Source organism: Vitis riparia, chromosome 18 (genome assembly GCF_004353265.1).
Source record: "Vitis riparia cultivar Riparia Gloire de Montpellier isolate 1030 chromosome 18, EGFV_Vit.rip_1.0, whole genome shotgun sequence".
In the NCBI taxonomy this organism is placed as follows: domain Eukaryota; kingdom Viridiplantae; phylum Streptophyta; class Magnoliopsida; order Vitales; family Vitaceae; genus Vitis; species Vitis riparia.
The window spans coordinates 10,857,707-10,989,965 of NC_048448.1; the positions used below are offsets into that span (position 1 = coordinate 10,857,707).

The 132,259-nt window shown below is 36.0% G+C and overlaps 14 protein-coding genes across 23 annotated transcripts; 7 read left to right on the forward strand and 7 right to left on the reverse strand.

Moving 5' to 3' along the window:
• Positions 1–7,470: 7,470 nt before the first annotated feature.
• Positions 7,471–14,439, forward strand: LOC117906182 (phosphatidylinositol transfer protein 3). 3 transcript variants are annotated; one of them, XM_034819146.1, is made up of 6 exons: positions 7,471–7,555; positions 10,766–10,866; positions 11,161–11,337; positions 12,594–12,692; positions 12,769–13,014; positions 13,830–14,439. In XM_034819146.1, exons 2-6 carry the CDS (start codon positions 10,801–10,803, stop codon positions 14,124–14,126), a joined length of 885 nt encoding a protein of 294 aa, XP_034675037.1. In that variant the 5' UTR covers positions 7,471–7,555; positions 10,766–10,800; the 3' UTR covers positions 14,127–14,439. The 3 variants fall into 3 exon arrangements, with proteins under 3 accessions (XP_034675037.1, XP_034675035.1, XP_034675036.1); XM_034819144.1 differs by lacking the exon at positions 7,471–7,555 and adding an exon at positions 8,212–8,496; XM_034819145.1 differs by lacking the exon at positions 7,471–7,555 and adding an exon at positions 8,549–8,683.
• A 189-nt stretch (positions 14,440–14,628) lies between these two features.
• LOC117906181 (uncharacterized protein At1g01500) lies at positions 14,629–19,234 on the reverse strand. 2 transcript variants are annotated; one of them, XM_034819142.1, is made up of 3 exons: positions 19,184–19,234; positions 17,789–18,598; positions 14,629–15,230 (listed from the first exon to the last, which is right to left on the reverse strand). In XM_034819142.1, the coding sequence occupies exons 2-3, from the start codon at positions 18,485–18,487 to the stop codon at positions 15,003–15,005; spliced, it is 927 nt and encodes a 308-aa protein (XP_034675033.1). In that variant the 5' UTR covers positions 18,488–18,598; positions 19,184–19,234; the 3' UTR covers positions 14,629–15,002. The 2 variants fall into 2 exon arrangements, with proteins under 2 accessions (XP_034675033.1, XP_034675034.1); XM_034819143.1 differs by lacking the exon at positions 19,184–19,234 and adding an exon at positions 18,782–19,152.
• A 3,144-nt stretch (positions 19,235–22,378) lies between these two features.
• Positions 22,379–23,542, forward strand: LOC117906111 (putative uncharacterized protein DDB_G0272516). Its single transcript, XM_034819061.1, has one exon. It carries the CDS (start codon positions 22,717–22,719, stop codon positions 23,104–23,106), a length of 390 nt encoding a protein of 129 aa, XP_034674952.1. The 5' UTR covers positions 22,379–22,716; the 3' UTR covers positions 23,107–23,542.
• Positions 23,543–24,892: 1,350 nt separating this feature from the next.
• Positions 24,893–30,112, reverse strand: LOC117906421 (S-adenosyl-L-methionine-dependent tRNA 4-demethylwyosine synthase). Its single transcript, XM_034819437.1, has 8 exons — positions 28,977–30,112; positions 28,342–28,457; positions 27,946–28,121; positions 26,525–26,715; positions 26,340–26,426; positions 25,657–25,814; positions 25,371–25,581; positions 24,893–25,281 (listed from the first exon to the last, which is right to left on the reverse strand). Exons 1-8 carry the CDS (start codon positions 29,853–29,855, stop codon positions 25,135–25,137), a joined length of 1,965 nt encoding a protein of 654 aa, XP_034675328.1. The 5' UTR covers positions 29,856–30,112; the 3' UTR covers positions 24,893–25,134.
• Positions 30,113–30,212: 100 nt separating this feature from the next.
• LOC117906420 (probable methyltransferase PMT28) lies at positions 30,213–36,106 on the reverse strand. Its single transcript, XM_034819436.1, has 8 exons — positions 34,461–36,106; positions 34,230–34,379; positions 33,496–33,766; positions 33,265–33,357; positions 32,451–32,625; positions 31,787–32,029; positions 31,438–31,632; positions 30,213–30,712 (listed from the first exon to the last, which is right to left on the reverse strand). Exons 1-8 carry the CDS (start codon positions 35,307–35,309, stop codon positions 30,514–30,516), a joined length of 2,175 nt encoding a protein of 724 aa, XP_034675327.1. The 5' UTR covers positions 35,310–36,106; the 3' UTR covers positions 30,213–30,513.
• Positions 36,107–36,723: 617 nt separating this feature from the next.
• On the reverse strand, positions 36,724–42,653 carry LOC117907092 (DUF21 domain-containing protein At1g47330). The gene is made up of 12 exons (XM_034820460.1): positions 42,253–42,653; positions 41,886–41,962; positions 41,683–41,766; positions 41,461–41,574; positions 41,216–41,302; positions 40,861–41,000; positions 40,689–40,776; positions 39,653–39,726; positions 39,377–39,525; positions 38,633–38,895; positions 37,643–37,689; positions 36,724–37,305 (listed from the first exon to the last, which is right to left on the reverse strand). Exons 1-12 carry the CDS (start codon positions 42,428–42,430, stop codon positions 37,032–37,034), a joined length of 1,575 nt encoding a protein of 524 aa, XP_034676351.1. The 5' UTR covers positions 42,431–42,653; the 3' UTR covers positions 36,724–37,031.
• A 1,712-nt stretch (positions 42,654–44,365) lies between these two features.
• LOC117906929 (putative S-adenosyl-L-methionine-dependent methyltransferase BCG_0781c) lies at positions 44,366–46,716 on the forward strand. The gene is made up of 2 exons (XM_034820211.1): positions 44,366–44,939; positions 45,771–46,716. The coding sequence occupies exons 1-2, from the start codon at positions 44,498–44,500 to the stop codon at positions 46,385–46,387; spliced, it is 1,059 nt and encodes a 352-aa protein (XP_034676102.1). The 5' UTR covers positions 44,366–44,497; the 3' UTR covers positions 46,388–46,716.
• Positions 46,717–47,098: 382 nt separating this feature from the next.
• Positions 47,099–50,975, reverse strand: LOC117906931. 2 transcript variants are annotated; one of them, XR_004649929.1, is made up of 7 exons: positions 50,632–50,975; positions 50,440–50,547; positions 50,222–50,352; positions 49,751–49,851; positions 49,488–49,547; positions 48,558–48,745; positions 47,099–47,637 (listed from the first exon to the last, which is right to left on the reverse strand). XR_004649929.1 is itself a non-coding variant. In XM_034820212.1 (6 exons), the coding sequence occupies exons 1-6, from the start codon at positions 50,885–50,887 to the stop codon at positions 48,661–48,663; spliced, it is 741 nt and encodes a 246-aa protein (XP_034676103.1). In that variant the 5' UTR covers positions 50,888–50,975; the 3' UTR covers positions 48,485–48,660. The 2 variants fall into 2 exon arrangements, 1 of the variants encoding a protein (XP_034676103.1); XM_034820212.1 differs by lacking the exon at positions 47,099–47,637 and having other exon boundaries at positions 48,485–48,745.
• Positions 50,976–53,449: 2,474 nt separating this feature from the next.
• LOC117906867 (5'-nucleotidase domain-containing protein 4) lies at positions 53,450–64,211 on the forward strand. 5 transcript variants are annotated; one of them, XM_034820123.1, is made up of 18 exons: positions 53,949–54,039; positions 54,338–54,409; positions 54,956–55,275; positions 55,456–55,533; positions 55,615–55,835; positions 55,963–56,055; positions 57,760–57,843; positions 57,976–58,092; positions 58,893–58,998; positions 59,094–59,156; positions 59,298–59,351; positions 59,474–59,531; positions 59,994–60,070; positions 60,502–60,572; positions 61,412–61,472; positions 62,131–62,190; positions 62,733–62,795; positions 63,563–64,211. In XM_034820123.1, the coding sequence occupies exons 3-18, from the start codon at positions 54,988–54,990 to the stop codon at positions 63,683–63,685; spliced, it is 1,617 nt and encodes a 538-aa protein (XP_034676014.1). In that variant the 5' UTR covers positions 53,949–54,039; positions 54,338–54,409; positions 54,956–54,987; the 3' UTR covers positions 63,686–64,211. The 5 variants fall into 5 exon arrangements, with proteins under 5 accessions (XP_034676012.1, XP_034676010.1, XP_034676011.1 ...); XM_034820122.1 differs by having other exon boundaries at positions 54,959–55,275; XM_034820121.1 differs by lacking the exon at positions 54,338–54,409 and having other exon boundaries at positions 53,450–54,039; positions 62,137–62,190.
• Positions 64,212–68,772: 4,561 nt separating this feature from the next.
• LOC117906593 (probable LRR receptor-like serine/threonine-protein kinase At2g16250) lies at positions 68,773–76,917 on the reverse strand. The gene is made up of 4 exons (XM_034819690.1): positions 74,192–76,917; positions 72,243–72,371; positions 70,199–70,221; positions 68,773–69,819 (listed from the first exon to the last, which is right to left on the reverse strand). The coding sequence occupies exons 1-4, from the start codon at positions 76,147–76,149 to the stop codon at positions 69,218–69,220; spliced, it is 2,712 nt and encodes a 903-aa protein (XP_034675581.1). The 5' UTR covers positions 76,150–76,917; the 3' UTR covers positions 68,773–69,217.
• A 12,360-nt stretch (positions 76,918–89,277) lies between these two features.
• On the forward strand, positions 89,278–90,165 carry LOC117906615 (protein RADIALIS-like 3). Its single transcript, XM_034819717.1, has 2 exons — positions 89,278–89,590; positions 89,789–90,165. Exons 1-2 carry the CDS (start codon positions 89,328–89,330, stop codon positions 89,808–89,810), a joined length of 285 nt encoding a protein of 94 aa, XP_034675608.1. The 5' UTR covers positions 89,278–89,327; the 3' UTR covers positions 89,811–90,165.
• A 945-nt stretch (positions 90,166–91,110) lies between these two features.
• On the forward strand, positions 91,111–113,144 carry LOC117906614 (7-methyl-GTP pyrophosphatase). 2 transcript variants are annotated; one of them, XM_034819715.1, is made up of 10 exons: positions 91,111–91,239; positions 94,369–94,440; positions 94,522–94,596; positions 101,732–101,815; positions 103,224–103,304; positions 105,348–105,417; positions 105,533–105,624; positions 112,371–112,412; positions 112,521–112,601; positions 112,859–113,144. In XM_034819715.1, exons 1-10 carry the CDS (start codon positions 91,213–91,215, stop codon positions 112,928–112,930), a joined length of 696 nt encoding a protein of 231 aa, XP_034675606.1. In that variant the 5' UTR covers positions 91,111–91,212; the 3' UTR covers positions 112,931–113,144. The 2 variants fall into 2 exon arrangements, with proteins under 2 accessions (XP_034675606.1, XP_034675607.1); XM_034819716.1 differs by lacking the exon at positions 103,224–103,304.
• A 3,840-nt stretch (positions 113,145–116,984) lies between these two features.
• On the forward strand, positions 116,985–118,671 carry LOC117907791 (3-ketoacyl-CoA synthase 4). Its single transcript, XM_034821447.1, has 2 exons — positions 116,985–117,104; positions 117,190–118,671. The coding sequence occupies exon 2, from the start codon at positions 117,388–117,390 to the stop codon at positions 118,537–118,539; it is 1,152 nt and encodes a 383-aa protein (XP_034677338.1). The 5' UTR covers positions 116,985–117,104; positions 117,190–117,387; the 3' UTR covers positions 118,540–118,671.
• A 5,378-nt stretch (positions 118,672–124,049) lies between these two features.
• Positions 124,050–129,663, reverse strand: LOC117907449 (sugar transporter ERD6-like 6). The gene is made up of 19 exons (XM_034820993.1): positions 129,563–129,663; positions 129,240–129,438; positions 128,992–129,054; positions 128,829–128,918; positions 128,669–128,728; positions 128,501–128,566; positions 128,338–128,403; positions 128,147–128,222; positions 127,136–127,200; positions 126,961–127,053; positions 126,713–126,793; positions 126,471–126,555; positions 125,882–125,928; positions 125,712–125,774; positions 125,561–125,620; positions 125,365–125,430; positions 125,211–125,270; positions 124,635–124,749; positions 124,050–124,459 (listed from the first exon to the last, which is right to left on the reverse strand). The coding sequence occupies exons 2-19, from the start codon at positions 129,429–129,431 to the stop codon at positions 124,347–124,349; spliced, it is 1,461 nt and encodes a 486-aa protein (XP_034676884.1). The 5' UTR covers positions 129,432–129,438; positions 129,563–129,663; the 3' UTR covers positions 124,050–124,346.
• Positions 129,664–132,259: the final 2,596 nt, after the last annotated feature.

Here is a 132,259-nt window from a genome sequence, read left to right on the forward strand (position 1 = left end):
CGCTCTTCATAGAAACCATACTTGGGATCTTGTTGAACAACCACCCAATGTCAATGTGATTGGCTGTAAGTGGGTGTATAAACTAAAACATAAGCCAGATGGGAGTATAGAGAGGTATAAAGCTAGGCTTGTGGCAAAAGGATATAATCAGACTCATGGTCTGGACTATTTTGAGACTTTTAGTCCAGTAGTTAAGGCTGCCACTATTCGCATCATACTTACTGTTGCTCTCAGTTTTAAGTGGGAAATTCGACAGCTTGATGTTCATAATGCCTTCCTCAATGGTGAGCTAGAAGAACAAGTCTATATGTCTCAACCTCCTGGATACTTTGACACTCAATTCCCGAATAGAGTGTGTAGATTGAAGAAGGCTTTATATGGCTTAAAACAAGCCCCACGAGCTTGGTTTCAAAGACTCAGCTCAGCTCTTCTTCAGTGGGGATTCAGCATGTCTCGGACTGATAGTTCTATGTTTCTGCACTTTGGAAAGGCCACTACCTTGATAGTTCTTGTCTATGTTGATGATATACTCGTAACGGGCAGCTCCTCCACACAGATTTCGTCTCTCATAGCTAAACTTGATTCAGTTTTTGCCTTACGAGATTTGGGTCAACTCTCATTCTTTCTCGGTATAGAGGTTTCTTACAATGAAGGCTCTATGACTTTGAGCCAAACCAAATACATTTCAGATCTGCTTCATAGAACTGAAATGTTTGATACCAAACCGGCAAACACACCTGGTGCTGTTGGGAAGAACTTGTCTAAATTTGATGGAGATCCTTTGGCAGATGTTACTCATTATCGAAGTGTAGTAGGGGCACTTCAGTATGTTACCTTGACAAGACCTGATATAGCCTTTGCTGTCAATAAGGCATGCCAATTTATGCAACAACCAACCACAGCTCATTGGCTCTCAGTCAAACGAATACTTCGGTATTTGAGAGGAACAATGCAAGATGGGCTCCTGTTAAGTCCTTCAAGTAACTTGACAATAGAGGGATTCACAGATGCAGATTGGGGTGCTCACCTTGATGATAGGCGCAACTCAAGTTGATATCTAGTTTATCTAGGAGGTAACTTGGTCTCTTGGTCCTCTACTAAACAAAAAGTAGTGTCTCGCAGTAGTGCAGAGTCTGAATATCGTGGTCTTGTTTTCGCTACTGCTGAGATTGTTTGGATGCAAGCCTTACTGCAAGAGCTATGTGTGCCACCCCTGCCATACCTCTCCTTTGGTATGATAATATCAGTGCTTACCATATGACAAAGAACCCTGTTTTTCATGCTAGAACTAAACACATAGAAATAGACCTTCATTTTATACGAGATCAAGTCATGAGAGGAAAGATCCAGCTGCACTTTGTTCCCACTGAAGAGCAGCCCGCAGATTTATTGACAAAGCATCTCACAAGTTCAAGGTTCTTGTCCCTCAAATCTCAGCTTTGTATAGCTCCAAGACCCTTTCACTTGAGGGGGGATGATAAGCCAAGAACAGAGGCAAAGGAGAACAGAGGAGTTGGTTACTAGTTGGTTACTGATGTCACGAGATGAAGCCCAGCCCACTTGTTGTATAGCTTTATTGTTATTGAGTTGTTATTTTTACCAGCTGTTATTTACAGCCTGTCTCCATGTACTTTGAACACTATATATATATTAAATCTCTCTCTTTTGTCTCTTTAACAAAGAGAGCAGAGTCTTCAGCTTCAGTTTTTCTATCTCATGCCATAATCAATAACCTAAAAAAATAGAAAAAATAAGAACAAAAGCAGAAGAACAACTCATATATACATAGATATATAGTCAACCTATTCACCTGGACGTCTCTATTCGAATCATCCAATGGCATTTCCTAGGCTCCAGAATAAGCACATTGCTCCTTGCCTATCCTTTACCAAAATTCGAAAGGTTTGTCACAAATTGAAATTCGAGACATTGAGTCGAGAACGTGAACCTCTTGATTAACCCATTGCTCGATATACATAAATAAAACTTTAAGCATTATAAGCTCCAATGCATACAACTTATTCAATACGACACATCTCATGATACATGTGTGTTGGATGCATGCTCGTATAGTGTCTCACCATAAAGGAAAACAACAATCGAAGCCCTGTCTCGAACTATTCCTAGGTGAGATAAATTTCACATTTAACAAATTTGCGATGGACCTCATGTTATTTGGGTTGTTTGAGAAGCTTAGACAAACCATCTTCAGTTTGGAATACTGGCTACGAAATTCGATCATCAAGGAGTCCACCTAATTAGCAGAAAACTAGGTACCCATTGATGCATCAACTTGCTCATGGGCAACATTGTATAGAGAGAAGTGTTTTCTCGCTTCGTGCTTTTCGATTCCAATGACTTTGATGGCAACTTTGGATCTACCTATCATGAGACACCATATCATAAGCTAATATCTAAAAAACACTAACCTAACTAGAGCTAGGGGAAATGGGGTGCCACCCACTGCCTGTGCTATGTGCTTAAGGCCAAAAACATTTATCTAATGACAACTTATATCCTAAACTCTAAATCCTATACAACAATAAGAGTTGTGTGAGAAAAACAACTCAACTAAACAAATAAAAAATAAAAAATAATGTTTACCATATAACTTTGACGATGGAACCTTAGATAAATATGTTGAAAATCCAAACCTCGTGGATAACACTCACAAGCCACAGAAGATCTCTCCCTCATAAAAAAAAAGTCTAGAAAACGATAGCAAACCTTATTTAATGCAACATAGCAAACCAAGTCAAGAGCGAATCATTGCACCAATTGGTGCACTTCCCCAAGCAATGCGAAACTCCACCGTAACGTGCATGATCTTTACTTTCTTAGCACAATTTTTCCCAATTAATCGTCACAAGCTACGCATTTATTCTGCATCACTGAAGAAGGCATTGAAGGAACTAAGTACCAAAATGGACACATCCAAGACATTGGTACCGGGAAGCTAAGTGAACCACCCAGGTTTGTTGACTCAATTGACTCATAGGACTAGCACCACATGTTCGACTCAATACCCTTGATTAGGGTATTAAACTTGTTGGCACGATTGACTCTTAAGAAGCATCTGGTCCCTGGGGTTCTTCATATATGAGGAACAAATCCTCAAATGAATCTCATCTTATCTCATCAACAGGAGGTGTTTCCCTACAGGTTAGCCATTCGCCGCTTAACACATATTTGGCCAGCCAATAGCAAACTCAACGGGTTCCCCAATGCTTGACTTCTTAACGTACCACTTTCCAAGAAAAAGGTTGGTTGATCAATCAAAATCCAGTAAATGCAACCTATAAAATAGGGATTAAAGAACAACAAAATGGACAAACTTTCTCCTTCCACAATCAACAAAACCTTCAAAAAAAGTCATTGGTTGACAAGATACCTGACAATCTCCTGTAAAAAAAAGAGTTGTGCGACAATAGTCTCCTTGATAGTGATTTTATTTTATACTTTTTAGTTTAAAATGTGTTTTTAAAAAGAAAACAAATAGGTAGTGACAAAATTTAAAAAACACTTTAAAAAATTTTAAAAATCACTTTAAATATTAAAAAATCACTTACAATTTTTTGAAACAACTACTTAATAGACTGTTTTCATAAAAGTACTTTTTTAAAAAAAAAATATTTTCACTAAAAATATTTCTTCCTTAAAACACACTCTAAATATTCTTTGTTGTTGTTATTTTAATATTAATTAAGATTTTGTTCCATTTTACAGATATGCTGGCGTATTTTTTGTCTTTTTCATAAAAAATTATCATTGATTCTTGCTCCTCATGATTTGTTATTTTCTGTAGGTATTGCCATTAACTCATAATAGGGATTTAAAAGTAGGGTGCCATGTCCTGACCCATAACCTCATACCGACAGTCTTCAAACTTTTTAATGTACGTACATTATATTATATCCCAACCAGTATTTTGTCTTAGCTACAATGGCAAGTGAAACCTTTGGTTGACTTTACTTGGATGGAGCAAATATCAAAATTAGAACTATCATAACATTTTTAATTCATATTTAAAAATTAGTTAATCCCCTTCTCATTATCATTCAACAAAATAAACAATTCTAGATATATAACATATCAAATTAAACAAAAATAATATATATATATAAATTAACCTTTATTTAATTAAATCTAAGAGTATTTTAAGTATCTCAAAATCAAGCACTACAAAACTCACCACTAAAAAAATATGTAATAAAATTTCAACAAAAAAATTACCCACAAAAATTAGTTTATTTAATTTTATGATATATATTAAGATTTTTTTTTATAAAAAAAACAATGACCTAAAATTTACATGAAATAAAAATTAAAAACAAAATAAATATTTTATAAAATCTATTCAAAATTTATATGCGTTTGTTTGTTTGTTTTTCTCATTTTTATTTCATATAAAGGTTTTTTTGGGAAAATTTCCATTTTTCCTTTTCAAAAAATTTATAATCAATTCTAGATATTATTATTATTATTATTTATTATTGAAATTTGAGGTTGGGAATGTGACCTCTTTGGGCCTTTAATGGCTACACATCTGTCTAGGTCTCATCTATTTTTCCCTAGATTTTTTTCTTTTTTATTAATAATCTAAATTTAACCATAGATTTAAGGTGTGTAATTTTGAAGATATATTAGCTATTTGTTGCATTATATTTTTATCGAGGATTAGGTGTTCACTTATATTATTAAAAAATCATTTATAATGTTTTCCAAAAAAAAAAACAAAAAACAAAATATGATATGTGATTCTCTTACAAACATTTTTAGAGAAAATACTTTCATTAAAAATACTTCAAGCAAAAATAGTACCAAACACATTTTAAGAGTATGTTTGGTAATAATTTTAAGAAGTAATTATAGTATTTGTAATATTTGAAAGATACAAAATTTTAAGTGTCGAAAATGTTATAAACAGATTCTAAAATCATTATCAAATATACTTTAAGAATGTGTTTGGTAGTAATTTTGAGAAGTGTTTTTTATATTTTTAATGCTTAAAAAATAAATATTTTGAAGTGTGAGAAAAGTTAAAAAAATTCTCAAAATCACGGCTAAACACACTTTTAGAACCTATTTGATAATGATTTTAGAAAAAAAATTTAATATTTAAAATTTTTTTATCATTTAAATATTATAAATATTATAAATGTTTTTTAAAATCATTTTCAATGCACTCCGAATCTACTTATGTAAGTCTGAAAGGAAGAATGATTTAAGAAAATGGGAGGGGATTGAAGTGTGAGGGGAGTAGATAAATAAATTTTTTCTTCAAAAAACTAAAACTCCATACATAAATTATTCTAGGGGGTTGCTATTCGCAACATCCCTTTTGCTAAACGTAACACTTTTTTGTCATATTTTTTTTTCCACATATACCATTTTAATAAAGAACTTTCTCTAACCTCCTCTCAACATATTGAACTTAAATTCTAGTTGATTAAGGCTGCGAATCACATACGAAATACAATGAATGACGAAATTCAATCATTCGATGACAATTTTTAGGTAAGATTTATAACTTTCATTTTTTTATAAAGAAATATCTATATTTATAAAAAATAAAAAATAAAATCGGCGACCTAGGTGGGGCTCCGACGTCCTGGGAAGCGGTGGTCGTGATTAGGGTTTGGGGCAGGGATGGAAGTTGACAACCACCGACGACAGTGGTTGGGCTAAACTTTTTGCTTATGATAATTATAAAAATCAAATTTATTTATTGTTTATAATAGTTACTAAATTACTTTTTATTTATAATAGTTAGAAAATTCTTCATGACATAAATTTTTGCTTATAATAATTATAAAATTCTAATTATTTTATTTGTTTATAATATTTACTAAATTACTAATTTTTTTGCAAGAAAACATTATAGTAGCCACATAAATTATTAATTTAAACAAGATTTGTTTTGGCTAATAGTTTATTTTAAAATTTTAATAATAATTTTTATTTTAAAAATTTGAGCTATGAATTTCACATTAAAACATTTTACATAATATATTTTTGGTGAAAAATCATTTTATAATTTATTATTTAAAGAAATTATTTTGTTTTAAAATATAAGAAGAATATGAAAAACAATTTAGTGTGAAAAAAATAAAAGAAAAAAAAAGAAAAATAAAAACAAAGTTTATGTGGGGTGGGGGGTTGGGTGGGTAAAGATGAAAAGGAAGATAAAAATAAAAGAAAAGGAATGTTAAAATGTGGGGTAAAGGTTGAAAAATAAAAAGTGGTGCAGTTGGGATGTGAGGTTGGGAAGGAGAGAGAGGGGAAAGGAATAAGGCAGAATAATTTAGAAATATAAAATATTGTATTAGTAAAAATGGTGTTCCTAATAGTAATTGAGTTATTTTATTGGGTACTTATATTTATTATACATATGTTATACTTAGCGTTCCTTTCCAAATTTTTTGTCTTTTTTAAAATAATAATAATAATTTTTATATGAAATATAGTAATTCTTTTATATAAAAAAATAGATTTATTATATCTTAAAAAAATTATTTTTAATTTAAAAAAAATTAAAACCTATACCTGAAATTTTATTATATATCTTTTTTTTTTTTGAATGAGAAATGAAGTGAATGAAAATGATTTTGGATGAAATTTCAAAATTTTAAACTTATCAAATTAGAGGCATTTAGTGAAAACTTGAAGGAAATTGATCCGTAAACAAAAATAAAAATAATATATATATATATATCAAACCCCACGTTTTCTATCGATATTTCCCAGAATTTAAGGTTAGCATTTCTTTGATGAAAGAAAAGACGGAATCATATGACTGACGTGGATGAAACTCATGTGACTAGGATTGATGTATAACACGTCAGTTGATTTGATTTGAACGCAATTACTTTCAGATGGGCAATACCTATAACTTAATTGCCGTTTCACATGTTTGTTACACTGTTGGGAAATTGGAATCTCATTTCTGTATTCTATTAACTTTGCTTTAAAAAGGACACTTTGTTACGGCTTTATATGAATATTTTAAAATGCCGTCAAATGAATAGTACGAAGGAAAAATCGTATGGAATCCCTTTGAAAAGAAGAAGAAAGGCCTGCGGAATTTACACGTTAGAAAGTGAAGGAAAATCTGTGGCGATTCACACTTTGACATCTTCCTACCTCCTTTGTTTTTCACATGGGATCCGATGCCCGGAACGGATACGAATTAAAAAGAAAAAAAAAAGAAAAAAAAATCCTGAAAATTAGGGAAACTTCTACTTGCTTTTGCTGGATTTTCTGCTTGTGGGAGGAGTTTCTGTCATTTTCTATCTTCTCAAGCTGTACATGGCAGCACTCTGTTGCAATGGTAGGCGGGCCCCTCACGCCACTACCAGCCACTGTCATCTTTCCCTTCATCCACCATCCCTTCCCTCTTCGTCTCTCTTTCCTGCCCTCTTTTTCTTTTTCTTAATTGTTGTTTCCACTCAATAAAGTCTCGACTTCGCTCTCACCAATCACCATCGCCTCGTTGTAGGCTTTGGGCTTTCATTTGGAAGAGGGAGAATAGCGATCGATCACCGACGCCCGACAGGTAATCTTGTCCATCACATCTTCCTACTACCCACCAATTATGGTGCGATTTTTTCATTTGGAACTGGGAAGTTCCTTTTGTGCTTCAGCCTTGATTGATTTGGACTATTTCTTCACTATTTAATCTTGACATGACTTTGTTTTCATTCTTATATTTACAAAAAATTAAAAATAAAATAGGAAGTTTCAAACGCCACTACCCTACATGAACATGAACACCAATTTATGGCATACCCAAAACATCCCGAGAGATCCCCCCACTTAGAAAACCTTGGTGCCAATGGCCTATTCTTAATTCTTCTTGTTTTATCCATAGAATTCAACCAGGGGCCCTGTCAAAAGGGGCCATGGGCGGTAGATTCTGATAATTACAAAGCCCAAAGTGGGGGTCTATTGATTGGACTGGTCTTGGTGTCAACTTTTCTAGAAGGGCAGAAGATAGTAGCATGATAATAGTAAAATAACTATTATTTTCTGGTTTTTACACGGGTGTGTGTGGTGATCCGGTGACCGACTCCCTTGACTTTGAAAAGACAGAGCAGTCTAAAAATTGCTTCCAATCGGAGAGCGCCACGTAAAATGACAACCTGATTCTGGACTTATATGCGTCACGGAGTGTTCCTGTGGTGACATTCTACTGTAACAGCTCCCTGCGTTTCTGTCACGGTATAATTGGTTTTTGGGTACACCCGCAATAGAGTAAGCAATTAGAAAAAAATTAGGGTGTGATCGGGTTGAAAGAAAATGAGATGGAGGCAAGAAGGAGGAATCTTACCAGTGGAGGAGTGTTGCTGCTTCTTCCGCACACATTAACATTTTGATTAGATGGTTCTGCTTATCAGTTATCACAATCTCTAGATATTAGACATATCTAGAAGAGGAGAGAGAGAAGGGGAGGGGAATAGGTGGTTGTGTTTCACTTTCCTTATAACGCTTGTCTAGGTATGGGAACCTCATCAAACCTCTTTCTTTCTATTCTTTTATTTTCCTTAAAATTTCAATTACATGATTTCTGAAGGTTTTGTTGATTGTGTATATGTATATGTAATCATTTTTTTCTCTCATCATATGATTTCTGAGGAGGTTTCAGTCTTCCTGGACGCCCATCCCTCCCAACGGAAATACCCAAGTCTGGCTTTTTTCCTTCTTAATGCCCATTGCTTTGTTTGTTCTTCAAAATTAATTTTATTTAGATTGACGGGTGTTTTCCACCCCCCCTTTTTTTTTGTAATTTTAAAATTTTATTTTTAAATGTTTGTATGCGAATTCCATGTAGAAATCGTATGAATTCGGGTGTTAATCTTCCTGTGAGTGCAGTTCTGGTTTTGGCTTTGATTGGGTTTTGATGGCGGAGCTGGTGTGAGATCTTTTGACTTTTGTCAGATGTTAACTTTACTACTAACTTGGAAATGCAGAACCTCCTCTGGATTTTGATCAGGCTCATTCTGGATCATGTTGTTGTATGAAAATTTTCTGCAATTTTTTTGGTCCTCGTTATTCTCTCTTCGGTTTCTGGTGAAACTGAGGAAAATAAAAAGAGAATAATTTCGTTGGTCTTACGTTAGTATAGAAGCAAAATGGTGGAATTATTTCATCCTGGCAATTGTGGAAACCCTAATTGTGTTGTGTTTCTTTTCTCTTTCCTCTCTCTCTCTCTTTCTTCCCCTGAAATTGGAAAAACCAATTTCTTCTCCATTGTTCTGCTTTCTTATCAATCAAACAGAGGAAATACAAGAATGGATCTTGTGTTTATTCTTTCTTATTAAAGTCATAGCTGGAGGGTCAGAGATGAAGTGTCCGTGTAATGGCAGTAGCTTCATCTCATGGTCTACGGCATACGATTTCAGTGGATCCCTTTTTACTAGTGATGATTTTGGGGGTTCCACTCAATGACAGAAACTTTAGATGCTAGGTATCTCTCAAAACCAAAAGTTTGATTAGGATTTGGCCCTACATAGTCTACCCTGGGTGGATTTGTGATACTAGATTGATGATGAGACTCATATTTACCATGGGCTTGCAAATTTCAAGGAGGTTTAAGGTCTTAATTTGAAGATCTAGTATACATGTGTCCTGTTTTGAGTTTTTATTTTGTTTTTTTACATTTGTTTCTGGAGTGAAATTATTGAAGCTGTGGTTGACTTGGTAACTCGTGGTTTTTTCGGCAATGTGAATTACTGAATTTAAATGTAACTCTTGGTTGTGAAGTGTTGCAGTAATAGTTCAACTGACAATTTTTTGAGCAGCAGCATTTTTTTTTTAAAGTTGTGGTTTTGCCTTTTGCAGTCCTTTGCATTTCTAGGTTGTGAGACCAAGAAACATGGCACCCCTGAACTGGTGTTTGTTTCTTCCAGTACTTACTCTTTTGGACTAGGATTAGCTCCTTACCACCATTTGTTTATATGGTAGTGTGTTCTATAACAAGGTAATGCTATTGTGGGGATCTGCAATGCAATTATTGGGGGCAACCAAACTAGGTTCTGGGTAGTTAACATGAGATCCCCAACAGAGGCCGCTTGGGTTTGCACTAATGGATTGCACTTTGCAGTTAGGGTTTGGGGCAACCATGAGTCCAAGTAAATGTTCTGAGCCCTGGCCTCCACTTTGAGCTCGTTTGGGTGAAGCCAAATCAAGCCCAATCCATGCTAACTCTGTTTGATCTCAATTGGGCACAATTAATTGTCATGATGCAGTGTTAATCAATTTAGGGTTGGTTGAATTAGAAAAAAAGTAGAAATGACCTATGCTTATGGTGTGTAAAAAATAAAGGGAAGAAAAACATGAATTACTTAGTAGTCTACTATGAATGGACAATTAGCTTTTGAGACTGGTATACAGCTTATAGCACACCCCAGGCCCCTGCTGTGGTTCTAATGACTTGTCTACACACAATCCTTGAAAGTGGGCCAACTTTTCTAAACCATGAAATCTGCTTTCTGACAAGATATATGGTGATCTTTGCATGTCACTTTGTTTTATGACTTGCTCTACAGACATAACTAGATGGAATGAAATGACGTGTACATGTTGCTAATTATCTGGTTGTTCCATGCTTCTTCACTTTCTCCTTTTTAACATTTCTCGGTATACAAGTTTGTCTCATCGTTTGTTTGCTGCATTCACATGAAAGATCAAATTACTGCTTCCTTGAGCTGTCAGTGAGTTCAAAACAAATTATTTATGTGTTCTTGTATTGTGCTTACTGTTATAGGTTGATCAAGTTTCCAAATTGTGATTCCAATAGCCATGCTTCGCCTTTGGGGTAAATCTCATCATGATCAAGAGAAGGATTTGCAGAAGTCTGATTCCAAGGTAATTTAAATGGAAAATATAAGAAAATATAGGCACATTTTGAGTCAATTTAGCTGACTGTATGTGCCTTATGTTTCTAATGATATTTCAGCATTCATTTCCATCTACAGTTATTTGTTCTTTTCAGTTTTAAGTTCATAATTATGAAAATTGTGTTTACTCTCACATAAGCGTTCTACATAAGATGAGCCAAACTTTTCATACTTATACTTTATTCTCTTCAGTTCCAAGCAAAGAAGATCCCCCCTAAGATAACTTTATGAAAAACACTGCATCCTCTTATACTATGTGCAGGTTCATGAGCTTAAGGCTGCACTTGGACCACTATCTGGACGTAGTTTACAGTATTGCAATGATGCATGCTTGAAGAGATATTTGGAAGCTCGGAACTGGAATGTAGACAAGTCAAAGAAAATGCTGGAAGAAACACTGACGTGGAGATCAACCTATAAGCCTGAGGAAATCCGCTGGGTAAGTTGATAAATTTTCCTTATGTTGAAGCCACCCCCAGCCGATCTGGCTTGATTGCCAAACTTCCTATAAGCAATTTCTCCTAGAATGCCATCAAGATGTCAACTGAGTTACAACCTGTCGTAATTAGTAGATATGTTGATTTAGATTTACGAGTAGTGAAATTTGCAGACTGGTAAATCTAGATGTTCAGAAAGGAAGGTCCTGATACTAAACAGAGAAGTGAAGCCAGAATTCAAGAATTGTGTGAATGGCTCATGAAGAAAAAAAATTCTGAGGGACCAAACTTTATTTTTTTGTATCTTCACAAAGATTAACAACTAGCTACACCAAGATCAGTAGGCAGAAACTAGCAGTCCCATGAGAAAAAAATAAGTGAACACCCTCTGATTCAAATGAAATTAAATTTAGTAGCCAATGTATTAGAGTGGTCAGGGATGTAATTCAGACAATGGGATATGAGAACAACTGTAACTGGTCACCAAGCCTGCCCAAGTTGATATAAATATAAATTATATAATACAATCATTTCATCCATGTCAGGTTTCATGTACTATTCTCCCTCTATCTCTGATCTTTTTTTTTTTGACAACTATTAGATACCCACTCTGTATAGGGTTGTCTGTATTTTCTTGTGGTGTCCATCTCTTCCCCGGTGTTACACTTTAGGTTTTGCTTGTTTAAGAAAAGAAGCTAGGAAAAAACTTTAGAAAATTTGTATTATGTTATGTTCACAGGAAAGCAAATATTTGTTTTTGTTGACTGCAATTTTCCAAAACTAAGGAGAACAACCCTTTTATAATTTTTGGAAGGCTGCTTTCTGCAATACTGTGTCTGTGTCTCTTTCATATCATATGATGAAAATATTTGAATAAAATAGTGCACACAAATCACAATTGTAATGATATGAACGTTGTTATGGAGCCCTCCTTTTCTAGAACCCTTTTGGTGGATCCAGTTTTCCCTAAATTAATCAAAATAATGTTACAGATTTAAAAATAATAATAATAAAAAGCAAACAAACAAACAGATTTTCAAAGCTAAGCTTTTTATTCACAGCAGTGTACCATGCATCTGGTATTGTTCTAACCAGAACTTCTTGTACCAAACACTGCCCTTCACTTCTCAAACCACCACCACATAGTTCTATTTCAATCCCATCTGTTCTTAATTCATTTATTCATGTGAAACACTTGCATCTCTGTGGTTGGTCCTGTAAAATTTGCACTTAACATATAGCCTTATTTCATCACCAGAGTGATGTTGCGACTGAAGGTGAAACTGGAAAAGTATTCAGAGCAAATTTTCATGACCGGCATGGGAGAACTGTTCTCATACTGAGACCAGGAAAGCAGGTATAGTATTTAGTTTTTTTTTTTTAACTTTGGACTCTGAACTTTGGTGCAATTAACACCTCTACGATTGTTACAGAATACAACAGCACTAGACAATCAGGTCCGTCACTTAGTATATCTCTTGGAGAACGCTATCCTTAATCTTCCAGAAGATCAAGAACAAATGGTATGGTTGATAGACTTCACTGGAATGACATTCAGCAACAGTGTGCCCATCAAAAGTGCTCGAGACACAATAAATATTTTACAGAACCATTACCCTGAGAGGCTATTCTTAGCATTTCTTTACAGCCCTCCACGGATTTTTGAAGCTTTCTGGAAGGTTTGAATTCTCTCCCTGACATAACTGGTTCTGAACACTGCAAAAATCACCACCATGTGAAATTACTAGAATGCTCACTGTTTACTAAACAATGTGATGCCAATGTTTTGTCCTAACTCCAAGTGTGTATATGGATATTTTCAAGGCCGGCATGCATAGTGTCTCCAACTGTTACAGATTTTAGATTGTGTGATAAAGGACTGGGAAGGATTACCCGTCTTTGGTGGAAAGCAATTTAAGTGAAGGATCCTTTCTTGAGAAAGGATAATAGCAAAAATAGTCTGACCTACTCCCAGAACTAAGGTTATAGCTTCCCTTAACACTGTCATGGCTCAACGCTACCACCCACCTACTTTAGGACAAAGCTGTTACAAAAACAAAGGTTCTTGAGTATAGATTGCTACCAATGGTTATTTGAGCCCAAATATTTTGTTGAACAGCTAATATTGTGCTAAGTGATTATTCCAGATTTTTGGAGTGATTTCGAGGGACCTTCGGGGGAGAGTTTTTAGATAAAGGTTTTTTTTAGAACTTGAATGTTCTCATTTTGTTTTCAATGTCTTTTGAAGAGCCATGGCCTTTAGTGCTGGGAATGGCTCTTTCCTTCAAAGTGTGTTCTGGAATTGGGAACCACTATGATTTTGGAGCTTTTATTAAAAAAAAAAAAAATTCAAAAATGCTTTCTGTTTTATTTAAAGCGAACGCCTCTTCTTTTTCTTTTTAATTAGCTATGGTTTAGACTACATTTTTTTTTTTCTTATTGAATGTATTTCCCTTTCAATTTTTTCGTGACAAACTACATATGTAAATTGCAGGCTGTCAAATATTTATTGGATGCCAAAACATTCCAGAAGGTGAAATTTGTGTACCCAAAGGATAAAAATAGCGTTGAGTTGATGAGTTCATATTTTGATGTGGAAAATCTTCCAACCGACTTTGGAGGAAAGGCCACGATGAATTATGATCATGAGGAATTCTCAAGGCTAATGACCCAAGACGATGTTAAATCTGCCAATTTATGGGGATTCGGCGACAAGCTGCAGCATGTTAGTAATGGACATTCTGTAGCAGAGGTGTCTCCAGAGCCTGCACGCCTAGCACCAGCAAGCTGAGTCACCCTCTTCTTAACTCGGCTGTATTTTTGTCACAGGCTGAGGAAGAATCAGCAAGATATCGGCTATGGCTGGAACTAGGATGGCCTGAGTAAATGATGACGATAATCATGGGTTTACTAACAGCAGATATCTTAGCCATGTTCTGGACAATATAAACATTTTTACTCTTATCCCTTTTATATTTTACTAGTTAAAAGGGGAACAGTATCTAGTATCTAGTATCTAGTATATCTTTCTTTACTCTGCCCTGGATGCCTAGTTTCTTTGAAATAAACAGAGCAATTAGCATGATATTATCTCGTTTTTCTCTCATTCTGTCATAACTAATGATCCAAAAGATGGTTTAGCAAATGAACATCCAAAAGCAGATGATTACTGCCTTTTCTAACATCAGCAAATGAAGATCCAGCAGTGGACAATGGTGGATTTTCACTCCCGAAGTGACATCTTATCAAAGGGTTGAAGCCACTGAGACAACCATTCAAACTATTCAAAGGAGGAAGGTGAAAAACATGGATATATTTATCCAAATTATATATTGATACAACAGTTCCAGGAACAACATTTATTTACATTGCAATGCAAGTGATACAAGCTTAAACATATATATATCATCTCGACGATTCAGGGATTTGTAAGCCCTTTCCACTTCTACCAGCTTCACAATTATCATGCCCTTCTAAACAAACAAACACCACAATAGCAATGAAACTTAAAAATCAAACAAAAAGCTTACTGAACAGCAATGTCTGTGTTAGCTACACGAAGGTGACTTCAAAGCCCGTAAAAATTTGTCAAAGATGCAATCTCAAAAACAAGTCAGTCAGCTGCCTTTGGATTTGAGGGAGAAAGTTGTTGTGCAGACAATGGGAATTACATGAGCCCCCTTTTGAAGTTTCGGGTGGTTGCTTGATAAGTACGGACCAGCAACCCAACTCCTATTCCGATTCCCAGACAAATGCCAAGGCCAATCCCAACACCAACCCTCACACCAGCATTGAACCAGGAGAGTTCACCATCTTCACCTTCCATAAATTCTGTTCTCCTCCAGTACATGTAGTCTTCTTCACTTTCAGGTTTGTAGTTTGTGTATTCAGACATCTGCAAAGCAAAATACGGAAATCATGAAAATTGGGATATGCAAAATGGCATGGCTAGTGTTTAGTGATGAATAAAAAAGAGCGTGAAATAACAGAATGTTTACGCTTTCAATGATTTCCCAATAATTGCAGCAGGTTTTGATCATACTGACTATTGATGCCACCCTTATTTACTATTTATTTATGTTGAAGAATTTAAAAAAATAATCCTGAATCTAGACATAATTGTTTGTATTAAAGAGTGATTTAATGCCATGATTTAGGGAATTTTCTTCATTGGTTTAATCTCAGGCAGACAAAGCCAATTAGAAGAGGAACAGAGGGTAAAAGCCGCTAAGGGAGACATTCTAATCCAATGGCAAATGATGACCAATCATGATACTTTTGTGCTGTTGGACATGAAAAAAGTATGCCAAAAGGAAGGTCCTAATGAATGTAACCAAAACATACACTATGTTATACACAACATGTGAGTCACGTGCAGGCTCATCCATTCTGAAATTTAAGGACCCAAGACATGGTTGAATTGTTGAAGCTCCAACACCTCTTGTTCATTATCTTTGACTAAAATGAGTATACATGTGATAAATCACGTCCATGTCTAACACTGATGCACTCACTGATTTTGAAATATCCATTAAACATTCAACACACTACTTGTCCTAGTTTAATTCCTAGGAAGCTATGAATCTGTTCCCTGCTGACTTGCTCACTGGTTAGGTGTTTAACATGACAGCAGAAATATCAGACACAAATTTCATACCCATATTCATGCTTCTTGGACATGGCACAGGTCACCAAAGCACTTCTAAGTGTTCATATATGGTCTATATGTCATCAGGTCAATGAGAGCATACAAAGCATAACTCGTAACAAAAGAGTATACAAATAGTCGTTTATCTAACTATTTCTTCCAATAACTTCATAACAAAAAAAAAAAAGAAAAAAGAAAAAAAAAAGTTTCATCAATCATCACAAATAATAAGTGAGAGAAAATCAGACTTATGAAATGTAGTTACCCATTAAATGCACACAATTACCACATCCAGGAAAATAGTTTACCATGCCATCTAGGGATCTAAGATGCTCGTGAAGTAAAGGTATGCAGAAAGGAGCGCTAAACTAAAATCAAACAATATGTAGGGAAAGAGATATAGAGATAGGAGGAAAGAAAGCACAATAGCTAAAAGGATTGTAAGAGATTTATAGTTCTACGCTTAGGGGGAAAGAAATCATAATAGCTAAAAGGATTGCAAGAGATTTAGAGTTCTACATATTGATTGGTTTAATATACTTCACTTGATTTAGGCATGTGCTATAATCACCTGAATCGCAAGGAAAGAGAATTCTAATATTATTAAACCAACCGATGTGTAGAATTAGACGTATGAATTAGACAGGCAAACAAATTTCAACCTGTACATAGATCTAAAACAATCAAGTTAAGATTCCAATTAAAATGAAAACATCATCACTTTCTTTATCCAGTCCCAAAAGGTTTAAGAACAAAAAAGCAACTCCTACAAACTTCTTGAAAAATAAATGAGTTTATCAACTTTTACACCAAGTTTGTTCTTTCATGCCTAAATCAAGCAAAGTTGCTTCTATAGGTATGTCAAACCCATAAAAGTCCTGTTCTGACAAATAATAAGGTTCCCAGGAAGGAAAATCCACTTAAGCATAATATCACATGCATGAGGTTGGCAACCTCACTTTATATTTTAGCATATGTCTTTATGCATTTAAAAATTTTGGTGGAAGTGCTAAAGAACGATGACATATTGGACGGTTGAAACTTTTCCCTCAGCCAATTTCTATTCCAGACAAATATAGTTCAATATGTAAACAATATAAAAATATTTTACAAGCAGGGTAAGATAAGCAGACCCTCACAAGATGGTAATAAACTCAAAATATAGATAAATTTATAAGGTAACCTGCTTATGTTATAGATTATAACAGGCAAATATAGCCCTCAGAAAATAGTCCTGAAAGGCCCCTAGAGGGTGGGCCCCACATATGCAGGCAAGCCACCATATGGCTCTGAGTTGAGGCCTAGTGTCATATTCTGGCAGAACATGGATAATGAAAATAGTGAAACAGAAAACAAAAAGCGCAAATCGAGTATTACCACCATCACTTTGTGCCCTGCCCATACCCCCATGACACAGTGAGGATAAGATTCGGTTTGCCTATCCAAGCATCCATCATTAAAAAGAAATGGGCCTTTTTGTAACAAGAAACATGTTTCAGGAGAGGAAGCATATGGGCTGCCATAACGAAAGAGGAATTAAACATGGAATTTGCTACATCACCATAGCCTCAAAGTACAGCCCACAGCATCACAATATGGAGGGACTGTTTCGCCATCCCAGCCTATTGGCAATTGCAAAAGGTCTCTAAGAGAACCAACTGCATGGGATATGCCCTTATAATGGAATTATCGGTGCAGCACTAATGCTTAGGTAAACTAATGGTGATAAACATTTCATCCTGAACTCAGGCATCAATCAGAATGTGACATAATTTTGAATTCAAAACTTAAACCTAGTAGGTTACCTGCAAATCATGCGATGATGGAACATTTTTCTGGCATTCAGTCGTTTCATACTCAGGAATAGAATCCAATGCACCCTTCCTATTATGCTTCTTCCGAAAACTAAGCTGCAAAGTCTTGGTTAAGATGATTGGAGTTCCTGAGAAACAGCCTGCAACATAGACCTCAATGGTTGGAGGTGGTAACTCAGAACCAACAATTTGTTTACCCTTCAAGAAGGCAGTTCCTGCAGTGATTTCGGATTCACAATTCATGCTCCATTGCTTGGCATTGGTCTTCGACTCCCCAATAAAACCATTACTATTGGACATCTCCAAAGCACCTGAAAGAATGAGATCCTCTTTATCGAAAACCTCAAATTTGACACTCCCAGTCAACCTTATACTGTCTGTGCTCACAAATGTGGCTTCTTCAGACTTCTTATCCACTCGATCTCTTCTCAAAAGGGAGGAGACTCCATCAGAGAAAATACTACTTCTGGTGCCATTCACTTCAAGGAGGGTGTCAGGGCTTAGGGGGATGTGATTGAGAGTGAGGTATTCAGGGGTTGAATCATCAACCTCAAAATTGCTGATTCTCACATAAAAAACTCTCAAATCAAACCAAGGTGATGACCAGGATTGGTAAGGGGTGTACCTAATAATCTGAAGGCCAGGATTGGCTGGTTCATCATTTCTTACTGCCTCATAAGAAGATTCCATGATTCAGGAGCTTTACCAATACTCACTGAAACCCTTCAACAACATTGATTGAGGGGATGGAAATGGAATTGGAAGTACCATCCAACCAATAATCATGACTGAAGAAGAAACCTGTTTCGAAATCATCAAAATATCTACAATTAGAAAATCATAACACTAGATTATATAAACGAATAAAAAACAAAACATTTTTATGGTCAGAGAAATGGAAAATTATAAAGGCAAAAAAGGAAGAAACCCATAAAACCTTCTTACGGACAGACCCATCTTTTATATCAATAGGACAGTGCAAACCTGAAAGAGCTGCCATGTAAAGGGTCTCAAAAAAATATCCAAAGTTGTAGGAACAGAAACCCTTGGAATAAGGAAAAGAGAAGACAACCATAACCGAAAGGAGATGAAAGAAATCTAACAAAAGTGACTCATCTAACCAACTGGGATAAAAGGAAAACTAGCACCACTAAAAAAAAAAACCTTCAGAGAACTATAACCCTGGAAAAAGAGTCACAGAGGAGACTAGAGAAGATTGAAGCCAGGTAGGAGTTACAATAGATAAAAGATGAAAGCTCAACCCCATGTAGAAATCCAAAACAATTTGAATATGAAACTGGTTTAGAAAAAACTAAGTGAAAGGAGGAAAAGAAGAGAGAAAGTCGAAAAATGAAACTGTTAGAATCAGGGATTAGAGACACCCACCAGGAGTCGCCGGAATCAAAAGCCGAGCAGAGATGAAGTCGGCCTTTTGTCCTTTAATTTATTGAATTATATGGTTTTGAATAAAGGAAATATCAGTATTAAATAAATCAAAATATTAAAATAAAAAAATAAAACAAGGAGTAAACAGTTGGTCACTGTGACTTCTCCAGGTCCACGTGGAAACTACAAAACAAAAACGAAGACGAAATACCCTACCGCATCTAACAATGATAACAAAACTGCCGGCAATTACCATATAATACACACGTCACGCAAGAAGCCAAAAACCCTCTCTCTCTCTCTCCCTGGAAAATTGATCGTAGGGAAGGGAAGTGAGAGCCACACAAAAACTTAAGACAATTTTTAAAAAAATGAGAAACTTACTGAGAAAATCTTCCATCCACGGCATGCGGATAATCAAATCCTATTTGCAAATGGTTTCTGGAATCGCTTTCAAATTCGAAGGTCAAAGGTCTTTATCCCAACCCAAAAGTTGTGGTTCAGAAACACGAAGCAAGGGGGACGACCCAAGTCACCAAATGTCACGTTTATACAAAATATAAAATGGAAATTTGTTGCTTAGAATAGAACGATTAGAGAGGAAATGTGAATGAAAATGAAGACATATTAGAAATGGGTGGTGGAGGGGAGTTTGAGGAATAAATAGAGAAAATGATGTTTGGGGAAATGGGGGAGAGTGGGCGTGGGTCTGGACTCTGGAGCCTGGATGAATATTATGATCTTATCCAAACACACCATCAATCATCAACCATCCAAATTCACATTCACGAGGTCGATGTCTTGTCCTTGAAAGGGATGTACATGCTTTCTTACGCTTAACGTGGACTTATGGGCTCATGGGCTTCTTGCCTTCTTCTTTAAGCCCATTTACGATCCGCCCCACTGTAACGCCTTTCTCTTTTCTCGATTCTGGGCCCATATGGACAAATTTGGAGGACAGATCTCGCTCAACTCATCCTTTATCATCGGACATATGGTCGTAGGCCTGGACAATCCCCACCAGGCCCCAATCCCTCAAACGGGAGCGGGTATACGTGTCCGTGTCCGTGTCCATGTAAATATGCGCAAAGACATTATGAATGATTTCGTGGGCCTTCGGGATGACTAGAAGATTTGTCATTGTAATATTTAACGTATGCCACAAGCATAATAGTTCTTATCCCTATAAAATTATTTTCCTAAAATAAAAATAAGTCAATAAATTAGATGCATATTTGACTAATCCAATTTAAGAAGAAAAATGAGACCCACATGTGTAGGAAATTAACATGAAATTTGGAGAAATTTAGTAGCGTGTAATGGTGGAAGCATATCTTATCTAATATATATTTTTTACTTTACCATCCAAACATTGAAGTATGGATTTGCTTCCCTGATGAAAAGAAACAAAGGGGTGGGTAAGAATATTTCTTTCAATATCGCAATTAGGCAAGTAACTAATCCTACTCTTTTCAACGTATATTAAAACAAAGGACACAGGAATCAGGGTGGGACCGGGACTTCAGCTACAGGGTTAAAAGAAGATTTCCTGGGATTTATACTGAATAGTCAAACATGAATTGGCCCCCACGAAGACATCGACCACACATTAATATTGCGGCCCATCGGGCCCATCAAGATATTAAAAAGTCCCCGGCGGCTATAGACTGGATTTTCCGCGAATTTCTTATGTTTCACACTTCTCCCCTTCTTTTTCTTTTCCTTCGTTATGGTTTTCTATTTGTAATCAAGTAAAATCAACCAGCAATGATGGAAAAATGTTGATTGGATGGTTCTTGGATTGCGGTAAGTTGACTTGGAAGGGGGGTGGTGGCGGGGGCGTGCGCTTCTCTCCATGGAAAATCCTTTGTCTTTCCAGCCCCCTTTCTTGAAACTTCCCGTCAGAGGGGTGGCTGCAGGCCCAAATAAGCGTGTAACCATTAATCAAGCTCTTCCATTCATGAATCAGAATTTAAGAGGTGTTACTGATCATGCTCATTGATATTGAATTCATAATTATGAATGGAAACTAAAAAAAGGTGGTTAGGGCACTGGGCCCTGGGGCACGCCTAGACACCCCATGTGAATTAGATGTCAGGCTTCACAACTCTAAAAACTAAAGTAATAAAAAAAATAAAAATAAAAGGGGATAAATTTTACAAGTGCATGTGGATGTCAACATAAATTTCTCTTCAATAAAAATGTTTCATGAGCAAATTGAAATTTTGAAAAGGTTGATATTGGTTTAGCTTAGGTCTTAACATGAGTTGGGCCTTAAATTGAGCCTTCGGTTGTTTGGACTCGAGGCGTACCCATTTTTTAAAAATATTTAATTACTTTTAAGGTTGAATAATATGTGATTTGAGTTTTGGAATAAATTTGTCGGACTTTAGTTTTAACTTGATTTCCCCCATGGGCCGACTTAAACCTTGATAATCTTGGGCCTTAACTCGATTTAAACTTGGAGAGTTCTCTTTGCTCAACTTGTAATTGGGAATGTGAAGGCATAATCCTAGATTCGACGAATAGGATCTCGATTTGGGCGTTAGGCTTCAACTTGGAAAACATTGACCAAGGAGCTTAGAGCTTGATTTCAATTTGAATAATTGATGAAAGCGTGAATGCAACTTTTGGTCAACTTGACAACTTGAATGCATAGATGAAAGGGCCTCAAAACTTATTCTTAAAGAGTTTAGAGGTATATTTTGAAGATCAAAAAGACCCTTCTTTGTATCTCTTTAATATTGTTCCTTGATCTTTTTGAATGATATTATTTAAAAGTAATTAATTGATATACCAAATTATGTTGGGTGGACAGTGGACTCTTCTGACACAAGTACTTATCAATGGACTTCGGTGCGGGTGCTCCCTTTGCAAGGGAGGAAGAAGAGTGGGGATGGCAGGAGTGAGCAAGAGCTCCAAGTCCAGCGCAAGGGAGTGTTGGATTCCAAAATGCGTCCCTAAGTGTGAATTGAGCGGGGCACCTACTTCTACACCTCCACAGTTCTACTCCACATCCACCCCACCCACACCCACAACGACGTCAAAGCTCCAGTGGTCAGACTGAAACATTGACCAATGGTAGACTACCCTAGCCTTTATACACCAACTCGGAACCCCACACTCTCTCTCTCATACACACATATATAAAGGACCTGGGTTGAAGTCTAACCATGGTTTACATTCAACCCCCTCCCTCTCCACCTTATGAGTTATGTCTTTCTCTCCTTTTGTCTTTTCTTGTGGAACAAAGGGAAGGAGTGGGATATAATAGAGATGGATGGATGCCTAAAAGAAGGGGGGAAAGTTGAGAGGATTGACTGTTGGGCTTGAAGCTCTGCTGTTGTTGAGTTATTGAATTAGAGGTTGAGAGATATGATTCTGATGGCGTTTCTTTTTCCTATCTAGATGTTGGATTCCTTTCGGATTTGACAGAATCGCAAAACGGATGTAAAACATGAAAGATCGTTAGGGTTTTTGTGTTTGGATGATCACCGTGTATTGGTTTTATATACAGGATAGAAAGTGAATAGATGGGGAAGAAGAAGAAGAGGTTCAGAAAAACAAAGCAACTTTCAGTAGCAATAGCGGAAGCTTCATCAACAGGAGAAGAAACGCAGCAACAGCAACAGCAACAGCAGCAGCAGCCTCAGCCTCAGCCTCAGACTGAGACTCGTAGAAAGAGAGGTAGACCTCGCAAAGTCATACACAAGGCAGAAGAAACAGCAGAAAAAGCAGAACATGGCATAGAAAGTGAATCAAAGAAAGTAAAGACAGGTGAGGAAGAAGAGGTGAAGCGGGCGGAGGAAGAAGAGGTGGTAAAGAAGGAGGAATCATCAACTTCTGTTGAAGAAAGGGGGTTGTTTAAAGAGGGCTCAAAGAGTAGAGCGAGGCGGAAAAGCAAGCCCAGGAAGAGTAGTTAAGCCAATCCCTAATATTCTCCATTACATGTTTATGTATATAGGCTACACAAGAACACATGATCGAAAGCCCTCTCTCAACCTTCTGCTCTGGGTTTTGATCCCTTTGCCGCTCACATGCTTTTGTCGTTCCATCGTCCTCGATGAGGAGGAGTGCAAAAAGAGAAAGTGGGCTTAAAGCCCACTTAAGCTTAATCGCATCCGTTTCGTCCTGGGGAATTATTTTATGTGAAACAAAAGAATGGCGAAGGAGGAGGAAGTCGATACAAACTCGGGAAGTGTATGTATGTTTGCTTACATGGGTGATGTGTCTCGTTGTTTCATAGTAAAATACTAAAATGCTCTACATGCATCTTTTCTTGTGCTCATGGTTGTTGTATACTATGATTTTGGGACTATTGGAAGAGGATTTATGATAATCAAACAACACATTTTGCCTTTTTCTTAAATTAAATTAAAGATAATTTTGTTGAGGTGGAGTAAGATGTTTGAGATTGAAGATTGAAATGTAAAACTAGGGGTAGACCAAGGACCCTTTGAGAGTCCCGTAGGACCATGACAAGGGGTTACCCAATACATGAAATTACATCACCTCTCACGTGACTATTATTTATTTGGCCAATCATATGCCCAGAAGTCTTATTGACTTGCTCCCCAAATAAGAGTTTAATTAAAATTGCCCAATGGATCCCGGAATGAAATTAAAAAATACAAATTTAAAATGACCTACAATGGAAGACCCAATTTCCTTTAGTAAAGTGGGAACAAGGCAGTCATAAATTTTATATATAAAAGAAAAAAATCGAATGCGACAAGGTGATGCAACTTGCAGGCTGCCCACCCTCTATTTCCAAATAGACTTGAAAAAGAGGCAATCGAGTGAGGGCGTGATATCATCGTATATGTATATGAATGTATCCAAGCATGGGACCCAAGCATCCCAATCCATGTGGGTTGAAAACTCGCTCCTAGTCTAGTACACATCCAATTACACAGTGAGGTTTCATTGGGAAGCTAATAATATTAGCCCATTAGATTCCCCTTCCTGCACCTTCTTATTATTTTTTAAAAAAAATTAATGTCTGTTTCTACTTTCAAGTCTTTTAAAGTGAGGCGCTCTCAAATAATTATATTCCACCACACCATCATCATAAGATTCATAACTCATATTATGGAAAAATAAAAATGATACCAATGCCACCTTAATCTGATTTAGAGGGAGGTCCTGAGGATTGGGGCCAATGCCTCCGGCTAAAAGCCTAAAACGCACAAAAGTGGGTAATTTTAACAACTAGCATGGCTCAACATGAACCGGTCGTATAGAAATTCAAACGACCCCACAGCCGGCAAATTGACTGCTTCCCTACAACCACCAAAGCTGATTGACTTTGTGTGACTGGGCTCAGTAGGCCCTTTAATATGGATTAGGCATAGTCTGCCACTGGCCCGCGCTCAGCGGCACAATGCTCCTCCACCCACTAACAACCCCCATCATATATATATAGCTTTTTCTTCTTTCTTTAAGGTGATAAGACAAATATCCATCAATTTTAATTAGTTTTCCATCTCAAGACTGATAACGACTCACTCACCATATGACTGTTGGCTTAGCCTAGCTTAGCTACAGAGGTGAATCCACAAGGCTGGCGCAAAGGCATTATTAAAGATTAAAAAAAAAAAAAAATTATTTGACTAGGACAATCAAATGCTCAGTAGATAAAACTTAATTGACTTCATTCATATTGGGGTCAGACCAGATTAAGCCACAAGGTGACCGGATCTTCAAAGATAAAGACAATAAACAATAATACATTTATAACCCTTTAAACATAAACCAGTATAAACTCAAATGTTTTTTATTTATGAAAAAGAAATAAAATACATGTGAAAGAACTATCCCGTATGCCACGATTTGCAGCCTCATCTATAGCCATGTAATGCAAAATTGTTTTTGATCCATGAGTAACTAAAATACCATAAAACCTAAACAAGCCATTCCAACTATTCGATAAATTTAAATTTCTCACCCGGTTAATCAGTGGTTTTTGGTCTATGATGCCGCTCCTTCCTATAACGAGACTGACCTGGATCAAACCCACCTTCCTCTGCTCCGTAGACAGCCCAGGATGGTGTGGCAGCCATGTAATCCTTGCTATTAAAAGGTCTTCCAGAAGCTACCTGCATTTTCAATTAGTGCACAAAAATTAGAAAACAGAAATGGTAATCCAAAGGCTGTCTCTTAAGATTGAAATGGTGTTGATACCAACCAGATCATGGAACTTTTCATAGTCTATCCATGTGAACCATTGGTTGTTGACCTTAAACTTATCGGATTTTGCCAAGAGAACACAGCACGAGTGGACGTGCTCACAAGCAACCTCATACTCCCCTTTGCTCTTCAGAGCTAAGGCCTCTGAAAAGGCTTTCACATCAGCATGCCAGGGCACATTCTCCATCGTCAACTTTGATGTAGCAGACCTGTGAAAAGGATTCTTGTGATTATGCAAATAGATCATTGCATATAGCAAAACTGACATAACAAGATAAACTTACGATCCACAATATGTAACTCCTTTGATTTCAACAAAGTCGGGCTTCCCAATGGAAAAAAGATTAAAATAAGCATCTATTTCTTCAGTATTCCAGCCTTTAACCAAGGTCAAGCGATAAACAGTTCGTTGTTGTTTTTCCCTGAGAGCTTTCAAGGAATCCTGGCAAACATTCGTAAGTAACCAATCAGCATACCAGTTTTCAAGACACCATCCTTCATGCATAAGCACCCAATGAACATACAACATACTACTGCTAGGAAATTTATGCATCTGGGTGCATAGAAATAAGTATGAGAGACATTAGGGCCTAAAGGACATGTTGAAATTTCAACTTCACTAATAACCATGTTAGACAAATGCTACTTTAATTTGACAGTGAAAATACCTAATTAAAAGTTTCAGATATAACACAAGAAAACAATCAAAGGATGGAATCCTCCACTTGAAGCAGTTTGATATGGAATAAGAATCAGTGACCTTTAGAAATAGGCTAATCATACACACACAACTCTTGTTTGGTCCCCGAAGTGTGAAATATCAACACATAACTCACATGTACTCTTGTTTAGTCCCCAAGGTGTGGCCCATCAACACACAACTCACACGTATGCACAACCCTTCTTTAGTCACCAAAGTGTGGCCTATCAACACACAGCTCTTGTTTGAGGAAGAAAATTTACTTACAACAAATCGCTCCCAAAAGTCCCCAAAGAGTGGCCTATCAATTGCCTTCAAGCTGTCCTTTGTTGCCGCATCTACACTAACATATAACTGTAGATATCAAATTAAGTCAGATGGGTTAGCAGTTAAAAACATTATTATGTATCCAAGATTTTTTTCCAATAAGGATGAAATTGAAGACTGCAAACCTGAGTAACAGGTTTCAACTCTTTAATCTTTTCAGGAAACTGTGCATTTGTCACCAGAAAGGTAGAAATCCGCCTCCGGTGCAGTTCTTCTATGAGTGAGTTAATTTCTGGATACATGATAGGTTCACCAACAAGTGATAAAGCACAATGCCTCGGTGAAAGACCTTCTGATAATCGTTCCGCTTTAACACCTAGAAGAAATATATTTTCTGGTCAACCCAACTGATTTGGCTACATTGAAAATCAACCACTCAACACAGCAAACAATAAAAGAATGCACAAATTACAATGCAACTAGTAATCCTTGTAACTTCTCAACCCAGAATAATGAAAAATAATAGCATCAGCATCCTTGGTACATTTTGTTTGTAAGCTTAACCACTTAAGTTGGCAGTTTGGGTACCAGTCATATCATCAAATTCTCTATTAGAAGTTTACTGAACTTGACCTAATAAGCAGATAACTGATCCCATTATTGATAGCCTGAAGCTGTGGAAAGAATAGTTTCAAAATAAATAAATCCCTAGATGAAGTAAAGTGGACTTGAATGCCAAAATGGCATACTTGGAGGAAAACAATTGGATGATTAAGTAGGTTGGGTGCTAGGGCACCAAATTGGCACCATTTTTCTTTTTCTTTTTATTTTTTTAGCAAAACATAAAATCTGGATTTTGGAAAATATGGCTATAATGTTTTCTTTTTCTAATACTGAAACTGCTTTTCCAAAATGTGGCTACCATATTTTGCAGAAAAAAATAACAACAAAAATAAAAATGGTCCAATGTCTTGCCTAAACAGCATCAAAAAGCTTAGATTGAAAACTTGTGTCAAGCAAAGGCTGGGTTCGAAGTATTCCCCCCCAAAGATGCCATTTTGGCATTCAACTCAGTAAGGTGGTTAATGACATTTAGTGTTGCCTGAGACCTTCTTTTATGAGAAAATTAAATTAAATTAAATTCAGTTCTGTGTGCAGAGAGGGAGACTGAAGTGGAAGCAGGTTTAGAATTTTTTACTGGTTATACAGATCTGCATGTGATCTTAAAAATTATTCACAGTTAAAACATAGGCAATCAGGTGACAGTCATAGCCAAGTAACTATGTTATTAGCCACAGTGGCCCACCATTTAGGTAGCAACATTCTTACAGTTAAAACATGGGGAAAAACTATGTTGATTTAGTGATGTTATGTTTTTTTTTTTGATAGGATGTTGATTTAGTGATGTGATGTAACAAGTGGGACCCATCTGATGGTCGGTCTTCTCCACTAAACATGCATTAACATGGCAAAAAATAGCACAAACTGGAAAGCTATTGGATAATAATCTGGACAAGAGCCAAACTCATTCTTGTTTTCAGTTTTATGACAGATTCACAATAAGGCATAAAAGATCATTCAGATTATATAAAAAACAAAAACCTACCAGGAACACCTTTCATTTGCCTTATCATCTTCGTATGGAGGTCAATGGCAGAATTCACAATCTCCAAAGGATCATCCATCTTCCAGCGCCAGCTCTTTCCTACAGGATTAGTGTGGTGCCTCCAACAGAAAACACATTTGTTGGCACATGCCAAACTTGGGGTTGCTTCCATGCACCTGTTTATTTTGAAGTTCAGCCATTTAGATTTTTGCTCAATGTAAATGACATAAAAATCTTTTAACAAGAGGGAAACGCGGAGTTAACTAAAAGATGACTGTCAGAATCCTTTTTTGGTTACGCATTTCAATCTAAAATCCAACTTAACTAATAAAAACAAAGTTTAGTGGCCAAGGGCCCAAGACTCAATTAAAACATAATGAAGCAGCAAACCATTACCTGTGACTCTCTATGCCATAAAATGAGTGCTTGTAGCAGCCACCACGGCCTCTAAGTTGTGACTTTGTCCATCTACAAATTTTGACACCGCTATGAGAACCAATAATTTTGTATCCCTGCAAAAAAAAAAAAAAAAAAAAAAAAAAGTTGTTTGCCAGTTAAAACAAGAAACTGAGATTAAATGTAAAAATTTCTTTGATAGGTGAGATTAAGCGTAAAAATTTCAAGAATACAAAACATGTAAATCCAATGCAAGCCTACAAAAATGTTGAATGAATTTCTATCTGCGTACACTCCCTAAGGCAACAAGCTACTTAGCAACATCTTCCCACAGAAAAAGAGTAACAAAAAGCTTAGTAAATTTAGATTCCAATTCATGGACAATACGACCTTAACACCTATACCATCATGGAGCTCTAATTCAAAAACAAATTAATGAAATCATTTCGTCATATTTTGTATAGAATTTTTACACACAAGTTGATGAAATAATGCTCAGTAATCACTATATAGTCAATAGAAATACCTCTCAAAAAAAAATGCTAGAGACTGTAAGAAATGCAATGATTTCATTCCAAGTCCCTGGCCCATTTGCCAATTTCAGCAACAAGAGAAGGGAGACTAAACAAGAATACCTGCTTTTCTAGGCTCGCTCTGATCACTGGAGTCACCATTTCTTTTTCCCCATTAATTGTCCCACTAGAAGTTGTCATTGTCTTTGTTTTCCTTGAAGGACCTTTACCCGCAATATCCTCAAGATCAACAATACTCCCCTCGGCTCCATTCTCTCTATCCGCATCATCGTCGTCGTCATAATCCTCTTCTGACCCATCAATTGTCTCAGCATCACTCTCCACGACAGCCATAGAACCATCAAAAACCCCATTTTCCACAGAACCACCCTTCAAAACACTAATCAACTTCCTACTCCAAACATCAAAAACCTCATCCAAATCACCCGCATCAACATCACCTTCCTCAACAGGCAAAACCTGCAAACCCCCAAGCTTCCGCATCCGCTTCGAGAAACCCCTCGCAACAGCATTGAATGCCGCACCATACGATCGGCTTCCGACCCCAAACACCGCGAATTTACAACGAGAGAGCAACATAGATCCAACCCTAAAATCGTCTGCGCTCTCGGCAAGCCAATTGGAAAAGAATCCAGCATCGGGAGGGGGGTTTCCATCTTCCCACGTGGACGCTACGATCAAAACGAGAGTTTCTTTGGAAAGGTCTTCGGGCTCGTAGTCTTTGGGATGAACAAGGTCGAAAGAGAGATCACAAGAGGTAAGAAGACGGAGGAGACGACGGGCTAGGATTTCGGAGGTACCTGTTTGGGAAACAAAGAAGAGCTTGCCTCTGGAGGAAGAATTAGGGTTAGTGGTTGGGAAGAGGAGTGCATGCCTTTTGAGACGAAGAGATTTGTAGAAGCAGTAAAGGGTGGAAGCGGAGAGGAGGGCCAAGAGAGTGAGTCGAGCTGAGTGAGAATTGTAGGCTTCAAAGAGACGCATATTGCCCACCTTCAACTAGTCTCTACCACCACCACGCCACTGCAAAAGGTGGCTCCTACTGGGGAGTATGATCCCTCTCTCTATATATAAATGTAATGGGCTTACTTATTGGGCACAACCCTCCAGTCCAATCCCCAACATGGGCGTCAGGATTTCAACTAAACTCTCTGCCCTGGCCCTCAATTTTCAAGCCTTCTTGCTCTGACAGAGATAATAGATCTAGTCTATATAAACATGATACACCCACCATCTAAGAGCAAGTAAAACCTTCAGGCCCCATCCGTACAGGGCAAGCTGTGGTGTTTCATTCTTAATAAACTAAAATATAAAAAATAAAAAAAAATAAAAAAACTCAGATATTGAATACCATTTACAAAGCAGAATTGCTATAAACCATATTATCATCATAACAAGAAGATGGAAACATTCACACAACCTTTAAAAGGGAATGTTTAGACTCAAAATTTGACAAGCATTCGTGTTAAATGTTAACAATCAAGAATACATGGTCATATACTTCCTCACAAAAATCAGTGTTCTTGAATCTCCTGCAAGGGCCTCTGGTTTAGTAAGTGAAAGCAACAGCATGACCTCGTGAAAGTAGGGGGTCATTACTCATTATCCTTATATAACAACACTGTCTGCATCTACAAATATTTTATGGTCGCCACAAGGTTTTTTGGGCACACATGATACCCTCCTTATCCTGTGCGAAAGTCATTCGGATTTCCCAGTGCATACTTCTCAAAATTCCTTCCAGGGGATCAAGTATCTCCACCTTATCTCTTATAATTGCCCAACCTCCAGGCCGTAATATTCGATCCATCTCAACCACGATTGCTACTGGCTGCTTACACCTGCAAAAAACAAATTTTTATAAGTCATGGACAATCATGAGGGAAGAAAGTCCATATTTATAGGCTTCATTTTTCTCCTAGAATGTTAGGTGTGTTACAACACAGATATGCTTGAAGACGTTCTGCCAATGACTAGCTAGGATAAAAATGGACTACACTAATAAGAATATGGTTTTTAAGCTTTTTTCCAAGGCATGCTCAGCCAGAGAAAAATAATCGCAATGGTATTATATGGATTACTAGAGGAAACCCAGTGACTTATTATTTAAGAAATATATGGTAGTTGGGTATGGGGAACAGACCGAGCCTTGTCCAGGTACAACATGCGCTCTCAACATCTAAAATTCCTGATACTAGATATCTCTTTCTTTGTCTCCCCATCACTCTCATCAATTCCATTTGAGCTGTGGCTTTTCAGGCCAAGACATGCTACCCAAAATAACCCGAACTATAACCCAAGGAGATAATTAAACAATTCTACTTAATAGTTGAAACCCCAAAAAATGCTCCAATTTATATACCAGATATTATCCATTGGAGCAATGTTTGTGCCAACTGAACATCAAAGATGACTAAATGGTCTGCATGCATTGGCTTGAGCAGACAACTAAGTTAAAATAAACCAAACCTTTGTCTGAGATGAGTGAGGAGCACTTACAGGATGGAACAATCTCAAGGAACAAAAATAACAAGTAGACCCTGTAACAGGATTGGGTTTAGTTTACCTGTTTTTAAGCCGTGAGAACATATGATCTGCATGCAGAAGATCATATGATCTGGGATATGTACCAAAGGACTCGCACCAATCATGGTAGATTCCAACAAGCCCACGTTCATAAATGATTGGAAGAGTATCTGGTGCATGGACTGGGACAACATTCATCACCCAGACCTTCTGATCAGAAAGAGCTGCAGCAAATCTGTATAGCAGAAATGAATAAGCACTCTTTTGATAGTAGAATACAAGTTTATAAGTTACTGCTCCACCACACAGAGAAGCTAGTAAGAAAGAAGGGCAAAACAGTATAATTTCATCGAAAAATAAACTTTTATTCTAAGATTTTGCTTACGTACCCTCCATAGATGGATTTCATGTCCAGTATATTATGCACATTTGACCAGTCAATTCCCATTCCTGTGAGGTAGGACTTGCTGACAATAGCTTTCCAGTGCTCAGTGTCTGCAATCAACTTATCTCTATTCTCCAGCCAGTCAGGAAAAGTATCAAGCCTCTTTGGCCATTCCTCAGGCCACTCTGTCCCACGTTCTTCAATAGCTGCTGGGATGGTATGCAAGCAAGTCTTCATTGGGACATACCTGTTACCAATAAATCACCAAGGAAATGGATATAAATTCAGAATAGAAATATAAGTTCCCCTCCCACACCATGCATAATTATGTCGTAAGCTTATATTGATTTGAACTTCAATAATGAATGAACCCAAAGTCTAATGCTACATTAGTCACCTAGACCATGGTAGCTAGATGCTTGCTTGTTCAGTTCCAGTCCAACACAAAAAGTGTAATGCTGGGGAATATCTGTTGCTTTCCAAATTAGGATGTTTTTCCTTCCTTTATTTATTTATTTATTTTTGTGTGTGGGTGTGCGTGTGGAAAAAAGTGTTCATACAATAATAATGAAGACAGAATACTTCAAGCCATGAACAATATTGTCAATCAGAGTGTCATACCAAAGACAAAGGGATAAATTTGGTAAAGTAAGATCACCCCAGCTTACCAGGCTGCATCTGGTTTCTCATCTTCCTTGCATATCGGAGGATTTTTCTTCCTTCTCAACTCATATATATCATTTGATTCTGGCTTCTGATATATTTTAACACCTACTTCACTGATTTCATCAGTTTTATGAGCCAGGACATTCCAACAGATTGAAGCTGTCAATGAGGTCATTTCTGGTGAGAGAAAAAAAGAAGTAAATATCATCATAAAAAACGGTTCCTTAAGCAAGATTTTCTTGCATAGATGCCACAGCAATTTTGATACATGTGCACATATAGCAATTAACATCATTGGGGGCTAATATATCAGCTTAGAAGATGTTTGCCCATCTCATTTCACACATAGCAATTTTAAGCCAAACAAAGTGAACAACCTCTGCTCCTAGGAACTACTTTGCTAGATTGTTAGTACAAAGTGCATGGAACAGCCCTCCTTTGCACCTGGCACAGAACCAGGGTGCCAAATCTTCACATTCAGACAGAGGTTTAGGTGGTCAACCATGTGCACTGGCTTTGGAAGTGGAATAATATCTTAGTTCCTTCAATCGGAAAAAATAAATTAAAAATAAAAAGCATCAATCCAATTAATTTTCTCAACTGCACCATATTGTAAGAATAACATGAACAGAATTACAGAAATCTTCAGGAGACACAATGTTGCTTAGGCAGAGATTATCAGTAGTATCATATGCAAATAGCCTTGGGATAAACTAAATGTTTTGATCAAATAGATATAATGCTTCCCAAAGGGAAAGAAACCTACTATTCATGTGTCACCAAGTGAAGTTATTAACGAAGGAATTGAGGTCACACCTTCTTCATCTTCAATGTTGTCATGTTTACTTGATAAAATAAAATATCCACCAGGCCTCAAAATCCTATTCATCTCCAAAAGAAGTTTACCCCCTGAAATATTGGAAAAGAAAACTATAACATTAAAATATTGCAGGTTAATTGCAATCAAAGAATGTAAATGGAAGAAGAAATGGTGAAAGGAAAAAGGTGAGAAGAAACGAAAGAAAAATAAGGAAAGGGCAAACAAACCATTAGAATGCCAAGCTATGTTGCATCCACCACAGTGAATGGCATCAAAAACACCACTGGGAAAAGGAAGTCTTCGAGTTCCAAAAGGGCTAACTACTGCAGGAAAACCACGTTCAAGAGCAACCTGTGCTAGGTCCACTAGATCATCCTTCAAACCTAGTGATAGTGTTAATACCTCCTTATCAAGAAGAAATGCCCCAAAGCTCACATCTGTACAGCCAATATCCAGTACAACACGAATATTTTTTCCCCATTCAATGTCTGGTACCATCTATCAACCCACCAAAATTTTAATTATAAAACATGCCAAGGATAATAACATCTACAAAAATCATTAAAATCTAAGTTGCATTTTGCAGACACTTCCAGAATCATGTTAATACAATTCAGATGACTTGCAGAAAGTCGGAAACCAACCAGCATGCTCAACCACTATGTCCTCCATAAATAGCAAATAAATCAAAGAAAAGCAAGCTATTTCTAAATTTTCTACGGCAAACATGACAGCTTTCTTGAATTCAAATGAGACAACATGAAACTATCATCCTTTACATGGATCATAGGAATATGATTACATCATGTTTCATATGGACATGCAAGTTTTCTTTTCAAAATGCTGTTATTGTTTTATTGAATTTCGTTGTTTTCCATTTAAGAATCAGGTTTTTTAGAGAAACAGAACAATTATGACTCAACTGAGACAACACAAAAATAAAAAAGGAAAAATAAATCACCTCCTCAAGAGATTCAAGGTAGTGAAAAACTCCACCCTTGAATTCAGACTGGTTCTGGGGAAACATAAGATATTCTCCAGACTCCACCACCCAACTATGTGTTTTAATAAATGCAGCAAGCTTGGGATGGGCCACATTTTTATACAGTACCTGCAAAATATAAAAAGATTTGACAAATGCTTCATCAGATACTGAACTTCCAAGAAGAGACAATCTCAACTCCTCACATACCTTCAATTTGCTCTCTGGCCAAGGTACTGGAGAAGAATACCCCTTAGCTGGAAGAGGAATGAGACACATTGGAGGCGTTCTTGGGCAACTTCTCTCTCTATGCCGATAGCTCTGCAGTCTTCCAGTGCCACTTTCATTGTCAATACAAGGAATGTAATTGTGCTTGCTTCTTGTGCTACATAATTTCCAGGTATATTGTGCCTTTAAATCAAACAATGGACCATTTCTCTTTTTCTTCTTCCCTGTACTCTTCGACCCACCACTCTCCTCTTCCACCTTCCCCACAGGTTCCTCCTCCACTGTAACAGCCCAATCACCATCTGCGTCCACATCCTCATTAGCTTCACCCTCACGATCTACTGCTTCTTCTTTATCATCTCCTCCCACTTCTCCTTCTTCATTTTCTTTCTCGGACTCCTTATTCTCAGATCCCTCTGATCCATGATTCTCTTTATCTATCCCCTCTTTTCCCTCATTGGCTTCTTCCTTTTTATCAATATTTGTAGAGTTGTTCCCATTGGCTGCCAAAGTCACAGACCCATCAAGCTTTTTCTCATCTTTCTCTTCCAAATCAGATTCAAATTTCACCTTGTTGCTTCCTCCACTCAATTCAGTTTTTTCAGGTTCGTTCTTCTTCAACCCAGTCCGTGAACTGCCCACCCCTGTGCTACCGGGGACGGGCTCATTGACGTCGCCGAAGCTACTCCTTTGAGAGGTCACGGCAGAAGGAGAAGCCGAGAACATAGACCAAACGAATATAAAACACATTCCCAAGACCGCCACCGCCGTCATCTTCACGCACACCCCATATGGGCGTTTCGCTTGGCGACCAAACCGAGCCAGAGCCATCTCCCAAAGACTCCAGTGGTCTCTTTAAGACAGGATTAAATCAAGTAGAGAAGAGAACACCATTACATAGGAAAAGATGGGAAACCCAAAAAAGAACCCACCAATTGACTACAAAAATTGAATTATAAAAAAAAAAAATGAAATAGTTGACTACCGTCAATCAGACGATAAGATCTATACAAATTTTCCACTGAATCGAGAATAAACAATCATTTGCAGCTAAGTAAAGAAAAACCCATCAAGATTCCCTTCGATATTAAGGAAATTTCAGGTGCCCAGATTGGTAAACTCACAAAACTAGAGCTTCAGTCGAGCACTTAGTTTTTGGAACTGGTATAGTATTGTATAGCTATCATCTACCTAATTCAACTTTTTTTGAGAAAAAAAAAATTACAAAATAAATGGCAAAATAAGAAAGAAATGGATTCAGCAGCCTTGTTTGTTGAGATAACAATAGAATTTTACAACGGAAAACGAAAAAGATTAACACAGTTTAGCTACTGTAGATAACGCATTCTATGGCATGGCTTTTCTTTCGTTACTTTTGACTCAAGAGTGAGACGAAATTGGAGACAGAGGAGGGGTTATTCAAGGAGCAATGTGATGAGTGCGATTTGAAAGAGGTCGAGCATGACATGTGCTGCTCCACCCAATACGCAATCAGCTCCACATATGTAAGAAATAAACAGAATTTGTATCGGTCGTCAGATTTTCTTCCACTTCGCCCGTTTGCTTCACCGGAAAAATAGTTTTGGCAGGAAAAAGGATCAATCAGTCATGCGTGAGCGTGGGTTGATGTAATTAAGAATGTTTTTTACATTGAGAGGGAAGAACTCCCTAACTTCGCGGGATAGATACTTTTATGTATAAGAAAATAAGCTCTTATTTGTATTCCTTTACGAGTGATTAAAGCCACTTAATTTTCCTTTACTATTCGTTTCTGATTTTAAAAAAGTTGACAAGGTGTTTTAAGTCTCCTTAAAAGCCGATGCCAAAATAATAACTTTTAAAAAACATTATTGATATTATAAATAATTTATTAAATATAAAAAAAACTTCATGCATAAGCCAAGACCAATCTTTTGCGTACGTCGAGATAGAACTTTTACAAGAAACAACATTTTTCGTGATTTATATTAAATCAGAGTTTTTAATGAGCTTAAAAAGCAGTTGTTGAATACTCAAAAAAGTTCATCCTAATGGGACCAAAGTCCATTCCAGGATTGTTCAACTTTCTTATCTTGTATCTTTTTGCTTCCAGGAGCAAATATTCATTGTGATCGAATTTCATCCATATTTTCTTTTGTCCTATACATTTTTTGAAAATTATTCTCAAAAAACAAATTTCTAGAAGAGTCTTCAAAAATGTTTTCATATTCATTTTTTGTAATAAAAAACAGCTGTTTCAGAGAACTTAACAAACAGGCCAGTAATTTCTACTTCTTCTCCAACAGGCCAGAGAACATAAATATTAGTACAAGTCGATCAACAATAAAACATACATTAATACACATCAACCTCAACATAGACCTCAATGCATGGGGTTCATTCTGCTAACTATCACAAAACAATATTTAGAGCAGTCCATCTAGTTTTCTTGTTAGGCATACAACTTCCTCCCTAGTCTTCCTAAAGTGACCAAGCCCGGCCTTCTAGCTATCTTATGCAGTATTCACTTCTTTTAAGCTTGATAATCAGACAAGGAACAAAGAAAACAACACGTTAACAGTCTCTTAACAGATCCTCTCCAGATAGTTTATGTGTTGTAATGGACGAGCCTGATTTTGAAGTACTGGAAGAGATTGAGAGGGTTGGTGTGGGACCTGGAGCTTCCAGGCATGGAGAAGTGGGAGAATTTTGAGCAGGGTTGAGGCCTGTTGACGCTGGCAGTGTAGGGGTAAGCATGCCAGCAATGGATGACACCTTGGTAGAAGGCTGTGGTGGGTTTGAGTTGGGATCCTTTTCCTGAGATGATGCATGCATGTTGACCTTTATCCTGCATATACAAAATATATTCAGCCATATTCATTTCCAAGTTCATGGACTGAGTTCTTTCCTCATTCCATTCACAGCAAGCCATAGGTGGCCTGGTCTCCGCCTTCATTTTCATGAAAATCTGTGAATCTCACACTGCCATGATGTACCATGCAGTGATTAGGCATTTGAAAGAACAGGATCACCACTAACCAACCTAGTTTATCCTTTCAATCACAAAAGCTAAAATAAGAGTTCCCAAAAGAGTGGCAGAGACTGCAAATTTGTAAAACAATCTAGTCACAAGCTTCAAAAAAATATAACTGAATCAAAGAGGTAACAAGGTACTGGGACTTTACCTGTTGTGGATATTTACATATTCATCAGTTTCATCCAATATCTCTTCCTGACAAAAAATGGACAGTTGAGAACTGGGATCAGCAATTACAGTTAAAAAACGATAGAAGGAAATAGCAGGTTTTATCTTATGCAAAGTTTTTAAAACAAATAAAAGGTCCAACTGGAAAAAGGGAAAATTCCAGTCTTGGCCAATTTCAACCCCTATAACCATCACATCAAGCATAATAAAAACCAAAAATGGAAAAATAATAATAATAAAGATATGAAAAGATTACAAGGTTTAGAAGTACAAGGAAAATTATCTCCTAAGTACATGTACACTTTGAAACTCCCGATTCTGTGTTTCACTAAGCAGGGTGAATGGAGGGAGGGAGACAGAGACAACTCTAAACAAAACAAGCCAACACAAGCTACCGATCCTGTCAAGAAGGCAACACCAACTGATACCCCCGTCATAATGCCATCCACATCTTTTGAACAGGCCAATATTTTTTGTTTTGTCATTTTTCATGTACCCTTGAAGTAAATCAATTTTGAAGAGTTCAGTCAATGCATGCAGAGAGAGAGAGAGAGACTGTACACATCAACGAACCACCAGAGAGAGAGATTCCGTTATTCATGCACCCTTAAAGTAAATTGACTTTGAAGAATTGGGTTACCATAGCCATCATCATAGCAAAGGGGATAATAGACATGTATCAGTATGATAATAATATAGTAATGATATGTATCTGGGAAGGTGTGAAAGAAAAACCAGAGCCTGTTTGCTACAATGAAAGAAACAAGAAATATAAATGCTCTCATTTTCAGTATGAAAACAACTAACATGCTAAAAAAATTATCGCTTGGTACTTCTCAAAACACCAACATTTTTTTTTTTTAATATTTCCAAAACCAGAAAGCAAGTCCCATTCTAGATACCAAAGAAGCTCCATGTTTTCCTTTCTTATTTGTGTCTGGGAAGCAAAGTTCTCATTTTTCTGGTGTACCTGAAGAAGTTCTTCAATGACATCTTCCATAGTAATTACACCAACAGCAACTTCATTCGGTGGGAACTCAGGAAGGGGAGCATTCTCAACATCCAAAATGCAAAATGAACAACCCCTATGTCGCTTCTTAAAGACAGGAACAGCAGGATTTTTCTTTTGCTGTAGATCTGCATCATTCTTGGCTACAGCTGTGCCAGCATCATGCAATTCCTGTTTAACTCCTAGATTATGAGTCACTGCAGTAGCTCCCACCTCATCATGCTCTGAAAATTGCAATTAAATCAGTGACATATTTCGAAGGAGAGCAGATCAAGTAAGCCAAAAGAGCCCAAATTAACAAAGAAACCATGAATACCAAAAATGTGAATCAAAAAGTAAATCCAAAGATTAAAAGATGGGAGTAAATATGAAGTCACTAGGATAATAGGATCAAACTCAGGATTTGATTATACCATAAATTAATTGGGAAAAAAATAATAAGAGAAATCAGGTTGTCTGATCATGAAGAAAAAGCCAAGAATATGAGGAAATATTTTCAATGATTCATGGATTCTAGAATCATATGGGATAAATTCGGAATGTTGAATTATATAGTAAATTCTTCTAATTAAGTACTAATATTGAGGTTTACTTATTAAATTACAAATTGCACGGTACAATTCAAGCCAACCTAAACTCTGAGAAAGCTGATGTTATACAGAGGAAAAGTTACTATACTTATATTGTTGCTTGATACATCCTCACCTCTTTTCATAGACACCTGAAGTGCACCGTCTTTTGTTTTATTTTGTACCTCTTTTGTCTCATTCATATCCTTAAATACAACAGCAATGTGACTGTGGCCCTTCTGAAATTCATTTAGAATATCATAAAGAGGCATGTTTTCAGAAACCCTGAAGAATGAACAGAAAGTTAAACAAGAATAAATGAGCTCATGCCTAGCAGCAAAGAATAGATCATAGGCTACCATGTTCATCCTCATCTAATAAGAACAATAAAAGAATTTAGGCAATATCCCACCTAGGTATTTTTCTTATGACCATTTTTCTTAGAGGAACAGCATTGTCTGGATCAACCATTAAAAGATTTTTAACCTGCAATGTTGAAAACCAAAGAAATGAGTTCAGGTAGAAACCATGAAGACGAGAAAAAAATATATTCTACATTATTCTGTTTAAATGATAAAAAGCACAAGGTGTTAACAAAGATTAAATCTTCATTTCAGAGAGAAGGTTGGGTCTGTTGAATATGTTTTTAATTGGGATTTGGTAGGCATGGACAAGATCAAGTATGTTAAATCAATCTAAACTTTGCAATGGTATAGAGAAATTAATGTATGAAATTCAAACCACCTCAGAAGAACCTAATCCACATTGAACTTGGGCAGACAAGTTCTGTTGTGTAGTTTCACTTGATCAAGGACCCTATATATCATCAATGTTATTTCCAGGAATCCACGGGTATACTAGTCTCTCTACCAACCTAGGACAATCTTCCTACTCAATCCAGGCTTGGGAACACATGTAGAAAAAATTTCAACATCCTAAACATGACATAGGAATGATTAAGATTCATAGTACAATAATTACCTTTTAATTCATAGACTAAACAGAATGACCAACCTAAGATTTCGAGCTTTAAAACCACAATCATGGCTTATCATGCATATAAATAAGAGTCACATAACAGTATTAATTTGCACATCCCAGAAGAAACACTAGTTCAGTTTAAATTACCCAAAAGAAAAAATCATCCAATAAAGCCTAAAAAGGGGTTCTCCTGTAAGAAAATCAACTGACAAGAAATATAGAATGTAAGATAACACACAAACATGAAAGTCTTTCCTGCTAAAATAGTTCCTGAAAACTTTTCAGGAAAGTGGCCATCCACAAAAACCTTCAATAGATGACTTCTACAGACCGAATTGAAAACAAACAGGAGAAATCAAGACATGAAACATCGTATGCTATCATAATAGAGGAAAAATACATCCTCAGTCCTTGCTATCAACAATCCAAAAACCACAACCTCATGTGCCAATAGAAAAAGAAATTACCAGGATAAGTCCAATTATATTTGTTGGTTTTCCAGCATAAACTGGAACTCTACTATGCCCAATTGTCATTATTGCATTCAAAGTCTCCCTGAGAGAGAACAATATAAACACATAAGAATGACATGGAAACATAATGCTAATTGATAAATTGATCAAGAATTTATAAACCCACAAAGTAAGAGTTCCATCCAGATCAAGGGAAAATGCCTTCGATATGGGAGTCATGGCATCTTTGGCAGTCTTTTCAGTTAACTCGAGTGCCCCAGCAATAATAGTAGTCTCATCATGTGTTAGGTCCCCTCCTTTCCCAGCCTATTCAACCAAAAACTAGAAATGATGTATATGCTCCCAAATTAATCTTAAGGACAAGAGAAAAAGGTTACATAGATAAGGGCAGAATTTCCCTGACATAAGCCGCATGTAGAAAATTGCAAGCAGGAGGTAGCTTCAAATGTGAAGAAGACAAAAATAAAATGAAAACTAAATGCACAAACTTAACATCTAGGGCTCTAAATTGAATAAGATACCTCATTGCCATGAAAATCCACAAATGTTTTAAGCTCTGCTCTTCTTAAAAGGGCAGCATGTCCCTTGCCCAACATCCAATCGAGAACCTGCATACAGCATAAAAGAGTGAAAACGTCTAAAAACTCAGACTAAAACAAGTAAAAACATATGCTTCCCAACTACCCCCATCGGAGCCCTGGTGCCAAAGCTAACTTCAGTCACATATAAACCCTGCCACTTGCAGAAAACACAGCTCGCAATTTACCTTGCTAATTGGATAAGCAATGGGGTAGAATAACAAAAGAAGGACCCGGACAAAGGGTGCCATTGTTGCTCCTACAGTCATGCCATATCTGGTACAGAGAGCTTGTGGCAATATCTGTAATCCAACAAGAAATTACAATTCAGAAGCATAAGAAGCCATATACCATCTAAACCAAACTATGCCAGCTTTTTAATTTTTGGGATCAATTTGTAGACAATTCACCTCGCCAAACATGAGAATGAGAGTGACTGATATCAGAATTGCAGCCCATGGAGGTACCAGCTTGTCCAAGAAGATGGGAAGAGACTACAATTGAGAAAAATAAAAATAAAATGAAATGAAAAAATCAAGGGTAAACAACCATAAGTTCTGTTCGATGCACCAGAAAGATAGAATCAAGCCAACCGAGCTGAATGTTGACAAACCTCCATAGCTAAAGAATTGCCGATAAGAAGTGTACAAAGCAGAAGATGCTGATTCTTTACCACCGGAAATATTTTTGCTGCCAAAACCCATAACAATTCAATTACTACAACAAACAGACAACCCCAACATGTCATTCCTCGGTTATGCAGCGGCAGATTGACATCTTCAGCTCATGATTGAAAATCAATTTGTTGAAGATAGGCAATAAAAATTTCAAATTCCACCAAGTAGATGACATTAGGTCCTATTGTCTACTATTTCCCACTTTCCCACAATATTATCGGTGGCATCAAACCTCCGAGTCAGACCCAGAAATCAAAAGTACATATTCAATTCAGAGTAAGAGGGAGAGAGACGTGTGTTTACCGGCGTGGATGCGATCCTGAGGGCGGCCCGACTTGATGAGGACTTCGAGGTCGACGAGACCCAGAGACATGAGTCCCAGAGTGAGTCCAGCCATGAGACCCGCAAACCCCACCAATCCCACGATTATCAACACATATATGAAGAACTTGGTTCCACAGCATGCCACGTCTGCTGCCATCTTTCTCTCTTTCTGTCTCTTCTCACTTCAATTTCCTGGATTTGATCGGAGCCATATTCGCCTCTGCTCTTCCAACATCTTCACTGAGTTTGTCTAGCGTGTATTCGCTCATACCCAACCCCACGCGAATCCAGTGCTTAGAGGGCCACCTCACAGATCATCCATAGACCATAGTGCGGTGGGAAGCTGTTCCAGTTGCATCACTAAAAATGGAGTAGCGCGTCAAGTGTGTGGGCCAAGCAGCTGTGACGGCGGGTGGAGTCGAGTAAAGCGTATTAAATTATTAATAAACGCAACATCTCCATCTCTGTTTCTGCCGAGTAGGCTTCGCTTTCTACCGCGAAGGCCCCACCTCCCCCCAAAAATCTGTCCTCCGTTAAACAATAAACCTAGCTGTGTGCATGATTGGGTGGGTTCGGTGTTCAGTAAAATCACGTATACACAATTGTCGGGGTTGAGCTATGTGCATGATGGGGTGGGTTCGGTTTTAGTAAAATCACGTATACACAATTGTAGGGATCACAAAATATTGATATGACACGAACCCACCACGTTCTTTTACCGTTAAGCATAAATAGATTGAAATCAAATTTCGTCTTCATCTACATAATTATGTTATCTATTTAATAATTTAATAACATTTAAATTTATATTTTAATATAATTATTTTTTTATTTGGATTGAACTATATAATAGTATATATAAATTTTGATATGATATGAACAAAATTCATCAATATAAATTATCATTTTATGAGATTAATTTTAATATTATTTATAATTATACTATTATATTTATCCATAGAGGTATAGAAGAGTGAACCGTGAACACATGCTTAATGCTTTTTGGTAAATAGCTGGGCGTGGAAAAGTCCACTTTTCAATAAATTTGCATTTGTACGTTGTTGGGTACAGGCTGGAAATTTTGAAGAAGAATTCTGATCTTATAATGCACGTGGCCTACGTGTTGATCTCAGTGTGAGGTTTCTGACTTGCCACGTTTGGATGGCAGCCATCAACGTGCGTCACGAGCGGACCTCCAACGATCAATGTGAGGAATGTCTATGCAAAGCATGTTTCAGGCACTTGCAGGCCTCTCGCACCGTTTTTCTCGATAATGTACAAAAAAGCCAAAAGAACTCCTGCTCCATTCTAATTAGAAGAACCTTTGGAGTTTGGACCAAAATAATTACTAATACAAAAAAAGAATTTATAAAATTATTTAAAATTTTAAATTATTTATCATAATATTCTATAAAAAAATATTTAAAAACACTTAAAATTTGTTTTAAAAAGAATAACCCATTCTATAATAAAATCTCTACAAAAACATTATTTTTGAGACAGTTATTTATTTGCTTCATGTGATTTAAAATAATCTATTTAATAAAAATCTTTTAGTGAGTATATGAATGATATAATTTCTTTATAAATGGATACAATTGTATTACTAATTTTAAATTTAAATTTAAAATCATAATTAGTAACTACTATTTTAAAGCTTAAAAATTAGTATATCAGGCAATCTAGTTTGTGGATTTTTTAATTTTTTTTAAATGGATTATATCAATTGAAAACTCTGGCTTCATTACCATTCAGTACCCAAAGGCCACAGCTGAAGTTGATCTCAACCAGAGAGAGGCCACACCACCCCGTCCATCCAAAAGCCTTTTCATCCAGTTGTACTGAATTTAAAGATGTAAGTATCCCGGCCTATAACCTTCATGTATCCAAAAGACAAAAAGGGTACTTGATGATAACTGACAAGCAAACGTACTCCGACTCCGTCATTTCGAAAGGTGGGAGCCACCCCACCTCCATCAAAGGCTTTCCGAGTCGGAGCCATAAATTGTTATTTATTTACCCTAAAAAGGGTCGGAACAGGGGAAAGGGCCAGTATATGAGTAAGTGGTTGTCGTGGACAGCCCATTACCTTCCTTTTCATCAACGAAGAAAACAGGATGCGATAGAGTTGTTTTCTTGAGCGTTGGTTTGTGTGTGGCTCTCTTTCCTTATCTCCACCTACAATCACTTCCTTCTCCTAGACACCCTTTTCGCTATATATTGCATGCATTATCTCTTCCATTTCCTTCTACTGATCTTGAGGAATTTTCTGCAACTCGGAGATATGTCAGATAAGGAAAACGGCCCTCCCGAAGGCTCGGCATGGGCAGAGCTAAAGCTCCCAGACTTACTATTTACTGACACTATTAGAGAACTTCATGCGGCCATAGGAAAAGAGTGGGATTCCCTCCAACAATCAGCATGCCAGACTGCAGCTGGAAGGGCGATGTGGAAGCATGTGGTCCATGATCCGGTGGCAGGGATACTGGCGGGAGAGACATACCTAAAAAGCTTTTATGATAAGATAAATAAAGACCGACTCAACAATGCCCGAGAAATCTCCGGAGTGATACTTGCAGTCCGGACACTCTGGTTTGATTCCAAACTTGAATCAGCCCTCAGTTCCTTCAATGGTGGTGAAGCGCAGGTGGTTCTCCTAGGTGCAGGTTGGTGCTTGCTCTACCCCAATTCTCTTCTGGCATTTTGGTGCCTATCATCTTGTATTAATACCAGCAGGAAGAGGTCTAAAAGCTTGCATATTTTGTATACATTTTGCGTCTTCTCAATGTATAGCAGCCCAAAAATTATACTGATTAACCTCTCCCTTGGATGACTGGATGACTAGTTAAATGCTTTGCCATAAGGTAAGTTGCCCATTCAATTCTTTCTAGTGTTGATGGGGAAGTACAGATTTGAGGACTTCCGGAAGTGCCTTGTCCTGCCCTGAGAGTCATATTCAATAATTGGTATATAATAGGATGACTACATTAATCAACCATAGTCCATCCGGGCAGGACTTGAAGGGGCATATCCCTTTCCCTTGGTTTCATGACCTCATTCATGAGCACACGACTGCACCAAAGAATATAAACTACTATGCCCTCTTTCAATTGGAAAAGCAAACTGTACGAGTCACCAACAACCCATGCCTTTTGGCAAAATGAGCAGATCACCACTCCATATGCTGTTCTGGCTCATTGAGAGTGAAATGAATTGAAGCACGAGACCTCTGATTATAGAACCTCAACAATGAAAAGGGATTTATATGCACGAAAGGAACCCAAGATGGTTTCAATCTAACGAACAAAAGCAACTTTTGGGTCATGGTATCATCCAAAGTGAGGGGATAGTAAACATTTCCAGTCAAATCTCTAGTTTTGCTCAATAGGATTCAGTTGCATTCATTATTTCTTATTTCCAAAGTTTATGAAATCTAAAGTACAATTAAAATATCAAAATCAAAACTTGAAAGAGTATTTTTCCTTTTTTACATGTAGGAATGGATGCAAGGGCATACCGTTTAAGCTGCCTCAAAGAAAGTGATGTTTTTGAGGTTGATTTCCCAGAGGTATTGCAGATCAAAACATCTCTCCTACAAGCAGCAATGGAACCCACAAATGAATACCAGCATCTGAGAATGACAGCAAAATCCTTGACCAGAGTGGCAGCGGACATCAGAGAACATGACTGGGTCGAAAAGCTCCAGAAATCAGGGTTTCTGCGAGAGAAGAATACAGTGTGGGTTCTAGAAGGTATCCTCTACTACCTTTCCCATTCCCAAGCTATGCAAGTGCTGAAGATGATAGCAGATAATTGTGGTGTTACCCACACAGTCCTCCTAGCAGATTTTATGAACAAATCATCGACCATGCTTTCCACTTCCACCTTTCACTTCTACAGTGATTGGCCAGATCATCTACTTCCAACTTTAGGGTTTTCTGATGTCAAGCTTTCACAGATTGGTGACCCAGATGCAAATTTTGGCCTCATGCATGATCCATTAAATATGTTCAACAAGCTCCGCAGCTTACCTAGGTCAGTTCAAACTCACCCAGATGATGGAACACCATGCCGTCGCCTGTATTTGGTGCAGGCTTCTGGTTCACCTAGGTGAACTATCCCATTGATGGACAACCATTCATAGACATAGATACTATACCTATTCAATTTCCAATTATACTGTAGCTGTGGGCATCCTTGCTAGTTAGTGTTGCCTGTTGGAATACAAAACAAGTTCGAATGACATAATCACAGGACCTCTCATCTGTTTGATGATTCTCTAAGCAGGCCCAGTATCTTCTGGATTATATTTAAGTTGTGCACTAGATATTTGGTAGCATAGATTTTCCAAGGAAAATTTTCTAGTATATTTTGTTTCAGCTTCCAACTTCTATTTATGATACAGTAAACAAGGAGAAAGTTCCATGGTTATACTTTTTTTCTTTCCTCTATCTTGACCTAGTTTAGCTGGGAACAACTGAAAAAAGAAAGGGAACAGCATGTTTTACTACCTTGCATTTCAATTACCCCTCTTCTTTTCACTGCATATGCTAAGAGGTCAATTTATAGAAGAATTACTGGATGAGGACCGTGATTCCAAGGCATACTCTTGCAGGGTTTTATTTGCCCTGCAGACAAATCATAACCTTTCATATGCCTAAAGGCAAGTAAAAAAAGAAAAGAAAAGAACAGGTGGGAAATTCAAATTGCATGATAGTACAATCACCATTCCTAATGGTGGTTCAACTTTTTTCAAACTTTCTAAAATAGATAAAATGGATGCCATTCAGATAGCATAAGCAACTTAAAATCTGATCACATTAGGGAAGGTAACTGCATGCAGAATATGATAACCTACAGCTTAGATAACTTGGCCAGAGATGCTCAGTGAGTAAATAAATAATAAAAATAAAAAAGCTTGGTCAATATCAAATAAAACTATAAAAATTCAGTTTGTAAGTTAATCTAATAATCAATAACTGCATGGAGTTCTGGAAGACAATAGTAGAAGCTATCTACAACTTCCAACCAAATCTGTTTCGCTCTGTTGTAGCACATTCTAGCTTTTAAGAGACATAAACCAAAGCATACAAACTTATAATTTTGCATTTGCCAACCGGGTAGTCCAGGACATCTAGGAGAATGAGGAACTAAAAATGACATCCATGAGCACAATATCAGGTATTCACAGTTGTACCTTTCTTTAACCATGCCTGAAATGCAGTCAGATGTAAGATGGAAGAATACGTGACAGTGCAACTGGCACAATGCAGCACAAGCACATTGTCTCATTAAGACGAGTAAAAAAATTGAGCACCACAGAAATTGCACAACATAATGGTGGGATCTACTTTTGAGTGCATCCTGTCACCAAGAGGCAGACAAAAATAGATAGGGATTCAGAGAGGATCAGGGGTTAATAATCATAGAATAGCATGAAACAACATGATTTTTTTTCTCCAGCATATCTCTACCAATTATTGTATATATCAGAAGCTAAACAATCAGAATAAATGAAGCATCAGCTGGTTGTTTTGTTACTTTAGTTTTGATATTCTGCCAGAAAAGTTACAGTTAATAAACTAATTTTCATAATAAAAATCTTCAACGCTTCCCGGCTGGATATATCATTTAGTTATTGATGTCATATTACAAAAGTTGCAGGGCATTGGCTCTTGTATCTATCACCATACCATATCAGACCTAAGAAATTTTGTAAATAATCCAGAAAGCCTTTGAATTTTTAAGAAAGCTATCAAACCATGCAATCATGCTTTTGCTTTTGCTTTATTTCCATAACACCCAAAACAAAATTGAATTGACTCCATTCTAGCTGCTATGAAATTTATGAATCATACAAAATTCCAACCATGGTCTAGTGGAAACAGTTCCATCTGGTCCACATTTCCTGAAAAATGCATACAGGTTAATGTATTTACAGGGTCAACACAATGCCCACTAACGAGTGCTTATGTAGGTATGGAAGATCTAAAATCATCCAGAAATATGATACCAAGCTATTAGACGATATATGTATATACACAGAGAGAGAGGAGCATATCTATGCTTTTAGGCTATCCCAATAAGCATTTAAAAGAACTCTGCACAATGTGCAAACAAGGCAAGGTCAACCATGATGACCAACAGTGATTCACTTCCCAACAGCAATGCATTAATATACCATGCACATGTAAAAGAGTGAACAGAAAAATAAAGAAATCAAATGTCAAAGATGCATGATTGAATGAAAAGATTTATACACAACAATAGTATCAAAATAGGACCTATTCCCACTGTCTTCAAGAACCCTTTGGATAAGAGCATGTGAAAAAATATTCAAGCATAATATCCACAAATGTTTTTGTCCTGGAAGAAGGCCATAACAAATCAAACTTCAAGGCAGTCCTTGATACCCTGCTCGAATTTATTAAGGGAAGATATGGTGTCCATGAGTGCATCTGCCACCTTTTGTCTGCAGCAGAAGTAAACCAGATATCAAGAAAGAATTACAGCTAAAATATCAGATGGTCACAGCTTCAAATCGTTCACCAACTTATTGAAATATAGATATTTCAAATTCATAAGCCAGATCTATGAATTCTTCAAAAATATAGAACCGGTGATAGTGCAAAACTTGATTAATTTGAACATTTGCAGGGAAGAGGGTTGAGTTTCAACTCACAGCAGAACAAGACTATCACCAAAGTGTCAACTGTGTTCTGCAAGTATGTGTGTTGGAGGGTAACTCAAAAAGATGATAAAATAGCATTAGTAGCATAGTATCATTGATGGGCAATAAAAGTCTCCAACATTTTCCCCTAAATTAGTACTTGTCCCTGTTTCTCTAGCACCCTCCATCAAGGTAGAAATATCATGCAGCAGAAATGTGTGTTTGTCAGAAAAATGATAATCTACATCACTCTATTCCAGCATAAGCTAAAAATGAACCCCAACCATAACATAATTGTTTCGAATCCAGTCCAGGGCCCACTGCCTCCCAATTCCCTTTTCTGTTGCCCATATCTAGAGCATTACAAGTTTGTCAAAACCAAAACTCATGTTGGGTGGAGTGGCATCTCCTGTGACATCAATAATTTGGCTCATTGCATAACTGTCTGAAGTAGCTATAAACCTAAATTTCATTGAAAACAACCACAATATGCAAAGCTCTCAAGAAGAAAAAAAAATTACTTCTGGAACTTGACATGACATACCTCTTAGAAGCAAATTCCATATCAGTTTCATTGGTCACATCATCAAGGGAGGTAAAAGAACTACAAACATGAAACGAACATTTAACAAAAAAAAATGAAATTAAACAGAATACAGCATTATTATTCTTGTGGAATATTCTAAATTTTTTTGCAGAAGACTAGTTTGGAACCCAAAAGAAAGAAAGAAAGAAAGAAAGAAAGAAAGAGAGAGAGAGAGGTATAGAAGAAGAACAAATGCCTACAGAGGTATAAAAATAGTTAACCTTATAAGATCATTTAGCATAGCTTCAGCTTCCAACTTTACAGGATCCTTATCATCAAGTAATGAAGCTGCATTCTTCAAAATTAACCGGAAAGTGCAAACCTGTACATAATAGGAAATACCATTACAATTTTACTCCATTTGCCATCTTCATTTTCTTATCCCTTTTGGTTCAATGTCACAAATTCTGGTCTCAAAAAACACAATGAGAACATCCTTTGTTCCAGTTATCCAGTGTCCAAGTATCCATTTTCATTATAAAATTGTGAAAGAGAGATCATGTAAGATCGTCTCCCTCCCTTTCTAGGTTATATCAACTGAGAAGAAGGAAAAAAACAATTGACACACCAGTTTTCCTGAAGTAAGGAGTGAAATTGGATTCCTCACAACTTTGTCGTCCATAAGGAGAAAAGTAGCCAAATCACGAAAATAAGAAATGCTATGCAATATTGAGAACGAAGTAGAAGGAAACCTCCACTCCTGTAGTAGCTTGAAATGCAACGAAAGAATTCCTCTCTTGCGGAACACAATCCCTAGCAGCAGATTTAAGCAGCCTCTGAACTTCTTCCAAATCCTTGTTCGGATCATTAGAACCACTCGCCGCTATCAACTCCAACCCAACTAATCAAAGAAAGTGCAAAGAGAAGTAGAATAGCATATATACAGAGAGGGATGGGGAGAGAGATATACTGAATAAGAGATAGGCAGTGCGCAGGCTTTCACGAGAGGCGTCAACAGGTGCCAAGAGAAACTTGGAAGCCTTCCTCTTTTGCCCTTTCAGCCAATCCTTCGGTCCAGCTGGGAATTGCCAAAATGGATAAAGAAATCAGGCAAATTAGGGTTTGGGGAGAAGGAGATGAGACGAGGATGAAAAATGCGTACAGATGCCAAATGTCAATGCAGTTGCAGGGGATGAACGATGTAGACCAGGAATGAGAGCAAGGAACGAGAGCAAAGCTGCGTCTCTGCGATAGGTTTTGAATCCAAACAGAGAGCTCTGAAGCTGTTTCTGCTCTTGTTTCTGCTGATGATGATCATCTTTCGATGAAATTGGAGACTGTGGGGGGAATAAAGCATTGGGAGAGGAGGAAAATGCGACAAGGTGAAATCCGGTAACTGCCATGGCGGAGATGACCATCTGCGCCTCTGCAATTGCTCTACATCCGCCACCTGTTTCAGCCGCAACCGCAAAGGAGCATCACCACCGTCAATTCAGTATTGAGGCAGGCCCACGTAATCCACTTCCTGATGTGGCGTAACAGGGTTGGTGAAGAGATTTTGATATGGATCAATGTGTGACACCCACTCATCGAATTTTTATTCCATAATAAAAATATTCTTCTTCACAACTTACTTTAGACACAATTCACTCTCACGCCAACCATTATGATCAAAATAATAAATTTTAAATTCAAAATTTCTCATGTTAATATGTAAATGATATGAAAATAACAAGAGGTTTTTTTTTTTTTTCTTCATTTGATATATACTAAAAGTGTTGTTTTTTCAATAATAATTTTAAAAAACATTTGTAACATTTTAACTGATTTTTAAATAGTAAAAATATTATAAATACCAATTATAAATCTACTATAAAAATCTCGAACAATTTGAAAAAAATAACAACAAAACAATTTGAGTTTCACAATTTTTTTTTTCAATTTCTTGAACTTTGTTTGCTTTTAAGTGAAAAAAAAAAAGATATTACATATATATATATATATATATATATATATACATATAAAGATAATATTATATATGTATATGCTTTTTTAATATTGTATAACATTAATGGAAATTTGCACACACAATTATGTTTAGATCTTAAAAAGTTTGAGTAAGAAGAAGTTGATGATAAAGAAATTTAATTTTTTATAAAGTAGGTTTTAAAGATAAAATTAAATTTTTAAATGATCTGTATTTTCTTTTTTAATTATTAAAAATAAAATAAAATAAATATGAAAATAAAGACAAATACTTTATATTATTACCTTGAAAGGGATAATTATTAATTATTAAAAAATAAAAAACAAAAAAGAGTAATATAAATTTGTGATGAATTTTAATATAAATGAAGGAAAAAAATTATTTTTTAATCAATTCTTAAATCGGATTTTGAACATCTTATCTAAAAATTAATTAGTGATTAGTCAAATATTTTATAATATTTAATATCACACGTTGGTCATAATCCAAAAGTCATAATTGGAGTGATTAATTCCGAATGACATTGTCACAACTCCACGTATATGAGGAATTAAGCTATCAAACTTTCTCTAACGCAATAAATTACCGTAATGAAACCCTGAACAGTAATTCATCGTCAGCATTATTCCATCACTTTCGACTTGTAAGTATCAAAACAAACCCAATGTGCAAATTTGCGTATGTAACTTAAAAAGAAGCTACATGGTTGGTTGGGAAAGAAATAAGTAAACGACAAACATTTAGATATATTCCACGTGAAGTCCACTGGACTCCAGATAAACTCCACATCATCCCACCCTTTTTCCACCAAAAAAAAAAAAGTAGTTGTATCCAACTATATCGTAGACAATCAAAACCAGACCGTGGAAAAAATCTGGTGAACAGCAACTCTACCTGTAGAACCGTTGGGCATTTTGACTTGGAGGAGGTACAATAATTTCTGCCTGCATTTCTGAAGTTAAACAAGTCTTGCAACGGTTGTGAATCACGATTACGGTGTTTCATTGTCCAAGGAAATGCATTTTGTTGTTGACTCACACTGATTTGGAGACAGGAGTCGGCGGCCTTCTACAATCCACGGCCCCATCCGCCGCCGCCCCGCCCCCGAGTTCCCTATGGTTGTGACTTGTGAGATAATTTTCCTTTATTTTCATTATATGCTTTTTAATGCAAGGGCAAGCCACAATTATTCCCGTGGTTCACGTGTCAAAAATGACATGGACCGTCAAAAATTAAATAATTAATTAAAGTCAGTTTCATGTTTTATGGCAAATTAATCTAAATATTATATAATATTTTTCATTGGGCCTGATGACGTAAAAAATATATCTTGGTCCACGCCTAACAATGTCATTACCGGCTACTTTCCTTTGAGTAAACTACGAATACATCTACAATAAGATTTGTTCGAATGAGTTTTTTCGGATATGTCATTCTAAAGTTTAAATTGATTATTAAAATAAAAAAAATAGGATAGTTTTTTTAAGATAATGTATCATATTATATTTTTAATAACATATCTCATGATTATATAAAAATTTAATTATATTTATTTTTATAACTTTTTATTACGCATGCATATGTTGCCAACAAACCTAACTTATTCTATTTTTCCATTCACGCATCAGTCAAACCAATGATTGAGGAACAGGTTGGAAGGATTCACTGATTCCAAGCTTGAATTTGAGCTTCTAAAAAGAAGAGTCTGCCCTTTTTTTTTTCCCTCATTGCACACAAGTGCTGGAATCAAATTCCTTCTTGATTCACAAATACCTTATCTGCCAGTTCTGATTAATTGTTTGATTTGATTTGATGTTGAATGATTGGGTGAAGCACATGGTCCCCGAAGCCATTATATAATAATAATAATATAAAAAAATTGGGTGCGCCAAAAACGTGTCCCAAAAAGTTGGCGGTTCTTCGGTTGTGTAAAATGCAAAAAAGGAAAAAAAAAACGTTTCGTATGAAGCATGAGGTAATTAATTGAACGGATCTGAAATCCATGTAGATGACTTAGATGAGCAGCGGCACCACCGGCGAAAGTTATCCATGACGAGAGTCGTAGTCAGATTCAGATGTGAGGGAAACGCAACACACGTGGCGGCAGAACGTCTGAGCCTTAAAAAACTACCACCCACACCCACCACCACTCTCCACCTCCCAACCTTCAACATTCCTCTTTCCCTAAACCCCAATTTTTTGCTGGAATCGGTGGGCACCAGGAATAAGTTTCTATTCCCGAAATGGATAATCCAACCCGGAATAGGAATAATCTCGGGCGCCATTCCATGCCCAAGAACGTAATAAAGCAATAGATGTCTCCTCCAGCTGCTTCCACCACTTGTCATCGCACATTCACAACTACTGCTACTCCTCCTCTCCCAGAATCCGATTCGTTCTTTCACCCACCACCACTCCCCATATGTCTATTTAAATCCACCATGCGAATTCCCAAGAAACCCGTTTCCTTTTGCCTCTCTTTCTTTTCTTCTCAGCTTTCCCACCCTTTCTCCCCCCGGATTACATTTCTCACACCTTCTTCTCTCCTTTTTTCCCCAAAAGGAAAGGCTACCACTCCCGGAGGTCTGTACCTCTCTTCCATCTCTCTTTTCCACTGTTTCTTATAATGTTTTTTTATTCGGTTTTTTTGTTTGATGAATTCCATGATTTGGTTCGATTAGAGTATGAATGGTTAGATATATATACATATATATATTTTTTTCCCTTTTTGTTCTTTTGGAATTTGAGTTTGAATTTGGATTAACTGATTGGCGCGATGTGGAGATGATACTGAATAGTGTAGGTTGTAGGATGTATGATATGAACTGGTTCGAAATTGAGAGTAAACATGTGTTGTTTACTTGGGAAATTGGATTTTTAGGTGTTTCTTGGAGCGAACCTGGGAGGATTCTTAAAGTTGGAAGATAAAGTGGGCCCCTGAGTGACAGTAGAGGTAAGTCGTCAAGGTTCTGCTCGTAGGAAAGGATTTTTCATTCTTTTTCTTTTGGATTCTAAGGAAGAAAATAGCTTTTTCACTTTAAGCATGTAGACCATTGGTGGATTTCTGTTCATTGTGTTAGATAGGGCAAACTGTAGGAAAATGGATCTCAGTAAGCAGTGGGAATTCTCAAATCTATTATGGCATTGGATAAGAAATAGCACATGACAGGGAGGAGAAAAAATGAGGAGCTTCTTTGATATATAGTAATTTTAACCAAATTAATTTGGTAGCCTATATGAAAAAGGAGAGCTTACCTTTTCTTTTTATTTTGATTTTGTTCTTTGTGTAAAGCAGACCAGCCACTTACTAGAAGTGAATTCTTAGGCAAACCACTTGAATAGCAACCTTATCTGAAGTTTGGACTAAATTTAATGTTTCTAAAACGTGTAAATTAGGCAAAATGATAATTATTATTATAATTTTTTTAAAGTTGTGCGATCCTCTGTGATTCTCAATGAATATTCGAGGGTAATACTGATACCTGTTGCCGGACATTAGCAGGTTCTAGTCAGCTTCACACCAATTGCACAATGGGAGGGAACCACAAGAGTGTGGATGATGTAACGTTGCAGTTTCAACATACAGTTTGCAGTAATGATGGGCAAGGCCCCTTTATTTGGTCTTCTCCGGAAGGGGGTTGTCAAATTGATATAGGGAAAAAAATCTTCTGCAACAGATCTTTAAATATGAAGAATATTGTTGCTGTTGGGTTTGATATGGATTACACTTTGGCTCAATATATGCCTGAAACTTTTGAATCCCTTGCTTATGAAGGCACAATCAGAAAGCTAGTGTACGATTTGGGATACCCTTGTGAGGTATGTCTGCAACTACGCATTTTACTTGCATGCATGCATGTTGTTTATTTATTTATTTTTAATTCCTTTTGTATCCTGTGTTTTAATTATTTTTTTCCTTAAAAAAGTTATATTGACTGTGATACTTACAATTCGAAGCAATAATCAGCAAGATTCATTAAAAGACTTGTTTTTGTGTAGTTGCTGGAATGGACCTTTGATTGGAAGTACATGGTCAGAGGCTTGGTTCTTGATAAAAAGAGAGGCAACATTTTGAAGGTTATTGTTCTTGTAGTGAAAAGTTCTTTGTAGTTCTATTAAAGAATTTCAGGATTTTGTTGATGGTTGTGTGTTTGACAGATGGATAGACACAAATATGTTAAGGTAGCCTATCATGGATTTAGAGAGATGTCAAAGGAAGATAAAGTTGGGACGTACGGAAATACTTTGATACGAGATTCTTTTGATGAGCCTGACTATGCACTTATTGACACCCTTTTTTCGCTAGCAGAAGCGTACTTGTTTGCCCAACTCGTTGACTTCAGGGATAAGTATCCTTCAAAAGTTCCAGATGGTGCCGAGTGAGAGCACTATCCATCATATTTTTTGTTGTTTTGTTTAAAGCATTTTTATACATGTTAAGATGATGTATAAGTTTTTATTTATTTACTTGCTGCTTTATCAATGCTTTATTAAATATGTTTTCAGCTACTCTCGTATGTATAAGGATGTTCGAGCTGCAGTTGACTTGTGCCATCGTGATGGGACTTTGAAGAAAATGGTTGCAAAAGATCCTAAAAAGTAAGAAAGAAAGTTGACTTGCTATTTTTTATCGAGGAATTTCCAGATAACTTCCCATGAACCTTTGATTTTATCCAACAAAATGTGATCAACTTAGGGCCAGATTTGTTTCCTTAATATTTTATAAGGGATCTGTGAGTTACAGACATCTTTAGATTTGTTGAGATGTTTGGATTTACCAAGTGAGCCAATGTTCACTGGTTTCATTCTGAACCTTTTGATGAGTATTTCTGTTTGAGGCCTACATGAAAAGTTCTTTGGCTCCATTTTAACAGATCTCTTGCTTGGGTTTTTTGTGTGTTGCCCAGAAACCATGCCTGCCACCCCTCCCTCCTGCCTTCCTTTGAAAACCACAAACCATAGACTAGTGTAGAACTCTATGGTCATTAGTTTGAATGTTTTTTAAAATTCATTGTTATCCATTTTCCCCCTTCATCTCTGTAAGCATGGTTATATTGGAATATAGTAATCTGCACAGTTGGTGATATTTCATGTGACACGTGAAATTGCAAGCATGTTCCATTAGCTTGGTGTCTTTTCAGTTAAAGAGGCTAGGAATGAACTTGCAACATTTTGGGCTTGTTTGAGGTATCTTGTTAGCCGAGGACAACCCACTTTTATGGTAAATCTCCTAGATGTACCATAAAAAGTCTTAGATTTCTGCTGTTATATTTGAGATTTAACAATTTTTAACCCTCTCAAACGTCGCCAATCAGCCCTTAATGTAAGGGTTCTTAATAGGAGCATCTAGATGTAGGTGCATGAACCAATGGGATGACTACACCGCATTGGACCTCTAGATCATGTCAACATGTATTGCACCAAATTTTACACAAGTCTTGTGGCTATTGGTGGACTCACTTTCTTTTGACCTAAAGTGAATGGTCCTCCAAATGTTTTCCTTGTGCTTCAATAAGCCTCAAACTTTGTCCGAAACTACCCTCAAACCATACTATGTGCTTAGCGGCCTGAGGCCCAAGCCTATCATCATGATACATCACAAATCTTTGATTATACCAAAATAATAGCAGTTATTGTGATGGGTGGTGTTGAACATTTTTAGTACAACAAAAGTGAAATGATTGTATTTTTATTATTCCTGGCTGAGGAAGAGTTACAGGGTGTAAAACAAAAAAATATGCTGATTCGGGCTGGGCATACTATAAGTAATGATTATTCAGCTGTAAAAGTAGATGGAAATTTTGGCAGCTTATGAATGCATTTAAAATGCTCAGATAGCTTCAATATCAGAAGGATATTCTAGTAGTGTTTCCAATATCATCTTTTTGTTAGGACATTGTCATGCTCTCTTGTTGTAAGGTTCATGATATATATTCTCTGATATTATGTTTTTATCTAGAAAAATGTCATTGGGATTATATTTGATATCCAGGCTGTTTTTATGTTCTATAAGATAGGCAGTAAAAATTCTTTAAATCTGGATGATAAGTGTAAGTTTTTCAAGTTTGGAGCTTTGATAGTTTTACTTGATCTTTTATGTTATCTGATTAAAAACTTTCTACACCATATTATGAATATATTTCTACTCAAGTTTGGAGTTTTGATGGTTTTACTTGATCTTCTATGCTATCTGATTAAAAACTTCTTAAAATCAGACCATGAAAATATTGCTGTCACTGATTATCGACAAATTTTAATTAGTTTTATCAATTTCAAATGTTTTTTGCGATGTTCATTTATTAGGTATATTAATGATGATGCCTCAATAGTGCCCATGATGAAGATGCTTAGAGATTCTGGCCGTTCAACATTCTTAGTGACAAATAGGTATAAATGTTTTTCTTAAATTGTTTTTTTTTATTTATTTAAATTGAAGACATTAATGAAATATTTGATGAGTGGATGATTTCATTATCCTCTAAAGTCATTTAGTTTGCTTAATTATCTTGCTGGTTGTAGTTTATGGGACTATACAAATATCGTGATGAATTTCCTTTGTGGCCCCCGGATGTTGGATGGTAGCGCCCCTTCCAATTTTGACTGGCTTCAGTACTTTGATGTTGTCATTACTGGCAGGTGATGTTCTTTCCTTAAAGATCATAACATGTAACAGAATATGTATGGTTTCTTTTATTTTTTTCAATAACCAAACTTGACAACAAGGTTAGCATCATATTTCTCTGTTTCTTTGAATCTCAAATTTTTCTGTAGTATGGCTCTTTTAATTTCTTTTTTCCTCTGTATCTTTGAATCCCAATTTTTGATGTAGTATTGTTCTTTTAACATTTCACCTATAAAGTCCAATCAAAAGTAATTCTAGAAGAATGCATTTTATAATCACCATATCCAATAAATGACTAAGGTGGTGTTTGTTTTTTTGGCTTTTTGCTGAAAACCATTTAGTTTTAGAATTTAGGTTGTTTGTTTTTTTACTTTTTCATGACTTATTATAAACTTTTTACTAAATAGAAAAAGCCAAAATATGTGGCTTTTACTAAATAGAAAAAGCCAAAATATGTGGCTTTTTCTAAATAGAAAAAATAACACAATGGTTTTTTTTACTTCTTAATACTTAATAGAAATAAAATACTACAAAAACAGACAACCTAATATTTAATACTATTAAGTATTAAGGTTCTATTTAGAATTAAGTAAAAAAACAAACACCACCTAAACCTAATCTAGCATTAAGTGATCAAAACTGATTTGTGCTGTTAACTTAATTGTAATAATCCAGTGCTTATATGATTCATAATATTTCCAAATATATTATAATATATGATTTGGTGATTTAAAAACATTCTTTGATAACACCTTTTGCATACTTTTTTGGCTTGTCCTTTGACATTTAACATGAGAAGCAACTATTCATGCAGTGCAAAACCAAGTTTTTTCCATGATGACAATCGCGCCAATCTTTTTGAGGTTGAACCTGAGTCGGGAATGCTACTTAACACTGATAATGGCACTCCTATGCCACAGGTTTCCATAAAAATTTCCTTTGTTGTGTAGTTTATGACATCCTTAAATAATTTTTTTGGATCCTTCTACTAGTTCATTTGTTTGATATTAAGTAGGTGGGAAACACTTCACCAAGATTCCCATTGAAGGGGCTGAAAAAGACATGTAGAGTCTTCCAGGTACCATTGTTGAATCATTTTGATAGACCTGTCAAATAGATCACATGCTTTCTATTTTGGATTCCTCTTATATGATTATTAAAATAATTTTGACCACTAAACAAATATGATATGATACCTAAATTTATAATAATGTTGCAGGGAGGCAGTGTTGGTCATTTGCACAAACTACTTTCAATTGAGTCAAGTTCACAGGTGAAATTTTACTTGGTCTATTTAGTTCTGTCAAAACATGGTTAAAATTCTGAGTGTTTTTAATAGTTGCCCTTTTTGAATGTCTAACTATTAGATTCTACTATGTTGTCAATTTCTAGTAGGTTCTTTATGTTGGGGATCATATCTATGGGGATATATTGCGCAGCAAAAAAGTTCTGGGTATATCCTTTATATCTCTATACTTTTTCTTTTCCTATCTAATATAGGATAGGGGTTTTGTTGAGAGACCTTGAATTGCTGCCAAGTAAGCCTTAAATGAGATTATATCTAGGTCTTATAATGTATACCTGTGAAACTTTGAATTGATGTAAAGCAAGCAACTTTCCAGTTTTAGCTTAAAATGTAGTTCTGTGCAGTGCGGTCTAAGTTGTTAAAGTCAGAAAGATCATCTAGTTTTAATTTTGTTCTTTTTGGGTGGGAGCTTTATTAAATTAGAATAAATCTTCAATAATTTATGGAGTGATCTTTAACAGACAGTTTCAGGCATGGAATATATTGGTGTTCCTTATTTAGCTACCACTGATGATATTATCATGATTATGATATTGGTCATTGTCATCAAAATTTTGTTATGCATTTGTTCTCTTATTATTGTGGTTTGTTTCTTGTCCTTTTGAGCAGGCTGGAGAACAATGCTGGTTGTTCCGGAGCTCGAGAGAGAGGTTGAACTCCTCTGGGAATTGAGGGATACCAGAAAGGTGTTGATGAAATCTCTACTTTCAAATGATGTCTCAGTATTTGGTGCTTTGAAATTATTAAATTGATTGATTTTGAAAAATTTTCTGTATCTCATTCTAGTAGTGCACTTGATGATCCTCTGGGTTAGTGTGTTCGTTCAAGAGGATCACTTTGCATAAGTCACATTTGAGCAAAAAGGATGATCTCGTATTTTCATAGTTGAAAGTCATAAAAACTGACACATTGAATGAGCAAATGAAGGTTGTTTTATTTTTCCATGTAAATTTTTCTTACAGTAATTAATTATGCTAGCCCCCAATGGCATTATCATGCTACTAGGAAGGAAATAATTATTCTATGGGTTGTTTTCTTTTATAATAGTGCTGTTCTATATTCTGAAACACCCATGTTTGCTTTCCTCTCTGTGATGTAAATAAATGGTTTTCCACAGCAACTTCGATTGTTAAGGAATGAGCGAGATCTCATTGAAGACAAAATACATCATTTGAAGTGGTCTCTCAAGTACGTATTTATCATGCATTTCCACATTTTATGTACAAATGTTTTACAGTTTGAGTATGGCCTCCTCCTGTGACTAGGAAATCCTTTTCCCCATCTCCCGACGGCCATTTTTTTTTCTTCTTTTCAAATGCATGCCAACTGTATGAAATTACGAAAGCATTTATTTTCATTATATATCTTTGTTTCATCCACTCTATTCTCCATATGGTGCTAGATGGAAGGGCACACTAGATTCTTGTGACATGTTGTCAAAGCGAACTTGTATTTGGGTAAATTCTATCAAACTAATCTTAATTTTAAAATGGAAGCAGAAGCAAAATAACCTTAACTTCTTTAACAATCTGAAATGACATAAATAAATTCACTCTGAACAAAATAATGGATAGAACCTTAAAAAATAAAAGGCAACACAAAATAACAAATTGTTAGTAATTAGTAGTTAGTTCTAGCCATGCATCCTTTTTTAAAAATTCATTGAACATTATGAACTAATATATGGGATTTAGAAATTTCCTGTAGAGAGTCATTCAGATGTTTTTGGGATATATTAGTGAGAGGAGAGGCAGATCAGTGAGTTCATTCAATGGCTCTGTGAAAGGTACAAAAATCCTATTAGTTTACATGAGATGGGAAACATTATCCTCAAAACAATTATAAGGAGTTTAGTGAGTCTCAAGAGTCATTACCTGAAGCAATGGTAACATTATTATCTTGCATATCCAACTTTTTTAATTATATCTTTATATAACTTTGGTATTCCTGTATTTTTGAAATGCTATTGTTGTAATTCACTGTTTTTTCTGTTTCTTAGTAACTTGCATTTGCATTCTTTCACTCAGGTTTGATGGTGTCCATCTTGATGAGAAGCCAATATTAGCTACTGAACTAAGCAAATTGGAGGTTAGTTGGTCTTCTTTTTTGTGCAATCTTGAATAAGGCTGTCCTAGTTGGACAATGGGTGTTAATGTGTGCAATGGAAATGATGCCATTTTGTACTCCCTTTTAAAGCAGACAATCCTTCGTACTCTAGTATGGTCATAACAGCCATTGGAAGCAAACGTGTAAAGGGACATCTCAACATGATCCCATACAATAATACATTCATTCACTCCTAATGGGCTATTAAAAAGGATAAAAAAAAATGAAGGGTGTTTTTTATAAATAATTTAATATGTAGCCTTTTTACTTTTTATTTTTATTTTTTGTGTTTCTGATCAAACCTGAAACCTCTGACAAAAATGGAGTTGTTATGGACTGCATCTTAAATAAGACGGAATTGTCAATAGTGTGGGTGTTCTGAAGCACAACAAATATTTTTAGAAGAGAATGCTAGCTTGATCACTGGCTTGATTGTTGTTATTATTATGTCTGAGAATATCAACTCACCATGTATTTTGTTGGCTCTGGTTAGGGAATGTACCTAATGCTGTGGTAATTTATCCACTGCCAAATGCTTAACTGTGCCTCTGTCTTGTTAAATGTCATTACTGAGCTATTGTGTTATTTAGTTGCTGAGCAGTTTATTAATATGGTGTTTGTTAATGACTTCATTTTATAGTCTCAGAGGGAGAAAGTTCGCCTCTGTCATCAACAGGCTCAACGGGAATGTCATCAAAAGGTAAGAAAATGATTTGAGGTGTGTTTTGGATCATTGAAACTTCAAAGTTAATTGCATTCCACCTGTGATGGATAATATAGCTTGCTTTAGTTTCCCTTTTCTTTTATTCATGTGCAAGAATGTTAAAAAAGTTATACCATAGATCTACCTGAATGGCCTAATCCTACCATGCCCTTTGCCAGTTTAGCCAAGGTCTATAGCACCCCATATCTTTTCATTTATGTAGATTCATCTTTGTCCTCTTGCGTGAAGTTGTATGCAGACATGACTCTATTAATGCATGGACAAAGGGCATTAGAAGATATAATCCCAAGGCCTATCCAAATGGCCAAAACCATGAACCTACCCTCTACACTGAGCTAAAGTTCAGGGTGTTTATATCTGAATTTGCAAATAGAAGTACTGGCCCAGGATGTTATTAAGTGATGTGATAAAAGGCTAGCAATTTCTTCAGATGAAAATTAACTTCTTAGTGTATGATGTGACTTCTTGAGGCTGTTTATGCACCAGTGCTAACAATTTTTTCTTGTAACTTTATTCAGTTTCACAAGGTCTGGGGACAACTCATGAAGACTGGCTATCAGAACTCTCGCTTTGCACATCAGGTATGATTGTACCTTAGACTTTTACTTTTATGTTTCAAGAGAAAAAACTTCCTATTTCAAACCTCTAAGGAATTACCTTAGTATTTGCACATGAACTTGCATTTGCCAACCATGAGTCAAAAGGCACAATTGTAGTACATATGCCACACTCATTGATACAGGCATTTATGCGCCTAGAGCTTCCAAATGTACTGTAAACCTACTTAGTTGGTAGTGTCAATTTCATTGTTTGGAACATCGCTTTTTTTTTTTTTTGGAAGTTTGTGCATCCTCTTCACAAAAGAAGTTCAACTGTAATCAAGTGGAGTTGTACTGTGGCCTTTATTGAAAATGTTGACAATTTTACATAACCCTGGATGTTTCAACTGCAAAAGATATAAATTCACAACTTTTTAATAGTATCACATTTTGCCAAGCCTATCATACAATAAGATGTCCATGTGATGTTGACCAATGTCAATTCAACATTTGGCTAGCATGGAAGCATCCCCATCCAGCAGTTGGGACTGCAAAATTGTCTTGTGTGGACATAACTTGGATGGTAATTGAGCTGGGTGTCATTAACAGTAAAATGAATGAGCTATGTCTTGTAATTTAACTTGTATCATATTAATGATTATGGATCACTGCTTTCTATTCTTCCAGCATTGAATGAAGAAGCCATATGCCCTTTGCTCATTTGCATTTTAGGCTTACTTGTGGTACATTGGAGCTCTTGAAAACATGACAATGCTGGTTCATGGTGGTATTTGTTATTTGTGATGCAGGTGGAGAGATTTGCGTGTCTCTACACTAGCCAAGTGACCAACCTCAGCCTCTACTCTCCAGACAAATACTACAGACCCAGTGAGGATTTCATGCCCCATGAATTTGATATCCTCTCCATCTGAAGCTCTTTTGCTCTGACAATGGGAGGCCCTCGACATCTTCAGGAAAGAGCCATTCATTTTTGGCTTTTGGAAGCATGGACACAGCTTTTAGCATTTTACCCAACATCTTTTCCTTGTTTTCCCCTTTTTCTTAATAGAAATTATTCCTAATTTGCTCAAAATGTATATTGTGATGCAATGGAAGCATACTGCATCACATTGTACCAAGATATTGGGTGCTGCTTTTAATTAAATATTGAGCTAATTAGTTTTAGCATTCAAGAAAATCTCTCGTTTGTGCTCAGTGGTGTAGTCCTTCACAGGCCTATTATAATTCTCTATTTCTATTGGGCGGTAGGCTATATACACCAGTGGGCCTCAATCGAAGTTAGCCCCAGAAGTGACTATTGTAATTTTGTTTAGGACTCAATGAGCTCAGCTAAGTCTCATGGAGTTGCTGAGGGGATCTTGGAGTTGGTGAATATTTATGGTTTTGCGATTATAAAAAGGTATGTGGTGAAATAAATGAGCTTGGATTTATGATTTTGAATTTTCTTATAATTGCAGTTTAATAGTTGGAATGAGGCCATGATTTAGTTGTTTTACTGGTTTTATCTGTTCAAAGTTTTGACTGTGGATGAGCTATGTCTAATTTCTGAGCAAGTAGAATCTACGTGATATTATAATTCATTCCTACATGCATTCAACTAAACCCAATTTTCATCCACTTATTTCTCTTCAATTTGAAAACTGAATAGGTTCACTCTTTGCTACAACATTTTGCAAAGGCCTGAACATGGAAATGTTGTTTGTATGGAGAGAATCTTCTGGTTCCTCGTTACTATAAATGGAATTAAGCACATAAACCCCTTATCATAAATGTCGTTTTGTATATCTTGTACACTTGGACAAAAGTGGGTGCAGTTATAGCGACAGAGAACATGGAAGTGAAACAGAGGAGAGTTGAAATGGCTCGTCTAAACTTGATAAATGAAATAACATAGGAAAATGAAAATGGAGACACAAAATTTGTTGTCTTGGAAATGACGTATAGATGATGGTAGACAAAGAAGCAAATAAGAAAAATCATAGCTATTTACTAAAAAATGAAGAGGAGACGTTATGAATAGATTTCTAGGCCAAGATATGATAAATAGGAAGTGAAAATACACCCAATTGGACTATATAAAGACAATAAGAGAGGATTAAGGGCTTTATGGGTAAAAGAGAAGCAGGGTTCCAGCTAAGGTTTGGTTGACATGGTTGCAAAGGAATCTAGAAGTTTTGTAGACAAATATAGGACTATAAGGGGCTATATTGGATGGTTCACCTCTTCTTATGTCTTCAGTTTTCAGTAACGTCTGGTAGAATTCTCTCGAGTGTCATTTCCATGGACTGGGTAGCTATTAATTTTGAAACTAAGGAGAAACTTACATGGTCGGATAGTGGACTCCCAACCAGGGGAGTAATAATGATGATGATCTTTGATGGTTGCTGGTGATTATGTACCAAATAGATATTATAGGATTTATTTGAGACCATAGGGGCCATATGTACCATATGGTTTTAGGGGATATATATATGAGCCTTTTCTGGGCCATTTGGGATTGGGACGTTGCTCAAAGCCAAAATTCTAACCCTGCTCGAAGGCCTTGAAGAGGCTCCTAGGCTATGAGAAGGAATAAAAAAGGCTCTTGGATTAGGATGGGTCCCAAATTGAAACTCTAGCTTTTCCATGTTTCGAGACACATGAAAGTGTTATCTTTGTGGAAACATAGGCCAGCTAACTAAGAGGTAGCCTGACAAAGAGGGGGATCCAACTTCGAGAGGGAAGTGCAATTGCATTTCGTATAGGGTTGTTTTTTTTTTTCTTCGAATGATAGCTCTTCGTTCTTATCATCCTCTTGTTTTGCTTTTATCCAAATACTTACTCATTGTCTATTCAAAAGAAAAAGAAAAAGAAAGGAAGGAAGGCAATCAATTAGCTAGAGGAATACCTGAGTTAGAATTTTTTGGGGGAGACTTAAATCACTGTTTGGGGACATGGTTCACCAGGGATAGGAATATAGAGAAATAATGATGCTGAAGAAATTGTTCATGATTTTACGATGGCAAAATATGATTACAAAGTATGTTTTAAAATTGAAAATGTTGTTTGGGAAATAAATCTAATTTTCTTGTTAACTTAGACCTTGGAACTTGAGGTAAGGTCTGCTTGATTTCTTTTGCAGGAAATTTTGCTAGGAACCAGTCCTTCTAGGGGTTTGGCTAATATTTACGGGTTAGCAACTTGCAACCAATTGAAGTCAACTGGGCCTGGACTTGAGTCTCTTGTAGATTGTTTGTAAACTCTTAATAATTCACTCGTATTGTTTATTGTTTAGTCTTTGCCGATAAAGAAGTTGTTCTATTCCAGATTGTATTTTTCAATCCTTCTTTGTCTTGCACTTTCAGATCATTTTTGCATTTGATTGTCTTTAGATGGTTTCGATTAATGGTGGAATTTACAGGTCAGTATCATGCTAGAAGGTGTTGACAAATTTGGTAATTTGATCGGTTCAGAATATTATCCCCATGGTTGATCAGCAAAGGACCTAGCACTGGAGCTTGTAGAAAGTGTATGTGCCTAAATCTTGGGGTGGTGTTAGTATTTATTTTTTTTGCTGTTTCTCCTGGTTCTGTTTTAAGTCTGCATTTCAAAAGTATATGAATTCATGACTGATTTGCGAATTCTGAATCCTTTGACGAACTTGGGAGCAAATCTTTTCAATAAATAACAGCAATCATGTTATTTATAGTATCTGAATTCTTTGCTGTTTTCTCCATCTTAATATCCTCCTGCCAGATTTGGGATATTACTTTTGTTTTGTTTCCATTGAAAGTGAGATAGTTTTAAGACATTATTTTATCTTATCATTTTTGTTAATTGTGTCTAACCTTATTGTTCGCTACTGGTTCAGCTTTGGAGGACTAATATTCACGATTCATCCGCCAGTTTACTATTCAATGGTTACCTAAGTGTACCTCAATTCTTTGTATCTCTTATTTATACTGTCTGCTCTATTGTTACTCCAAATCTTTAGTATCATCCATTAATCTACCAAAGTATCCTCACCAAAATTTATGGAGATAAACTCTCTTCCACTTGATATAGTGTTTAACTAAATATCTAGTGAGGATTTTTAAGATTTAGGGTTTAGGGTTTGGGATTTGGGACTTAGGGTTGAGGGCTAAGGAATGAGGGGTTGAGGTTGTTTGAGTTTCAGGTTTCAGGTTTAGAGTTAAGGTTTAGGTTTAGGATTTCAGGGTTTGAGGTCTAGAGTTTAAGATTTAGGATTTAGGGTTTAGGTTTGAGGTTTGGAGTTTAAGATTTGAGATTTAGGGTTTAGGTTTTAGGATTTGAGATTTAGGATTTAGGGTGAATTCTTGTTAAAAAAACTAAATATGAGGCAGATTATGTTTTTGTCGATTTCTATATTTTTTAAATAAAATTTAAATAAAAATGTTATTTTTGTAATATTATTTAAAAATAAATAAATAATACAAAAATCACTAAATTTAACTAAAAATTTAAATTAACTTTTTCATAATATTATTAATACACTATAAAGTTATATTTTTATAAGATTATAAAATATATATATATATATATATATATATATATATATATATATATATATATATATATATATATATAGGAACTCAGTGAGCATAATAATTAATAGATTGAATATAATTATTTTTTCATATTTATTGTTACAAAGGATTATGACCAAAATTAGTCCTAAAGGAACTCTTATTTTGCTTTTCATGGCGTATCAATATGTATATGTATATGTATAAGTGATATGGTTCATTTACAAAAATAAAATTTTAGAAATTGTTATTGAAAATATTTTTTATTTTATTTTTTAAAACAGAAAAATTGCCTTTTGATTTAGAAAAAAAAAAAACAAAAATATGGTCGTTTTAAAGAATATCTTTTGACTATTTTCAATTGTTTTCTAATAATTATTTTAAAAAATAATTATATGAAATATAGAAAATGATTAAAAATAAATCATTACATATAAAAATTGCTTTTAAAATATAAAAAATAAGTTAAAAAAATTTGAAGTTTTAAAACAATTTTTTAATATATAAAGAAGATATGTTTAGCAATTGTTTTCAAGAACAGTTTTATGTCTTTTAGAAGAAAAAAAATACATTTGATAATCAAAAACTATTTTTTATTTTATATTATTAAAAATAGAAAATAAGATATTTTCATAAAACATCTTTTAACTGTTTTATATTATTTTTACTTATTTTTTTAGGATTGTTTTAAAAAATAATTATAAAAACATGTAGAATGATTAAAAATAAAGTATTGGATATAAAAATTGTTTTTAAAACATATTTAAAAATATTAAAAATAGGTTAAAAATATTTCAAGTTCCCAAACAAACTTTTGTTTTACAAAATATATTAAAAAAAAGAAAAACTATTCTTAAAAACTAAGAACTGTTTTCAAAAATAGTTACCAAACATAACCTAGTTTTTCATTTTAAAAAACAAAAAATATGGTCATTTTAAATAATATCTTTTTATTGTTTTCAACAATTTTCAATTGTTTTCATTTATTTTCTAATAACCACTTTAAAAATAATTATATAAAATATGGAGAATGATAAAAAATAAATCATTACATATAAAATTTATTTTTAAAATAAAAAAATAAACTAAAAACATTTTAAATTTTCAAACAAATTTTATTATATAAAACATCAAAACTAATTTTCAAAAAATACTAAATTTTTTTATTAATTTTTATAAAATCCATTTTGAAAATAAGTTTTTTTATTTATTTTTTTCAAAAAAAGATTAAAATGTTTTCAATTATTTTTCCCTTAGAAGGAGATATTATCTAGGTTTGATAGTTGTTTTATTCAGCAAAACTAGCTTAAACTGAGGATGGTTTAATAATTTATGTCATTTAGCTGATATCAAGTCATATGATTCTGGTTGCCACTCTGTTCCCCTTGGAGCTCGCATTTTGATCATCTTCAGCAAGCATATCTTCTCGTTTATTTGTTTGTTTTTTTTTTTTTTTTTCCTCAACAGCTTGATTGGAAACATTACCATCATTCCCCAACTAAATTGAAGTGGGAACAAATTCCTTGAATGGCACAAGAAGAAGCTGAAACTTTTTACAATGTACACTCCACGTTCCCACAAGCAGCAATCTGTGAGAAGGTGTAAATTACAGATAAAAATCGCAGCTTGTTTCTGTGACAATAAACAAGCTCTCAAAAACTAATACAAATCTAGCCCAAAAACTGCTGCTCCGTCTCTCAGGACCCCTTTTTTGCATCAGGCCTAGACTACATCGGCCCCAAGAACGCCTCGCTTGCAACCTATGAACCACTCAATATGAAATGAGAAAGGAAAAGAAAAAGAATGGGTTCAGACGGTGACAGGGGGCATGGGGCGTGGAAATGGTGTTGAGCAGGTACTTAAATGGGAGCCTGCAGTTATCACTTATCATTAACAAGGAACACAAACACCCTTCGGCTAGTGTTGGTCTTGCCTCTCTATATCTTGCATATCAACTGGTTCAGGAAAAATCTCATTCGACAATCTTTTATGCGAAGAGGACAGATCGTTTCCACCACTTCCCTGAGACCCTACTCTACCTGACTGTTTTGAGCCACTTATCCCCTCTCTGTTTATTTGCCCTGGAACAATAGCACCCTCGGATGAGCTGTGACGCCAACTCCCAAAGAAAGCAGTACTCCAAGACCTCCTTGATGAAGTTGTTCTCAGCCTTGCTGAACTGCTGCTCTCTTCCCTGACCACTTTTAAAGGGTTCTCCAGTGCTTTGAGGATGTTTCTCATTAGGGGACGTCTTGAAGGCTTGGGGTTAAGGCATGACCTGGCCACAATTGCCATGGCCCATACTTCTTCCAATAGATCCTCATCCACGATCAGGGAAGGGTCAACAATCTTGGTCACCAGTTCCTTATCGTATATACTGATGCATGGCAGTGTGTGCTCCAACCACTCCCTTGTCGTGGCATCATCGGACTTGCTGATGCCAAGCTTACCTGTCACAAGCTCAAGCAAGACCTTCCCGAAACAGTACACATCATAAGCGCAGGTTGCCGACAATGAGCCTGTCAATTTCCAAATAAATGAATTTTTCAAACTTCATGCAGTTGGAGATTAATGAAGACCCAGTGAAATAAAGACACTTCAAACTCCTACAAAAGGTATATGAACCGATAAAAAATTGTCATTGGACAACTAATGCTTATTTTCAAACACTACCATCACAACTTAAAGATCAGAAGATTCACTTAGTCTCCTGCAAGTATTCTCACCAATGAATGAACAATGCAGGTTTGTGGTCCCCCATGTACAAATGAAAAGGTAGGCCCAACAATGATTGACCTCAGAAGAACAATATGAAGTATCTCTACTTTAGTATGTGAGAAATAGGTGGATGAAAAACTATGAATATCTAAGAGAGCTTTCAATGCAAGTTATACGTACCAGAAGAGCCTTGTTCAGAGGTCCTGCATATAAACAAGAGGAATTCATTGTTACAACCTTGAACAATCATAATAAACATGAAGAGAAACAGTAGACTTACATCAGCAAAATGCATAGATAATTTGGTAATAAACTAATCAGTTTTATAGACCCAAAACTTACAGCCTATGGTAGGATTACAAATTCCCCAGTTCAGAAGAACAGTAGTTGGCACACATCTACACAGAATTCTTTATAGTCTCTAAGACTGCAATCTAAGTGAAGTTACTTGTAATAGGGTGGTAATCAGGCAGATAGGTAGATCCAACTGAGGATAAAAATACAAGCCAACACTGAAAAGTAGGCTTAATTTATATAGCATATTGAGAAGGTTCTATCCAGGTTTTTAGTTTGATGAACCAATCAAGTAAAAAAGCAATCTCAGCGCAACAAATTCTATAACCCAACAAGATACACAAGAAACATGCAATCCTTTTTATCCATAAACAGTGGGGCTATTTGCTGAAATTCTTGACTGACATAAAGGGCTACATGGGATAAATTGAAGGTGTGATGCAAAAGACAACATTCTATTCAAACAAAAAGGGATTCAATATACTTTTTGGTCTTAATAATCATGATGAAAAGAGTGACAGGAGAAGTAACTGGTGACCTAGACATTTCACCAGTTCAAGCAGGTTATAGGATTATTACTCAGATAATTTATTTTTTGGTTTTGAGAAAATGAATAGCCGGATAAACTCAAAAAAATGAGCCAGTTCGTGTGTGTTTATATATCACTAATATACATATTTACACACACACAGATCTTCAGTAAGATTTTAGCATTTTGTCTCTAACACAGAAACCCAATAGCCCACTTCGCAGGATCAAGGAAAAACATGGACTCATGATTCTTTCCCTGAGAACTGTCTATTAGTTTATCCCGGTATTTTGGCATATTTTTAATATTACAATCAATAAATTTTGAAAAAAAAAATTATTTATCATGTCATGGCCTGATAATGTGAGCTTGCATTTTTCAGGAGCATATAGATGGTTTTTCTTTTAACTTTTATAGTATTGTTGATTCTAAGAGACAAGTATCATAAATTTAAGATCCTTTCTCCCAAGACAGAAACCAGAGATGACAAAGCAAGGTCTTTGATAAAAAAATATATACATAAGTCAGAACAGCTTCATCTCAAACTTGACCATGGACAGAAGCTGAGAGCAAGAGAGAGCAAGCTGTGTCCTTATGTGCAGGTGCAGTATATTATTATCGACATGGTAACATGTGAACTTTTCTATCCTATCACATGTTGTAAGGAGTACATTCAACCCCTTTCATTCCTCAAATGCGTAAGTATTTCTTACTTTTCATGGTATATTCTAACTTTTAGAACTAAGGTTTGTATTGCACAATGTATCAGCTAGTAAGAACTCATCTCACAAAGAACCCTATGCCCATAGTTCATCAATACGATGACCAAGAGCAAAAGTTAAATCCATGGATCCAACAAGGTTATTTTCCTGAGTGAACGAATAAATGAAATTTGAAACAATAACAAAATTCCTCCCATAGTTTGGATCGATGAAAATCTAAATGTTAAACTTGTATCCAAATTCTAAAATTAGCTTGGACCTTATCCAACAAAAAGGATGTGGGATATAATGGATATGTGAAAAGAATGCTGAGGTGTAATTACCGAATTTAATGCAGCCTAATTGCCAGGATTCCAGGTTGAAAATAAGAAAAGCATATTGAGGTGTAATTACTGAATTTAATGCAGCCTAATTGCCAGGATTCCAGGTTGAAAATTAGAAAAGCATATTGTCAATGACATCATAAAAGGAATTAGAAATATAACTCTATGAGCAATCTTGACTCTAAAAACTTAGAAGCATGCCTGATGTTAAATAAATGAATAAAAGTAACAAAAAACAAATGACAGATCAAAGAATCCTTTTAACCAAAGACATGAAAACCTAAAAAAAACACTGGTGGTTCCTAGCGAATGCCTACTTGGAAATGTTTGATCAATTAAAAATAGATAATACTTACTGTGGCTTCCTTAACAACTTTGTGATTACATTTTGGTGAGAGTCCCCTTCTTGAGCACAAACCTCACTTAAGCTTCCAAGTCGCACTTCAAATTTATCATCAAGCAGGATACTACTTGCTTGAACATCTCTGCAACCACCAAAAATTAAAATGCTTTCAATATTCACACCACTGGGCATAACTTCTCTTAATAGAATAAATTAGGACAGAATTTTGTGCATTATTGATGAGAAGCAATGAGGAAAAGAACAAAGAGATAAAATCTAGTTGGTAAAAATGTTTAAGCAAATGAAAACCATTACAACATGAACATTGTCCGATATCTCCAAAATTGAGAAATTTATCTTCACTATCACCCCTTTCTCATCAGTTCTAATTAAATTTTGGGTATTCAAACATCCACTTTTAAATCCTTCTATGATTTACTAGTGCGAAAGTGACCATCTTCTAAAGATGCACGAAACAAAAATCAATGATTTACATTTCCTTTTCCCAAGGATGATGAATGACCCTATTGAAAACATTTGAAGTCTTTAGATATGGACTAGAGAACCCAAGCTTCATGATTGATATGATTCCTGGGTAGAAAATCGCTCATGCAAGGTGTGTTGAACACCAGGCCCTCATTTCTATTTTAAAATTTTGAGGGTTTGGAGGGACAAAAATTCCAGCTTGAGTACTCACCAACACCCATATAAATGCAAAATGAAATTCATGCTTCATAACAGTAAGCACAGACTAAGATGCTTAGGGTGAAAATAGCACATATTAGCAACCTAGAAAGATCAAGAAAACCACATTAGATATCTCAATAGAGAAAGCTTCAGAATGCTTGGGACCACAAATCATAAAATCAGTGTAACTTTATTTTTGTGGGCATAAAGTTTAAAAATTAATATAATATAAAGAACAATACAATAAATCCTTCAGGTTTTGAGTCCAAGATGCCTTTTAGCAGCACAATATATTCTTCATATTAATATAGGTCTTTTACTGCTTCATTAATTGTCAGTCTAATTCAAAATTAGTGGACAGTTCAATCTAGCTCACCATAAAATATGTCCCACAAAACAAGCAGAAAAATGGGCCTAATTTCTTAAGGGCTCAATTCACTTCTCCTAGTCTCCTACAAAATCCTCAAGTGGCTTTTTACAGATCAATTATTAATATAATATCCATCTTCCAAGTGGCCCTTAGTTCAGGTCCTAGTAGTAGTAGCATAACTAACCCACAATATTAAGAGAACTATGTCATCTTGTGAAAACATTTATTTCGAATCTATGGAGTACTAATAACTAGAGTGTTCTCACATTTATTTCCTGATCTTTCCAAATTTTTGATAATTATACAATGCATGTGCATAGTAGGTATAGGTGCTAATTATATAGGGAAAAAGAACCTAAAATCAAATGTTCCAAGTACACACTTCCCACACTAAGACTACTTATCACTTTGTCTTAGCTACCAGTTTATAGGATCTTCATGTCACTTAATACTGAGAACAGTGGGACAAAAATCGGGGCCACTGTCCATAAAGGATCCTTTACCCCCCAATTTCAGCACTGCAGGGCAATGCAGTATTAAGTTCAACTCTCTACAACCACCGAAAGGTTCTATGGATTCTCACATGAAATTCAAAACAGCAAGAAGCTTCTATTTGATTGGAAAATATAAAAGGTTTGTAGTGGTAGCATCTCAGATCATACATACTTAATGAGCCAAAAAGTTCTTGTTCAACACAAGGAAATGCAATCCTTTTAAAAAAAAGAAAAAAGAAAGAGCATAATGTAACACAGCCTTGTTGTACACAAGGATATGCATTCTGAAAAACAAACAGCTGAAAGCATAACATAACAACTTTAGCTAACCATAAATAATGGGTATTAACAAAATGCCACCTATAAGAAAGCAGGCAGAAGAAAAATAGTTGAAAGAAAGCTTTGCAATACCTGTGGACAAGGGGTGGGGAACACTCATGATGGAGATAAGATAGACCTTCTGCAGCTCCTATTGCAATTTTCAATCTGGTAATCCAATCAAGAGACTGTAGATTGTCGTCTTCCAAATTCATAACCCTGTATAAGGAATTAGACAAGTCTCCATTTGGCATGTATTTATATACCAGTAACTTCTCGCTATCATGCTCCAAGCAGTGCCCCAAGAGTGGGACCAATCTCATATGTGAGACCTTGTTCAACACATCCAATTCCATCATGTATGATTCTTTCTTCAAGGCCCGCAAATCAACCCTTTTGACAACTACAGGGGCCCCACTTTCCAAGATGCCACGGAAGAGATCTCCGGAGTGGCCATGTTTGATCAGGTTTATTTCACTAAAACCATCTGTGTAACGGAGAATCTGCTCATATGTAAACAAGTCTCCCACACCCGAAAAGTTAATAGAAACCTTAGCAGGTAGTGGGCTACGGCCTTCTGGAGCAGGCCCCACATTTGCATTTCCTCTTTGACTCGCAATACGCTTGTCACATCTTCTTATGAGCAGTACCAGCACCAATACCAAAAGCACAATGAAACCAAGTCCACCAAATAGACCCACCAATATAAATATCCATCTTTTGCTGCTGTTTGTGGAAGATTCAGGCTGTGGCGGCTGAGCCGGACTAGGTGCTCCAAAATTGTCAAAACTTAGGTTTCTCTCAGCATAAAACAGTCTACAATCTTCTAAACTCCTCTGATCCAGCACAGACTGAAGGCAATTTCTGTTAAGACTAGTGTTGGTTTCAATGTCATTGGGAACCTTACCTTGGAAATAATTACCAGATAGATCAATTAAGCTGAATTTTCCGAGTGAAGTAGGCAGGGCTCCATAAAATAGATTGTTCGAGAGGTTGAACATAGTGTTAGTGGAATTAACATTCCAGCTGAGATTTGCAAGAACACCCGTGAAATTATTACCAGACACATCAAGAAAGCGCAACTCATGCATTGACCACAGTACACCAGGAATATCCCCCTCAATTTTATTATCACTCAGAACCAAGAACTGCAATCGAGTGAGGTTCGAAAACAACTTATCCGACAATGAACCCTGTAGACCATTATTCCCAAGTAACATTTTCTGCAAACTTCTCAGCCCCCCAAGATCGACAGGCACCGTTCCCATCAAATTGTTCAAACTTAAATCAAGCTCAACCAATTGAAAAAGCTGGCCAAGCTGGTTGGGAATAGAAGCAGTCAAGATATTGCTGGAGAGATTCAAGAACTGAAGCTTAGTAAGGTTGGCCAATCCAGACGGAACTGGCCCAGAAAGATAATTGGAAGAGAGGTCAAGAGAGGTGAGATTGCTAAGAGTGGAGAAAGTCTGGGGAATAGACCCAGTAAGGGAATTTTCAGAAAGATTAAGAACGGACAGCGCTGATAACTGCCCCAATTGAGAAGGAATTGCACCAGTGAGAGAATTCCCAGATAGATATAGGGAATGGAGATTGCCCAAGCTTCCTAGTGACTGAGGAATCGGACCTTTCACTGAGGCAGACCGAAGATCGAGCACTTGGAGTGCGCTCAGGCTTTGCCCCAACCAGTCCGGAATGGAGCCGGGAAGCTCAAAACCTGATGAGTTAAATGTAGCTAAGAGGGACAAATTGGCCAGAGAATCCACGGCGAACTGAGGATTGACACGCCCGGAACGGGTTCGCTGCAAACCGGAAACGCTAATTCCAACGACTCGACCGTTCTGGCACGCCACGCCGGTCCAGTTCCAGCATGGCTCACTCCTCCTGGGCCAGTCCTTGGCCCTGAGCCCCAACGACGACCGGAGGTCGAACAACGCTGACCGTTCGGTGTCGTTGCGGAGGGGATTGTTCTGGGCACGTGCAAAGCAAGAAACAAAGACCAACAAGACTAGTAGTGTCAATACTACCTCCGGTGGACTTCTGTGAGCTTCCATGACCCTCGGTAATAATGCGGAGTTGAAGCTGATGACTATCAATACGCCCTCTTCTTCTTCATCTTGGTTTGCTGCCACTGACCATCTTCTGCACTCTGCTTTTATGTATGTCCCAGTTTTTGACCACGAGGAATCGATTTGGGGATTTGGAAATTCAAAAAATCGCTGCGTTTTTTTTCCCCTTTTCTTTTTCCCGGGTATTCTCCAAACTATCACCTCCAGTCACGAGCTCCAATTCTGCATTCGCAGATGCTCTTCTTTAATCACCGTCCCAATACCCAACAAAACTATAACATACGCAATACTTGAAAATTTCACTTGATGTACGAATTACGCTGATTTCACTCCAGCAGAGGCAGGCATTGATTACAAAAGCCTATCCCCAACCGCCAAGACTCTGCAAAACTGTCGCTTTCTCCAAATAAATGAGCCTGGGACGCCCCGACTTGGGTCAGCTGGTGGCACTGGTCGTGGTTGCTATGGGCTGAGCCCAGGCCGATCCCCTGGTCCGTCAAACTCAACCTTCGGTCGTTCCGGCTGAGACGCACTCCGAGGCAAGGGCCAAGACCTCCACTTATGATACTCTGGTGACGGTACTATTGCCACCTATGGTAGCTACTCGCAGTTATTGCTACTATAATTAACAATAGCAAATTTAAAGTTCGCCACCACCGCACTCCTCTCTCTCTCTTTCTCCCTGCCCCCCGCCGGAGATGCTTACCGAAATGATGCGTTTCGGTTGCGTGGTTCTGATTTTTGATTGTTCCTCCCTGGGCAAACATTATAAACGCCACACCCGCTTGCTTACAGGCAGATTGTGTGTACTATTCAACCTCTTACTTTTCCAATAAAGTTAACGTCTTTTTCAATTCTGTAATTTCATGCCTTTTTCATCATATCCGCCTTATTATTGTTATCAAACCTAAGTTCTAAAACTTAATACAAAAACAAAAATGCCTGTTTTTCAAAACGTAGAATACGTAAGATATCATCCTAAAATAATCCCAGGGGGCAGCCACTTAGAATCAAACATCCATGATTGTACATGGTTGCTAACTTCTCCTTAAGAAATAATTTAAATAATTGTACTTTAATACATCCAATTAATTCAACGCTTTCATGATTAAAAAAAAAAAACATTTTTGACCCTCTAAATTGAAGACTTTATATCATTAAATTCCGTTATAAGGTCTGAGTGAAATTAAATAACCGTTATTAAAAGAATTAAAGAGTCTAATTTAGCACTTAAATACTAAAATCCCCAGCTGAAGAGATAATTAGTCATATCCGATTTTAAATGCAAAGTATGTTCGGGAAGGGGCTTAAAAAACAATGTTGGGTTATTTCGGTAATCAGCAGGCTATTTTAGAATGTATTCGGCATTTTAATTAATTGAAAAACGAAGATGAGCGGCGGGCATGGAAACGGTCAAATGCTTTAGGGGAACTGTTAATAGCGACAAGGGTGACTGAAAATGAAAGAAGTAGGACTGATGTGGCAAATTCCGTAACGCGCAATCCGACGTGTGCCGACACCCTCCGTGTGGGTCATACGCTCCTTTCCGTTCTTTTTAACTTATCATTGCCTCTTAAAAAATTTATTTATTTTTTATTTTTAAATTAATTATGATAAAATGCTATCCTCCCACTGTATATCTGTCATTACATATGTGATATGTGACGTGTAGACAATTTTTATTTTTTTATCTTATTATTAAAAGAGTTTTTATTTGAAAAAAATGAAAATAACTTAAAACATGACTACTAAAGAAGTATTCAGAGGCTTGCGAGTCTTCCAAAAGAAAAGATTACGTGTCAAATTTGGTCTTAACAAGTCGGCTAGCAGCCTAGCACATCTTCCAAAGAGGAGGTTATTACGTGGCAGGGGCTTGTCGAAACTTGACTTGGTCATACGGACTCATACGATGCGTTTGGATGTTCGGTCTGAAATGCGTTGCATTTATCATGATTGAGTTATAATACTCCAAAGTCCGAACGACCTTTAACTTTATGTAATGCATGCCACTGGGATCACGTGCTTCTCAACTTTTACACAAGAAGGTTCGCACGTGCTTCTCACTTTTATGCCTTTTTCCTTTTTTTCATCGGTAATCTGCTTAAAAAAAAAAAAAAAAGGTGACGTGTCATATCAGTCAAGGTCATTGACGATAGACGACTTGGGAGGTTTTAAAAGCAGCACCAAAAAACCAAGGGATAATATGAATTGATTGCAAGAAATATCATATCACAATAATGATTTAAGTTTTGGGGGACAGGCCAATTTGGTTTGGGCCTCTTAAAGTTGCTACTTTAAGAGCACAATTTCCCTAATTAAGGTAGCAACTTCAGTGGTAGACAATTTTCTAGAGTCTTCTTCTTCATGATTATGTGCAAATCCCCTGTTGGTATGATTTTTTGAACATAATATTTTGTAATTTTATTTTATTTTATTTTTCAGTTAGTTTATTGGATTTGAAGATTCGGAGAAGTTGCATAACAACTCACAGAGCTTTCATCATTTGATCCACAGCCTGTCCTCAGTTGAGTGATCCGCAGGATACGGTGAAGCCGAATGCTTTCCAACATTAATAAATACAAATGGATAACATTCTCTGTTATCGACCCACTTTTGACTCTGAAATTTTTATGGATTATAGAAAATAAAAATAATAATAATAAAGCTAGGATTGAGTTTTATTTGTTTTATTATTTTTGGGAAAAATCTATTTGTTTTTTTTTATAGCCACCACGAAATTAAAAAAATATCATTTAACTCTTTTTTATAATAAATTTAAAAAATTGTTTTGAACTTAAAAAGTGTTTTTTTTAATTAATACCATGATAATATTTTTACTAGAAGTATTTTTAGTAAAAACGTTTTTTTTTTTTTTTTTAAAGATAATCAATTGTCAAGTATATCTCTATAAAACAATACAAGTAATTTTTTAATATTATAAATAATTTTTTATATTTTTTAAAATGTTTCCCAAACACTTTTTTTTTTTAAAAAAAAAAACTTTATTGATTAAAACCATTTCTTAAATCACTGAAAAATAAACTTAAAAGTTTATTTTATCATAAAACACTTTTAACCTAAAAAACGTTGTTTTAAAAAAAAAAAACATATATATCTAACAAAATTTATAAAACACTATAAAATAATCATTTATAATGTTAAAAAAAATATGTGAAAAAATGATTTCATTAAACACATTTTCATTGAAAACATTTTGAATAAAAACACTATCAAATATACTATTAAGCGTTTAACAAAATCTATAAAACACTTTTAAAAATCTAAAAAGTCACTTTATTATAAGAAAATAACTTATATAGTGCATTTAAGAACTCGTTTGACAATTATTATACGAAATGCTTTTAATATTTATAATACTTGATAATTTTTATAATTCAAGTTCTAAAAATGTTTAAAATACTTTTTAGAATCACTTCTAAATGAGCTATGAGAGTAGTTCTAAGAAGTGTTTTTTGTTTTTTTAATACTAGAAAAATACAAAATTTTAAAATATTAGAAAAGTTAGAAATACTTCCTAAAATTATTGTCAACGGTATTCATTTAAGAGTAATTTTAAGAAGTTTTTTAGTCTTTCTAATATTTGAAAGATATAAATTTTTAAATATTACAAAAATTGAATTAATTTCTAAAATTACTATCAAATAAACTCTTATAATGATATTTGGAAAAATAATTTATATTGAATTCTTCTAAAAACAGTCAAGACACTACTAGAAGTAAAAATATCAAAAATATCAAGGAAGGCACTCATAATGGATTATTAATCTTTATTAGAATCAAATTGTGACCGAACTTTTCTTTTTGGTATGTATGTGTGTGTTAGGAAAAGGACCTTAGCCGCTTGTGTTGAAAAATCAAATCCGTGTCAGCTGGTCTCTTATGCATCGGTGTCTAATGTCGAAATCAAATGATCCAAACGGGGTGCAATTTGTATTTTTTTGTTAATTGAAAAAACAATAACGAGACAGGCTACAGCTAGTCATGCTACATTTTTCAAAGTAAACTCCAATCAACAAAAGCGTTATTTTCATTAATAATTCTCTCATATAAACATAGCAGTTTCTTATTTCAAAACATTCAAAAAAAAAAAAGGGGGTGGGAACATGGTGAAGGGAAAAAGAGGAAACTGCCAAAGACTAAAGAAAAAAAAGAGTATAGTCAAGGGTCTTGATGCATGTCATTGTCGATCGTCACTTTGGAAGATGGGGTGCAATGTCTGCTTCATCATTGCCCTAACCATTTGGACCTGGTCTAACGATGATCCTTTTTTTTCTCCACTTGCACTGGTTTTTTTTCTTTTCCCGTCACTCCAATTTTCAAAGGCAAATGGGAAAACAGTAACATCTGGTGTGGATTGAGACGTGAATCGTGATGGGTGCAAGTGTGCAACTAAGGGTTCCAATTGCGTGGTTGATATTCACATTTCGACTATATCACATCATTCAAAGTAAAGCCGACCACACCCAATCAATTTCAGCTAGCTTTTTCCAATATCTCAAAATTTATTAGTTAAATTTAAGGGTGTGTTTGGTTATTGAAAAATGGAAAGAATTTTTTTTTTTATTTTCTATTTGGATGTCTTATAAAAAATATAAAAGAAAATAAAATAGAATTAAAATTAATTAAAATTTTATATATTTTAAAATTATTTAAATTTTATATTAATGAATTAAAATAAGTAAATTAAGTTTAAAGTAATAGATAAAAACAATTTATTACTTTTTGTTTTTTTTTGTATTTTCTTTTTATTGCATATTTTTTCAAAATTTTTCTCAAACAAAACATAACTTAACTAAAATTTAAAATTAACTGTTTGAAGTTTGAATAAATTATTTTGATGAGCTTAACTCGAGTTATTTTTGTTTTGTATGTAGTGTGAAAACAATTTATCATTTTTTTTTGTCATAATTTCTTTTAAAAATGCATGAGAATAATTTTGGCCCAAACAAAATGAACAATCACATCATTCAATAACTAACGCATTTCAAATTGGTATTAATTTAAATAAAGCCTACCGACTTGTTTAGTTTAGGGAGAATTGTGTTTTGGACTCAGCTTGGTCCAAAAATTAACAAAAGGTCCATATAATTTTTCAAATTGAGTTGAAGAATATGAAATAGTAACGGACAAATATACCCTTTAAGAACACATATAAAATATTTTATAAAATTAAGTTAAATAATTTTTTTTCAATAATTTTTTTTCAAAAATACTAAATTAAATAAAAGTGATTTTCAAAAATATTAAATTAAATATTTTTTTTCAAAAATATTAAATTAAATAAAACTATTTAAAAAAAATTAAATTAAATATTTTTTAAAATATTAAATTAAATAAAATTATTTTTAAAAAATATTAAATTACATAAAAGTATTTTTAAAAAATATTAAATTAAATCAAAAATATTTTTAAAAAATATTAAATAAAATAAAATTATTTTTAAAAATATTAAATTACATAAAAGTATTTTTAAAAAATATTAAATTAAATAAAAATATTAATTTTTTTCTCAAAATCAACAAATGACATTTTTGGAAATACTAAAGGATAATATCCTTCAACTCAATTTTCATACTTTCATTGAGTCTTGAGCTCAATTTGAAGAATTACACGGACCTTTTGTTAATTTGGGAGCCCATCTACCCCTAAAACATAATTCTCCCTTTAGTTTATGACTTGGTTATGAATCAAAATAAATTAATCGGTGTTTGAAGATAAGTCTTCATGAATAACTGAAATTTTATTCATCCATTTATTGGATATAGAGAGAGAGAGAGATTTTTTGTAAAGGGAAGGACTCTTTTTGTAATCTGAAAATGCTATTAGATGATTTTCTCAATTTTGTACGATTTTACTCCTTTTTGCTCGGTGTCCATCCTAATTCAATCACTTGTTTTATAAATAGAAATTGTTTTTCTCTTTATTCCGAATATGTAAAAAAAAAATTAACATAAATAAATATTATATATTATTTAATTAATTAGTTGAATTGTAGATAGCAGGATAACAATGGGTTATGTTTGTGCAATGTTAGAGGTTAAACATTTTATTACATAGATCAACCCAAACCCGATAGAAATAATAATCAGGTTAGAAATATAAAGTCAAATACCACCTAATTATTAAACAAGTAACCGATACAAATAATAATAAAATTAAAAAATAAACTAAAATGTCATCTAATTATTAATATTTCAGCTCAATATGTTTATGACTTAATTCACTTGTTTATTTAAACATGTCAAATTTGTATTATGTAGATTAATTAAAAAATTACCTATTTATTAAACTTTTTATGCACATTGACACGAACTTTAAACAAACTCAATTATATTAAACCCAAACCCTAAAAAAAACATATTAATATATTGTGTATATTCTTAACAATTAGACATTATGATTTTATAATGTAATAAAAAAACAAATTAACAAATTTACTTTTTCTTTTGTATCATGATTTGATATAGTAATATTAAAAACAAAAGGATGAAACACTTAATTTTTTAATCATTTATGTATAATTTTAATCTCTTATAATTCTTTTAAATTTTAATAATATATAAATTATATATTTATAATATTATTGGAGAATACAAACAAAATTCTATTTGAAAGCTCAAATATGAAAAATAATTTTATCAAAGAATATTTATATATTTATGCAAAATGTAAAAATTTTGAAAATATTCTCCATAATTTTAATCATTACACAACATTTTACGGAAAGTAATTAAAACATTTCAAATTCGTTCTAAAAACAACTTGTTTTCCAAAAACTTTTTTCTCTCAAAACTTAGAAAAAAACTGTTTTCAGGAACAGTTTTTAAACATAAAGTCATAATAAAAACGTGGCCATATGTTTGGAGTAGAAGGGGAATTCAGGGGTCGACTCAATGTTGTTGAAGTTGGGTTGACCCATGGTAAACGGGTGAAGTTGAAGACTGGAGCTGGGCAATCTTAAGACTTAAACCAAACTTGGGAGCCTGTATGGACCCAACGATGCTTTTGTAACCTCTTCCCTAAGCTTAGCCCATACTATGAATGCTAGGTGGTTCAAACCCAGCCCACTAAGTTGACAATTAGAAAATACTTGATCCATCAATGTGCTTTATAAAAAAACACTTGATCGATTATTCTCCCTCAAAAACATTCATAGAGAAATCACTTTACTAAAAACACATACAACACATTGTCAAACGTATTCTAAGAACCCGTTTGATAGTGATTTTAGGAAATATTTTTAATCTTTCTAACACTTGAAATTTTTTGTCATTTGAGTGTTACGAATGCTAGAAACATTTTCTAAAATCACTCTCAAACGCACCCTGAATCATCTCAAAAGCTCACGCTCCACCTATGAAGGAGACTTGATTTCTCCAATATTAATCAATTCCAGTAGTATCTCGGGCCGGGTTCGGGTTGATTGGGTGCAAAACCCATGAGAATTGGTCTCTAAAATATTCATTTTGATGCTCCTTATTCCACAGGTTTAACTGCAGCTCTTTTAAGGCCATGCCTTCCCTATCAGCAATTCAACAGAAGATACAGAAATTCAGAAGACTGACAACAGGCATTTCTACGGTTCTACCATCAGCTGTAGGCCAAAACCAAGCATACCATTTGTTCTGCTTGGTTTGTCCATAAAATACAACTATTATGGTATCATATTACTTGTGCAAGAGTCAGAGTCATCAATTTTAGTTTAATAGGCTATAGGCAGTCAATAGTTGCAAGTGTTTTCGTCTTATTTATTGTAGTTGGTCTGTTTCTGTATTTCCAAATTACAAATTGGAGTCTTAGTTTTTTGAATTGCAAATGCCAAATTATTGGCATGATGGCCACTGACATACCACAGACAATATATACAAGCACCTGCAATGGAGTTTATGTAAAAGAAGGAACCATCTGCACACCATCTGCTCCGCACACCTCCACTATTAACACACAGAATCATTTTAAAACCAAACTCTTCCAGTACCAATATCTGGGAAAGCAACATGGAAAAAGGCAAGAACGAGGAGTTTTCATAGGGGAAAACCAAATGGGAACAAGTAAGGAGAGTTATCACAGGCAAAAAAATCCCTGTACTGTATGATTCTGTATGGGCATAGACTTCCAGTTCTAGAAAAAAAGTTGTGGTGTGCTTTGCTTTTATCATTTATTGTGTCAATATTTTCTCATCGTATTTCCAATTTTGGATCGCCACGGTACCAATACCGGGTCAATAAATAAAGGAAAACGACAAATCAAGAACAATCTCCTCTTTCTTCATATACTTTACAGCCTATATGCTATGGACACAAGAGGATTGGTGGTACAAGATATCGGTTGCCCTGAATCCTAAATGAGAATGACGTGACAAAAATGGCATAAAGATGGAAGAATCCATATCCCACCATATCATGAACAAGGCCCCTTTGAATCTTCCAACAAGAATTATTACCAGCCTATCTGCTTATGCATGTAGGCTTCTAGCTGTCCCGCAGAGTCTGGAAATTCCATTATTTTTACCTTACAGCCGGGTTCTAATCAAACTAGCCCCAAAGTGACATCCTCATTACTGGATGGCTGAGGTTCAATTGCTCACTAAAGCAAGATGTGCATGGCTACTTGAAGTCAAAAACTCTTATGGCTAGCCTATGACAGTTACTTCAACGATCTCCTTTCGGTAATGACTTGTCTTATTTAACTTGTATCAGCCTGAACTTTTCTATTAGCTCAACATCCCTTTCATGATTCCATACTTTTCCTTCCTTTCTTTTAGATCTGCATGAAGAATAAACATCTGGACACACATGCTCAAACAAAAACTATCAAATTTCAAGGATACTTCTATGGTTCCCATTGGTCAGAACAGGAACAGTGCATGTCTTTCCACTTATTCCCCAGATAACTTTGCATGAAGATCCTTCACCCTCCTTTCGGGGGGTATAGACGAATCAGTTAGAATTCGTTACATAACACCTCCTTTTCCTCATATGCAACTTTTTGGAATGCTGAATGTATAGGTTGGATCTTAGTTACTAGTTTTGTGGTGAAAAAAAGGATTGAGGATTAGTGATTTCCTGGTGCAAACCACGTATCATATAAATATCCAGATGAATCAATTTAGTTGGAGAATCTCATTGAAATATCCATCCTTGGACCATTAGTGCTGAACTCCAACTTGTAAGGAAGGACCAGAGATGGAATCAAAATGGTACCCAAAGCTTTTGAAGAGAAAGGAGAGGTACCCATAAGCACTGCTTTACATTCCAAATATACAATGACGATAACGATTTCAAGTATCAGTAACATCGTTATCTCAATGGAGTGCCTTTCACAAAAAGAACCTAAAAAAGTCTTGAGTCATTTTCAACAAATGATCACCGCCAGTCCACTTAGAAATACAATCATATTCCAAGGCATTGACACAGCAATCTGGTTTAAGAAGGGCACATCTTCCTTCTTATCGTAATGAATCTTATGAAGCTTGACTAATAACAGCATAGCAAAAATAATAATATACCCATTATTCTAGGAAAGATATGGTGGTGGATATATTGAATACTGCTAAGGAAGAAAATTCAGTATTGAGATCAGAGTGAAGAATAATTATTTGGACTTTCAATTGAAAGTTTCCCCACCTTCTCTCCCAGCAGAGACCCATACCAAAACAGGAATGAAAGGAAAACAACAGTTTGAAGCTATACAAACTTCAGCAAGCTTTCAAATCTCTTCTTCTAAAGGACCCGAATTTCAAACCTAAGCCCATGTTTAAACCCTGTATATCTATGTGAGTCTTGGTTATAACCCTCCAATGAATCCAATCTAGTTTTGAAAAAAACTGAAAGTTCTAACCTCAATTACAATTATGAATCCTGATGTAACTGGCAGCACAAGTAACTCTTAATTTGTGCTAGTTATATGCCTGTCAATGAAAATTTGTTTATGTTCACCTTTTCCCAAGGGCAAAACATATTTTACTTAGCCATCCTAGGCCACAGTTGTCAAAGCACCTCGAATATCCGAAGATCATTCTGCATATTAATCCCGTAGAGAACAAGATGAAGTTTTACATGTAGGATGCAGGACAAAAAACACATTACAACCAACATTTATCAATTCCTTGGGCTGAAGTTCTCTGATTCCTTTCAATCCAAAAATGGGCAGTACACATCCTTTCTGTTCATCCCAATCACACACAAATATCTAAAAATCATTGCCGCTATTTCAGCTTGTATATGAATCGACCAGAAACTCTTTTGCATTTTTTATAATCACTTCTGCATTGTTCTAATTGTTTCCTTTGTTCATGGATTCCCTCCAATTAAATGTTAAAGGTATTGCAGGAGCCCAAGATTGGTAGCTTTCTCCCCCAGAAAAAAGTCGTGGATTCCCACCTCCCATCCGGTATCTAGTCTTGTCACTGAAGCATCTACACCGGCACATCTACCTTGAGGCCACAAGGCGACAAGGCTCCAACTTGCAATTGGGGGCCACAAAGAAAAGGCAAATGGCCTTAAATCTAATGAGAGAGACGAGAAAGGTATCCAGAAAGTAGAATTCTTACTGGGCATGGGCGTGGATGATAAGGATTCTAAACATCAGCAGGATCATGTACCTCAAAGGATGATAAGGATTCTAGTTATCAGTTGGGTCATGTACCTCAAAGGATCACTTTTAAGTACACATTCCTGGCAAAGTGGGACAAGTAGTTTTCAAATGGTCAAACAGATAACCTCTTGCATGAAGTTAATATCATTACAAGGGTAATTCTCAAGCAAACCCTTCTACTATTCCCAAACAGCTAAAGCTTAATAAACTACCATATGATCGTGTAGCATGAATGCATGACAATTTCTTTTATCTCTAGTGATATTAAGAAATGAAAAATCACCTTGAGAGCAGCCTAAGTTTAATTTTTCCCAGAGTCAATAAGTAACTTCCATGACCGTCCAAAAGTGCTAACTCGTGCATTCAATATGAATTGAACGCCTCCTAGCCCAACAACAAATTATAACACATGAATTATATAGGAACAAATCTTATGACAGAAACCAGATCAGATGATGTTTATCTTGACTAAAAACCTTGAAAGATGATTGGACCAAACTCAAATCCTATTCTAGGCCAAAAGGATTGGACCCACAGCTCTCACTTCTCTGGTTCAGCAAAACATTCTGTTAAATAGTTACTCCTCATACTTCACATTTTATAATAGAGTTCCATCATTTAAAGCTAGCATAGATCCTGTCGAGCTTTAGCTTACTTAAAATGATAAAAGCTACAGGCAGAGGTCGGCTCCTTACCATATTTACACTACAAATCAACTCAAAGTATTAAGCTATTCAGGAATAAGCCCAACATATCTATCAAGATAATATATATAAAGTTGAGTTGTTATAAATTGTTTTCAATATGCGCTATCAAACATGCCGAACTTGTGTTGGATAAATAAGCCCAAAGATCGCATAATAATACAAATTACAATTTTCATTACTGCCTAATCATTGTACACATCTTGTTAAACCAACTAAGAGTGAATTTGAGAGTAATTCTAAAAAATGTTTTTAGCATTTCTAACACTTAAATGATAAAAAATTTAAAGTGTTAAAAAAGATTAAAAATGTTTTCCAAAGTCATTGCCAAACGGACTCTAAATCACATAGTAATACATTGCCCATTACTAAACCCTATAATTGAATGCATGCCATTTGTTTATAAACCTGATACCAAGAGCTTGGTAGTGCATTTTGCATAATTATCATAGCTTGCATTATTGCATAATTTTTATCATTGAACCAATGGAGTTGCAGGTCAAGATTCGTCCTTCCTTTAAAATTCCAAGTACATATGGCAGCCAAATCATACTCACCAATTTTTGGGAATTTGGAATTATTTCCTAGACAAGTAAAAAACTCACCACCGACTCTGTTTGGGAACTCTGAAAATTGAGCAAAAACAAAAATAATTCAATTACTTTTATCAAACCCCAAAAAGCAAGAAACCCCACCCCAACGTGATGAAACAAGCGCACTAAACATTTTATGTTCAACAATCCACAACAAACAAAGAAACAAAGATAAATACATCAATGAACAAAATAAGAGGAATAGAAAATGTTGCAGAAAAAATAACCAAAACATCCATAAACCGCCATTATGAAGATCCAATTGGAGAAAAAGGGAGAAAAAAGAAGAAAAATGTTACCTTTTGGCTTATTCTCGGTGGGAAAAGCAAGTGGGTACCATGGTACGGGCTTATCCAAACAGCTGAATGTATTTTGGAATGTTGTTGGTGAGAGGGTGAGAAGTTGTTTCGAGACTGACAGTAAAAAAAAAGGAGAGGCAATCTGCCATGGAAAGGTGTTTTTCAAGTACCCTTTTGTTTTTGCTTTCCTACTAAACAGCTCAACGCCACTGCGTGTGAACATGGTACGCCCGTGAACCGTATCTTGCGTACAGCTGCTGGATTGTTTGTTCGCTGTTTTTGAGCCTCGGACCCCACCTCACGCCTCTTCTCTTCACTCTCGTTTTTCCTTTTCCGTTTTTCTTTCTCTTCCAAGTATCTAATCTTTATACTGTTACTGCAGTCTGTCCCTAATTGCTTTGCTCCAGAGACAAAGCCCTGCCCTATTCCATTGGAATAAAAAAATATAAATCATTCTATACATACATATAATTAGGCAGACCTACAGAGGCTAGGCTGCATAGACCCTTTTGATTTTAGGGGACGGGTGGGGACTGGGGAATGAAAATGGGAAATTTGGGAATGGGGTTTCTAGCAAAGGCAACAAAATTCTAAACTGGAAATCTCAACTTTTCCATCTGTAAAGGGGAGTACGATAGAATTGGATGCAGCGCCCCCAACCTTAAATTTAATTTAAGGTTTACAATAAATCATAAATCAAAATTAACTGGAAATTGTAAGATAACACGTGGGATTTTAGAAAGCAGGGGCTGATTTGCAAGTCTGCAAGGAAAGCAACAGACCAACAAGAAAAGCTACCCCACCGACCACCCACACCACCAATCACCACCTTTCTCTCTTTTTTCTCCCCTATAAAATGCAGTTGCAGGCAAGTGTGTTTGCCCATACAATTCAATCTTCCTATCCTTGCTACTGCGCCCCCCACCTACAATCTGTGTGCAGATTCAGAAATGGGATCGAGTTCAAATAGTTGGACTACCAAGCAAAACAAACTGTTCGAGAATGCTTTGGTGATGTATGACAAGGACACCCCGGACCGCTGGGAGAACATGGCCAGGGCTGTGGGTGGGAAGACTGTGGAGGAGGTGAAGAGGCACTATGAGATGCTTGTGGAGGATGTCAAGCATATTGAGTCTGGCCAAGTCCCATTGCCTGACTACAGAAAAGCTGGAGCCTCCAACAAAGGATACAACTTCAACAATGAAGAACAGAGGTACTTTCACTTTCACTTTCATTTTCATTTTCATTTTCACATCACCAGTCACCACCTCTCACCCTGATTGTTTGCTTCTTAACCATTTTCCTTCCTTTTTAAGGCTACATTTTGTGAATATTTAACTATACCAGTGCTGACCAGAATGCCTCTTCCTTTCAGGGCTTCCTTTTGATTCTGTTTTTTCTCCTCTCCTAGGTTGAAGTATCTGAAGCTCTAAGCAGATAATATGACGAATTAGCAGCAATAAGGATCCATTATGCTTCATGCTACAAAGCAAGTAATGGAGTACTAGAATAACAAGAAGTTAATCTCCTTCCCTCTCCTTTTCTCTGCTTCATGCTACAAAGCAAGTAATGGAGTACTAGAATAACAAGAAGTTTATCTCCTTCCCTCTCCTTTTCTCCCCCATACAGTGTAATGTATAAATTTTATTTCTTCTCCTGTAGGATGTGTCCTCACTCCTTGTTCTGCAAGTCCTTCATCCCTTTATCCTCCTACCATATTGTAATGGAATCTTGCAGAAACAAATGTATCTACTTGTTATAATAGATCGTACGTTTGCTATGCTTTAATGGCTTCTGCTGTTCCACTTGGATTAAATTGGAAAGGAGAGTGTGCAGTTTAGAATTTTAACACATGGGATCATAACTGTGAACAAGATTTGAACATGATCAAGGTGTGCAACAGGCGGGAAATTCCTTGCCATGATTATAACAATGGTGAATTGAGAAACAAAGAATAATCATATTCTGTGGTATGTTTAAGATCATTTCATAAGGTCCAAGCCGTATATGCAAATTGAGCATAAGTATGCAGTATGCCAGTATGTGAGAAAGAAAAGCTTGAGAACAAGGATATGTTTATTCGATTCCAGATGAATCAAAATCCAAGGAGTGATTTCCTTTCTTTTCATTCCCTAAGACTAATTTAAAACAACTGACTAAAAGGTTATGGGATCCACTCATTTTGAGGAATCCTATTCTTCGGTCTCATTCGGTTTCTTTACAAATAAAAAATTGCCAAAAATACTCTCAAGAGAATAATGCATCTAAAAGTTTATTTATTTATTTATTTGGTTTAATATTATTTTTTTAATAAATGAGAATATTCATATATTCGATGTGCGGGGTTGTAACGTATAAGAGGTAAATTAACGAATGATATGTTATATCTATTTTTATTTTATTTATGAAAATATTAAAAAAAATTGTTATAAACAATATTAAAATTATATTCTTAATAATTCTTCATAATTAATAAATATATAATTATTTTTAATTCAAATTTCATTTAATATTGATTTTAGGAAGCGTTTTATAAAGAAAACTATTTCCAAAAAAAAGCACTCTTTTAAAAACAGGTTAAAAGTACGGGTGGTTTTACAATTTACTTAAAATTAAAATTAGTCACGGCTTTCTCAGACGACGTGGGAAGAATGGGCCCGTTATTCTATTTAAAAGCTGGGCCATGACCCGGCCTTTAGTCATTGCGTATGACTTACAGCCCCGTAACGGTACGAGGGTAACGGCCTTTTGTGAATGAAACCCTAGCGGGAAAAGACCATCTAGGGTATTGCTTTTGGCTATTGCAATTCTTCTGTTGTTGGGCGGTAGAGAAAGATGGATGCCAATGCTTCTTCCTTCAAGGTATGTTTGGTAATCGGAAAATCCTTGCTTTCCTTCCCCTGTTGAATTGTAAGAATAAGGTGTTTGATTGCCGGGAAAACTTGCAACTGACTATCATCAGGATTTCTATAATTATCGTTATATTCTCATGAAAAGTTTCGATTCGTTCGAGCAATGATCTTCTACTTTTCTTTTTGGTGGCAAATCACTATGATGTCTGGCATTCGGATGATGAGAAAACGGATAAAATAACAAAGTGACTGATGCGCTTCCTTCTTTTAAATTTTTTTATTATTTGTTGTTCAAAAATACCAATCAACCCAACCAGAGCATTGAAGTAGTGGAGCTTCTTCGTTTATCTCATCATAAGAAAATAACAGAGGATTTTGATATGATCAGGACACCTCTGATTTTCTATTTCCTCTTTCTCTGTATGATGGGCTATTAGGAGACTGAAATCTCTACAATCTTCTACCACCTTCCTTCAAACCTGTCTCCTAATCCCCAATTGATATGGTCCATGGATAAATGTTTCATTTTAAGCATAGTCTAATGGGGCCTAAAAGCTAAATTCTATGGAAAAGACTCCGTTGTAATGGGCTGGAACTGGTTTAATAAGACTATATAAAGAGTTTGAATTTGGATTGGATGTTTTCTACCCTAGTGCTTATTAACTCAGTCTAGTCTCCCATGTGTGGCTTCATGGCTAAATAGGTTCTGTGGTTTTTATTTATTTTAATAGGGAAAAGCAGTTGTATTAAGTGCCTAATGTAGAGCACACAGAAGTATCCATGATGTAGGCAAAGCACCAAGGCCAAAAACGAAGAGGGATACACAAAAAACAACAACCTCGTCTCATTTGCAACCCAACCAAACAATAAAATCAAATAATGCCAAGAAGTTAAACCTAAATGCAACCTAACCCAATCCAAGAACATATACATAAAGGACTGAATCGTCAAAGGCGCTCTGATTTCTCTTATTCCAAAGGGTTAAAAATAAGCACAAAGGAGCTGCTCTCCATGTCTTCTTCCTTTTCTTCCCTACAAATGTTTCATGCTAGCTAAGAAGGGCATCATTGACTGAAGGTGGCATCACCCATTGAACACCAAATAGAGCAAAAATAAGCTGCCAAAGAATGACTGCTTTGGGCAATGAAGGAGGGTATGATTTGTTGATTCCTCCTCTCCTTTACACAAATAACACCTACTCGATAAACATCAACCTCTCCTTTTTAGTTGATCCAGAGTTAAAATTCTTCCTCACAATGCTTCTCAATCAGAAAAGCTAACCCTCCTTGGGACCCAAGGGTTTCACATTGTGCCTAAAGAGAACACCTTCAGTCTGCAAATTGCTAGGTAGGGATGAATAATAGTATTTAACAGTAAAGATGCCTACCTTTCACACCTGCCAAACCATGACAGCCTCAAAAACCCCTTCTAATTGCGTGCCCTTGCAACAATCTAAAAAATGCTCCCGCCTCTCTTATCTCCCAATCATTATTTTGTCGTGTGAACATTAGGTTCCAGTAACCAGCTTCCCCTAACTGCTCCCACGTTTGGTCTACTCAGGCATCTTTAGCAGAGGCTATGGAGAACAACTCTAAGAAAGTCTCCTCCAAGTAATCCTTACCACACCACCTGTCTTTCCACAATCTCACTCTCCTACCGTTTCCTATCCTAAATTCAATCCTTTTGTTAAACTCATTCCAATTGTTCCTGAAAGCTTTCCATTGGCCTACGCCATAACCTTTCCTTGAAACTCCAGAGCATCAATCCCCCTCTTCCTCCCTATACTTCCCTGCAATAAATGGGTTCTATGATTATGCCTACCATGATCTATAGCCTTCTTTCGCTTACCTCTTCTTTTAGTTTTCAGTGATTTTTTATTGTTCAGTTTCCATCTATGTGCCCATTGGATTGCGTCATTCTTGAATTTATAATCTTAATAAATTTGGTGAAGATGTGAACCAAATAGTCTTAATAAAAAAGGAATGAAAATTTGCCAAATAGTCATTTACTATGTATTCATAATATAGGATCAAGTGCATAGCTGTTCAATCACAATTTAAAAAAAAGGATCCATGACAACACTCTCCTCTTTTTTTTTTTTTTGATCAGTATGACAACACTCTCCTCTTAATCTTCCTCCTCATGTATGCTTGTAATTAGTTTATGAAGGAGGGACAACTGTAGACAACCTTCCATCATTTACTTATTTGGGGGGTCTTTGTGACCAAGAGCACACTCCTATACATGTCATTGGAAGAGTGAAACGTCCTTAGTTTGACAGGTCTAGACCCAATCTAAAATCTCCAAATGATGGCAGCCTGAATGACCAAACATGACTCATGTAATTTGGAGAGATGTGTCAACTATAATTGTGTGGCTTTGCACATACTAATGCAAGACTGCCTGTACCACTTCATGTAATTTGAGACAGTTGGAAGGATGACAAACTGGGACATTATACTCTGCATCTTGTGAGATGGTTGTTGTTCCATTGATTCCAAATACTATATATGGTTTGGATTGTTGATTGGTTATCATGTGCTTTGACATTAATTAAGCTGTGTAGCAACAAATATGTAACATGTTTTAAAACTTTGTCACATATGGGTGATCAAAGTTTGAAATCATCATCAAGGAAGAATGGCTTTTTTCATGGCTGTTGGAGTGCTTTTGCATGGACTAATCTAGTTGTTTTAGAAGGCTGTGATGAAAACTTGTTTTCTTAAATAAAGAGTTTACTCCAATGACCCCTTTTAAACTTCACCCATATTGTAAATATTTCATGCTTCTCAAAAGATGTTACTCTAAGACTTAAAATTCTTATTTTCATTTTTATATACAGGAGCATAGTCTGGAAATGTAGCATTCATGTTTGATTTGTACATTTATCAAAAGGGATTAAGGCAAAGCAGTTCTTTTATCTTCATTAAAGTTGCTTTCCTAATGCAAGGGTGTACATAATTAAGACATCTGAAACGTTGTTTGCTTTTTATTTGGGTTTATATTTGAACTCTTACAAATTAATTTCAATTTGAACTTGAAGTGGAGATGAAATTATTGTTTGGGCATGCATAGTACTAAGTAAGAGGTGCAAAGTGTTGGATATGATATTTTATGCTGTCCTCTTCTTGTGGTGCAGATAATATTAGGATCAGCCTCAGTTGCGCGCAGAAAAATACTAGCTGAGATGGGATATGAATTCACAGTTATGGTAATTTTCCTACCTGTCTTAGGCAGTGTATTGTGTTGATTCTGTTGAACCATAAAGTTTAACTCCAAATTTTTTTTTTAGACTGCAGACATAGATGAAAAAGGCATCCGAAAAGAAAAGCCTGAGGAGTTGGTAATGGCTATTGCAGAGGCAAAGGTAGGCCCTTCCCATGGATATCTATTTATGTTTCAATTGTATTGAGATTCCAGCTCTAGAATGTAGTTTTCTTGTTACTCGGAAGATATGCAAATTTTCATGCTAGAGAAAAGTGCATAGGTTATAACTCAAAGATGTTTCGAAATCAGTTTTTTGAAGTGGAGAGAAAGGCTTTCCAGGTAAAGTTTGAAGGCTTCAATGGGGGAACGTGGATTTCAATAACAGAGAGAAGTCGAGGTTTTGGAGAGGAGGAGTTGGGTTGGTTGTTGGAGCATTTGAAGAAAGCTGTGGATTTGGAGGCTGCCAGGGGTTTCATTCGAAAGATGAGGGGCAAGACTAGGACTCATCTGATGGAGATTTGTTTTAATAGCAGAGGGAGATATATAAAAATTACAGAAATCGTTGCAAAGAGAAAACCTTTAGTTCTAGTTGTTCCTGAGGGTGTTAAAGGCTATGGGTGGGAAAACCTTATGAAGGCGATTGTTTCAGTCCAATACTGGTATGTTCAAGTTGAAAGAGCCTCGAAGGAGAAGCTAAAAGAGCCTCAAGTGAGCAAGGGAATGTACAGAGGAGAGCGGTCCTATGCTGATGTGGTTGCAGAGAAAGGACCTAGGAACGGTGCATTGATGCCAGTTGGAAAATGGGCAAGAGTTGTAGTTTGTGAAAGCAAAGGAAAAATACAAGACTGGTGTGATGTAGGAAAAGCTATAGCGAGAAGGATGGGTATGAAAGGAATGATGTCTGTAACCCCTATTTCTGCTTACAAGGGATGCTTTTTTGTGGATTCTGCAAGGAGAGCTCAATGGATTCAAGATCAAGGGAGCTTAACAGTGAGAGGAGAGGTTATTGCTCTGAGGAGATGGTCGCCAAAAGAGAACTCAGATATTAATGGAAAATTTAGACGGGGGTGGTTGGAACTAAGAGGCCTTCCCTTTCATCTGTGGGATGAGGTGCAACTGAGATACATTTTGCAGAAGTGGGGGAAGGTAACGAAGGTGGCGAGGGAATCGCTGAAGCTTGTTGACTTGTCGAAGGTAAAATTGTGGGTGGAGATGCTTCCAAATGTCGTGCTTCCAGCGCTACTAGAGGTAGAAGATGGAGATTGGTCATTCACGGTTGCAGTTACAGTCATCAAAGAAGATGACGGAGAAGACTTTCTCAGGCCTGAGTCAAATCGCAGCAAGGACGAGTTGAGTTCAGCGGGAGGTTGCGTTCTTCAGAAGCCACAGATCGCTGAGGGGCTACGAGCTACTGCTAGGGACAATGAGTGCCACAGCTGGAGGCCTCGTCATTGTTCCCATTCTCGTTCGCAAGATTCAAAATCGTCCAAAGTGGAGAAAGGAAAGGGAAGGAGTATGTTGGGCCCAACGGCGGGAAGCAATGTCGGGCCAACAAAACCAGACACTTCTTTTAAAGCCCGTTCTAATTGGGCCCAATTTGGGGCGAAGGGTTTTGGGCCCCTAGTGGGTCCAGTCCACGAAGGTTCTTCTAATGGTGGCCCAGCAGTGCCTTTGTCTTCAAAGCTCCTACGCCCAGGGTCCTCTGCAGAGGAGATAATGTCGACAGATCATTCTCAAGAGTCGTCAAAGCTAAAAGGCTCCTCGGTGTCACAGGATGCTTCAAATGACCCTCCCCATGAGCTTATATAGGAGGAGGGAAGCTTCTGGAGACTCTTGGAGCCATCTACACTAAGCCATTGATGAGAAAAGTGTGGAAGGTTCTAGAAATGTCTAGAGATGTCCACACATCTCTACACTATGGAGGAAGGCATGGGAGGAGTCCAAGGCTTTCTAGAGACTTCTAGGAATCTCTTGTATATTCTTGTACATGGGGTTGTACATAGAATAGGGTAGGATGTTCTAGAATATTCTTGATTTGTAAGGAACCCTCCAATGTTCTAGATAGTTCCATTGGTGCCTATAAATAGGTGAGACCCTCATTTGGCCAAGGTACCACCCAAATCACTTCCTAACCAAGCAAGTGAGCTTCCAAGCACTTGTAAAGGCTTCTTTGAGTAATAAAGAGCTTCTATTCTTTAAGGAGTTGCCTACCAAGCTTCTTAAGCTTTTGTGTCGCGAGTATCTTAGCCTAGTAAGCTAAGCATTGGAGAACAAGGCTGACTTAGCAAGATCAAGCGTCTTGGCTTGTCTAAGTGTTGCACGAGCTTAGTAAACGACTAAGTCCGTGACATCAGTCTTTAGAAGGCGCAAAGCAAGAAGTTGGCCGCTGAGATTAAAGGAGGTGTCTTCTGCCCCGAAGCGTAACCTAGAAAGGGGTGGCTCATCGGAGGCAAATCGAGACACTTTTCGGGGCAAATCTCTCTCCAGTAAGAGCGATCTTTCTCCTGGTTCAGAAACATCCAAAGATTTTACCTGCGAGACAGAGGGAGACGAGGGGATTTCGCGATGCAATTTGGTAAATAAGGTGCGTCGTCCTTTCTCAGCTTTATCCGAGCAGGGTCTTCCTTTGGTTGGGGCTTTTGAGCCAAAATTTCTTCTCGACTCCTTTGTTTCTTTTGTTCATCCTTCTCGTTGCCAGCCTTTTTCTTCGTTTCCGTTGGAGTCAAGCTTTGCCTTTCAACGTGGTTCCTTTTTTATTTCTCCTGTTGTGGATCTCAGTCGTCATGGTGGTGCGTCCTGTTCTGAAGGTGTGGCGTTTCCCCTAGAAACCTCTAACCGAAAATTTAAAGACCGGCCTTTTCTTAGGGAAACACTCAGTAACCCAGAGGAGCATTGTGTCTCAGGCAAGGCTTCGTCCCCAGAGCCAGAACCTTCCACCCTCCCGTTGGAAGGTTTTCAGGTTGAGGGACTCACGCCTAGGAAGATGGTCAAGGTTCAGTCAGTTTTGGAGAGGTTGAGGATTAGAATCGTCAGAGATAATGGAAAAGGTGTGGAAGTAGAGAACAAGAGTACTCTCTCTGCGGATAGGGTTTATTTCAGAAGAAAGAGGAAAAATGACTCTGGAACCTGAGGAGAGGATTAGATTTTGTTGCTGATTGTGTCGGGTTGTTTTTGTTTACATGAAGATCTTAAGTTGGAATACAAGAGGATTAGGTTGCAGGAAGAAAAGAAGGACTGTAAGAAGGTTTTTAAGTACTCAAAATCCAGATGTTGTGATGCTTTAGGAAACAAAGAGAGTAATTTGGGACAGGAGGTTTGTGAGCAGTGTTTGGAAAGGCAGAAGTTTGGAGTGGGCTGCTCTTCCTACTTGTGGGGCTTCGGGGGGGATTGTGATTTTGTGGGATTCAATTAAGTTCAAGTATACAGAGAAGGTGTTAGGATCTTTCTCTGTAACTGTAAAGTTGAACTCTGATGAGGAAGGGTCTTTTTGGTTAACCTCAGTGTATGGTCCGAATAAGCCTTTGTGGAGGAAGGACTTTTGGTTGGAGCTTCAAGACTTGTATGGTCTGACTTTCCCAAGGTGGTGTGTAGGAGGGGATTTTAATGTTATTAGGAGGATATCTGAGAAGATGTGTGATTCTAGGTTAACAGTCAACATGAGGTGTTTTGATGAGTTTATAAGGGAGAGTGGTTTGTTGGATCCCTTTATAAGGAATGCAGCTTTTACATGGTCAAACATGCAAGTGGATCCTATTTGCAAGAGATTGGATAGGTTTTTGTTTTCTTTTGAGTGAGATTCTTTTTTCTCTCAAAGTTTTCAAGAGGCCCTTCCTAGATGGACCTCTGATCATAGCCCAATTTGTTTGGAAACCAATCCTTTAAAATGGGGGCCGACTTCTTTTAGGTTTGAGAATATGTGGTTGCTCCATCCTGAGTTTAAAGAGAAGTTTAGAGATTGGTGGCAAGAGTGTACGGTTGAAAGTTGGAAAGGTCACAAGTTCATGAGGAAATTAAAGTTTGTTAAATCAAAGTTGAAAGAGTGGAATATAGTGGCCTTTGGAGATTTAAGAGAGAGGAAAAAGCACATTCTTTCGAACTTAGGCAAAATTGATCTAATTGAACAAGAAGGGAATTTAAATCTTGATCTGGTATCGGAAAGGACCTTAAGAAGGAAGGAACTAGAGGATTTGTTATTAAAGGAAGAGGTTCAATGGAGACAAAAATCTAGGGTTAAGTGGATTAAAAAAGAGGATTGCAACTCTAAGTTCTTCCACAGAGTGGCCACTGGAAGAAGAAGCAGGAAGTTCATTAAGTCTCTGATTTCTGAGAGGGGGGAGACTTTAAGTAACATAGAGGTTATTTCTGAGGAGATTGTAAATTTCTTTGGGAAACTCTATTCCAAACCTGAAGGTGATTCTTGGAGGATTGAAAGAATTGATTGGGCCCCAATTTCTGGAGAGAGTGCAGTTTGGCTGGATAGACCGTTTTCTAAAGAGGAGGTTCGAATGGCAGTTTTCCAATTGAATAAGGAAAAGGCCTCTGGCCCTGATGGCTTTACTATAGCAGTTTATCAAGAGTGTTGGGATGTGATAAAAGAGGATTTTATGAGGGTGTTTCTTGAGTTCCACACTAAGGGGGAATAAATCAAAGTACAAATGCGACATTCATTGCTATGGTGCCTAAGAAATGCCAAACTTTTAAAATCTCAGATTATAAACCTATTAGCTTGGTTACAAGTTTATATAAGATAATTGTTAAGGTCTTATCAAGGCGTTTACGCAAAGTTCTTCATGAAACAATCTTTGGCTCTCAAGGAGCCTTTGTGGAAGGGAGACACATTTTGGATGCTATGTTGATAGCCAATGAAGTGGTGGATGAGAAAAGAAGGTCAGGGGTAGTCTTCAAAATCGATTTTGAGAAGGCCTATGATCATGTGGATTGGGGCTTTTTAAATCATGTGCTACAAAGGAAGGGGTTCAGCCAGAAATGGAGATCTTGGATAAGGGGTGGTTTGTCTTCATCAAGTTTTGCAATCCTAGTTAATGGGAACGCAAAGGGTTGGGTTAAGGCCTCTAGAGGTTTGAGACAAGGAGACCCCCTTTCTCCTTTCCTTTTTACTCTAGTGGCAGATGTTCTAAGTAGGTCGATGATCAGAGCAGAGGAAACTGGGATAACTGAGGGTTTCTTTGTGGGGAGGGATAGGACTAGAGTGTCTTTGTTACAGTTTGTTGATGACACCATCTTTTTCTCTAAAGCCTCTATGAAACATTTTCAAAACCTCAAGATTATCCTTTTGGTTTTTGGGCAAGTATCTGGTTTAAAAATTAACTTAGAAAAAAACACCATTTCAGGTATTAACACTAGGCAGGAGTTGTTGTCTAGTTTGACATCGGTTTTGGATTGCAGAGTGTCAGAGTGACCTTTGTCTTATTTAGGCCTTCCTTTGGGAGGGAACCCAAAGACAATAGGCTTTTGGGATCCGGTGGTTGAGAGAATTTCGAGAAGGCTGGATGGTTGGAAAAAGCCTTTTTGTCTTTGGGAGGGAGGATTACTTTAATTCAGTCTTGTCCGTCTCTCATCCCTAGCTACTTCCTCTCCCTCTTTAAAATCCCAGTATCAATAGCTTCAAAGATTGAGAAGATGCAAAGGGATTTTCTTTGGTTTGGGTGGGGGAAGAGAAGAAAGATCATCTTATCAGATGGGAGGTTGTTAGTAGACCAAAGGAGTTGGGAGGTTTGGGCTTTGGGAAGACTTCTATGAGAGATATGGCTCTCTTAGGGAAATGACTTTGGAGGTTCCCTAGAGAAAGGAGTGGTCTTTGGCATAAGGTTATTGCGAGTATATATGGGACACATCCTAATGGATGGGACGCAAACATGGTGGTTAGATGGTCACACAGATGTCCTTGGAAGGCTATTGCTCAAGTTTTCCAAGAGTTTTCCCCTTTTGTCCGCTTAGTGGTGGGCAATGGGGAGAGAATTTGTTTCTGGGAAGATCTTTGGTGGGGTAATCAAACTTTGTGTTCTCAATTTGCTGATCTTTACAGAGTTATTTCTGTGAAAAACCTCATTGTCTCAAATGTCCTTGGCAATTCCTTTCCATTGTCTTGGAATTTTAACTTTCGCCGCAATCTTACGGATTCAGAAATTGATTTCTTTCAGAGATTAATGTCCTCCCTTAGTTCTGTGTTTTTCTCTCCTTCTTCATCAGATTCAAGAGCGTGGTCTTTGTCTTCGTCGGGATTGTTTTCAGTGAAATCTTTTTTCTTGGCCTTGTCAAAAGTCTCAAATCCTATATTGTTCCTTCCGGCCAAGTTCTTATGGAGTTCAAAAGTCCTTTCAAAGGTTAAGGTTCTCGCTTGGTTAGTAGCACATGGGAAGGTAAACACCAATGACAAGTTGCAATTGAGAAAACCCTACAAAGCCCTCTGTCCTCAATGGTGCATTCTTTGCAAAGGAAATGGAGAGTCGATTGACCACCTTTTTCTTCATTGTCCCGTTACCATTGGACTCTAGCACAGGTTGTTCAATCTAGTAGGGTTGGTTTGGGTCCCTCCAAGGAGTCTTGAGGACATGTTGGTTATTAAGAGGCAAGACACTTTGGCAAATTGCTTGCCTTACTTTGATTTGGATGGTGTGGCAAGAGAGAAACAATAGGATCTTTGAGGATAAAGGGAGAACAGAAGAGATGGTATGGGATTTGATTCGGTTTTATTCTTCTCTATGGGCTTCTTGTACTGAAGCTTTTAGAGGAGTTCCTCTAAATGTTTTACAACTCAATTGGATTGCGGTTTGCGTTTTAAAAGTTTGAAGATTGATGGGGTTTCTCTTTGTTTTTAGAGTTTTATTGTTGGGAGTTTTCTCCTTTGTTCAATTTGTGTAGGAAGGATCTCTCATCCTTCCCTTGGTTTTTTCTCTTTCTTTTATTTCTTTTATCTCTCCTGTATCTGTTCTTATATTAATATATTCTTCTTCGTTTCTGATAAAAAAAAAAAGGTGCATAGGTTTATATATCCAATTATATCTTGTGGAAGCCATATAATATATGAAACCTCTTGTGATGCATTGTTACCTCCATATCAAATGTCTCAATTAGTTTTGAGTGCTTAAACCTGGTTAGCCTTTTTAGCATTTGTATAGAGGGATTTTAGGTACTATCCTGATTTGCTTTATTTTTTCAGATATTTCCCATCTTGCATGTAATTTGCATGTTTTCTCTGCATGCCTTCAGTCTGTGACATGGCTAGAGGGTTGGGTTAAGTCCTATACATTAATCGAGTGTAATTTATATCTCAGGCAGATGCCATCATATCAAAGCTTCAAACTATCGATAATCGGGAGAAGGATGCCAAACCAACAATTTTGGTTGCTGCTGACACAGTATGTCTTGTTCCCTTTTATTGATGCTCCATCTTTAAAAGAGTGAGTCTATTGCTACTTAAAACCATCTGCATACCAAGGATATGATGGGTGTTTAAAGAAAATCCTTGGGCATGTTTAGTTATTTTCTCAGGAATTTGGAATCAAAGGAAAATGGGGAAAATGGTGATAAAGACTTGTTCGAACATGTGCTTTGAAAAAAAAAAAAATTAAATTTTCTTTTCTGAAAATGATCCATTTTCTGGGAGCATTAAAATGAATTTTTTTCCCCTGGTCTCTTTTTTTGTATTCTGTTTAAGAATTAAATGATTGAAAATGGCATGGTTTTGTTTCTTGGGAACAGGTTTTTGAGATGACTTACCAGAAATGGAATGAAATGTGCCCTTAAATGTTTTAAGGTTCCAACACAAGGGATTCTACAGTCCATGAATTTTAAACAATCAAATTCTCTACTGTTTCTCTTTCATTAATTAGTTTGGGTACAGTCTCTTCTATTAATTTAAGCGTAAAATGGTTGGCTGGATTGTTGTATAGCTCAAATCCATTTAACCCAGTATTGGTCACCATTTCCTTTCTCCTGGGAAATAACCTTGAAAGATGCATGTAGGACAAATATATATACCTGGGATTCAGAATAAAACAATTGTTTTGTTTCCCAAGTTTGGGTGTGCACAGATGCATGTATTGACTCCCCTTATCAATTGAATTATTGTTGTTAATTCCTGAAAGATTGAATGCACAACTAAAATTTCATTTCTCTTGGTATTTTAGACATATGTTTTCCATATTTATTTTCTTGTTGGGTAGTCAAAAAACAATATGCTCCAAAAGATGGGCATGATTGAAGTGGATGAGTAGCAACACAATAAAAGGCAGTATAAGAAATGAGTACTAAGAAGCTGTTTCTAATACCCATCCTGGAAAAGGCAAGAGAGAGTATCACGAGGTCTGCTAATGTGCAAGACCATGGATGCATAAATGAGGACTGATTTGGTTCAAGTAGAAGGTGCTGCAAGGACAAGAGAAAGTGACAAAAATGGTGTCTCATGGTGTGAAAAGACGGTACAGTAAATGATTTAATTGGAATATATCCTTGAGAGTTTAATAACAAAAAGGATTTGTGAAGTAATGCCTAGTAATTGGAATATAGCACTTGGTTGTTTAGGTGTATTTACTTGTTGGGTTGCATCTGCTGAAAGCCAAAAGACCATATTGATTTAAGGTTTCATTTATAAGCTTATCATAATATTAGTTTCAAACAAGCTGTTGCATGCATAGAGATATTATTCGAGGTGTTAGCTGCATTTGTTTTTCTCCCCTGTTCATACACTACAATCATTTTCATAGTTTCTTTTAATTTTGTTGTTTTATTACTTAGGTACATTAGCTGATGGAAACTTCTTCTCAGGCAGAAGCCATCTTACCGAAGCTCCCTGTTGGTCATTACAAAATGGATGCTGAGCCAACACTTTTAATTACATCTGACCAAGTATAGATTAATTCCTTTTTAGTTGCATATTCCTACTTTTAGTCAATTCCCTTCTTAGATATCTTTAGGTGTATGAGTTAGCAAAAGTGGTCTGTTTTATTGATAACCAGTTTGTCTCTTTTTTAAATGCTGCCTCATCTAAAGATGGATTTGTGATCTCCTTTTCATTAAGTGGAAAGTCTTGAAATGGTTACTGCTTTTTGTTGTGTCCCAGCATTTGTGCTAGTAAAACAGCAAGGAAATAAATGTAATGTTAAGATATAGCAGGTCTTTCTCCTATGGCTGGGTTTAGTTCCTTGTTTGCAGGAGAAAATCAAAGAAAAAAAATTAGGAGATCAGGAGCTCTCCATGCTCCATTTGCAGAACCTTAGCAGAACTTTCTCCTGCTTGTTTGCAGGAGCTTTCCCTACCTGAATGGTCATGTACAAATGCATTAATTGTCAATGTTGAAGGGGGTATGTTTTTATGCATAGATCTTCCAGCAATGCACCTGAACAGTCACAAAAGTTTACATACCTGTACATGTGTATATAGTTCACCATGCCTCAAGCTTTATATCCCCTTAGAACGATGAAGTGTTTACATGAACAACTACACAATTGTGTTATGGCTTACAACTTTTGGGCATCTGCTCCATTCCTCATTTCCAGATTTTTAACTACCCATATCTACTCCAAACTAATCTAGAATTACTGAATATTGTAATTTTATTTTGTGTCTTATTTTGACCAAAGTTATGAAAGTGGAAACCGCCTAACTTTCTCTTAGTATAGACCTAAAGTGTTTTTTTTTTTCTAGCCTCAATGAAAAGACACCTATCCTAAGTATTTTATGTTGTATAGGCTAGAACCCTGGTTGATTTAACATATTGCTGTTTGTGAGAGGCAGTTAAAAGGTTTCCCTTTGTAAGAAGATACACTCTTGAGAAAGTAAAAGTTCTTTTGGTTTATGTACAAAAAAAAAAAAAAAGTAAATAAGAACTAATTCCAATATCTGTTTTACTCATCTTTTTTTCTTGATACATGTTATTAATATTTTATATTGTAATGGGAATCACTAATAGAGAGTTTGAAACGGAGGGAATGCAACAGGAAAGAGAATGCATAGCATGTTCTAATAAACTTTGAATGTTTAAAGAACTATTAATAGCCCAACTGCTTTGGTTTCATATGTATAAGTATGCGGATAAGTCTTTTTAGACTTCCTTTTTGTCTTTTTGAATTACTTGTTTGGTATCATATCTGTCAAAATTGCCATATGATAGACATTTGCATGGGAGTTAAAATTTGGAACGAAGCACTATGGCATTTAGTGTACATGTAGCAAGCTGTCTCCCACATTTTGTTTTATTCTTTTGACAAAACCTTTTCCTAAATTTTATGGGTTTTTGCTTTCACCTATACATTTTCCAGGACCAAATACTGACTATTTATTGCCCCTGATGTACCACTATAAATCTTCACTGTCTAGATGACTTGGGAAAATTTTAAGTGGTCCCCCTGCATTTAGTGATTCATTTTTTGTTAAAAAATTTAAGTGGTACACTATCCCGTCTTTCCATGCATGAGTTGTGAAAGTTCCTCCTTTCTTGCTTATAATAACGTAGTATCCATTTTTTATCAAAAACTTAAGTGATACAACTTCCATTATTATTAATGTTGTTGTCATCATCCTTGTTGTTGCTGATAATCATCATAATGATGATGATGATGATGATGATGATGATGATTATTAAATCTATGACATTTCATGCATTTTGTATCCTCAAAGATAGATGAGTGATGGGACATTTTTGTAGATATTGTTAGGAATCAAGCATAAATTTGATATTGTTATTATTATTGCAAATGCTTTGAGTCAGTGCTGGGATGTAGGGCTATGATTTCAATGCCTAGGTATCTATGACATTTCACACATTTTTGTATCCTCAAGCATAAATAGGTGATGGGACATTTTTATAGATATTGTTTGGCATCTTCACTTATTCTTGTGAGGAGTGAAGTTTACCTGTTGTATCTGACTTTTGAACTTAAATGCATCGAGGTGGTGGTCTATGAAGGTATGGTCAGGGAAAAACCATCCAGCAAGGAAGAAGCCCGCCAATTCATCAAAGGTTTGCCAGATTTTTTATGCTCCATATCATTCTGTCTCATCATCTTTCAGAAATAAATAAATAAATAAATTCCTTGCTGTTTTCCTGTTTTTGTGGTTCTGGTTTGTGGTTGCAGATTACTCTGGTGGACACGCTGCAACAGTGGGATCTGTTATCATTACAAACCTTAAGACAGGATTCAGAAAAGGAGGGTGGGATAAAGTGGAGGTACTATCCTTTCTCTTATGTTCTCTTCTTTAAATCAATGATTAGCTAGAGGAGCAAAGATTTTGAACCATCTTAACTGCTTACCAAGTTACATGACATAGAGGCTTGTAACAAGTTATTAAGGTGCATGTCTTTCTTCAGTGAATCCTCCATGGATGGAGGAAGATGCTGGTTTGGCATTGAATTGAAATGCTTTTTAGATTTCAATAGAGCTGGTTGAAGAAAAGGCAGTAGGAAAGGTTGTGGAGAGGGGATGTTTTCCTCTTGGATAAGTTTTGGCTAGAGGGACCTTGCTTTGTTGCTGGAGGGTGTGGAAGCTTGCTGTGAGGGAAAAACCCAAAAGCCCTTTAGCCCTTTAGGATGATTTGGAAAGGAGGAAGGAATTATAAACTGGAACTTTGCAGCAACATGGTAGGTAGATTCTTTCTATGTTCAGTGTTATCAGTAGAGAAGAAAAGTTTTTCTTTAGTTTTCCCACAAGGCAGGGGCTTCCCAAGAGGATGGAAGACTCAAGCCAACAAATTGAGGAGTATTGAAGTTGTTCCACTACACAAGCACATGGAGGCGCCCCTAGTGGCTGTTCAGCAGTTAGGGAGAATGACAATGGAGTCTCTCATAAGGGAGTCCTTTTTTTTTTTTGTGTAATCTTTGGCCATGGCCCAATTTTTTTGTAGCTCATGGCCCCTCTTCGGTTGTAGATTTTGTGGATTGGATGAGGTCTAGTTGAGGGGTGCTTTTTTTTGTGTTTTTCTTTGTTTTTTGAAGGTGCTTTAGGCGCCCGTTGTATACTCCATGTATACTTCGAAATGCTTTTTTGACGCTTTTTTAATACACTCTTTATTTACTCTTAAAAAAAATAAGGGAGTTTCATATGCAGAGGTGGTGAACATAGGTCAGAAGGAGGTGAGTGACGTGGTTTGTATTTAGTTTTGCATGGAGGAGCTTAAGAAAAATTTGGAAACCTTGAAATTTGCCTTATGGGTAGATGGGGAGCTTTTACAGACCAGGTGCCCAACTTAGGTCCTGTGAGAAGTTGGGCTTGATACAATTGGTGGCTGAAAGGAAACCTCCATTTGGCCTTGCTGGGAGGTTCCCTCATCTTTGAGTTTGAAAGCATCATTGAAACTGAAAGGGTGTGGCATACGGGTAACAAAATTTTTACAGGAAAGAGATTGCAATTGGATTGGTGCAGCTAGAAGCTGGATGTTTCAAGAAAGGAATATTTGCCAGAGAAGCTTGGGCAAGAGCAGTGGGGTTACCATTGTATTTGTGGGGAAATGAGATTTTTAAAAGGTTGAGTGACACTTGTGGGGGAGTTGTGGCGGTGAACAAGGATACACCACCTGCAATGGGCAAAGATTTTTGTTAGATTCAATTGGAGAAGGTGCTTGAGATTTTGCATTGTAGTTGAGTGACCCGTTATCACCATTCAGCTATGGTGGGGCGATCCTGCCCATGGATGACAGTGGTAGCTACAAAGTAAAGTATCAGAGATTTAAAGTTTAGGGATGAAAGGGATGGGAGGCAATGTTTTGGTGGGAGAGTGGAGAAGGATGATGCAAAGTGTGTCAAAAGGGGCATATGGAAGAGACAATATCTTTCCAAATGAGGGAGACTTGGTTAAAATACATGTCCAGCTTACCAATTTACTTCATGTTTGTTGTTTGTCATCTGAAAAGAAGTGAGTTTAAAATTCAAACAAATTCTAAGAAACTTTTGCTGGGGGCGGGCTGCATCAATGAAACACCTCATCTAGTTAATTAGTCCATACATTAGAAATTTCTATACTCTAAACAAGGCTCTCCTTGGCAAGTGGAGTTGAAGATTCACTACTAAGAGAGAATCCCTATGTAAAGGTGTTCTAGCACAAAAGTTTAGGGAAGAAGTCAGGGGATGATGCTCAAAGGGTGTGAGGGATGGTTATGGGGTGAGTGTGCAGAAGGCTATTAGAAATGGATGAAAGTCCTTTATGGATAAATCATGTCATAGTTGGCAATGGAAGAAGACTCAAATTTTAGACAGATGGATGGTGTGGAGACTTATATTTAGAATAGTCCTTCCTAACATTACTTTCTATAGCTAGCTAGCGACAAAGATTCATGGGAAATATAAATGTGGAAGCAAGGTTGGGAGGGAGGTTGATGGAGTCCTCACCTCTCAAGACAACATGATTAAGAGATTGAAGGAGTGACAACCTTTGTATAGAATCTATAGAAGAGTTCAATCACAAATTAGGAGGATGGCAGAATGGGGTGGATGGAATCCAACTCTGGCAAGTTTTCATTTAAATCCTTCTACGACTCCTTAGTTCAAGAAAGAAGAGGGCCTTTTCCTACAAACATCATTTGGAATCCCCGAGTACCTGTGTAGGTGGGATTCTTTGCATGGGAAGCAACATGGGAATAGATTTTAACAATTGATTAGCTTAAAAGGAGGAGATGGGTAATGCTAAATAAATGTTATATGTGCAACGGGTGGGTCATTTGCTACTCCATTGCCCTGAAGCATGCATTATGTGGCAATTGGTTTTCTCTTTGTTTGGTGTGGCTTAGGTGATACAAGTAAGAGAAAATCTCTTGAGTTAGCTTGGATCTTTCGTGAGAAAGAAACGAAAAAAAAAAAAAGCTTGCAAGAGCACCCCAATATGTCTTTTTTAGACGCCGTGGAAGAAAAGAAACAAGAGGTCTTTTAAAGACTTAGAACAGTTGGAACATACACTTAAAGCTTCTTTTATGAGTGCTTTTTTAGAATGAGTTAGAGCGTACATAAATGATTATTCTTTGACAATGATGGGTTTTGTTGATTGGCTTGGCTCTAAGGAGTTGGGGTTTGTTTTTTGTTACTCTCTCCTCTTCAAGCCTTTTTTTTTTTTTGCGCCAATTATATATATCATGTGTACTTTGTTGTGTCATTTATTTAGGTGGTATTAATACATATACTCTATTTGCCTAACAAAAAATGACATCAATGTTTTATGAAAAGGAAAAACTGAAAGACCTTTTGTGTGCACTCAATCATATGATTTCCCACAGGTGTGTCGGATATCTTATCTTATGAAAGTATATGATGGCACCACCTAGCTTGTTGCTAATCTGATGCTTTCTAATGCTGAAGTGGCTAACCGTGTTTTCATGGCCACTTTGATTTGCAGAATAGAGTTATGGAAATATGTTAATCATTACTAGAATGGAAAAAGTTAGGAATCAAAATGATAAAATCATAAAATTCTTTTCCATTCCCATTTTAGTATTTGTTTTATGTGAGAATAGAAATTAAGGGTTTGTTAGATAATTGTTCTTGAAAATAGTTTTCTAACTTAGAAAATATGTTTGACAAAATTGAATAGAAAATAATTTTTCATAATTTGTTTTAAAAACATGCTATTTTTTAGAACAAGTTTAAGATGTTTTTAGTTGTTTTTTTTAATGTTCTAAGCAACAATTGGAAAAATGGAGAATATTGTGGAAATTTTTCACTATATACAATACCTTCATGGAAAATAATATGAGAGAATGGTTTCATATTTGAGTTCTTAGATAGAATTTTGTTCATAAAAACCATTTTTAAGAATTGTTTTCTAAGAATTGTTTTAATGTGGGTGGTGTGGCGGGAAAGGAATGCAAGGATTTTTGAGGATAAAGCAAGGAATTCAGGTTATCTTTGGGATTCTATTCGTTTTTTGGCTTCTCTATGGGCTTTTTGTTCTAAGGTTTTTAAGGGGACACCTCTTAACGTGTTACAACTTGATTGGTTAGCGGTGTGTAAATAGGCCGTTAGTCTTTTTCTCGTTGTATTTCTTATATTTGATTACTTGTAGTCTTGTTTTTCTTTGGTGGGAGGATTTCTCATCCTTCTAATTGTATCTTCTTTTTATCAATATATTCCGTTATCGTTTCCTATCAAAAAAAAAAAAAAAAAGAATTGTTTTAAAAACAATCGAACAAGGCTCACGTAAATTTGAATGTAAATATGATTTCCAATATATCCTTTCAAACCCATCTATACCATATACGAAATCTCTAAATTTCTACATAAACTTATAAAATAAAATAAATAATTATTGTATAGTTTCTTTTCCATAAAATAAATCAAATAGTTGAAGATAAAAATAGTAATCATCCATATGCAAGTCCCCCTGGAGAATCTTGGAGGTTAGAAGGTTTAGATTGGTCACCCATTTCAGTAAAGAATGCTTCCAGGTTGGAATGTGCCTTTATTGAGGAAGAGATTCGTCAAGCCATTTTTCAGATAGATAAGGATAAAGCCCCTGGCCCTAATGGTTTCACTGTTGTTGTGTTCCAAGAGTGTGGGGATGTGATTTTGGAGGATCTAATGAGGGTGTTCTCAGAGTTACATAGAAGTGAGGTAGTTAATCAGAGCACGAATGCTACCTTCATTGCCTTAATGCCCAAAAAGAGTCAGACCAAAAGGATATCTGATTTTAGTTCTTTCAGCTTGGTCACTTGTTTGTATAAGGTCATAGCCAAAGTCTTATCAGCGCAGTTACAAGATGGTCTGAATGAAACTATCCATATCATACAGGGAGCTTTTGTTTAGAGAAGACAAATATTAGATGTCGTGCAGATAGCCAATGAGATAGTGGATGAAAAAAGATGATCTGGGTGGAAGGGGTAGTTTTCAAGATTGATTTTGAAAAGACTCATGACCACGTGGATTGGGGTTTTTAGACCATGTACTTGAAATGAAGGGGTTCAATTCTAGATGGACTTGTATGAGAGGTTGTTTATCCTCCATCTCTTTTGCAGTTATAGTAAATGGCTTCTCAATAGGGAGTCAACTTCCTTCTCAATAGGCAAACCCAAGAACTCATTGAAGGAGATGAACTTCTTAAAGCCACATAGGCGCAGTTCCCGTCGGGCTCCTCATCTTTCCCGCCCACCAAGTTTGTCAATGGGCAGCCCTTTCTTGATTCAACCTCATTATCACACGAGACTGGGTTCGTATTCTTGTCAACGAAAGGAGGACTCACTGGTAAGTCCAGACCCAAACCCTTACTGAGAGACAAAAGAGAAAGCCCACAACCCTCAATGGCTTTCATAAAAACATACTTATATTTCATAAAATAAAGAAGAGACTGGGTTCGTATTCTTGTCAATGGAAGGACTCACTGGTAAGTCCAGATCCAAACCCTTACTGAGAGACAAAAGAGAAAGCCCACAACCCTCAGCGGCTTTCATAAAACATAACCTCCATTATTATGTACTACTTCCTATGTCAGGAATTTAAATCTTTGGAAAATTATGGTGTGCAGTGCCCAGGAAAGAAAGTCAACTTCAATTTTTAATATTCATAACTCCATTACTATATACTACTTCCTAGTCAGGAATTTAAATCTTTAGAAAATTATGGTGGGGAAGATCTCTTAAGTGGAAACCATGGGATTGTTTTTATTTCATCATATGCATGTCACGTGTACCAACCTAAAATAGTCAACTGTTCTTTGCTAATAAATAGTGTTGATAACATTAAGAGGAGTGGGGGGGAATGGGGCAACCAAAGTACAGGTGAAGTAAATGATTTTAAAGTTTCTCCTTTTTTGTATAATGATATGAGAAATCAAAGAAGAACAAAAAAAAATAAAAAAATAAAGGTTGGGGTTGCAGGGAAGGAAAGAAAAGATCAATCCTTGGCAATGATACCAAGGTTCTTAGGTAATCAAACTTAGGTTTCCTAAGCAATTACACTGATGAAGAAGACAATCACTCTCTTAGAAGGAAGCATGATAAATAATGAAACTTTTATCAAAATTCTTGTTCTTTGTATGGATTCTTATGGACTCTTTTCCTTGCTAAGACAATTTTCCTAATTCCTTATATTTCCTTACAAGAAAGCCAAAAAATATAAGAAAGGAATATTATTTATAAGTAAAAGGAAATGGAGCTTTTCCAAACAGAACAAAAATAAAAGAAATAGAAACTTAATAAGAAGTAAACCACTACCTAAAGTAGAAACTTGATAAAATACTGGACTAAAACTATGAAATGCTAGAGTTACTATTCCTGTTGAATTTTTTCTCTTTTCTTTCGTAAGTCATATTGTTTCTCATCAGAAAAAAAAGTAACCTAGAACCAAAACTTACCCCCACAACAGAGGTTAATATCTCAGTTCCTGGACTGGTAAAAAATAGTGTAAATGGTGATAATAATCTACTTACAACGATGGATATGAGGGCTAAACAAGCTCTATAAGCTTCCAACCCAATACTTTTGACATCCTCAAAACTTCTCTCATCTTTCCACAGTTACAATTCTCACATTATGGAAACTATGGAATTGCCTGCCAAATTTTCCATTATCATCTGTCCACAAACTTATTATGCCAGCTAACTGTCAGCTTCAAGGATTTTAGAACATTTCAATGGACATGGAGAAAGGTAAGGGGCCCAGAGGTTCCCACCAACCAAGCGATGGGGCATCTAACGATCCACAGTCTCACCATTCTCTTTACACACAGAGGCATTGATTTGGAATGACATTGCTTATTATAACAAGCTGATATATGGTTTGCTTATTATAACAAGCTGATCTATGGTATTATTGAAGCTATAATATATACTATAGCTCAGATTTGTATCTGGATGTGGAAGATTGTTTTGCAGTCATGCTTGCAAGTTAGTCTTTCAGTTGAAAGGCTATTCATTTGACTTGAGGATTACATAATGTATACGGTTTTATCTAATTGTCCATTTATTGTAAAACTGATTCTTCCGTGGTGTTGCCCTGCAGATTTATTTCCATGAGATTCCAGATGAGATGATTGACAAACTGGTAAAGAAAAAATAAGTTTTATTTTCCATTTCATTCATTATTCCTTTGTTGCTTGATAAGCTGACAGTTATTGTGTATTCTTTTCCTTTTTATTGTTTCCTTGTTCAGATAGAGGAGGGTACTGTGCTGTACGTTGCTGGTGGACTAATAATAGAACACCCTTTGATACTACCCTTCATTAAGGAAGTGGTTGGTTTTCTAATCTCTGCTTGATCCTGAATGGCAATGCAAAATCATTAAAATAATATTCGCACATCTATTGGAACGCATAATGCAAGAATAAACAAGTATATATTCCATTGGAGCACCAAGTGGGGATCATTATACCAATCAATATAATTTAGTTGCTGATGCATATTCATATTAATTGCCACATTTCAATAGATCTTGCAATAGATTGCCATTGCCTGAGACCATTGGAAGTTCATAATTGTACTGCTCTGCAGGTGGGAACAACGGACAGTGTCATGGGACTTCCCAAAGCGCTCACGGAAAGACTCATAAAGGAGGCCCTCTAGCTGTCTTAGCTGGTGTCGTCTGCAAGATATGTACCTGATCAGGACACATTGTTTTCCTCATGTTATTTTAGTCTGTCAGATCATGCCTCTTCATACTCTATTATTATTATTAGTAGTAGTAGTAGTAGAAGAGACTACGAAATAGGATATTTCAACCTCCATTGAAAGATGAACTACTGCAATTTTTAAATCCAAACTTGAGTTTTGGGTCAAATTACTCCTCTTATGGGCAAAAAAAAAAAAAAAGGCTATTGTGGCCCAAAACTCCTGACTAATTCATATTTGTTTGTTTGTGAAAAGGAAAAAGGAATTTATGATTTAAAGATAAATGTGATTAATTTACAATTAAATTTTGATTTTTTTTACTTTCAAATTAATGAACAAAATTGGAATTAACTAAATTAAATTGAGATTTAAAATTTATTTAATTAAAATTATTATTTTTTAATTATTTAAATTTTAAGTTAGAGATTATTTAAAATTAATGATAATTTGCTGATCAGTTTAATTATTTGATAAAATTAATTTAGCAAATACTTGAAATTAATTTAGAAATTATTTAAAACCAATATGATAATTAAAATTGAATTAGGATAAGTTTTAACTTAAGCCAATTTAAATATTTTAAAAATTCCCATATCACCAATTGCAAATGATAGCAAATAAAGGAGGAGTTCCTTGCACCATAAGCTGTTTCAGAAACAAAAGATACATGACATATTTATAAAAATGAGAATTTTCTATCAAGCTTGTAAGAGAACCTAGTAGCCGACTAGAAGTGTAGCTATTTGTCAAAAGTTCGCCACAAAAGTAATATTTTTAGAAAATGTTTTCAAAATATTCATCAAGCTAGTATTTTTTTATCACATCAATGTCTACTTGGTTTTTTATTTTATTTTTTTTTGGCTTCATTCAAAATCATAATTAATAACTATGGTTTTAGTTTTATACGTAAAACCACAATTGGTGACACCCATTGTAGTTTTGATACAAAAATAAATAAATAATTAAATAAAAATAATCATACACACACATGGATGCTGATATAGTAGAGAAGGAATAATTTGGTGAATATTTTGAAATGTATCTAGATGGAGATATTTTTTTTTTTAGAAAGCATTATTTTCATTGTAAACTCTATATCTCAGTTAGATTGCACCATGTTGATTGTCAATGCAACTAATAGATTGGTGGGTATCCCGCATTCCTCCCTCGCATATACAATGAAAGACACAAAGTGTCAATTTGTTGAGTTCCAACAAACCAACATAGCTAGTTTGAAGTTTAAGGGCTTTCAGGTGCAAACCCTTTTCTACATGTGGGTGGAAAAAGTTATTATTATGAAATTTGAATTAATGTTATGCTATTTGACAATGGTATCAATCAACAATTAATGTGAAGGAGATTGTTGGGAAGGACATTTTAGAATTTTTAGATTTCAAAGATGACTATGTTCCTTCATCATTATTACTGTGGGGGCCATATCCCATGTGTCCACCCATGAGTGCTTTCACACGTCTATCCACATGGCATTGCCCCATCTCGACCACGTGTCACTTCTTTCACCATTGTCCGGACAACCTTCAAGGCATCCGAAAACATCCTGTCCGGACCATATGCGCCACCAAACAGACCATATATCCCTGACAATCCCAAGTCCTCTATGATATGCGAGAAGATGACTATCTGACATTGGAATGATTGATGGGATTCTTTTCATCCTTACGTCTACATCAGTGGATTGGCCTGTCCAGTCCCATATCATCAACGGGATTAAAGGGACAACAGCTACATCATGACGTGCAGTCTGACGCGGCCGCCAACTGCCTTGCAGTTGTGATGATTACCCTGTCGCTACTGCACAGTCATCATTATGGCGTTGAGTCAAAGGACAGCATGGCACTACTATGCCCTCCACCTTTGAACACTGTAAAAACCCTATTAAAACAACACACAAAGAGAGGACACTGTGAGCTCTCTTTCTCTCTCTTAAGGTTTCTATTCATTCCCAAAGTCTGACTTAGACTTCGGAGGGTGTGTTCGGACAACCCATCCGGACATTTTTGTGTAGGGAAGTAAAAAACCCAAATTCCAGCACCAAAATGGAAGCTTTCACTACTACATCTAAAGAAGGAATCCATCCTTAGTTGACCTGGTATCAACAATTACCATTTGGACTAGGACTTTCAAGAGACCTTTGATAAAGGAAAAAACTTTCTTTGTCTTTTAGAGGGTTTTACACGATGCTCATGGTCTTCATAGAATATGTGAGCTTTTAAAACTTATCACCTAGTTTTTTTTGTTTTTGTGTTTTTTTCCTTTTCTTTCAAACAAGTGTCATGCTATCTGATGATGGTATCAATCAACAATTAATGTGAAGGAGATCAATGGGCATGACATTTCAAAGTTTTTTGAATTTCAAAGATGATTATGTTCTTTTATCATTACATTCAATTATCTTTTTGTTTTGAGAATTTTCAAAGGCCTTCAATGGAAGAAAAAGCCTCCTTTGTCTTTTACATGATATGTGAATTTCTAAAAGTTGTCGCTTAGTTTTTTTTTCTTCATTCTCTTTCAAACAAGTGTCATGTTATTTAATGGTGGTATAAATCAACAATTAATGTGAAGGAGATTGACGGGCATGACATTTCAAAGTTTTTTGAATTTCAAAGATGATTATGTTCTTATATCATTACAATTAATTCTCTTTTTGTTTTGGATTGAGAATTTTCAAAGGCATTTGGTGGAAGAAAAAACTTCATTTGTCTCTTACAAGTTTTACTATATGCTTATCACCTTCATAGGATATCTACTGCTTTTGGTCTAGGCGACTTTCTAAAATCCATTGTCTAGTTTCTTTTTGAAGTTTTTTTTTTTTTTTTTTTATATATTTTCTTTGTTTATGTTCACAATGATGCCTAGCTCAGAGGACATCTTAAGATTCCTCTATCAAGTTGATAAGAAGATCCATGTTCAAGTTTTTCCTTGCAATGAAGAGCTTGATTTCCTTACAAACAACTATAACAAGATTACCTTGTATTATTCTCACTGTTAAGTCACTTAATTTGTGCTTACTCTTTCACCCTTTGATTCGTTAGTTCCTACATTTCTTCTAGTTCCACCCATGTCAAGTTCACTTGAATATTATTTATCTTCTCATAGATTGTTTAGTTATTAATCACTACTAACATTCAAATCTCAGGTTTATTGATATCATTTTCCTATATATTCTAAAGCAAATGAAAAATGAGAAAACTTTTTTTTTATTACCATCGAAAAAGTTGTGTTTTTTAGTTCCTAACCTTCTCAACCACAATAGAGGCTAGAAAAACTGTTACATTGAAGTGAACGTTAAATATAGAATTTAAAGGTTGTGACCATAAAGGTTGTGACCATACAAAGCTATGAGATATACCTCAAATGTTTGACTAAATAGCTAAGGATCTCGCCAAACTCTCTCTTAAAGTGCTCATAGGGTCATTCACAACTCATCCTAGAGTGAAAAAGTAAAACATTATTCTTAAAATTTCGACAAATGATAATGAAAAAGAAGAGCATAGTAAGAAAGATGAACTTGCACTTATGGTAAGAAGTTCAAAAAACTCATCAAATTTGAGAAAAACAAAGTAAGGAACCCCGAAGCCCCATGGCAAGACGGAGTCATTACGCAATGACAAACAAAAGAAGGACCTCATACGCCACAAATGCGAGAAGTCGGGAGACATCAAATACGAGTGCCCTCTACACAAGAATGAGGAGAGTAAAGGAGAGAAGCCACAGCCAGAGGTGGGCTATTGCCATTCATGATTAGAATAATTGGACAGGGGCATCTCCGTGGCCCAAATCCGTACTGACACGCCCAGTCTTGTATTTTTAAGTACAGCCCAAATAGGACTATTGAAGTTGGTACCCGTACGCCCAATCTCTCTAAATTGTCGCGCGCATCAAATATCCTTCCTCCCAGACGTTTAATTAGTCGCCAAGAAATCTGATCTCGTTATCCGAAGCCCACTCACTCCGGACACTTGTACTGTACATAGGCGTCGATACCTGAAAGTTGAAACCACCGCTCCACTGCCATGGACACGGAGATTCCCGGCGGTGGAGCTGCGGTGGGGGTTCAGATCCATTGCAGTCGGAGATTGCCGGATTTCCTACAGAGTGTCAACCTAAAGTACGTAAAATTAGGTTACCACTATCTGGTCTCTAACCTTCTGACCCTATGTTTGGTGCCTCTTATGATCGGAATCTTGATCCAGGCCTCCCAAACCAACCCTGACGATCTACGCCACCTATGGCTTCATCTCCAATACAATCTAGTGAGTGTCATCATATGCTCCGCTATTCTAGTCTCCGCAACAACCGTCTACATCACGAGACGTCCTCGTCCCGTTTTCCTCGTCGATTACGCCTGCTACCGGCCTCCCGATCACCTCCAAGTCCGATTCCATCAGTTCATGGACCACTCCAGACTCACCGGCGACTTCACCGAGTCGACGCTCGAGTTCCAGCGCAAGATCTTGGAGCGCTCTGGCCTCGGGGAAGAGACTTATGTGCCTCAAGCAATGCACTACCTCCCCCCGCGCCCCTCGATGTCGGCGGCCCGAGAGGAGGCTGAGCAGGTCATGTTTGGTGCTTTGGATGCTCTGTTTTCTGATACTTGTATTAAGCCTAAGGACATCGGCATTCTTGTTGTGAACTGTAGTTTGTTTAATCCCACGCCTTCCCTCTCTGCCATGATTGTGAATAAGTACAAATTGAGGGGTAATATTAGGAGTTTTAATCTAGGGGGTATGGGATGTAGTGCTGGAGTCATTGCAATTGATCTCGCTAATGACTTGTTGCAAGTTCATAGGAATACTTATGCTGTTGTTGTCAGCACTGAGAACATCACTCAAAATTGGTATTTTGGGAATGACAGGTCCATGTTGATACCCAACTGTTTGTTTCGGGTTGGAGGTGCTGCCATTTTACTTTCTAATAGGTCTAGGGACAGGAGGCGGGCCAAGTACAGGCTTGTTCATGTCGTGAGGACACATCGTGGAGCTGATGATAAGGCATTTAGCTGTGTTTACCAGAAGCAGGATGATGTAGGGAAGACGGGTGTTTCACTGTCAAAAGATCTCATGGCAATTGCAGGAGGGGCGCTTAAGACCAATATAACTACACTGGGTCCTCTTGTACTCCCAATTAGTGAGCAGCTGCTCTTCTTTGCAACTCTTCTGGTTAAGAAGCTTTTGAAATCAAATGCTAAGCCTTATATACCAGATTTCAAGCTGGCATTCAACCATTTCTGCATACATGCTGGAGGAAGGGCTGTTATTGATGAGCTGGAGAAGAATCTGCAATTGCTACCAGAACATGTGGAGGCATCTCGGATGACTCTTCACCGTTTTGGAAACACTTCATCAAGCTCTATCTGGTATGAGTTGGCCTATACTGAGGCTAAGGGGAGGATGCGAAAGGGTAACCGTGTCTGGCAGATTGCTTTTGGGAGCGGTTTCAAATGTAACAGTGCAGTGTGGGAGGCACTCCGGCATGTGCAGCCCTCTCGGAATGGCCCTTGGGAAGATTGCATTGACAAGTATCCAGTGAAAGTAGTCACCTAGCTCGGTAACATTTTGTTGGACTCATCATTCAGGGATTACTCTTTTCTTACTTTTGTTATTGTAGTTTATTTACACTTTCTATGTGATCAATGAAGTTATAGTGTAGGTCTTCTCTTCCCTGTTTTCTGCTTACCACTTATGTTGGATAGTATCTCAAATTACTACTTGGCATATTCCTTCTGGTAAAAAATATTGTATAAAATGTTATATATTGGCATTTCCTTGGAAAACAGATAACCTCATGGGATAAAGAAAGTTGTTAAAAAGCTTTCTATAACTATTATAGGTCATTAGTGCAAAAAGTTATGAGATAGAGATAGATATAAAAAGCATATACCAAGTAGGTAGAGCTGTGGGGAAGAGTGGAAGAAACCTAGTGGTGGAATGAGGGTTAATAGTCCAGGGTGTAGATACAAGAAGTCAAGAAATATAAAATGTTTTACAGCTCAATTGTTGTATCTGTTTTTTTTATTTTATATACTCTTGTCATACTCTCTATGATAAAATAGAATGGTATTCTATCATCCATGGCTGTCAGCACTGTTTGCCAAATCATTTTAAAACCTTGTATATCTTTATGTGAATGACTTCATCTTTATGTTATTGTATTTACACTTAACATTGAAGCTTCCGCTAATGTAACAGCTTGCATGTCCAAAGTACTATGATTTTCTTGAATTGGTAATCTTAAACCATATCTACAATTTTCCACTACTTTTCAAATTGATGCCCTTGTTTTTGTATTAAATTTGAGCATGCTTTATGAGTCTCCTCTTCTTCAGCATGCTATTGGGAGTGTATGTGCCTTTGTATGACAATCAGTTTGCTTTCTAGAGCCAACATTGTCTGACAATTATTTAAATTTGATTTTATGTTATAACCATCTGAGAGTGTGGCTTCATTTTGTGAACTCATGTTTGTTGAACTCCTTTGAATTTCCCATTAAGCGGGAAAACATGGCTGTGGGACTAAAGACCAAGCAGAAATATTTTGTTGCTTATGTATAATTTGATTATCATTCCCTAGTTTGATCACATTGCACCACCTTATTATGGGATTTCTCAGTTAACTGTCAAAAGGGAAAAGATAATCTGTTCACTCTCTTAATCCATCTACTATAAGGTTATTTTCCCATTGTTAATTTAGACTAACGATGATGAAAAAACAGGAATATAAAGGACTTTATCAATGGCCTTAGATTCTCAAATGATTAAAGCGTTAAAAAGTTAAATCTCACTATTTGTGCATTCTCTCCATTTAGATTTCACCTTACAAAACCTAGATTCCTGTAAATGGACTAGATAATACTATGTTTAAGAGGCTTCAAAATTTCACAGAAGATTTTATTCTGCCACCCAATTTTTCAACCCTGTGCTAATGTCATCTTGCTTAATTCAGTATGCATCAAGCTCCCCTTATTGTCAAACCTGAAAGTTATTTGGATCTACCTGCATGGATGGTTAGATATTAAATTTAGTTGCTCAGAGATTGTGGTTTTTGGTCCACAAGATGAGCTACACTGTTACTCCTTTGCTAACCACTGACACTGCTCTTCTAACTCCTCTCTCTTATTCCACAAAACATCTTGTGGGACCCTGTTAAATATAGGAGAAACCAAATAGGTGTTAATGGTCTCTTAAACTACATATGCAATATGAATGTCTTTGACGTTGAGCTTCTCAATGTGTATGTGCCCCAGGGCTGGATTGCATTTGGTGTCTGTTTAATTTGGTTCCTTTTTTAGATGGAGTTACCTAAAGTACTCCACCCTATGCTAGAGGAGTTAAAACCTTCTGTGGCATCTTCTGTGAAGTCAAATGATTGCTTTTTGCAAGGAAGACAAAAAAGGCAGGGAGAGAACCGAAATCTTGACAAATTCAGAGCTAAGATCGAGTTTGTTTTCCAATAGGATAATATAAAATTCAAATGAATTGGAGTTTGTTCATCGCCTGAAAGGCATTTTGAAGTGAATGGTTTCATGGTTATATTTGGGTCTCAGTGAAGACATTTCCGTTGTTGTCCTCACCTTGGTAAGTTTCTTAAATTTGTAGTTGCACAAGGCTAAGTTATTTTAATCCCACATTCAGAGTAATTTGTTGATGATACCCCTCAAACATTTCCTGTTGAAGCAAGACATAAACTTCCATCCCCCAATTGAGAATTTTAAGCCCAGCTGACTTCCCTCATTCTTAGGTTGGTTGGAAAATATTTAGACCATTGAACATGCCGTTTCAAAAGAAATCTAATGCTCTTCCTTGTTCTAGCTTTTACCATGTATTTGAATGACAGTGCAGAAACCTAACTTGCTCACATAAGAGGTTGAGATGGGGTATACCAAGGTTGTAGATTTGATTCCACGTGTTAAAATAATAGTAATGGTAACAACAATAATTCTAGCTCATACTGAACTATCAGGCGGAACTCAAAAGAACTTCAATGACAAATATAATTCCATCTCTTTTTTTGTCTTCTTTTTTTCATTATAATATGTGCTCTAGGGTGCCAGTGACCATACTTAACATTTCCATTGGTTGAACAGAGAAACCAAACCCTGTGCCACCGTCTAGTCTAGTCACATGGAAGATGAAACCAAATGAATAAAGCTATTGTACCGACCAGTCATTGAGCCGATTAGATTTCCTCTCACTTGCTTGCCGTTTTTGATATGTGTAGAAAAAGCTAGAAAAGTTGTCATTGTCAAATGGATGAAAACAATTTAGAATAGATAGATGATGCTGAATGAAATATCGTACTTTGTCAACATAATAGATAAGCTTTTGGCACTCTCTTTCAACTGCAACATCAATTGTTGGATTTTATATGACCTCTTCAAAGGGTTCATCAAATGATGGGTGGAATTTTTTTATGTGCATGCCTTATCTGCTATGAAATAAAATTATGAAGGCTGCAATACAGTATATTATTATATGCAGAAAAAAAAAAAATCATTAGATTCTATCATTTTTTCTACTATTATATGGACACTCCAACACTGTGATTTGGGTGGAATGAGTTTTAGGTTTGAATTCGGAGGAGTTTGACTGGTTGATGGATGGTTTTGAATGCCAACCAGGAGTTGAGAAACACAAGGAAAAGCATCCATTTTACTAGTAGGCGTGAAGAGCAGTTGCGGGTCCATTCACTTGAGCCTGAAATTCATTTCTGGGTTTGAACCAGCTGTTACTGAATTGTCATTACACGACCCAAAGAAAATACCTTATTCAAAATCCAGAATTATTAGGAGAAAATATAATTTTTTTAAAAAAAAATTAAAACTAAACTGGTGTGGTTATGGGAAATCTGTGAAAATTTAAAAGCAAGTCATGAATATTTTAGTGTTTTAAGAATAAACAGAAACGTGTAAAACTGAGTCATATTCAGATGATTGGTTGAATGATATTGGATTGGCATTTCTTAACTGGGAATCCACATAGCAATAGTAATAATCTTGAAAGTAAGATAAACGGATTGAAGACAGGGTTTTTGAAATTTTTGTATACTCTAGTTGGGTTCAAATATTGTTATGTTTTGTCTCGTCTCACAAGGTTTAATTTCATTTAGACAGGATGGAGCGCGGTTTAAATTTTCTTTAGACCGGATGAAAATGGATTCAGGTCGTTTTGGACTCATATTCGGCCTTGCTTGCTAAGGTTGCGTCAGATGCGATGAGCACAACTGCCGGTAATGCGCCTACGCCACCTAAATTATACAATCCATCACCTGGAAAAAGGACTCATATTTTGGAGGCATCCGATACAACATTCAGGTCTGTCATAAGAAAACAATGATGTACTAAATACAATGCCAACTCATAGGGTCCTCCATAGATTTTTGGACTTATGCTCAACCTAAATGGTACAATCCCATCATTATCAAACCACACCTGGATAAAGGACTAATAGTTTGGAGGCATCCCATGCAGCATTCAGGTCTATCTTTAAGTGAGACCAGTTTAAGAAAACACTGATATACTAAATTTAAGGGTAATTTGATTAAAAAGGGAGAAAATTTAATTTTAAAAATTTAACCTATCATAATTTTTTTCTTGGCTCGTCTTAATAAAAATTTACTCATTCTTTTTGTATAAAAGCAAGTAAATATTTGAAATAGTAAATTGTGTTTATATCAAAATTGGATTACCCTTTTAAGTAAAAACACGAGAAAATGTTATATTCACAAACTTGGTATTATTTCATCCCTTCTAACCAATTGATTTTAAATTCAATGTTACCTCAAAGACTCTTCCATAGATTTTTAAACTTGTGCTCAAAGTTTTTATTTTTAAATAATTATAAAAAAGAAATTGATAATATTTTTTAAAAATAATTTTTATTTGTTATTAAAAATAAAATTCTATATGAAATTTTAAATATGAAAAGCAATTTTTGTGACTTCTTCTTAATGTGTTTACTTATCTATAATATAAGATTTTTTGTTATATTTTAATTATTTCGTAAAATACTTTATAAAAACAACTTATTTAAAAAACACATTCTTTAAAAAAGAATTGTTTTCAATCAAAGGTTTTTTTTTATCAAAAACAAAAATTCATTGAATAATAATTTAAAATATATAATACACAAGACTTTGATCAAAATGATAGATAAAATACAACATCTTTTGTATGCCGTCAAAAAATAAAGGAAGGAAATGTGGTTCTATTTGGCCTAGGGAACAATACATCTAAAAGAAGGCATAATTTTTCCTCCACGATTTGCTCTTTTAACACTTTAATTACACACCAAATTCTAATTAAGTTGAATTATAGTAAGATAACTGCCTTCAAAGTTGTTGAAGCCCAAAAAAATATATAAAAAATATATTAAAAATATGTTTAATAGCAATTTTAGGAAACATTTTTAACCCTATTAACATTTAAATAATAAAAATTTTCAAATGTTAAAAATGTTTCTTAAAATTACTATCAAACGGGTTCTAAGTCTCATATTGCCAAATAGTTGTTGCTTTACATTTACTTCCTAAACCTTTAAAATAAATAGATTACATATCACAAATGCTCCTAGAAAGGATCCAATCTAGTCCGGTAAGCGTCAATTGTCAATTGTCTCGTACACATAATGCATCAATTAAAACTAAGAGCTTAGTGAGGTCTTTTCACCTATAACATGCCACGCAAAAACCTTTGACCTTAGGTAGGACTTTAGGTTTTCAAACGAGTTTTGCTGGAAAAAAAAAAAAGGAACGAGCGAGTTAATTGGACACTGCTGAAAGGAATAGTTTTAGATTTTCAAATGAGTTTTGGTGGAAAAAAAAAAAAGGAACAAGAGCGAGTTAATTGGACACTGCTGAAAGGAATAGTTTTACAGCTAATACATCTAAAGACGATAAAGATTAAACTCCCACGACGGGATAGATGGTCTCAAAAGTAAAGGAAAAAAGGAAGGACATAAATCTTTCCCGATCCTTCATCTCTACATCGGCCTCTGAAGCCCGCATATCAAAGGTGTTTCTCAAATTAATTTTAAAAAAAAAAATGTTTTTAAGAGCAATTTCCCAACTTGGAATCCATTCCATGTCTGAACGAAGTTTGCTGGTACAAATTACTAATTAATTTAATGAAATAACGAGATAAATTTTCAGAGACAAAAAGAACAAATTAATAAAAATTTATCATGGAGCTACGTAGCAATACAACACGATGATGAACAAAGTTTCGGTTGGAACAGGACGCCTGCTTTTATGCCAAGCCAAAAAATACACCTGAATTTGCTCGGTATCTTCAGGGTCGGAGCAAAACGGGAACTGCATATCACGAACTCAAAGCAAAAAGGGAAAATAAAGAGAGACTATCTAAAAGAAAACTGAATTTCTTCCAGAGCTCTGCCCTTCGTTTCAGGGACCCAAATGGCCGCAAACACAACTGTGAAAGCACTCACAACCATGTAAATGGTGAAGGTTCCTGTTGAAGGAGGCAGCAAGACAAGGCCAATTAGTTGGGAACAAATAAAGGGTATTTTCTGATGCCAACATGTTCTTTATGCAAACAAAATGTTATTCCACCATGTAATTGCATGGGGCATATTGTGTGTGTGTGTGAGAGAGAGAGAGAGAGAGAGAGAGACAGACAGACAGACCTCCACTGCTCCAAGTCAAGAGCAAGTTTGCAGTCATGGTAACCACAAAGGAAAAGAACCAGTTGGAAAGGGTTGCAACACTCCCTGCAAGGCCCTTTATATTGATTGGAAGAATCTGCAACATCAAACTCATATTACACATGATCCATGCCCTTAAATCGCAATAGTTATGCACAATAAAATGTTATTACACAAATATATTTAATGATCAAAATGTGTCACTGTTCCATGCCCCATACAAGCCAAACTATATGCTCCATGATCAAATGCATATTCAAGTTTGAAGATGCTTCGACTATTCCAAAACCTATGGTGCACAAGGGCCTAAGGGAGATATCCAAGAGTGTCACTCCTTAATAGGTGGCAGGCACTAGGAATCCCCAAGCTACTTGAGGATGCAGTAAATGAAACATGAATCAGCAGTCACAACAAACATGAATTAATATACACACACATTGTAGGGGAAGAGATTGAACATAAAATTCCTGGTATTTGGCCACCCATTCAGCAGGATTGACAAGAGCAAGCAAATTCACTGGCAGAATTTGATGTTAAGGAGTTATTAAATGAAGGTACCTCAGACATTATAACCCAAGGAATGGGTCCCATTCCCAGAGAGAAGCCAACTACCATAGCCTGAAAAAGAGTTGGTTAAGACATTCAAGAAAAATTTAGCTACAAAAGATTTCAAGGAGAATCACCACATAACAATTTATGAATAAAAACATACCACAACTCCAACTACTGCCAAGATACTCATTATGCTATATAAGCTTGAATCCTTTGATACAGCATCCTAGCATTGGTTAAAACAGTGCAAATGACGTTAGATATCACTCTATAAAGAGGTGGAATACACCTTTGTCCCATTATTCATAATTTTCTGCAAAAATGTTGGTCAACAAAATCCCATATTGTATTATTACCTTTAAGAAGAATGACACTGCAACTACTAGGAGGCTAATGGTCATTACAGAGGAGGAGATCTGCAACAAAATGTCATAACCACTCCATTTCTTTCAGTTTAAGTACATCATTCCCTAGTACCTAAATAGAGCTCATTTTGCGCTAACTCACAATAAGTAGAAGCCGACGTCCAGCTTTGTCCAGCAACCATGTAGTAATTCCTGTGGCAATAACCTACATAGCACAAGGATCTGTGTTAGATGAACTAAACTTCTCTCCTGCAACATGACTATACAATTTGCACTAAACAAAACATTCTGAAAGTTATTCTTCAATTGTACCTGAATAACCCCAACTAAACATGTAGCCAAATTACTTGATGAAACCCCTGTTTGCATTTGAAGCAAAAATTACAACTCAATTCACACATACATTCAGCTAGTATGACTGACTTTTTCTTTCAGTATGAATGATTTAATAAGTGATTGCAAGTAATAGGTTAAAATACATGAGAAAAATATATAATACTTATCTAGGTAAACCAACATAAATTATTGGCATGAAGAAAAACATATTAAACACAATAATTAAGAGGTCATGGGCTACTTTAGGATAAAAATGAGGTTTTTCAATAATAGACCACAAAACAATATAAATATAAATAAAGAAAAATGTTATTTAGAAAAACGCAATTGCTTGGTGCCACCGACAATTTCTTGAGGTTCATATCAAATTTCAGATGATCCAACCGTATTAAAAAGGTTACAAGAGAGCAAAAAAAAAAAAGGAAAACGTTTCAGTATGATGGAGGTATTATGCACACTTCCAGCCAGTCAAAAGAAACTCGGAAAATAAAGTGATAATCATAACTCCATGATGCTGGTGCACTACGCCTAAAACTGTAAGATTAGGACATCAGTTTATGCTTACCAGCAGATTCAAAAATGGTAGTGGAATAGAATAGAACACCATTGATTCCACTGAGCTGTTGCAGAATAAGTAACCCAATTCCTACCATTACAGGATATGAAGGTAAAAAACAATAAGATTGTGATTCATAACACTGCCAAGGCTGAGACCACAAATAATCAGATCATGACATCTAATACTTTCAAGACTCAAACCACACCATGCATGAATGAAACCTAGAACTTCCAAACAATAATTAGTACCATTAAAGGATACCAATATCTTCTTTGTTTGAGTTCTGCAAATCGGATTGTTGTTCTTCTGCTCGTTGATGCAACAGCCCTCTTAACAATGCAAATACAAACAAAATTATTGTGAGCCCATAGTTTTAGAAAGAGATGTAATGCAAAACCATCACTAATCATTTTTCTAGCATAAAATAGTTTATGTTGAAGAAATGAACCATAAAGCTTAATTACAAAAAAGGAGTACTTAGATCAATGATTATTACCTTGATTTCATTCACTTCAAAAGTAATATCAGTATCAAACCCCCGAAGAACTTGCAAAGAAGCTTCAAAATCTTCTGTCATACCCATCTTTGCCTGTTTCAAGAAAGAATGACTCAAAAACTGTATCAATATACTGACCCCTATCAATAGAGAAAATATACCACATGAAGCTTACAAGCCACCGAGGGGATTCTGGGATAAAAAATAGGCCAGGTATCAAAATTGTGCAAGGCAATATTCCTGCAAAACAAAAATGTTGCGAGGTTCCATCAATTTACTGGTGCTTTTTTCATATATTTTGCATCTTTTATTCAATCACATGGAAATTAGATGTCAGGGGGCTAGGGGAGGAAGAGTCAACTCAAAACTTCATACATGCTGCTGCACCTTTCTAACCAAGATCATAAAATGTTTTGAAAAATGCTATCGTCATGAATCAAAGAAATTCATACAAGAATGGTATTAAGATGTGAAGGGTTATCTTGAATACCAAAAAATGAAAAAGAGTTATTTACTCCAGGGGCCCCATGGGCACCTGAAAAGTCAAATTTCCAGTTAAATTATCAATGCATTGCACAATTATGTGCCTAACTTGACCAATTTAAGAAAATAAAACTAATAGAACTAGAGAAAAAATATAATAAATTGATCAAGTATTATATAAACCTGAAATAAAATGATTGTGCCTTATTTAACTTTTTAAAATCAAAGCATGAGTTCAAACAAGTAGAACACCAACTTCAGATTGCTGCCTTCCTGAATCATAGTCAAACAAAGTGCAACCAAGTTTGAGCTGGAACAAGTTTTGAAGACAATGATCATTTGGCACAAGAAACCTGGGTTAAAAAATTTATTGTCACTAACTAACTTTCAACTTTTTTTTTCTTGGAAAAATCTAATATACAACATAAACAAGTTTTGACCCCCTACAGAGATAAATAGTTTTCCTCCTCCAAATAGAAAACATCATCCTTCCTGAATATTGTTGTCATGAATCTAAACAGAAATCCGCCAGAAGCAAGCTCTATATGTATAAAGCATCTCTCATGAGACCATCACTCGCCAAGACATTTTGAGGAGTGCATTTACTTGAACAAGTGTTACATTTATGGTCGATAAGATAACAGAAAATTTTTAAACATCCAAGTGATGGAAGACAGTAAAATGGATTGTTTTGGAGGATTACCCAAAACTGCTAGTAATCTCCAATTGAGAAAAAGTCCAAGCAAGTAAGCCAGCAATATTCCAATGGTGACAGAGAGCTACACAACAAAAACAAAAGGAAATTAGGCTGTCATGAATAAAATCTGAAGCTAGTCTTTTGAATACAACACCACCATTTAAGCCAAAAACAAAAAAGCCATCAAACACAGTAACCTGGTTCACTGAACCCAAGCCTCCTCTCAAGTTCTGAGGTGATATTTCAGCTATGTACACAGGTACCTACAAAGTAATGAACAAAAGATTGGATTGAATAGCATTTGAGATTCTTTTTACACAAATATCCAAACTGGAGCAGCCAATAAAATCTCAAATGTACCGTGTAAGAGATTATTCCCACACCAAATCCTTCCAACAACCTTCCCATGTACAGGAATGAATAATCCTAAGTAAAACAGCAAGAATGAGGAACAAAAGAGAGGTTCACAGAGATTTTTTATGAACACCCAAAATGGGAATATAAAACAGATAAATCACAAGAACTCACTTTAGCAAATGATATTGTGAGCCATCCGATTATATTAGGAATTGCAGCAATCATCAATGACTTCAGTTTATAAAAGAAAAAGGAAAAAAAACAAAAGTCAGTTATTGAAAGCGAAACACTAGCCGTTAGTAAGGAAAAACGATGAATGATTTCATCCTACCCCTTTTCGCCCAATATATTCAGAAATCTGACCGGAGGCTATTGCCCCAACCATGGCGCCCACATTTGATAAAGAACCAAATAGAGAGTACTGATCCAAGAAAGTCAGTTACGCACTAAATTGAAACAAATCCAAACGGAATTAAAGCGCCAGAGATTCACACCTCCGAGACCGTTAGTCCGAGATCCTTGGTGATGGCGGATTGCGTAGGCGAAGAATAACCAGACTGCGAAGATACAAGAAAATCAATCCACAAACAGATATACAAAGTAGAAAAGAAAAGCCCAATAAAACAGGCTCCGTTTGGCTGCCGGGAAAACGGTGGGAAGATCAAAGGAAAGCAAGTTCCGATTAGCTCATATTCCGATTTCTACGCAATCAAACGAGAGTACGAAGAAAGAAGAAACATACAGTGAAACCGAACTGGATAGGACCCAAGGCGACGATGAGAACACAAGCGACGACGGAGACGGAGCTGTCCCGAATCACCTGAGACGACCCCATCATACTAGATTGCCTCGACCCCATTCTGTACCAGCTTCCAGTGTGAAGAAATGGCTTCCGCAAATCCCTCCCATCCTCGTTCTCGTCCCTGAAACTCATCCCTAATCTGCAATCAGCACCTCAAGCGTTCGTGAAAATGATAAAAAAAATGGTGTGTTTTGGACAGTTGGAGTGAGGAGAGTCGAGAAAAGGTGGGCTGATGAGAAGTTGAGAACGCAGTTGGACTCAACCGTCAGATGGAGATCTTGACATGTAGGGGTAGCGTTCTCATCATATCCGCTGGTCTTCACGTTCCCCTCGGTTGTTCTTTTGCCACCCCTTCCCTCCTTTAGCCGCCAGCACACCTATAGCCTTGCCCTTCCCCCAAATTATTACACCTCATCATTTTGAAAAGGAAATGTTGTATCAAATTATCAATCCTCACTTTCTCCTCTACTAATTACTAACAAATTCTGATTGAGTCCTTTAAACAAAAATTACAGATGGGTCTACTCATTGATTACCTGTCTCTTCAATTTAGCGCTCCTCTTCTACATTCCTATTAATTGTTTTAGATTACATTTTTCTTCTGATTCTGTGAAAATCATTACTTCGCAGCTTTTTATTGCGAGGTAATTTTTGATTTCTGAAGGAAATTGAAAGTGTGACATAGAGAGTGGTATTAGTATTAGAGTTCTTATTAATAGTCCAAGATATGATTGGATGGGACGATTTAAATTATTGTGTGAGGGAAAAACAAGTGGTGTAGAGCTGAGCCTGACAGTTAAATTTGTAGCTTGTGGGTATAATTTGTGGGCATTGGCATCAAGTTATAAAATATAACATTCAGAGATGGGAATGATGAGAGTATATTCATTATAAATGAGGCCATGTTTCTCATGGACTATAGCATTAATAAAAAAAAAATTAAAAAATAAATTGCAGGACCACTCTGGGTTGTACCTCGGTGTTCATTGTTTGTCTTCTTCGATCATATGCATATAGCATCAACATTTAAGACTTCCCTCACACGCGCATTGGTTTGGTAACCTTGCGCTATATGGTGGCCAGTGGCCAGTGGTCAATACCCAACCCCAACTATACATTCAATGTCTAAGCCTCTCGACTTGAACAAATAAAGAAAAAGGGAAAAAGTTCCAAAATCACCAAATAAGAACCTTGTGTTGTCTTTTCATTCAACTATTTTGACTCGGAGGACGCTCACCGGGTCACGCGAAAGAACAAAATATGTGACAAGCCTGGTAAGTTGGGTTGGGACTTGGGACAACGGGTGATTGTTGGGCACCCGGTCTTTACGTGATTAGAGAAGCTCAGAGGGAGGCCATCAATGAAACAGCTCTACCTAAAAGTCTCTGGTAGGTAACAATTTGATAAGACGAATCTTGGTCCTAGCTTCCCTCCCATTTCTATTTTCAATGGCTGAGGCCGCATGTGTCGACTGGGCGCCCTTTTTCATCAAAGACAATTCACCCCATTTAATATGATTTAATTTAAATTATTAAATATATTTGATAAAGTATCTTATTATTATATTTCCTCTTATTTTAATTCAAGAACTGATGATTTCATAAAAAAGAATAACACGTTTCTAAATCCCCGATATCATAATTTATTACACTAGTAATAAGTTATAATGATTAATTATTAAATTATAAGAAAATGGTAATTAGATGGTGATTTGGACTTCTAATTATGTTTGTTGTATAAAAAAAATTAGATTTTTTATAAGCTAACATTTATTTTTTATATGGTTTATCTTTTGATTCATAAATTTATTTTGGAATACATGTCCTATTGATTAATTCATTAAAATTTTATTTTAAAAAGAGTACTAAATCCTGAATTTTGATAGTTAACAAAACCGTACACACATATGAGCAAAAAAAAAAAAACGTGATTCAACGATAAATGTGATTCTTATGTCCACAAAGTGCATCAATACAATACTCAATAATCCACTAATAAAAAAATGAAAAGAGTTATAATGGTAAAACTTTTGAAAAATACTTCTCCATTGTCGTTACACTCTCTAAAACAAAACTCTAACTATAAAAATGATAAATATATAATAGAGTCAAATTCATCAATTATTACATAAAAGAAAATTCATCAAAGGTCATTGTCTTTTAACCCCATGAGTTGACCGATCAACTTGATCCTTAATATCATGAGAGAAACGCAATAAAATTGATTCACTTCATGATCAAACATTTATTTCTCAAAATTAATTGACAATAGATGAAGATGAACAATGTTTTAAAATTCTAGTTTAAAATTTTGATAAAAAAAATTCATTAGAATTGATAATTGTTAAATTATTTTGATTTTATCTTAAATTTAAAAGTTGTATTTTGAAAATTTTATAACAAAGCGGTGCTAATCCAATTTTTATGATTTTTAAGTTGCTTACTTTTATTTTGGAATGGATATTCTACAAAATTTTATAAAATATATTTTTTTGTTGGGAATGGGAAGAATCACGAACCAAAAATAATTTTGATTTTAATTTTGAAATTTTATACGTTAAGTTTAAATCGATCTATTATCCAATTTAAATAATTTTTATTGGTTTAGTTTTTTTATTAAGAATTCATGAAAAAAATTGGTTTAAATTTTTTTACAAAAAGAAGAGAAAAAGTTGACAAAAACAAAATATAGTTCAATCATATTGGTCTAAAAGGATGAAAATTTTGTTAATTTATATTAAATTCATTTTGTATTCGAATTACACCAAATTGGGATGATTTAATTATTATTTAAAAAAATGAGTTATCTAATAATTTTTAAAAATGTTGTATTTTCTATGAGAAATTAAATTTGAACATTATAATAAAAATAAATATTGGAAAAAAAAGAAGAGAAAAGGTGATTTTTTTTCCAAATGAGAGTTTTTTATATTTTCCATTAACATGACATTGCATTAAAAT

Coding starts and splice junctions, on each gene's coding strand:
- LOC117906931 (XM_034820212.1), bottom strand. CDS start 50,887: ATGGTCATCTCCGCCATGGCAGTTACCGGATTTCACCTTGTCGCATTT. Junction 50,548..50,631: donor TGCATTGACATTTGGCATCT/GTACGCATTTTT, acceptor GGCAATTCCCAG/CTGGACCGAAGGATTGGCTG. Junction 48,746..49,487: donor ATGGAATTTGCTTCTAAGAG/GTATGTCATGTC, acceptor CTTCTGCTGCAG/ACAAAAGGTGGCAGATGCAC.
- LOC117906421 (XM_034819437.1), bottom strand. CDS start 29,855: ATGCGTCTCTTTGAAGCCTACAATTCTCACTCAGCTCGACTCACTCTC. Junction 26,716..27,945: donor GCAAATGAAAGGTGTTCCTG/GTAGGTTTTTGT, acceptor TATTTCTTCTAG/GTGTTAAAGCGGAACGATTA. Junction 25,582..25,656: donor GGAGTTACATATTGTGGATC/GTAAGTTTATCT, acceptor TCCTTTTCACAG/GTCTGCTACATCAAAGTTGA.
- LOC117906867 (XM_034820119.1), top strand. CDS start 53,772: ATGTCTCCTCCAGCTGCTTCCACCACTTGTCATCGCACATTCACAACT. Junction 58,093..58,892: donor GATGTTGTCATTACTGGCAG/GTGATGTTCTTT, acceptor CTATTCATGCAG/TGCAAAACCAAGTTTTTTCC. Junction 59,532..59,993: donor GCGCAGCAAAAAAGTTCTGG/GTATATCCTTTA, acceptor CCTTTTGAGCAG/GCTGGAGAACAATGCTGGTT.
- LOC117906111 (XM_034819061.1), top strand. CDS start 22,717: ATGGGGAAGAAGAAGAAGAGGTTCAGAAAAACAAAGCAACTTTCAGTA.
- LOC117906929 (XM_034820211.1), top strand. CDS start 44,498: ATGCATTATCTCTTCCATTTCCTTCTACTGATCTTGAGGAATTTTCTG. Junction 44,940..45,770: donor GGTGGTTCTCCTAGGTGCAG/GTTGGTGCTTGC, acceptor TTTTACATGTAG/GAATGGATGCAAGGGCATAC.
- LOC117907449 (XM_034820993.1), bottom strand. CDS start 129,431: ATGAGTTTCAGGGACGAGAACGAGGATGGGAGGGATTTGCGGAAGCCA. Junction 125,929..126,470: donor TACCATTTTTGAATCTGCTG/GTAAGCATAAAC, acceptor AAATGCAAACAG/GGGTTTCATCAAGTAATTTG. Junction 125,621..125,711: donor GACGTCGGCTTCTACTTATT/GTGAGTTAGCGC, acceptor ATTTTGTTGCAG/ATCTCCTCCTCTGTAATGAC.
- LOC117907092 (XM_034820460.1), bottom strand. CDS start 42,430: ATGGCAGCAGACGTGGCATGCTGTGGAACCAAGTTCTTCATATATGTG. Junction 41,963..42,252: donor TCAGGATCGCATCCACGCCG/GTAAACACACGT, acceptor GGGTTTTGGCAG/CAAAAATATTTCCGGTGGTA. Junction 41,303..41,460: donor TTGCTTATCCAATTAGCAAG/GTAAATTGCGAG, acceptor TGCTGTATGCAG/GTTCTCGATTGGATGTTGGG.
- LOC117907791 (XM_034821447.1), top strand. CDS start 117,388: ATGGACCACTCCAGACTCACCGGCGACTTCACCGAGTCGACGCTCGAG.
- LOC117906182 (XM_034819146.1), top strand. CDS start 10,801: ATGCTTCGCCTTTGGGGTAAATCTCATCATGATCAAGAGAAGGATTTG. Junction 11,338..12,593: donor AGCCTGAGGAAATCCGCTGG/GTAAGTTGATAA, acceptor TTTCATCACCAG/AGTGATGTTGCGACTGAAGG. Junction 12,693..12,768: donor TACTGAGACCAGGAAAGCAG/GTATAGTATTTA, acceptor CGATTGTTACAG/AATACAACAGCACTAGACAA.
- LOC117906420 (XM_034819436.1), bottom strand. CDS start 35,309: ATGGCTCTGGCTCGGTTTGGTCGCCAAGCGAAACGCCCATATGGGGTG. Junction 34,380..34,460: donor GGCCAGAGAGCAAATTGAAG/GTATGTGAGGAG, acceptor TATATTTTGCAG/GTACTGTATAAAAATGTGGC. Junction 31,633..31,786: donor ATGAAATCCATCTATGGAGG/GTACGTAAGCAA, acceptor TCTGCTATACAG/ATTTGCTGCAGCTCTTTCTG.
- LOC117906614 (XM_034819715.1), top strand. CDS start 91,213: ATGGATGCCAATGCTTCTTCCTTCAAG. Junction 94,441..94,521: donor GATATGAATTCACAGTTATG/GTAATTTTCCTA, acceptor TTTTTTTTTTAG/ACTGCAGACATAGATGAAAA. Junction 112,413..112,520: donor ATGAGATGATTGACAAACTG/GTAAAGAAAAAA, acceptor TTCCTTGTTCAG/ATAGAGGAGGGTACTGTGCT.
- LOC117906615 (XM_034819717.1), top strand. CDS start 89,328: ATGGGATCGAGTTCAAATAGTTGGACTACCAAGCAAAACAAACTGTTC. Junction 89,591..89,788: donor TTCAACAATGAAGAACAGAG/GTACTTTCACTT, acceptor CTCCTCTCCTAG/GTTGAAGTATCTGAAGCTCT.
- LOC117906593 (XM_034819690.1), bottom strand. CDS start 76,149: ATGGAAGCTCACAGAAGTCCACCGGAGGTAGTATTGACACTACTAGTC. Junction 72,372..74,191: donor TCCCCACCCCTTGTCCACAG/GTATTGCAAAGC, acceptor TGGTGGTTGCAG/AGATGTTCAAGCAAGTAGTA. Junction 69,820..70,198: donor CTCTGAACAAGGCTCTTCTG/GTACGTATAACT, acceptor GGAAATTGACAG/GCTCATTGTCGGCAACCTGC.
- LOC117906181 (XM_034819142.1), bottom strand. CDS start 18,487: ATGGAATCTTCTTATGAGGCAGTAAGAAATGATGAACCAGCCAATCCT. Junction 15,231..17,788: donor CATCATCGCATGATTTGCAG/GTAACCTACTAG, acceptor TTTGCTTTGCAG/ATGTCTGAATACACAAACTA.